Below are 140,048 nucleotides of genomic sequence, written 5' to 3'. Positions count from 1 at the left end.
GAAAGAGAGAAAGAGAGAGAGAGAGAGGATGTGTAAGCCGGGGTGGGGGGGAGGGAGGGACATGGGGAAAAGAAGACAGGAGCCCTACTGGGAGAGGGGCTTCATCTCACAACCCTGAGATCATGACCTGAGCCAAAACCAAGAGTTGGATGCTTAACGAACTGAGCCAGCCAGGCGCCCCCAAAATTATTTAGCTTATTCTAAGGAATAAAAGAGCAGGCCCTCCGGTGCCATCTTTTCCTCTTCCCTTCTTTTCTTCCATTCTTTCCCTTCTACTTTCTCTCCTTCCCCTTACGTTCCCATTTTCAAACATTTACTGAGATCCTACTGCATTAATGCACTATGAGGACTTCAAAGAGTTTACTTTCAAAGAGTTTACTCTCTAGTCAATAGGGGAAAAAAGTTCACAGATACCAATATCTATAACCATAGTGATAACATCTGACTTTGCACAATAATATCAAACCCACAATTTTCCCCAGAGCTGCCCTCTTGCCCCATGTGATCCCTGTCTTGGAAGATTTGCCTGATCTTATCTCCTGAGTACAGGAGCAAAGAAAATTATTTTCCTCGGTCTGTAAGTACCCATTGTATCTGGCTGAATTACAATAACAGCAAGGTTTTCCTCTGGGATTAAAAGCTAGGGAATGCCTCCGAATGATATCCAAAATGACTAAAGCTACTCAAAAGAAAGATTATAACAACTGGGAGGAGGCTTTATAGTTCTTCTGGTCCATCCCCCTCAAATTTCAGATCTGGCAGCCGGGGGTCCAGAGAGATGAAAGGATCTACCTGCAGTCACACCACAAATCAGTGGCAGTGCCAGGGCTCAAGACCAGGTTTACAGGCTCTCACTAAGTACACTTTCTACTTTCCACTGTTTCTTTCTTTCTTTATTTTTTTCTAGATTTATTTATTTATTTGAGAGAGAGTGTGTGTGTATGTAAGCTGGGAGAGGGGCAAAAGGAGAGGGAGAGAGAATCTCAAGCAGACTCCACACTGAGCAGAGAGCCTGACCCAGGGCTCGATCTCATCACCCTGAGATCATGACCTGAGCTGAAATCAAGAGTTGGACACTCCACCAATTGAGCCACCTGGGGGCCCTAATTTCCCACTATTTCTTGAAGTTCCCAAGGTTTATTCAGGGTGAATGTGTCCAACCACAGCTTTGAACAGCTCTGACATGACCATGAGGTAAATGGCACCCTCAGAGTTTTGCATGCTGCAGCCCTGATTTCACTGACATGCTCTCGAGATTATTTTAAATAGTTCAGAACAAATATTTACAGATGCTAGTAATTATACATTTATTTATTTTTAAAGATTGTATTCATTTTTTTTGACCGAGAGAGAGCATGCACGTGAGCAGAAGGAGCAGCAGGCAGAGGGAAAGGGAGAAGCAGGCTCTCCACCAAGCAGAGAGCCCAATATGGGGCTTGATCCCAGGACCCCGAGATCATGACCTGAGCCCAAGTCAGACACTTGACTGGTTGAGCCACCCAGGAGCCCCTTATGCATTTATTCTAATGTTTAGAAAACATAAAAAGCACATCAAATTTTGGTATTATGGATAGGGACATTATATAATGATTTAAAGTTTCCCTTAAAATTTAGGTTAAAAAAGTAAATGAATTGAAAGTAAAATATTTTTAAAGGTAGTATAACTAGTACAAGAATGTAATAAAAATAATGAAAGTGGTATACAGATTACCAAATTTTAGAAAACATTGTGTTTATTATATCATGCTGCATCTTCTAGGATAAGATAAAGGACTTTGACGAATTTACCTCCTCAGGACATTATGGGAAGACAACTGTTTGTTTTGTTTTGTTTTTTGAAAAGACAACTTTTTAATATGATAGCAATGATTGAATAGTTGGGTATATGTACATTAGCAGAAACAGGTTAAAAGCAATTAAGAGAGGATATTTTATATTTTATTCAAGAAGGATAGAGGGCAACAAGGTGGGAGAGTTATGCCTGGATTTTGGCATGTCATGGAATGATTATATTTGCACTCTTGCATTAGCAAAAAGTCAGATAGAAACCCTGTGACCTCTTTTCCTATAATTGAATGTGAATATTTACCAGACGAGCTAGGTTCAAATCCTGCTTCTGCTACTTCCCAGCTTGTGCCCTGTCATGTCCTTTAAACAGTCTGAGTTTACAAAGAAGGCTGTGTGGTGAGTATTAACTATGAGAATGTAAAAATGCCTTGAAAGGGAGAGTGAAAAATCCTGAAGGAGAGAGGAAGAAAAAGAGAAGAATGATGAAAGAGAGGAAGCTAGGTTGGAGAGACTATAAGAAGAATGGGAGCTGGTGAAATTATCTCAGACTTTATGTGCTGAAATAGTCATTCTTGTCGCAAGCTGCTAGATTCTCTTCTTATGAAAACATTTCTAAGGTGGCAGATGAATATATTTTTAAAAAATTTCCTGAAACATAACACTCCAACAGGATGTGTTAGAGAAATGCCAAGAAAAGAAGGCAGAAGGAGGTAAAGTCCTTGGATGATGAGGAAGATAAAGTGATTTATGTATGGACCTCCAGAGACAGAAGTCTCACCTCCTCCACAAATTCTTCCTAACCTATTGGGTAGATTTGACTGCCTCCTTCTTAGACCCTGACTACACTTACACATCTTCTACTAGGGTTGGTATAATGGTTTAGGGACTTCTTTGTCTATCATTCCCGTTAGCTGGTAAACCCCTTGAGTGCTGGGACTGTGTCTACTTCACCTTGTGTATTCCCAGTTTTCCCCATGGAAACTGTTACTTATATGCTTGGCAAATGTTTGTTGAATGAATGAGTCTGGGTCAAGGGACATGAAACCATGTCCTTTGAGGGATAAATGGTGGTCCAGGGGACATTTAGCCTGGGGAAGAGATAACTCTGGGGAGATACACTCACTGTTTTTCACTATCTGAAGGACTATCTTGGGGAAGTGCCTTTAATATGGGCTCTATGGTCCCCATAGCACAGTTAGGTCTCAGAAAGCAAGCCTTGACTCACTAGAAATTCTAACCATCAGAACTGGCCAGCAACGACACGGCCTATCTCAAGGGGGCAAGAGCTTATTGCAACAGATACTAGATACCATGTTTCAATGTTTCGGACACTAGATTAAATGATCTCCACAGTCTGTGTGTCTTCAACTCTTCATATGAGTGTCTTCTCTTTGCTTGTTAAGTTTTTGTCTGATTTTAAAACATTTCCCCACTGGGCATCTCTGTCTATTCTTGGAACCAGAGACCTCAGAGCTGGAAGGAGCCTCAGAATTCATTTGGTCAGACCCCACTTTGTACCACTTTATACACAAGAAAGCCAAGACCCAAGTCAAATAGCCAGATTATGGTGGAAGATAGCACCAGAACCCAGATCGCCAGGGTTCTCTTCATTGTTGACCTAGATATGGTGTCCTTGTGGGGGTGCCTGGGTGACTCTCGATTTTGGCTCAGGTCACGCAAGATGTCAGAGTCGTGAGATCCAGCACTGCATCAGCTCCATGCTGAGGCGCTGAGTGTGGAGCCTGCTTGGGATTCTCTCTCTCCTCCCTCTGCTCCTCCCCATCTCTAAAAAAAAGAAAAAAGAAAAGATATGGTGCTTTGTGTCTGGGCAGTATGACTGTCCTTCCTTTTCCCGTACTGCATTTTAGAGACTCTCAGCAGGTACTCTGCTCCCCATTATCTCACGTCAGAATAAAAATTCAGAGAATTTGCAGGATTAGTACAGAATTACCATAATGAAAATGTCGTGATTTTTTTGATAAACCATATTGCATAGTGGTTAAGGGCCTTAAGCTTGGAGCAGAACACACAGCTGATGCTCTGAAGAATGTACCTACCATACCCATGAGCTTTGACGCAAAGCTTCATGTGCCCAGAGGTAGAGGCACCTGTTTTTAATTTATACAGGTGACAAGTGGGATTGAAACTTGAGGGTTATAGAGACCCGGATTCTAGTTACTCCACTTTTCTAGCAGTGTGATTTGGGACAAGTTAATTAAGCCTCTGATCCTGAGTTTCCTCATTTCTAATATGAGAACAACTAACCCCCCTCCCAGGGGAGTGGTAAGGCTCAAGTAAAAAAAAAAAAAAAAACATACAAAACTCTGAGCGCAGTACCACAATAAGTACTCAACATATATATACATTAAAAAAAAAACCCACAAAAAACAGCCCTAGTCTTTTTATTTTTCTTCCAGTCTTTTCTCAGGTCTAAAAAGAGATAATTGACGACCTTCTCCTCAACATTCCAGCCTCTTCTCTTTCTATGGGAAACAATCCTGCTCAATCCCAATGTCTGGCTGCATGAAAACTTGCCCTGCACTCTAACTAGATGACATTGTATAGTCACTTCCCTCCATGAGCTTGTTTCTCCATCTGTAAATGAAGGCAGGAGAGTAAGGAGTGTCTGCTTTCTATTTATAGCAATCTGTTACCCCAAGCATATCTTAATTTTGTAATGTAAAGAAATAAAGGATTTATAAAATTTGGATTAGAATGCTATCTAAGGTCCCTCCCTGCTCTGACATTATTTGAGCCTGGGAACCTAAACATCCCTCTCTTGCCTTTCCTCCATTCCCCCCTCTCTTTGGCCTTAGAACACAGAACTCAGCAAGAGTATACTCGGCAGGTGGAAGGATTTTAAGAAATAGCTTTCTCTCCTGGACCCCCAATAGGAACCAGTCCCAGAAAGTGCTGTAGCTGGAAATGTAGGGAAGCCCAGAACAGCTCTGGTTGCCTCAGTCAGCTGGAACACAGCCTATCTTTTAAATCTGAACACTTTTCTTTATGATTTCACTGTGTCATCCCCAGCCGGTACCCAATTTCCTTTAGGGAAATCCAGCAGCTGAGTTAGAGAACCACAGACCTGAAAGGATATAAACTGGATAATAAAGAAACCAAGTTTCTACAAAAGCTTTGCAACAAACCCTGTCCTTGCTCTGGTTTCCTTTTTTTTTTTTTTCAAAAGCCAAGAAACTTAAGCTTTTCAGACCAAATGACATTAATTTTATCTTTTCTTCTTTGGCTCCTTTTAGTGGAGTGAGGCCACAAGATAGTTATCCTAAAGATTTATATTTAAAAATTTTCAGAGGGGCATCTGGGTGGCTCAGGTGGTTAAGCATCTACCTTTGTCTCAGGTCATGATCCCAGGGTCCTGGGATCAAGCCCCGCATCAGGCTCCCTGCTCAGTGGGGAGTCTGCTTCTCCCTCTCCCTCTGCTCTTCTCCCCCACCTCGTGTTCTCTCTCTTTCTCTGTCAAATAAATAGTCTTTTCTTAAAAAGTGCTTTTAGGGATGCCTGGGTGGCTCAGTCCGGTAGGCGTCTGCCTTCAGCTCAGGTCATGATCCCGACCGGGGTCCTGGGTTGGCATCCAGCATAGCGCTCCTTGCTCAGTAGGGAGCCTGCTTCTCCCTCTGTCTGCCACTGCCCGTGCTTGTGTGCTTTCTCTCTGACAAATAAATAAAATCTTTAAAAAAAGTGCTCTTATCAAAAATTTTTGGGGATCCTGGGTGGCTCAGTCGGTTAAGAGTCTGCCTTTGGGGGGTGCCTGGGTGGCTCAGTCGTTAAGCATCTGGCTTCAGCCCAGGGCATGATCCCAGGGTCCTGGGATTGAGCCCCACATCGGGCTGCCTGCTCTGCTGGGAGCCTGGTTCTTCCTCTCCCATTCCCCCTGCTTGTGTTCCCTCTCTTGCTGGCTGTCTCTCTCTCTCTGTCAAATAAATAAATAAAATCTTTAAAAAAAAATAGAGTCTGCCTTTGGCTCAGGTCATGATCTCAGGGTCCTGGGATCCAGGCCCACATCAGGCTCTCTGCTCAGTGGGGAGTCTTCTCTCAGTCTGCCTCTCCCCTGCTTGTGCTCTCTTTCTCTCTCTCTCTGCATCAAATAAATAAGATCTTTAAAAAAAGTAGCTGCTATTAGATAAAGAAGTCAAATTATTACTTAACTGAAATGTATCTTGCCACTTTGAGGCCAAAATTAGGTCAGTGGTGCATCCAGGAGAAACACAAAGGGGACTCTACAAAAGCAGTAGAAATCTTTACTGAATGCCCTTGAAAACAAGTTGGGAATTATATCACAAAACATACGATCATTTCATGAAAATTCACATTACAAAGCTCTGTTCTTACAGCTCCACTCTTCAGGGTTAGTTCATTTCATCTCCTCTATCTCTCCTCACCACCAACTTCTACCCATTTGCCTCCTCCCCTTTCCCTGCTCCCATTCTTTCTCCTGAAAAGCAGTCTGGCCTGCTCTCAGCTTCTGTTATGCTCCTGCTTCAAGGGTAAAGACAGTGGGCAGAGTATTTGTAAATACTTACATTTAGTGTTCCCTTCTTTTGTCCTTATCTCAATTATTAACATTTAAAGGGTAATTACTGAGAAATTGTAGAAATCCTCCATTCCTTGTCAAATACCCCAGAAAAGAGTTTATATAGTTAATTTTTAAAAAGATTTTATTTATTTATTTATTTGAGATAGAAATAGAGTGAGAGAGAGAGAGAGACAGAGAGAGCACGAGCAGGGGAGAGGGGTAAAGGGAGAGGGTAGGAACAGGCTCCCCACTGAGCAGGGAGCCCGATGTGGGTCTGGATCCCAGGATCCTGGGATCATGACCTGAGCCAAAGGCAGATGCATAACTAACTGAACCATCCAGGTGCCCGAGTTTATACAATTTAGACTGGAGTGGATTAGCCCTATGATAGAGGCCTATATAAAGTACATTAGGAGTATGGAGATGGAGGCATAAATGGATGTATATCAGTGAAATACCAGACAATGTCCCACTCTCTCCCACTGCTCTGCTCCCCCACGCATCATCCCCCAACACTCATAATGAGTTCAGAAAAAGGAGTGGGAGTTTCAGGCAAAGAAGGATCATCCCTAGCTGGCTTCTGAGAGGAGGAGGGGCCTCAGTGATGTTCAGCAGAATTCTGCAGTCCAGAAGCATCTTCTGTTCCCTTTCATAAATCCTGCTCAACCCCCTTCCCCACCCCGACACCACCAAACACGCAGTTTGTTGAGATCTCTTTGCAAAGAAACTGAAAGTGTTCTCAGCAGAAAAGCAACTACTCTTTTTACTTCCTTCTTCTGCCCAGGAATCTTTGGTGAGTGCAGGGTTGGGCCAAGAGGAATATAAGACAGTCTTTTGAGAAGTACATTACAGAGTCTTGGAACAACTTTCTGGTTTGAAATTCAAGCACTACTTCCTTCCTGTGTGACTTCAGTCTAGTCACTTCCCTTCTCTGATTCTCAATGTTCGCTTCAACAAAATGGAGCTATTATCTCACCTCCGATTGCTTCACAAGGCTGTTGGAAAACATGCTATAAAGCGAGGTACTCACAAGGGAGTTATCTCCTTGCTCTAATCCTGCTTTGCCCCCCTGGTCACCAAAGTGACATCTCTTCTTTCTGTGATACTTGAAGACTCCTTCCCCTGGCCCATTGTTTTGAGGGTTTGGCAGTCTTTCCTAGTCTATGTGAAAGTAGTCTCTCCCTTGCATGTTGCTGTTTTGAAACCTAGGTCTAGTTTTCTCAGAAAGACCTGTAGATGAAGTCTGTGCCTTTTGACTTAAAGGTCCCTGGGAATATCTCCCTCCCTTCATTCATTCATTTGATTACTAGGGCACCATTGTACATCCAACACACTTTCATTGAGCCTTTAGTCGGCCTGCTGTGATGGGGAAAGACTTAAATTAGCAAGTCCAAGGTTCAGGGTCTAGGAGCTCAGAATCCATCAGGGAGGCAGCTGAGTAAACAGACAGTTTGCAAAGCACGAGCTATTGGTGGCAAAGGTCTTTCATGAGCTTGCAGTTAAGATATTGGCCTTAGACTGGTGGACCCATTTCCAAAGTGGACTCACTCACATAGCTGCTCAGGAGGCTTTAATTTCTTGCCATGGGGATCTCTCCATAGTGCTGCTTGAGTGTCCTTACAGCATGGCTGCTGGCTTTCTCCAGAGCAAGCGATCTAAGAGGGAGCAAGGCAGACACCACACTGTCTTTTATGATCTCTCCTTGGAAGATCATTACCTACATCATTACCATAATATCCTATAGGTTACGCAGTTCACCCTATTCTTTGTGGGGAGGAGTGAATACCAGGAGAGGAGAATTATTGGGTGCCATGGGGAGTGGCAGGCAGAAGAGAGGGAGAAGCAGACTCCCCACTGAGCAAGGAGCCTGATGCAGACTCAGTCTCAGGACCCTGGGATCACGACCTGTGCCGAAGGCCGACACTTAACCGACTGAGCCACCCAGGTGCCCCTCTAACCTTGACTTTATTAATGATAAAAATGACTTTTTTTTTAAAGATTTTATTTATTTGACAGAGAGACAGCCAGGCAGATAGGGAACACAAGTAGAGGGAGTGGGAGAGGAAGAAGCAGGCTCCTAGCAGAGGAGCCTGATGTGGGGCTCGATCCCATAACGCCGGGATCACGCTCTGAGTGGAAGGCAAACGCTCAACAACTGCGCTACCCAGGCGCCCCTAAAGATGACTTTTTTATCTCAATCAACCAATTCCTCTGTCTACATATGAAATAGTTCTCAACTGAGCAGGGAAAAGGTGGGAGTCATTTATTGACCTCCTAATAGTGATGACATTTTGCTTGATTTTCGAAGACTGAATAGAAGGTCATCAAGTAAAGATGTGGAAGAGGGCATTACAGGCAGAAAGAGTAGCATAACAGAAGTCGTGCAAACATTAAGTAAAGAACCTGGTACACCAGAGAAATGCATAACTGTAGTATTTAAGGCGCTCGTTGGAAAGTGGCAGGAAAAGAGACTGTCAGGCCATAGCCCTGGGTCCAGATCCACATTAGATATACATGTCTTGAAAGCAGGGGTCATGTCCATTATGTTCTCCACTGACTTCCTGGTGCTTAGAACAGTGTTTAGCTTAGGAGAAAAAAAAATAAACTACATTTCTACTATGTTTAATGAATTTGAACGTTTCCCTGTGGGTGATGAGGGGTTTGGTTCTTCAGCCTTTCCTTTTCTTCTGTGAACTAACCCATATATATATTTTTTAAGTTAGTCAGAGCTGGTTTCTGTTGCTTGTAACCAGAGAAGCCTGTCTGATTCAGTCTCCTCAATATCTCTGCCATGAAGTATATCAAGGGCATCCAAAGTACTTTCAGTAGTGGGCCACAAGTTCAGAAATCTCTGGGTGTGCAGCCATGGCATTTAAACAATAAATGTGGAGAATCAAAAGGGTCCATGTGTGTACTAGATGGAAGTCAAGAGTGTGTATTTAAGTCAAGCATGTGCAACATATGAATGAGCAGAAACATTAAACACAACCTTTAGGAAAAGACAACAGGGAAGTGCAAACAAAAAGAAAGCAGAATATGCATTATTCATATTACAAAATAAACTCAAGGAAAGCAAACTCTATTTAGGTATTTACCAAAGGGAGAACACTACATAACAAAGTTCATAGGAATACGCCAAATCTACTTACAAGAAGATTAACAACCTTAAATTTCCTTATTATAGAAATAAGAATGAAAATACCTGAACTGAGCAGTCAAATTAAGAAACATGACAAAGAGAAGGGAGCCGACAGAATAAGAAAAGTGTTTGGCTACAGGCGGGTCCAATGGGTGTGGAATATGGGGAGGCAGAAGGGCCTCTTGAATGCACAGATCATATGGTCAGAGAGGTTCAAGGACAGCCCAAAGAGGTCAGTGTCATAGAAGCAAAGGAAACAGGTTTCTTTTTAAAAATATTTTATTTATTTATTTGTCAGAGAGAGAGCGCGCACAAGCAGGGGGAGAGGAAGACTCCCCACTGAGCAAGGAGCCAGATGCAGGACTCGATCCTAGAACTCTGAGATCATGACCTCAGCCAAAGGCAGATCCTTAACCAACTGATCCACCCAGCTGTCCTGCAAGGGAAACAATTTTAATGAAGAAGTAATGAGTTGCAGATAAAAGGAAGGAGCAACAGTATCCAACGCAAAAGAGAGAGGCAATAAGAAGATTACTTAAAACTACAGAATTTGCCAATTACTCGTAAGAGGTCACTAGGGTTTCTTCTGTACTTCCCACAGAAAGAAAAGACTGCAGAATTCAAAGACAGGACCTTGAGGTCATATCTTACGTTTGCCATTCAGCAACTCATTAGCTTTCTTATGATAGGTGCACTCCACATTTTCTATGAAGGAGACATCCCTTCTTACTTCAGCCATGTGGTTTGGGTGAAGTGGCCGCATCTCCATATCCAGGGGTTGACCTGGGTGACAATGGGCTGGATAGCTTAACACCATAACCAGCCCTTCTCTCCCTTGCTTGCCTCACTTGCCCTCACTTTCCCAACTGCCTGACAGCAAGCATTGGCAATGTGATATATGGCACAAAAGAGACATGATATCTAGACAGACATGATAACTAGAACTGGGCATCCCTCTTTTGAAAACAGTGGGAAGATCAAGAGAATCACAGCTCTAACCAGCCCTGAATCACTGAAGCATGGGACAGATACCAGTAGTTATATGATTCCAGACATGTTGTGATGTGAGAAATATAGATCCCTGATGTAAATTCTGCCCTTACAGCTGAAACAGTCTCTGTTGCAGAAAACCTGTGACTTCTGGTCATACTGACCTTGCCTGTGGTTCCAGAGGTGGCTGTGTGACTCAAGCCTAGTCGGGCAGTTCGTACAGTACATTTCCTTAATGTCGGCAAACTGCTCAGGGATGGGCACAAGTGCAAAGTCAGGACAATTAGAGCCAAAGAAACTCGATTTCTAGGATGTTTGTGTGAACTGTCAGAGAAGCAGACTTCTCTTTTCCTGCAGTAATTGAGCAAGACATGATGTGTAGGTGGAGCTGTGGCAGCATCTTGCCACCACGAAGGGAGAATCTGTCCGAGACTCTAGCGAGCATGGAAGAGGCTGAGCCCAGAGCTGAAGAAAAGAGAAACCGGGTTCTGCTGACATAGCCTGAGATTTATTCCAGCCTTATTTGGAGTCACCCCTACTCCCGGAGTTTTCACATGCATGAGCCAATAAATTTCCTCTTAGTTTAAGCCAGTTAGTCTTCGGTTTTCTGTAACATGAAACCAACAAGAGTGTGTAGTGTAGTATTTTCCAGAAATGGCTGCATCAATATATTTATCCCACCACACATGCTCTTCTTGCAATGTCATTGATACCCTTCCCACTGAGGTGGGGTCTGTGCTCCCATCCCTTGAGTCTGGCTAGGGCTTGTGACTGCCCTGACCAGTGGAGGATGGCACGGTGATGTTATGTGACTTCTGAAGCTAAGGCATAAAAAGGTACAGATTCCATCTCACTCCTTCTCTCTCTCAACACTTGCCTTTGTAACCCACCCACTGCCTTGTGAGGAAACCTAACCCATTTAGAGATGCCACATGTAGCTGTAACCCACAATCCCAGCTAAGATGCCAGCCGAGAGCCAGAATCTATCACTAGATGTGAATGACTGAGCCTTCAGATGATTCCAGCCTCCAGGCTTCAGATCGTCCATCTAAGATCTGAGACACTGCAGAATAGAGACCTTGCAGAGCCCTTCCGGTGGTGCCCTGTCTGAGGTCCTGACCCACAAAGAACGTGGAGGTTAATACATGAGTATCATTGTTTTCATGCAAACTACGTTTTAGGATAGTTTGCTCCACAGCAAGAGAGAAACGAATACAAAGTTCTAACTAATAGAATTGATGTTCTATGTAAGAGTGGTTTAAGAAGAATAGTGGAATGAGAAATAAAATTGCAGGGTGTCAGGAGTGAACTGAAGATGAAGAATGGGAGCTAGAAAGTAAGCTATTCTGGAAAATGTCCATGAAATCATGTCCCTGGAATTAGGAAAGGACAAAACAAGTCTGAGTCCAAAGCAAACAGCTGCCTTCATGCGTCTGCTCATCATCAGAGGACTAAGATGATGAGTTTGATAGACTCCAGGAGGAGGAACTTTTGCTAATAGGTTTTGTGCATCCCTCTGGATTCCACAAGGCATTAAGAAAGATCACAGATTTGGGGGGCTTGGTGACTCACTCAAGTAAGTGTCTGACACTTGATTTCAGCTCAGGTCATGATCTCAGGGTCATGAGATTGAGCCCCACATCGCAGAGCCCATTTGATTAAAAAAAAGAGAAAGAATCACAGGTGAATCAATGATACCCTCAAAAAGAAGGCATTTATTTGAGGAGCATTCCCTATTCAAAACCTCCAGCAGACTCCCTTGCCTACAATAAAGATCAAGCTCTTCCACCTGGCATTCAAGGGTTTCCTTGACATTTCTGTTTCCCAAACTCTCCTTCACATACTGCACCCTCCCCACCCCCCAGCAGAACCACAGTGCTACCAAACAGGACTACTCGATGTTCTCCAAAGTCTCCTTCACTTTGCCACCTCTGAGCCTTTACCCTAAAGGGGAGGAAGCGCTGGGGCACTAACTGTGGTCAGAATGCTCTTCAGAGCCTGTGTTCATTCTCACCTCAGCCAAAGTCAAGAAGCCTCCTGGAGAGAGGGCTCAATCATGTGTGGTCATGGGTCCTCCATCCTTCTTCTCATATGAGTTTTAAATATCTTATTTATGGGAGTATGATTTATATAGAATAAAAGGCATAGATCCTAAGTGTATTAGCACTATTCACCTGATTCACCTAATTACCAATCCAATGAAGTTTTAAAATATTTCTACCACTCCAAAAAGTTCCCTCATTCCCCTGCCCTTTTCCAGTCAGTCCTTGTGTTATCACCCCTCTCCATCCCCAGAAAACTACTCTGATTTCTATTACCATAGATTAGTTTTGCCTCACTTTGTTTTTTTTTTTTTTTAAGATTATTTATTTATTTATTTAAGACTTATTATTTTAGGTAGAACACAAGCACACAAGTGGGGGGAGGGGCCAAGAGAAAGCATCCTCAAGCAGGCTCCCAGTTGAGTGTGGAGCCAGACTGGGGGGGGGGGTGTTCATCCCGCAACTCATGATATCATGACCTGAGTCAAAACTAAGAGACAGGGGCACCTGGGTGGCTCAGTCAGTTAAGTGTCTGCCTTCAGCTCAGGTCATGATCCGGAGTCCCAGAATCGAGCCCCACGTGGGGCTCCCTGCTTGGCGGGGAGTCTGCTTCTCCCTCCACCGCTCCCCCTGCTTGTGCTCTCTCTCTCCCTGTCAAATAAATACATAAAATCTTAAAAACAACAACAACTAACAGTCAGATGCTCAACCAACTGAGCCACCCAGGCACCCCAAGATTTTTTATTTTTAAGTAATCTCTACACCCACGTGGGGCTCAAACTCACAACCCTGAGATGAAGAGTTACACGCTCTACCAAACTGAGCCAGCCAGGCGCCCCCAGTTTTGCCTCTCTTTGAGACTCATATAAATGGAATCACACCATATGCATCCTGTGTCATACTTCTTTCACTCAAAATAATGATTCTGAGATTCATCTGTGTTCTTGTGTGCATGAATCATTCGTTCCTTTTTCTTGCTGAGTAGCATTCCATTGTATGAATGTAGCACAATTCGTTTATTCATTTCCCTGTTGATGGACATTGGAGTTATTTGCAGTTTTTAACTACGATGAATAAAGCTACTATGAGCATTCTTAAACATTTCTAGTGGACTTTTGTTTTTATTTCCTAGGGGTGGAACTGCTGGGTGATTGGACAAGTGAATATTTAACTTTATAAATAATTGCTAAACAGTTTATCTAAGAAGTTGTGCCATTTCATGCTCCCACCAGCAGTGTATGAGAGTTCCAGTTGCTGTAGCTTTGCCAATATTTGGTATTGTTAGTCTTTTGGAGTTGTCAGTGGGTGTGAAATTGTATCTCATTATGGTTTTAGTATGCATTTCCCTGATGACTAAAGATGCTGAGAACCTTTCATGTGCTTATTCATATATTTTCTTTTGTAAAGTGTCTGTTAAGCCTTTTGCTATTTTTAAAAATTGATTTGTACCTGTATCATTCTTGGTTGCCAAGATTATAGACACGGAATCCAGAAGCCCACCTGGAATTCACCTGGCCCTGGCACACAGGTTCAAGGCCAGGTGTCTATAATCAAAGCATCTGAATCACTTAGGAGTTAAGCTACACAGGATTATGCAAGTGTTGCAAATTGTCATTTGGCATTGGATATGACACGGTGCACCTGGACAAAGAGCAGAAATTCTGAATATTATACTACAGTGGTGGTTCTCAATCATAGATACAAATTATAATTACCTAGGGAGTTCTCATTCCCCAGAGATTCATTTAACTGGTAGAGATGCAGTCTGCGCATTTGGAGTTTTAAAAGCTTTCCAGATGATTCTAATATGCAGCTACAGTTGAGAATCACTTGTCTAAAAGGAAAGACATTCATTCATTACTGGCCATCTACTATGCTATTTTTGCGAAACCATCAAGCTGATTTACACGACATTTTAAGTCTCTTCTTCACATAGCTAAATTGTTTGGAGAAGCGAGACATTTAATTTAGTTATTATTATCAAGTATCAAACCAGAATACAGACCATGATCAATTACTTTTCTTTCTTTTTTTTTAAAGATTTTATTTATTTATTTGACAGAGATAGAGACAGCCAGCGAGAGAGGGAACACAAGCAGGGGGAGTGGGAGAGGAAGAAGCAGGCTCATAGCGGAGGAGCCTGACGTGGGGCTCGATCCCATAACGCCAGGATCACGCCCTGAGCCGAAGGCAGATGCTTAACCGCTGTGCCACCCAGGCGCCCCGATCAATTGCTTTTCTTTATTGGCTTTGTGATTTTCTCAAGGCCTCATCTCAACTATAATAATCATGTTTGAAATAAATGAGGATTTCACCTTCACAGTTCGAGACACATTCACCCAGCAGTTAAGATCAGATGTAAGAATCATCTTCATTTCTTGTCTGAAGTTGATGTGGAGGCATCCCATGTATTTATAACTAATTACCAAGTTTCATTCCCCAAAAAGCCAGATTTCAAATTTGGAAAAGGTTACGCAGAAGTGATTAATCTAGGGTTAGGGTCAGCAAACTCTGGCCAGTAGGCCAAATCCTTCCCATGGGCTAATTCTAGCTTTCTGATTGTTTTGTAAACCATGTGAAACTGTGAACATTTTTCAATGACTGAAAAACTCAGAATGAGAATAAAAATTATGTGAAAATCCAATTTCGGGTTCCATAAAGTTTTATTGGAACAATCATTTGTTCATTTACATATTCATTTAGATATCATTCCATTTGTTTACATACTTTTTTTTTTTAAGATTTTTATTTATTTATTTGACAGAGAGAGAGACAACCAGCGAGAGAGGGAAGACAAGCAGGGGAAGTGGGAGAGGAAGAAGCAGGCTCCCAGCAGAGCAGGGAGAGCAGGGAGCCCGATGCAGAGCTCAATCCCAGAATCCTGGGATCACGCCCTGAGCCAAAGGCAGACGCTTAACGACTGAGCCACCCAGGCGCCCTTGTTTACATACTGTTTTTAGCTGCTTTTGTACTCCAGCATCAGAACTGAGTAGTTGCAACAGAAACTGTAAGACCCCCAAAGCCTAAAACATCTACTATCTGGACTTTCACAGAAAAGATTAGCTGACCCCAGGGCTAGAATAGTAGTACATAATAGAATTTATGATTTGTTTGGGCAATCTGAACGTAGAGGGTTGACCTTCCTGGTTAGAGCCCCAGAGAGGGGCTGCATGGTAAGTCTATGTGCCAGGTTCTCAGAGCCTGGTCCTCAAACCTATAGCGTCAGCATCACCTGGGAGCTTGTTTGAAATGTACATTCTCCCAACCTTACCCCAGACCCCCTGAATCAGAAGCTTTGGGAGTGGGGCCCAGCACTTGTTTTTTTAGCAATTCCTTCAGGTGGTGCTAAGGCATAGAGGGGGTTGAGAAGCCAGGCAGGCAGGGCTTCAGACCACAGCTTGAAGTCCCTGTGACTCTTCCTGGCATTGCCAAATGATCCCCATGCACCTAACTGGGGCGCAGAAGTAGCTGGAAGAGAGCTGAGCTCAAAGTCACATGATTGGGATCAAAGGAAGATGCGATAGCAAAGCTTGGAACGGGGCCTGAAGACCATCTGGGGAGAAGCACGTTTCAGTGATGTTAACACTTAGAAGCCACACGAATGAAAGAGGCAGGATCCCCAAGCAAGTGAGATTGGTTTTTGCCATACTACAGAAATAACAGAAGTGAAGGTACAGGAAAAAAATAAAGCTTAACTTTTTTCCCTCAAGCTTTATTGAGGCATAATTGACAAATAAAAATTGTATATATTTAAGGTGTATAATGGGATGATCTGATACATGTATACATTGTGAAATGATTACTTCAATAATCTAATGACTATATCTATCACCTCACATAGGTTCCTTATTATTATTATTTTTATTTTTGGTGAGAATAGTTAAGATTTACTCTCAGAAAATTTCAAGTATACACTATAATATTATTAACCGTAGTCACTATGCTGTACAGTAGATGCCCAGAATTTATTCATCTTACAGTCTAGGTCTGTACCCTTTGGCCAACATCTCCTCATTTCCCCTTCCCTGTAACTCCTGGCAACCACCAAAACACTCTCTGCTCCTGTTAATTGCACTTTTTAGATTCGCATGGGAATGAGGTCATATAGTACTTGTCTTTCTGCGTCTGGCTTATTTCACTTAGCATAAAGTGTGCCAGGTTTATCCATGTTGTTGCAAATGGAAGTATTTCCTTTTTTATGGCTGAATAATATTCCATTATATATATATATATATATATATCTCACATTTTATCTATGCATCTGTTGATATACTCTTAGGTCGTTGCTGTATCTTGCTTATTGTGAATAATGCTGCAATGAACCTGGGAGTTCAGATACTTCTTGAAGATCCTGATTTCAATTATTTGGATATATACCTAGAAGTGGGATTATTGGATCATATGGTAGTTCCATTTTTAATTTTTAAAGGAATTTTCATACTTTTCTATAATGGCTGTACCAATTTACATTCCCACTACACTTCATTATACTATTCTGTCCACTTTTGTATGTTTCAATTTTTCCAATATAAAAAGTGTTGTTTTTTTAAAAGTCTTTTTGAAAGAGTAACATTTATTTGAAAGAAGTCATGATTATTTGTCCAATAAAATACTTAGAATCTTTATAAAAGCATTTCAGTATTTTGTAGGTGAGTAAAACATTAAAGATATTTTTGATAACTGAGATTTTGCTTGCCTGGTATTTTGTAGTGTTTTATTATGGAGGCGCTGCTTTCTTCATTGTATTCTTCCTTCTTAGTATAGGCAGATCCACAGATTCATATCTTTGCATTCATTGGGCCACGAAAATGCCTTTCTAGGGATTCTAGCTGTTCATCATCACTGTATGATGGAGAAGCGGTGTGGGGGGGAAGGAAGACCTTCCTGGTAGGCACCAGCAAACCACCACTGCAAGCAAAGTAAAGACTATAAGGAATCCTATAAGCAGGATTCACTCTGTGGTTTCCTAGTTCAGACAGTTAGTCCTGGCATTATCTATCCTACATATCCACACAGTTCTCCAAGAATACTTCACTGTGGGCATCTCCTGGTTAGTTATGGATGTCATTTCTCTTTCCAGGCTAAAGCCACCGTGGAGCAGTGAAAACTTAGGGGTTCCCCTTCAGACTATCATGGTCCTAAATGGTACCTGTGATTTGCAGGGGACTCAGGAGTATATTTAGCTTTTAGTGCTCTTGATGTGGTGTGGCTTGTTTCCAGTCTCCAGGCAGGCTTGCAATGAGATGTATTATGAACATGGGTGGTCTGGTATAAAGGACAGCCACGGGAGGGGTCAAAAGAATTTCATAAGCTGAGTAAATGGGCTTGGCAGGTCTTTCTCCAAAATTCCTTTTGTAGATCCAGTTTCTCCAGCTGCAGTGGATGTGTTAATATGGAGTCTAATCTTGGCCTGGAGGCCTGCTGAGGCCCGGGGTCTTTTAAATTGCAGTTTGCATGTATATCATGATCATTGGAAATGGCTCAGCTACTTAAGGCTGTCCTATTGCAAAGTTTACTCAGTCCTTGCTTTGCAGTCTACTTGCCAGAGTTTTGGGGGCGATGCAGAATACGTGGTTGAAATTTGATGTTTAAGTTTTATATATACCTTGGAAAGTTAGTCCTGTAAAATAAGAATCTTGCTCTGAATCGCTAGGTCATGGGTTCTCAAACTAGACTACATATTGAGATTGCCTAGGGAACCCCCATCCCTCAGAGATTCTAGTTTAATTGGTCTGGGATGTGATCTGGCCATCAGGAATTTTAAAAGTTCCCCAAGTGATTTCAATGTACAAACAAATTCATGAATCACTGATACCACTCTTATGACTCAGTCATTTTAGTACGAAAGTTTCAAGATCCTGTGAATGGGATTCAAGGGTTCAAGGGCTGAGGTAATTTTTTTCTGGATAAAGTCAGATTTAAAAGCCAGAGCTGCATTGTTTTCCCAGAAGAAGGTCAGGAGAGCTCAGAGCGGGAAGTAAGAGTAAGCTTGGCCTAACAAGCTCTGTTATAAGAAGAAACTTTTTAAAATAGACATATAAAAGACTAAAACCCAAACCGAATTATATATAAAAATAAACCACAAATGCCTCAACTCCATTTTAATCCCCAGAATTACGTTGTACTGGTGGAGAGAGGATGGGTTTTGGAGTCAGAGGTCCAGGTTTAGAGTCTGGTTTCTCCACTTCAGAGCTCTGGGATCTTAGATGAGTCATTTGGCCTCTTTGAATTTTGATTTACTCATCTGAAAACAGTAACAATGGTTACTCTGGTGGCTTTTTTTGCAAAGATTAAACATGTTGCTATGTGTTATGCTTTTAATTACAATACACAGCAATTATGATATAATTACGATTGATAAAAAAATCAAATATTTGCCATCTGGGCAGCATCCAACTCACCCCAACCGATATTTAATGAGCATCTTTGATATAATATTCCTACACAAATCTATTTTATGTTCACAATTTCTTTGTTTTTATAGCAGACATTGTAAACATACACAAAAACAGAAAGAATCCTGTAATTCTGTGCTTGTCAAGCTTTAGTGTTTCTATGATTCACCTGGGGAGCTTGTTAAACTGCAGATTCTCAGTAGATCTGCAGTGGGGCCCGAGACTCTGCATTTCTAGGAAAAAGATTCCCTGTGACACTCAGGGGTGACCACAAATACCATACACGTGTGTTGCTATCACAAAAGACAGACTGGGTGGCTTAAACAACAGAGACTGATTTCTCACAGTTCTGCAGGCTGAGAAGTCTTGAGATCAGGGTGCCAGAATGGTCAAGTCCTGGTGAGAACCCTCTTACTAGCTTCCGGACTCCTCTTTTTTGCTCCTCGCATAGCAGAGAGACGATGCTCTAATGCCTCTTCTTGTGCTTCTAAGGGCACAAATCCCAACGTGCGGGCTCTGGCCTCATGATTTCCTCTAAACCTAATTCCCTCCCAAAGATCCTGTCTCCTAATACTATGGCCTTAGGAGTTAGGGTTTCAGTATAAGAATTTTGGGGAGGCACAAACATACAGTCCATAACACAAGGGTATAAGGTACTTCTAAGCACTATTATTCAACGTCAACAGCAACTGATTCATGGCCAATTTTGCTTCTGCCTTCTCTTCATCTAGCCGTACCCCAGTTATTTTGAAGTAAATCTCAGGTTCCTATCACTCACTACACCTACATTTTAGTATGTATCTCTTTAAGACGAGATACAGTCGTATCTCAGAGATGTTGAGATTGGGTTCCACGTCACTGCGATCAAGTGAATCTCGCAATAAAGTGAGTCAAATGAACTTTTTGGTTTCCAGTGCATAGAGAAGTCATTTTTACATTATACTGTAGTCTATTAAGTGTGCAATAACATTATGACTAAAAACAATGTACGTACCTTAATTAGAAAATATAGCTAAAGGGGCGCCTGGGTAGCGCAGTCGTTAAAGCGTCTGCCTTCCGCTCAGGGCGTGATCCCGGCGTTCCGGGATCGAGTCCCACATCGGGCTCCTCTTCTGGGAGCCTGCTTCTTCCTCTCTCACTTGCCTGCTGTGTTCCCTCTCTCGCTGGCTGTCTCTCTGTCACATAAATAAATAAAATCTTTAAAAAAAAAAAAAAAAAAGAAAATATAGCTAAAAATTACTAACCATCATCTGAGCACAGCGAGACAAATACAATACTGACGAAAAAGATCGAAATAGTGTGAGAATTAGTAAAATGTGACCCCGAGACACAAAGTGAGCAAATGCTGTTGGAAAAATGATGCCAACAGACTTGCTTGGCCCAGAGTTGCTACAAATGTCCAATCTGTAAAAAAACAAACAAACAAACAAACAAAAAAAACCCAGTATCTGCAAACTGCAATAAAGCCAAGCACATTAAGACAAGGTATGCCTGTATCGTTGAAAAATATAACCACAGGGGCGCCTGGGTGGCGCAGTCGTTAAGCGTCTGCCTTCGGCTCAGGGCGTGATCCCGGCGTTCAGGAATCGAGTCCCACATCGGGCTCCTCTGCTGGGAGCCTGCTTCTTCCTCTCCCACTCCCCCTGCTGTGTTCCCTCTCTCGCTGGCTGTCTATCTCTGTCAAATAAATAAATAAAATCTTTAAAAAAAAAAAAAAAGAAAAGAAAAATATAACCACAATATTAACATCACTTCCCTAAAAAATTTGGCAGTGATTTTTAATTTTATTTATTTATTTATTTATTGGTGCAAAAAGGTGGTTTTATTAAAGCACAGGGACAGGGCCTGTGGGCAGAAAGAGCTGCCTGGGGTCACAAGAAGTGGCCTATGATATACTTTCTTTTATTATTATTATTATTATTATTATTATTATTATTATTAACATATAATGTATTATTTGTTTCAGGGGTCCAGGTCTGTGATTCATCAGTCTTAACAAAATACACAGTGCTCAACACAACACATACCCTCCCCAGTGTCCATCACCCAGCCACCCCAGCCCTCCTACCCCCCTCCATTCCAGCAACCCTCAGTTTGTTTCCTGAGATTCAGAGACTCTTATGGTTTGTCTCCCTCTCTGGTTTTGTCTTGTTTTATTTTTTCCTCTCTTCCCCTGCCTTGTTTCTCAAATTCCACGAGTGATATTATCTGATAATTGTCTTTCTCTGACTGACTGATTTTGCTTAGTATAATACCCTCTAGTTCCTAGTTCCATCCATGTCATTGCAAATGGCAAGATTTCATTTTTGATGGCTGCATAATATTCCATCCCATATATACATACACCACTTCTTTATCCTTTCATCTGTCAATGGACATCTGGGCTCTTTCCATAGTTTGGCTACTGTGGACATTGCTGCTATAAACATTGGGGTGCAGGTGCCCCTTTGAATCACTACATTTGTATCTTTGGGGTAAATATCTAGTAGTGCCATTGCTGGATCATGGGTAGCTCTATTTTCAACTTTTTGAGGAACCTCCATACTGTTTTCCAGAGTGGCTGCACCAGCTTGCACTCCCACCAACAGTGTAGAAAGCTTCCCCTTTCTCCTCATCCTCACCAACATCTGTTGTTTCCCAACTTGTTAATTTTAGCCATTCTGACTGGTGTGAGGTGGTATCTCATTGTGGTTTTGATTTGTATTTCCCTGATGCTGAGTGATATGGAGCACTTTTTCATATGTCTGTCGGCCATTTGGATGTCTTCTTTACAGAAATGTCTGTTCATGTCTTCTGCCCATTTCTTGACTGGATTATTTGTTCCTTAGGTGTTGAGTTTGATGAGTTCTTTAGAGATTTTGGATACTAGCCCTTTATCCGATATGTCATTTGCAAATATCTTCTCCCATTGTCAGTTGTCAAAGTTTTGTCAAATGTTTGACAGTTTCCGTTGCTGTGCAAAAGTTTTCTATCGTGATGAAGTCCCAATAGTTCATTTTCTCTTTTGTTTCCCTTACCTTTGGAAACATGTCTAGCAAGAATTTGCTATGGCTGAGGTCACAGAGTTTGCTGCCTGTATTCTCCTCAAGGATTTGATGGATTCCTGTCTCACATTTAGGTCTTTCATCCATTTGAGTCTATTTTTGTGTGTGGTGTAAGGAAATGGTCCAGTTTCATTCTTCAGCATGTGGCTGTCCAATTTTCCTAACGCCATTTGTTGAAGAGACTGTCTTTTTTCCACTGGCTATTCTTTCCTGCTTTGTCGAAGATGAGTTGATCATAGAGTTGAGGGTCCATTTCTGAGTTCTCTATTCTGTTCCATTGATCTACGTGTCTGTTTTTGTGCCAGTACTATACTGTCTTGATGATTACAGCTTTGTAACAGAGCTTGAAGTCCAGAATTGTGATGCCACCAGCGGTGGTTTTGTTTTTCAACATTCCTCTAGCTATTCGGGGTCTTTTCTCGTTCCATACAAATTTTAGGATTATTTGTTCCATTTCTGTGAAAAAAGTTGATGGTATTTTGATAGGGATTGCACTCAATGTATAGATTGCTCTAGGTAGCATAGACATTTTAACAATATTTGTTCTTCCAATCCATGAGCATGCAACGTTTTTCCATTTCTTTTTGTCTTCCTCAATTTCTTTCATTAGTGTTCTATAGTTTTCTGAGTAGAGATTCTTTCCCTCTTTGGTTAGGCTTATTCCTAGGTATCTTATGGTTTTTGGTGCAGTTGTAAATGGGACTGGCTCCTTAACTTCTCTTTCTTCTGTTTTGTTGTTGGTGTATAGAAATGCAACTGATTTCTGCACATTGATTTTATATCCTGCCACTTTGATGAATTCCTGTATGAGTTCTAGCAGTTTTGGTTTTTCAAAAAGGGTTTTCCACATAAAGTATCATATCATCCGCAAAGAGTGAGAGTTTGACTTCTTCTTTGCCAATTCAGATGCCTTTTCTTTCTTTTTGTTGTCTGATTGCTGAGGGTAGGATGTCTAGTACAATGCTGAACACCAGTGGTGATAGTGGACATCCCTGCCGTCTTCCTGACCTTAGAGGAAAAGCTCTCAGTTTTTCCCCATTGAGAATGATATTCGCTGTGGGTTTTTCATAGATGGCTTTTATGATATTGAGGTATGCACCCTCTATCCCAACACTGTGAAGACTTTTAATCAAGAAAGGATGCTGTACTTTGTCAAATGCTTTTTCTGCATCAATTGAGAGTATTGTATGGTTCCTGTTCTTTCTTTTATTAATGTAGTGTATCACATTGATTGATTTGCAGATGTTGAACCAACCTTGCAGCCCAGAAATAAATCCCACTTGGTAGTGGTGAATAGCCTTTTAATGTACTGTTGGATCCTATTGGCTAGTATTTTGGTGAGGATTTTTGCATCCATGTTCATTAGGGATATTAATTGGTAATTCTCCTTTTTGGTGGGGTCTTTTTCTGGTTTTGGGATCAAGGTAATGCTGGCCTCATAGAATAAGTTTGGAAGTTTTCCTTCCATTTCTATTTTTTTGGAACAGTTTCAGAACAGGTATTAATTTTCTTTAAGTGTTTGGTAGAATTCCCCTGGGAAGCCATCTGGCCCTGGGCTCTTTGTTGGGAGATTTTTGATTAGTGATTCAATTTCCTTGCTGGTTATGAGTCTGTTCAGGTTTTCTGTTTCTTCCTGGTTCGGTTTTGGTAGTTTATATGTCTCTAGAAATGCATCCACTTCTACTAGGTTGTCTAATTTGTTGGCATATAGTTGCTCATAATATGTTCTTATAATTGTTTGTATTTCTTCGGTGTTGGTTGTGATCGCTCCTCTTTCATTCATGATTTTATTTATTTGGGTCCTTTCTCTTTTCTTTCTGATAAGTCTGGCCTCTGGTTTATCAATCTTATTAATTCTTTCAAAGAATTAATAAGCTCCTAGTTTTGTTGATCTGTTCTACTGTTCTTTTGGTTTCTAGTTCATTGATTTCTGCTCTGATCTTTATTATTTCTCTTCTCCTGCTGGGTTTAGGCTTTATTTGCTCTTCTTTCTCCAACTCCTTTAGGTGTAGCGTTAGGTTGTGTATTTGAGACCTTTCTTGTTTCTTGAGAAAGAAAGGCTTGTATTGCTATATACTTCCCCTTTAAGACTGTGTTTGCTGCATCCCAAAGGTTTCAAACAGTTGTGTTTTCATTTTCATTTGTTTCCATGAATTTTTTTAGTTCTTCTTTAATTTCCTGGTTGACCCATTCATTCTTTAGTAGGATGCTCTTTAGCCTCCATGTATTTGAGTTCTTTTGAAATTTCCTCTTGTGATTGAGTTCAAGTTTCAAAGCATTGTGGCCTGAAAATATGCAGGGAATGATCCCAATCTTCTGGTACTGGTTGAGACCCGATTTGTGACCCAGGATGTGATCTGTTCTGGAGAATGTTCCATGTGCACTAGAGAAGAATGTGTATTCTGTTTCTTTGGGATGGAATGTTCTGAATATATCTGTGAAGTCCATCTGGTCCAGTGTGTGTTATTCAAAGCCCTTATTTCCTTGTTGATCTTTTGCTTAGATGAGTGAGGGGGGTGTTAAAGTCCCCTATTATTGTATTATTGTCGATGTGTTTCTTTGATTTTGTTATTAATTGGCTTATGTAATTGGCTGCTCCCATGCTAGGGGCACAGATATTTACAACTGTTAGATTTTCTTGTTGGATAGACCCTTTAAGTATGATATAGTGTCTTTTCTCATTCCTTATTACAGTCTCTGGTTTAAATTCTAATTTGCCTGATATAAGGATTGCCACCCCAGCTTTCTTTTGATGTCCATTAGCACAGTAAATGGTTTTTCACACCCTCACTTTAAATGTGAAGGTGTCTTTGGGTCTAAAGTAAGTCTCTTGCAGACAGTATATCGATGGGTCTTGCTTTTTTATCCAGTCTAATACCCTGTGTCTTTTGATTTGGGCATTTAGCCCATTTACATTCAGGGTAACTATTGAAAGATATGAATTTAGTGCCATTTATTACCTGTAAAGTCACCGTTTCTGTATATTGTCTCTGTTCCTTTCTGGTCTGTGTTACATTTGGGCTCTCTCTTTGCTTAGAAGACCCCTTTCAATATTTCTTGTAGGGCTGGTTTGGTGATTGCAAATTCTTTTAGTTTCTATTTGTCCTGGAAGCTTTTTATCTCTCCTCCTATTTTGGATGACATCCTTGCTGGATAAAGTATTTTTGGCTGCATATTTTTCTCGTTTAGCACCCTGAATGTATCATGCCAGTCCTTTCTGGCCTGCCAGGTCTCCGTGGATAGGTCTCCTGCCAATCTAATGTTTCTACCATTGTAGGTTACAGACCTCTCGTCCTGAGCTGCTTTCAGGATTTTCTCTTTGTCTCTGAGATTTGTAAGTTTTATTATTAGATGTCAGGGTGTTGATCTACTTTTATTGACTTTGAGGATGGTTTTCTGTGCCTCCTGGATTTGATGCCTGTTTCCCTCACCAAATTAGGGAAGTTCTGGAGCTATAATTTGCTCCAATATACCTTCTCCCCCGCTCTCTTCTTCTTCTGGGATCCCAATTATTCTAATATTGTTTTGCTTTATTTTATCACTTATCTCTCAAATTCTCCCCTCGTGATCTCCCCGTCGAGTAGCTGTTTGCCTCTCTTTTCTCAGCTTCTTTATTCTCCGTCCTTTGGTCTTCTATATCACTAATTCTCTCTTCTGCCTCATTTATCCTAGTAGTTAGAGCCTCCATTTTTGATTGTACCTCATTAATAGCCTTTTTTATTTCAACTTGTTTAGATTATATTTCTCCAGAAAGGGATTCTCTAGTGTCTTCTCTGCTTTTTTCAAGCCCAGCTAGTATCTTTATAATCATTATTCTGAACTCTAGTTCCAACATCTTACTACTGTCCATATTGATTAGGTTCCTGGCAGTCGGTATTGCCTCTTGTTCTTTTTTTTGAAGTGAGTTTTTCCATTTTGACATTTTGTCCAGAGAAGAATAGATGAACGAGAGAACAAAATGCTAAAAGGGTAACAACAACCCCAGAGAAATATACTCTAAACAAATCAGAAGAGACCCAAAACCAGGGAGAAGATTTTGGGTGTATTTTGGTCTGTTAGAAGAAATTGCCTCCCAAAATTTTAAAGAAAGAAAAACTTATACATATATAAAATAAGGCTAAATACAATGAAGGGATGGAATATGACTGTAAAAGTGAAAATTAAAAAAGATTTTAAAAATGAATTAATACGATAAAAAGTTGGTTGAAAAAGGAAAGAAAAATTCAAAAAAAAAAAAAGAAAAAGAAAAAAGAAAGAAAGAAAATTTAAAAAATAAAAGTTGAAAGACTAAAGAATCATAGGGGAAAAAAGCCATGAATTCTATGCACTGTATTCCCCTGGTGCTGGCGTTTTTGCAGTTCTCATTGATCGGTAAACTTGGTCTTGGTTGGATGTTCCTGCCGATCTTCTAGAGGAAGGGCTTGTTGCATGGATTCTCAAATGCATTTGCTCCGGGTAGAATTGCACCGCCCTTGCCAGAGGCCAGGCTAAGTACTGTGCTCACATTTGGTCTCAGTAGCTTTTGTTCCCTGAAGGCTTTCCGTACAGCTTTCAAGGATGAGACTGAAAATGGCGGCTTCCCAATCCCTGGCCCCAGATGAGGCAAGAGCTCGAGGCCCCACTCCTCAGGGAACCCTCAGAGAAAAGCAGTCAATCACTTCAGTCTCCCTGGTCTCTGGCCGCACCCCATGCTCACCCGGCCTGTGACCGAGCATTTCTATCTCAGGCACAGGGCCCTAAAGTCTCTAAACCCCGAGGATTCCTGCCGCACGCTCCCGCACTGCTCCTCCTGGGGGAGGAAGGGAGGTCGCCCCAGTTCTGCCGCTTTTTGGGCCCCAGCTCGGAGAGCAGTGGCCCGACTGTGCCGCAGATCACGGTTTATGGCAACCCCCAGCTGAGAGCCCACCCCTCAGCTCACTCTTTGCGACCACCTTCCCTACTTTGATACCTAGGAGCTCTGCTGCACTCAGGCATCCCCAGTCTTTCTTTGACCCTGAGGGTCCTGAGACCACACCGTCCCAGCGAGGGTTCCACCTCCCCGCTTAGCCACCAGAGCTCCGTTGCTCACCAGAGCCGACTTTGAAAAGCTCTGATTTCGCGCTCCTCTGCTCTATCACTTGTGGGTAAGTACTAACGGAGGCTCCCTCCCCCTGCGGTCTATTTGCCCATATATTGCCTCAGATTCACTTCTCTGCACGTCCTACCTTGCAGAAAGTGGTCACCTTTCTGTTCATAGAGTTGCTGCTGTTCTTTTCTTCGATCTCCTTTTGAATTCGTAGGTGTTCACAGTGGTCTGATAGCTACCCAGCTGAATTCCTGGGACCAGACGAAATCTAGGTCTCCAGACTCCTCCGCCATCTTGGACCCACCCTCTGACAGTGAGTTTTAAATACCATCCATATCCAGATAGCATTCACATTTACCCCATTGTCCCATCAGTGCTTTTTTATCGTGATATGTCATTTGTCTCTTCAGTCTCGTTTAGTCTGAAGATTCCTCTTCCAGCTTTTTTTTTTTTAAGAAGCTAACGTGTTAGTCTGGTAGAGATTTACATATTCTCACTTCCTGCACACAACCTCATGAAGTTGTTTAATGTCTCTTCCTGTATTTTCTGTAAATTGGTGGTTGGATCCAGAACCTTAATCAGATTCAGGTTTGATTTTTTGGCGTGTCTACTTCATGGATGGTGCTGTGCATTTCCTCAGGAGGTACCGAATGTCTGCGCCTTTCTATCCGTAGTCTTTTAAAGGAAGTTGTCCCTCCAAACAATGGAATCCACAATTGGGGTATGCTGCCACCGGGTGGTAACAGCACGCATAGCCACAGGTTCAAGCAGTAAAATAAGGGAAACACTTTTCTTGTAAGGTGATGGAAGGCTGGACTTGTTCTCCTCATTGAAACTTTATTAAATTACCACAGTTCTTAAACATGATACTTAAAAGCTACTTTTAAAATAAACTAATGCTGTGTCTTTATAGTGCTTTTATAGCAACTAATAATAGCTACAAATTTATTGAGTCCAGGAACCTTACATCCATGATCTCATTTAATTCTCACAATACCCGATGATATTAAATCATTGTGTCCATGGTAAAACAGTGGTGAGGCTGAGATTTGAGGTCTACCTTTGTTCTCCTAACCATTTCTGTGCCTTGCTGCCTTCCCTTTTGGTCTATTTTGGAGTTGCCTGTACTTGCTGACCCCCTCCTCGCCCCCAGCTTACAGCTGTGCTGACTTTTGTTTGTTTGTCCTGCTTCTTCCCACCCCCCAAACCATTCTCCATCCATCTCTGTTCTGGGAAACTGGGTCCTGTGGCTGTCTGACCCAGTGCCTTCCAACGGCTTCCAACTGAGTTCAGCCCAATTTATTCTTTGTGTTTTCACACTATTTTGCAGTGTTTCTGAATGGCTACTTCCTTCAACAGCTACAACTTTGGCTCCAGGTGGCCCTCTTCAAAAGCTTCTCGCCTACCAACAGCTAATACAATTTTCTCCTCTCACCCCTCAGGCCTCAGGGTGTTAACAACTTCCCCGCTATTCTGTCGCCTGGGAGTCTCAGCTTCCCCATTAGTACACCTCCTCCAGCTACCCCCATCATTAAGACATCTCAAGAAAAAACCCTAGCTGAGGGAGCGCCTCTTATTCACAGCTCAGGTCTTGATCTCAGGGTCATGAGTTCAAGCGCTGCATCGGGCTCCACACTGGGCATGGAGCCTACTTAAAACAACAAAACCCAAAGAAATAGCAACAAGAAAGCCCACCTGGGCTGGGTTGCAGGTGTGCCGGCTGTTTCCCATGAGGATTCTCTCATGCTTTTCATTCACTTCCTTGCGTCTCACTTTGTCCTCAGTCCACTTCAGTGAGGCAAGCACCCCAGCATTTCACTGAAAAGTTACCAGTTTCCACTTTTCCTAGCCAGTGGTTAACTCTCAGTTCTCACCTTTTTTTTTTTTTTTAAGACTTTATTTATTTGACAGAGAGAGCACAAGTAGGCAGAGCAGCAGGCAGAGGGAGAGGGAAAAGCAGGCTCCCTACTGAGGAGAAAGTCCGATGTGGGGCTCTATCTCAGGACTCTGAGATCATAACCTGAGCCAAAGGCAGACGCTCAACTGACTGAGCCACCCAGGCGCCCCTCAGTTCTTATCTTAATCTACTAGCAGCTTTGAAGAAAAATATTTTTTTATTTGAATATGGTTGACACACACTGTTACATTAGTTTTGGGTGTACAACATACAGAATAGTGATTGGACAAGCTTATACGTGATGTTGTGCTCCCCACAGGTGTAACTACCATCTCTTGCCATACGAGGCTATTACAACATCATTGGCTATAGTCCCTACCCAGTGCCTTTTATCCTGTGACTTCCTCATTCCATAAATGGCAGCCCTTACCTCCCACTCCCCTTCCCCCTTCCTGCTCTTCCCCCACCCCCCTCCTGTCTGGCAACCATTAAGTTGTTCTCTGTAGTTATAAGTCTGATTGTGCAAGAGCTGCTTCTGACACTCTCCTTGAAGCGCTTCTTCCCAGGCTTTCCTTCAGACACGGTTGACCTCTGTACCTTCTCAGCCACTCCTTCTTTTCCTGACCACATTTTGGTGGCATGTTCCAGCATTTGATTCACAAACCTCTCCTCTGTCTCTACTCTCTTCCTATTCATCTCATCTAGTCGTGGAGCTTAAATGCCACCTCTGCACAGATGACTCCCCAGTCTGTCTCTAGTCCCAACCTACCCCAGAGCTCCAGAATCACGTCGAATTGCCTACCTGCTATGGCAAAATTAATTCCTGATTCTAGACCTCCTCCCACCCCACCCCGCTATACTACCTACCACTTAGTTGATGGCATCACCATTCACCCACGTGCCCAGCTTGAAACCTTAGAGTCATTCTTGACTCCTCTCCTCACTCCCCAAGATCCACTCCATCAGCAAGTCCTGTGGGGTCTGCCTTCAGAATATATCCAGGATATCGACAGCTTCCCGCCATTCATCACTGCCACCCACACCCGAGCCACTGTCACCTACCAGGACAGCAATAGCTTTCTTGACAGGTCTTACTACTTAAATTCTTCTCCTCACACCTGGAATGAAATCTGAAGTGCTTCCATGGGCTGCAGGACGCTGTGCCATCTGGTGGCTTCTGCCTCTCCACCTTAACCACCCACCTTCCTGCTCTTGCTCTCTCTGCACCCGCCATGTAGACTTTTCCTGAACATGCCAAGCTCAGTCCAGCTCAGAATCTCTCTCTGCTGCTCCCTCTGTGTGGATTTTTTTTTTCTACCTTCACATGGCTATTTTTCATCCTGCAGACCTCTGCTCTCCTGTCATCTCCTCAGAGGGGCCTTCTCAGACCAACTTATCTACAATAGCGACTCTCTCTCCGTGTCACTTGTCATCCCCTGTGCCTGCTTAGTTTTCTTAGCCAGCAAGTGTCACGTTCTGAAATGAAATCACTTATATGTTTACATGTTTGTTCTCTGTCTCTCTTCCTGGAAGGTGAGCTTTGTGAGAGTAGGGAATTGTGGGAGCCCGTTAAATATTTGTTGGGCGGCATCACTTTTATCGTTGTCTCCACACACAGCAAGTGTTTGGTAGATGTTGGCTCCGTGCAGAGTCTTGGAATCCTGTCCCTGATTCTGAAGGCTCCAGGGCTGTTGCAGGCCCCTCCCAGCCTTGGAGGCTGAGGCTATGTGATCTCACTGCGATCCCCTGAGCGCACGCTACAATGCCCTTCTCAAGGACATGGTGATATCTTGGCCATGGAGTTAGGGGTTTTAGAGAACTGCCAGTGAGCCTTCTTTTTTTTTAGGATTTTATTTATTTATTTGACAGAGAGAGACAGCCAGCGAGAGAGGGAACACAAGCAGGGGGAGTGGGAGAGGAAGAAGCAGGCTCCCAGCAGAGGAGCCTGATGTGGAGCTCGATCCCAAAACGCTGGGATCATGCCCTGAGCCGAAGGCAGACGCTTAACGACTGAGCCACCCAGGCACCCCTGCCAGTGAGCCTTCTTATGGTGGACATGGCCATTTCTTAGCTTAAGCCGTCCAGTTTGTCCTTCAGTTCAGTTCTACACAGAGTCCTCTGCTGGCCCCGCTATGGGGAGGCAGAGCCAAGGAAGCTTTGGTGTGAGGAACTCATGGCAAGGAGGGGTCTCCAGCAGCTGTCACAGGAGGCAAGGGGACTGAGTGCACAACAGAGGCGGGGCAGCCAGGCCCAAAGGTGCCTGATTGGCAGTCCATCTGTTCCCAGTAAAATGTTCTGATCTCAGACCTGCTGCCTCGCCTTAACTTGGAAACGCCCCTCAGAGTGAACAGGTTGGGTTTTCCCAGCTATTTCTCCCAACCCAGCTTCAGGGATTCTGGGAATCCTGGCCAGCATGCAGAGCTTCTGAACTGGGAGTGAAAGCTGTTTCAAGATTTATTGGTACGCAAGGAGGGTGATCTGTGGGCTCGGTTACTGTAGATGACCCTCCAGATGACATCTTCTGGTTGTCGTGGCTCTCAGGCACACACAGTATGGCAGCTGCGTTGAAGCTGGGACACAATGCAAGATAACTTCATTTCTTGGCAGGTGTGAATGTTCATCCACTCACATGTCATAAAAAATGTAGCGAGCTGTTGTTTGTCCTGAAATACAATTTTTTGAGATGTTTAATGATATTCCTTTCACCATGTGCTTTATCACCCTCCTCTCAGCTTATTCCCCTACCCCCCCTCCATTTAAGGGGCTGCCTTTTTGGTTGTCTATGTCCCTAGGAAAGGGATGTGATAGAGATGAAAGAAAAATCAAAGGAGTCTTCTTGCTTTGGTGTCCAAAAATATATGCCCTTCCATAAATAGAGACGACTCCAAGAATAGACAAAATCTCTGCGAGAGAGCAGGGCTTCCCAAACCCCATGCTCAAACAAAGAAGAGGTTTCCCTGCAGCTGGGAGAAAGAAAAGACAATGGGGAAGAAATGGAGATAGAGACGGTGGTGGTGTATGGAGGGACAAGCCCTGCCTTCTGGACAAAGTTGAAGGTTGGGGATCCTTTTACTCCAGAGAAGGAGGAGCCTGATTCCCACACTCTCAGATGGCAGAGAAGGGAAGACAGCTTCCAGGACAGAAGGGTCTTGGCTGTCAGGAAGGAGAGAAATGGTAATGGTCACTGGCATGGGCTGATGACCAAGGTCAGGTGCTCACCTCTATCATCTTAATGTGGTGGAAGAGAAATTGTGGGGTGGACTTCAAAAACCTGACATTAAGTTTCTGCTCTTTTGGCAGAATGTGAATTCAAACTCAAAATTAAGCCAAGCTTTCACACACAGACACACAGACACACACAGACACACACACATACACACACACAGATATGCAGACACACAAGAATGTTACATCTCAAAAGAAAGCTTATTGAGTTCCTACTGTGTGCCAGGCTGGGAGCAGGCTCCCAGACATGGTCTCTGGCCTCCAGTATTCAGAGGCTCCCAGCAACATTTGAGTGGCTGGCCATGAGCCTTGGTGTTTGGTGGACTACTGGAAGTGTGTGTCTAAGGCTGCATGATCATAGGGGTAAAGTGTGCATTCTCCTGGGAACTACAGCTCAGGCTTCACACACTCAGAAGACCCCACTTTCAGGGTGCTCACTGCAGTCACTAAACTCCCAGAAGACTACTAGGGAAAGCCAGAGCTTGTGGAGTCTTTCACATGAGGACCACAAACCTTTGGGAACTGGCCACTCTCTGCTCCCAGAAGGCTGCTTAGAGGATGCAAGCTTCCAGGGAGGCAAGGTGCCTGGACGCTACTGTCCTGGATGCTACTGTGGCACAGTCCCCTCCTGCTAGCTCTGAAAGGGCTCAGACTTGGAGAATTCTCCCCGCTGACCTGCTCAGTTTCTCCCCTGGTGACAAATCCTCCACCTATAGGGACTGAATACAGTGGCCATTTCTCTCTCTTTTTTTAAAGTAATCTCTGTACCCAACATGGAGCTCGAACCCATGACCCTATGATCTCAAGTTGCATGCTCCATGGACTGAGCCAGCCAGGCTCTCCTACAGTGTCTAGTTCTTAAAAGGTGACCCTTTTTTCTCTTTGCTCCACGTAGGTCCCTTTCCTTCCCCTCTTCCGTCACCTATGTTTAGTTTCCTGGATTACCGTTTCTGCCCTCCCAGTAAACACTTGCGGAAAACATCTTTATTTCCACAGCAACAAGCACATTAGCTCGTTTGGTGGGCAAGATTCCTACATTTTTGTGCATTCTCACTAATTTCATCAGGAAAACACCTCCCCCCATGTCTCCAGGCCTTTGGGAGAGGATTATATAGTTCTGAAATCACAGCATAGACCTTATTTGTTTCATCCAGAAAATCATTTTGGAATTTTTTTTTGAAGTAATTATGTCTGTTGCCAAAGATTTTAAAAATGCATGTATTACTTTAAAAAGCAATTCAGCTTTGAAAAGGTAATAGACAAATTTGTTATAAAATTCAAAAGGTACTGTCAAATGACAAAACTAAGACAATTTAGTAACAAACTTGCTGTTCTTTGTGCAAAGGAAAACAATCCATGGACTGGGGAAGTATGGTGCCTCACCAGCGGCAAAGCGCTCTTCCCGTGGGATTTGGGGCAAGAGCGAGTTTTATAGAGCATTACAAGCAGCAATACGGAAACAGGGCATGATCGGCTAGGAGGCTGGGGGTTTTCTCATAGAGCTAACAGGACCCGTCTTCTTGGGTAAGGTCAGCTAGCTAACACTGAGGTGGAGGACTGGGGTCGGTGTATGTTAGGTTTCCATGACCGGTGTTTCCTGTAAGTGCAGGCCGATTTAGGCTTAGATTTGTGTCGTGGGCCTCACCATGCTGTGGGTCCTGATGCACCAATGAAGTTTATCAGTACAAAGCCAAAGTGGTGAAAAAGCAGTCCTCTTTCTGCTCCTTTCCTCCAGGCACTCAGTTCTCCCCAGAGGTAATCACAGCTACCAGTTTATTTTGTCTATAAATAAGTTGTAAATATTTCCCAGTTTGTGGCTTGCTTTTCAATTTATTTGTGGGTTTTTTTGGTCATGTTGATGTTTTAACATTTTTACGTAGTCTATTATCTTTAGCTCTAAAAATTAGTTTAAAAATGCAATTGCAGTAACCCTCACACAAATGTTCATAACAGCTTTATTTGTAATAGCTCCAAACCAGAATCATCCCAGATGTCTTTCAACATGTGAACATATATATACACACACGCACACACACACACACATATACACATACATACACAAACACACACCATGGAATGCTACTCAGCAATGAAAAGGAATACATTATTGATACATGCAACACCTTGAATGAATTTGTTTTACAAAATGTTACCATTGGGGATATGGCATAAGAAGAAATATATATTTGCTGTCTGCCTTCCCTCCTCCCCCTTTCCTGGCACACAGCTCCTAAAACCCTTGGAATCTGAAGCAGTAAGTGTATTTCTGTATGTTAATGAGGTGACTACTGGCTGCAGTCTCTTGGAAAGCCCCAAAGGTTGGAGGGGTTGGTTTTTGCCAGAGGAACCAACACTGTGACTGGAGAATTGGAACTTTTAGCCCCATCCCCCAACCCCCAGGGAGGGCAGAGAGGCTGGAGGTTGAGTTAATGATCAGTGGCTGGTGATTTAATCAATCATACCCACATAGTGAAGCCCCCGTAGAAAACCCTAAGCCAAGCATTCAGAGAGCTTCCAGGTCACTGAACACATCAAAGTGCTGGGAGGGTGACTCGCCTGGAAGCTCTGAGCCCCTTCCCACATACCTTGCCCTACGCATCTCTTCCGTTGGGCTGTTCATGAGTTGTATCCGTTTAGAATAAACCAGCAATGTGGTAAGTAAACTCTTTTCCTGAGTTCTGTGAGCTGCTGTAGCAAATTATCAAACCCGAGGAGGGGGTCACGGGAACTCCTGATTTATAGCTGGTTGGTCTGAAGTGCAGGAGGCCCAGACTCCAGATGGGTATGTGAAGTGGGTGCGGCTTCGTGGGACCAAACCCTTAACCTGTGTTGTCTAATGCTAACTCCAGGTAGATCGTGTCAGAATTGAATTGTCAACATTAAACTGGTGTCAGAGTGTTTAGTGTGAGTAGTAACACAGAAAAAAAAGAGAAAGAAAAAGAAAAGAGGAAAAAAAACCCTCTTTTTTTCCTTAGAGGAAAACTGAGCAAAGCATATAAGGGATCTCTCTGCATTATCTCTTATTACTATTGCCTGTGAATCTATAATTATCTCAATAAAGATTTCAATTAAAAATACATGCAATGTAGTACCATGGAAAGTAAAAACGAAGTCTCCCCTCTATACCCTAATTCCATTTTCTAGAGGGAATTTTAACACTACAACATATATCCTTCCAGACATTTTCCTATACTTACACATTTTTCTAAACAAAAATGGGGCTGCATTATTTATCTATATAATTAGCTTATTTTTTCACTGAAAAAGCAGACATCCTTTCATGGCATTTAAGGTTGCCAGATATAGCAACTAAAAATATAAAATCCCCAGTGAAATTTAAATTTTGGATAAATACTGGATAATTTTTTAGTATAAACATGTCCCTATATGTTGCTTTTTTACCTAGAAAACCTAATGGCAGTGTATTTATGTACTTCTTCTGAAAAGTTGGTTGCATAGTAGCCTTTGCCTATTGATGAGGGTGCTCTTTTTTGATCAGACTGTTCATTATCATTCTTATTAATTCACAAAGTCTCTTAAATTTGTATGTACCTTACACTTTAATGTTAAAACTTCTCTCATGTTCAATACAGCAAACATTAACAGAACTACAGAAGAAAAAGCCTGGGCTTTGGATCCCTGGCTCTGCTTCTTACCGGGTAACTAAACTTCTTGAGCTTCAGTTTCCTCATCTGTAAAATGGGAATATGAATATCTACTCTGCAGGATTGGACATAATGTATCTATAGTCCCTAGTACAGTGTCTAGCAGAGAATGGAAACTTAAGATAAACCATTGTTTATTTATAGTGATGTTAAGATCCTGTGGTAGGTGCAAAGGGTAAACAGAATTAAGAAACGTATTCTTGGGGCACCTGGGAGGCACACTCATTTAAGTGTCTGACTCTTGGTTTCAACTTGGGCCCTGATCTCAGGGTCATGAGATTGAGACCCATGATGGGCACTTAGTGCAAGTCTGCTTGAGGTTCTCTCTCCCTCTGTCCCTACCCCCCCCCCCAAATAAATAATTCTTTAAAAAAGAGAAATGTATTCCTGACATTTTTTGTTTACTTTTTATTTTGATACAATTTCCAAGTTATTGGAAAGTTGCAAGAATAGAACAGAACAAGGAACTCTCACATACCTTTTACCCAAATTCACTAATTGTACATATTGCCCTAACATCATTGTCACTGTCATAATCCTCATCATCGTCATCATTCTCTCTCTCTCACTCTCTCTGTTTTCCCCAGAACAAGGACATTCTCTTACCTAACTACAAGTTCAATGGTCAAAATTAGGAAATTTAACAAATTCCCAAAGTAGTTATCTAATTCAAATTTCTGTTGTATTTTTTTTTTTAAGATTTTATGTATTCCTTTGAGAGAGCGAGAGCCAGAGAGCACAAGAGGGGGGTGAGAGAGCATGAGCAGGGTGAAAGGCAGAGGGAGACACAGATTCCCCACCAAGCAGGAAGCCTGTCATGGAGCTCCATCCCAGGACTCCAGGATCATGACCTGAGTAGAAGGCAGACGCTCAACTGACTGAGCCACCCAGGAGCCCCTGAAGTATTTAAGATTTATTTATTTATTTTGAGAGGGGGAGAGAGAGAGAAGAGGGGCAGAGAGTGAGGGAGAGAGAGAGACCCCCAAGCAGACTCTACACTGGGTGGGGAGTCCAACATGGGGCTTGCTCTCATGACCCATGAGATCATGACCTGAGCTGAAACCAAGAGTTGGATGCTTAACCGACTGAGCCACCCAGGCGTCCCTGAAGTTAGGCTTTTTAAAAAAATTTTTGTAGAGCTATCCCCTTTTTTAGCAAGACTATGGCCAAAAACTTAATTTTATGTGGCTTCCCAATTTCTCTTGGATTGCGTATAGGAATTGAGATGTGGTTTATAGCCTGAGGTTGTCTAACCTGGGTTTAGTAAGGGAAGCAGCATTGCTATGAATGGACTGAAGCCTTTGCTTCCTTTCCCCACTGATGACTTAGCCACATGTATCGCTGACATCTGGGTATCCATTCTGCCACCAGAGAAGCACAGTTCTTACCCTTCCTTGCCAAGCCCAGGTACTCCTATGCTGGCAGGGTGGCTGCTTGGTCTTTCTCTGAAAGGTACATCTGCTCATCCCCATCTCCCAGTCAGCACCCCACCCAACTCTAGCCTGGCACACAAGGCCCAGTGAGGTGGGTCTCCACTTCCCGGCTCTTCCTTTCTTGCCACACCCCGTCTCCTTGTGCTCTACCCAACATGCCTTGCTCTGAAGAGACTTGTATTTTCTTGCCTCTGGGCTTCTGCACACATACCTTGCTCTGTCTGCGGTATGCTCTTTTCTTGTCAAATTCTTCTTTTTTCCCAAGGCCTAACTCCAGTACAAAATACATTAATCCCTTGGTCAGAAATGATTGCCCTCCTCTCTGAGCTCTAATCAGCATGACTGTGTGCACTTGTATTTAGTACTTTTGTTTGGCCTTTTATTAGAATTGGTTGTCTGTGAATCTGAATCTGGCTCTTCTGTCTGTGAGCTTGCTTGGGCAGAAGCAACATCTCTTGTTTTCCTTTCTCTGGCATTGCCCTGAATAGGGTCTGGCATAGGGTAGGCACTGGTGACTGGTGGAAGAATGAATAGCACACATTACACTGTGAGAGAGGGGCTGGCATTTGGTTATAGAGATGATGCATGTGAGTGCACATAATTGCTCACAAAGTCATAGTGGATCTTATTGCTGGTAATGGTGTAATTATTGGTAGACACGTTATATCCCAAATGGCCAGACCCACCCAGTTAGTGACTCATGAAACAAGAACAGCACAAACGTAATCCAACCTCCTTATTATCCATATGAGGAAACAGGCCGACAGAGGATCAGGCACTTCTTCTTCTTCTTTTTTTTTTTTAGGTAACTGAGAGGTTTTTATTTTTATTATTATTATTATTATTATTTGGTTTGGATTAGGTGCTTCTTTCTGGCCTCACAACTCAGAGACTTGCCTCCTTGCACTGGACTATTTTGCCTTGTGGCATAATTACTCTCCTCAATTCAGTAATATCCAAACTCTTTTAAATATGTATACTCAAAATAATTTTGAAAAAGTAGACATCTACATTTTCTCATAATCCTGAATGGTCTAAGAATATAATTTTGGGATTATTGTAAATATATCTTTAAAAAGCTGGATTGTTGTACACATCTTAGAATAAAGCTGTAACATCACTCCTTTAAAGTTATCCAATGGACTGGAAATACTGAATGATTTGATATCCACCATCACCCATTAAGAAAAAATACAGAAACAGGGCCGCCTGGGTGGCTCAGTCAGTTCAGCATCTGCCTTGGGCTCTGTCGTGATCTTGGGGTCCTGGGATCAAGTCTGGCTCGGGCTCTCTGCTCGGTGGGGGCCCTGCTTCTCCCTCTCTCTGCCTCTCCCCCTGCTTGTGCTCTCTCTCTTACTCTCTCTCTCTCTGACAAATAAATAAATAAAATCTTTAAAAAAATACACAAAAATACACAGCTTCTTTTTTTTTTTTTTAGTTTCTTATCTTTATTTATTTATTTATTTATTTAATAATGATTTTTTATTATATTATGTTAGTCACCATACAGTACATCCCCGGTTTTCGATGTAAGGCTCGATGATTCATTAGTTGTGTATAACACCCAGTGCACCATGCAATATGTGCCCTCCTTACTACCCATCACCGGTCTATCCCATTCCCCCACCCCCCTCCCCTCTGTAGCCCTCAGTTTGTTTCTCATAGTCCATAGTCTCTCATGTTTCATTCCCCCTTCTGATTACCCCCCCTTTCTTTATCCCTTTCTTCCCCTACTGATCATTCTAGTTCTTATGTTCCATAGATGAGAGAAATCATATGATAGTTGTCTTTCTCTGCTTGACTTATTTCACTAAGCATTATCTCCTCCAGTGCCGTCCATGTTGTAGCAAATGTTGAGAACTCGTTCTTTCTGATAGCTGAGTAATATTCCATTGTATATATGGACCACAACTTCTTAATCCAGTCATCTGTTGCAGGGCATCTCGGCTCCTTCCACGATTTAGCTATTGTGGACATTGCTGCTATGAACATTGGGGTGCATATGGCCCTTCTCTTCACTACGTCTGTATCTTTGGGGTAAACACCCAGTAGTGCAATGGCTGGATCATAGGGTAGCTCAATTTTTAACTTTTTAAGGGACCTCCACACGGTTTTCCAGAGTGGCTGCACCAACTTGCATTCCCACCAACAATGTAGGAGGGATCCCCTTTCTCCACATCCTCTCCAACAATTGTTGTTTCTTGCCTTGTCTATTTTTGCCATTCTAACTGGCGTGAGGTGGTATCTCAGTGTGGTTTTGATTTGAATTTCCTTGATGGCTAATGATTTTGAACATTTTTTCATGTGTCTGTTAGCCATTTGTATGTCTTCATTGGAAAAGTGTCTGTTCATATCTTCTGCCCATTTTTTGATTTGTTTATTTGTTTCTCGTGTATTGAGTTTGAGAAGTTCTTTGTAGATCTTGGATACCAGTCCTTTATCTGTAGTGTCATTTGCAAATATATTCTCCCATTCCGTGGGCTGCCTCTTAGTTTTTCTGACTGTTTCCTTGGATGTGCAGAAACTTTTAATCTTGATGAAGTCCCATAAATTCATTTTATCTTTCGTTTCTCTTGCCTTTGGGGATACACAGCTTCTTTTTAACACTTGCTCGTTTCTCCTCTTTTTTTCTCTTGATTCATATTTCCAGTCCACAGAATGTTATCTTAATGCAATTTTTTCTGCTTGAAAATCTTTTTTTTTTTAAGATTTTATTTATTTATTTGACAGAGAGAGACAGCCAGCGAGAGAGGGAACACAAGCAGGGGGAGTGGGAGAGGGGAGAGGAAGAAGCAGGCTCCCAGCAGAATAGCCTGACATGGGGCTCGATCCCAGAACTCCGAGATCACGCCCTGAGCCGAAGGCAGACGCTTAACGACTGAGCCACCCAGGCACCCCTCTGCTTGAAAATCTTTTATCCAGAACCCTATTGTACTTCATTGCAGTAAAATAATAATCATACACACACACACAGATATTGCTTCATGGGCAGGTAGAGCAGAGCAGAGAATTTTTAGGGCTGTAAAACTACTCTGTATGAACTATAGTAGTGGATACATGTCATTATCTAAACCCATAAAATGTACACACCAAGAGGGAACTCTGATGTGAACTACGGTCTTTGAGTGATAATATGTCAATGTAGGTTCATCAGTGTAACGCATGTACTACTTTGGTGATTGGGTGAGGGATAGTGATAATGGGGGTGGCTATGCATGTGTGGGGGCACAGTTTTTAGGGTCTGTACCTTACCCTTAAGTTTGCTATGAACCTAAAACTGCTCTAAAAAAGAAATGTCTCTTTTATTTTTTGAGGGGGAGAGAGAAACAGAGAGCGTGGGTGTGAGCTGGTGGGGGAGGGGCAGAGGGAGAGAGAGAAGCCCAACGTGGAGCCCGACTGGGGGCTCCATCTCATAAGCCTGAGATCATTTGAGCAGAAATCAAGAGTCTGCTGCTTAACTGACTGAGACACCCAGGTGCCCCCAAAAGTAATGTTTATTTTAAAAATACATATGCAAATTTATACTTAATGTTTTCTTTCCTGTAGCTGTAATTTTTTTTTCTTCCAGATAGAGTTACCATTACAATTGTAATTCATACAGACATGAAAATCACATAATGATCGGACAGTGAACTGTGTTAGAAAGAATTCCATTGTGTGGCCGGGTTGGTGTTTACGGTACATTCAGTTACCTAATGGACAGTTAATTTGACCCCCGGGCGGGGGGGTGGCGGTGTATTTCTGGTGGCCGCACATTTTAGTAAGATTTGGCGAGAGGAGAGATATACTTGTATTTGATTGATGGGAGAAGGGCCACTGGGCAAGGAGAGGACGAAATGAGAACCGTGAAGACTAACAACTTCTCTGCAGATCAATTTTAGGAAGCAGGGCGTAAGAAGGCTGAATTCTATGGAAACTTTGTACGTCCACGCCCCCTGGAGAACCTTCACCTGCCCTCCGGTGAAGGCGCACCCAGACAGAAGACCAAGGTCTTAGGTCAAGTTAACGCCCCGTGGTAACCTTCACTTGTCCTCCGGCGAAGGCGTACCCAGACAAAAGACCGAGGCCTTACGTCACCGGGCCTCGGCAGGCCCAGAACCACTCTGCCGTCCCATTCCCAGTCCAGCCCTCACGGCTGCCGGTCCGACCGCGACCGCGCGCCCACGCCCTCGCCTCATCCGGACCCGGCGCCGCGCGCGCCCCCGCCGCGCCCCGCCCCTTCCGGCCCGGGAGTTTTGATTTCCTTGGCGGGCGGAAGCGGCTGGATCCCATAGCTTCTTAGAGGTTTTGGGCTCTCGCTGCGTCGCTCGGGACGGCTGGCCGGCTCCAGTGTGCTTCTACCCGGCCCCGCCCCGCCCGGCCCTCAGTCCCTCAGGTCAGTGTCTCCCCACGTAGGGCCGGGGTCCGGGCTCTGTGCGGCGCGGGGGAGCGGCGGCGCGAGCCCAGCTTGCTCCTGGCTCACAGGAGACTGGAGAATTTCCTCGGAACCCCACCTTACGAGCCCACTTCCCGGATGATATAGTCAGGCTTTCCGACCCCCGGTTTTCTCCTCTGTAAGTGGGGATAATGATCGTACCTACCTCAGGGTTATTGGTGAGGGGCAGGCAAAACGTTTGCCACGAAGGAGGCTGCGAGAGGCGTGAGTTCCCATTGCACGTTATGTGTTACCACTCCCTTTTCAGAGTCCAAATCCTTCCTCTTCTTCACCTTCCTAAAGTAGTGGCTTAAGAGGCTCACACTAAAAGGTATATACCCTGACTGCCAAAGCAGTAAAAGGAGCAGCACCACCAAGAAACCGGTGGGAAAAAGGGAAACTCCAAGGGAGAGCATCCCAAGAAAGCGAACAGACCTGTAGCAGCTAGCATGAATAATTGTTCTTGAGCTTCACCTTTGTTATTTCTCTTTGGTAGTGGAATGGGGGAAAGTGGCGGCGGGTTTCAGAGGTACCTGGAGTCTTGCTTACTTGCTTAGAAGCCAGCGTTCCCTAACTTTTTCGTTCAAAATATGGTTTCTGTTTACTATGTTGTGTGGGAGAAATCGGAAACTCCCTTACTGCACCATCATGGGCTTCTTTCACCAGTGGATCTGACTTTCTTGTTTATTTACTGTGGACCAGCCAGATGGGCAGATGGGTCCCTTAACGCTTTTAGGAATGAATGCCTCTTCGTTGGTGCTCCCAGAATCCTCTGCAAAGGAGCAGGACAGGATGTTGATTAAATGTATCAATTACAAGGCCACCTTATACGCCATTCGGTATTCTGCTTCTTATTTGAAATATCCTCAGCATCAGTATCTTACCAAGCTCATAGATGAGATAAATGTATACCCGGTAGGTAATAGCATAGCTCAGATAATACCGTTAGTAAGAAATTGCTCCCATTTTGTTGCTCTCTATACAATTTAATGATAAATCTATTACCTAAGCAGATCCTTGTTGCCTCACAGAAGTTCAAGATCCCAAATATACATGCCGGCTATTCTTACTCCGAGAAGGACATCAGGTATCTGATTGGGGTCTGGTTTTCTTCATTATCCACAATTGAGAGGCTGCCTTTCACATGGATCGTATATTTCCTTTAGGTAGCTACAAAGTTGGGTTCCTCCAGTCCCATCCTTCCTATGTTCTATATTTCCAAACTCTAGAGGGTAAACAGGGCACTTAAGAATATTTAGAGCCAGCTCCACAAAATTTAAAAACCAAGTGAACTCTGCTGTCATTATAGCAGTTCGAAGTGCAAACACCAGTTTTCTTTTACAGTAGCAAAAATGATATTCCCTGGATTCAGTAGATATAATTGAGGCCCACATTTGTATTACTCATCCAAAAACATGGTATAATTTGGGGAGGGGTAGATAAAGAAGAGAAGGTGTTTGGTTCTGTCTTACATTGGCACAAGTTGATTTCTGCTAGTTGACTCAAAGCCATGACCTGGAAGTTCAAAACTCATTTGGGAGAAACCCATCAAGTTAATTGTGAATTCTTTTATCTCTCATCTGGGGAAATGAATTCCAGTGTCATGCAAATGGTTGTCTCCTTTTGAGTGTGGCAACAAAGCCCAGTCCTTTGTATGGAATTTAGACATGTGCAGTTGGCAATTAGAATTCTTATATTTTGTGAGGCCTTTGTCCATTTCCATCTCATGGTTTTTAAACTTTGAAATGTCTTTTGGTGTTTCCTCTTCAGCCCCTGTGTTCTGAATACCCTAATACTGCCTTGGTTGGGGCTTTGTTCTCTAATGAACCTGATAACCTACTTTTATAGCAGGCAACTTTCTAAACAGATTTATAGCCCGATGTTCCCCCATTTCTAATCTTCTGCTCTTTCTCTTCTACCTCATCAGGATCCCAAAGATTTCTTTCTCTCTTTCCTTTTTTTTTTTTTTTTTTTTTTGAGGGAGAGAGTGTGTGAGCGGTGGAGAGGGGCAGAGGAGGAGAGAGAATCCTAAGCAGGCTCCAGGCCCAGTGCAGAGCCTGATGTGGGGCTCGATCCCATGACCCTGAGATCATGACCTGATCTGAAATCAAGAGTCAGACGCTTAACTGAGCCACCCAGGCCCCCCGTTTTCTTTCTTTCTTTCCCTCTTTCTTTCTTTCTTTCTTTCTTTCTTTCTTTCTTTCTCTCTCTTTCTTTCTTTCTAGTTTTTTTTTTTTTTTTTAAGATTTTATTTATTTATTTGACAAAGAGAGACAGCCAGCGGGAGTGGGAGAGGACGGAGCAGGCTCCCAGCCGAGGAGCCTGATGTGGGGCTGGATCCCAGAACGCCGGGATCACGCCCTGAGCTAAAGGCAGACAACGACTGAGCCACCCAGGTGCCCCTCTTTCTAGATTTTATTTATTTTGAGAGAGAGAAGGAGAAAGATCACGAACAGGAGGAGGAGCAAAGGGAGAGGGAGAAGCGGACTGCCCGCTGAGCAGGGAACCAGACTCGGGGCTCAATCCCAGGACCCTGGGATCATGACCCAAGCTGAAGGCAGATACTTAACTGACTGAGCCACCCAGGTGCCCCTCTTTTTTTTTTTTTTTTTTTTAAGAGATTTTACTTTTAAGTAGTCTGTACACCCAGTGTGGGACTCAGACTCACAACCATGAGATCAAGAGTTGCACGTTCCACTGACTGAGCCAGCCAGGTGCCCCAGGATCTCAAAGAGTTGTGTTGACTATACTTTTACTGCTGTTGTTGCTTGTTTTGAAATTTCTTAGTCCTATGAACCCTGACTTTTGGGTGTGGTTCCAGTTTATTCCCACCTTGCCCCACTGACAAATACTCTTTAAAAGAGTTCTGAATTAGTAGTGCTGTTAAGGATCTTTTTAATCCTGTGCCTCAGGTGCCAGTGAGAATAAATATGACCTCTGTGATGTCTCCTTACCTGAAGTAACTTTTGCCACTCCAGCGGAAGCAGAATATTTTATTTCCCCAACTTTCTGTGATCTGACTTTGCTTCTTCCATTGCGCTACCCCATTCAGGCAGGTTCAGCTAGATTACAAGTTCATCCTGCTGATTAAGTTGGTCCAATGCCATCTCTTCCTAGGAAATGGCTATTTATTGGATCAGAACGTCTTTTGCCCATGATCTTTATCTTTCTTGCTGTAATAGCTTTGACATTGAGATTAAAACTGGTTTTTTTTTTAGGCTGATGTTTTCCTTGAGTTTTAATCTTCCTTCCAAAGCTCCTGCTCTAGTGTTCTATTCACTGACCAAATTTTTGAAGGCTTTTTACTTGCTGACAGTAATTTATCTTTTATCTCTAAGTAAAATGATTCATGGAATCAGAGTGCTTTAGGCATTTTAAAAGGAGACTTAAAAGGATATTTGAAAAAATACTCTTTGCAGCTCTTGGGCTTTTCATTCAGTTTTTTCTCTACCTCAATTTAAGAAGATGTCCCATCCTCATTGTAGTAAGGATCTCCCTTTTTACTTTTTTTTTTTTTTTTAATAAATTCACCACACTCCTGAGGTAGAACTCTCATTCTAGATCTTCCAAAGTCATGAGCATTTAAAAAAAAAAAAACTTTATTTATTTATTTGTCAGAGAGAGAGTGTGAGTGAGAGCAGCAGGCAGAGGGAGAAGTAGCTCTCTGCTGAGCAAGGAGCCTGATATGGGACTTGATCCCAAGACCTTAGGATCATGACCTGAGCTGAAGGCAGATGCTTAACTCACTGAGCCACCCAGGCGTCCCAGTTATGACCATTTTTAAGGCTTATTAACGTGCCGGCCACTCAGCTCTGGATGAGACGGGATAAGGAACAGAGAACAGGAAGGTAGTGAACACGGTGCTGGCCACTCATCAATCCCAAGCCTTTGGCAGGCTTGCTAGAGCTCTGCCTATTGGTGAAGGGAGACTATCTGGCTCTAGAAATGAGCACTAACAGCAGGTTTCCACTACAAGAGGCAGTTATCAAGGTGGATGAGCCTTGCCCTTTCCAGTTGGAACTTCATTTCCCAAGTCCCAGTTGGATATGCATGTACTCACTTAATTTTTTGAGGTGTTAGAGAGAATGGGATCTGAGGATCCTGAACCCTGTTCTGCCATAGCTAGTCTACTGCTAGGTCCCCAAGGGAGATTTGTGCACAGGGGTCAGGCCAGGCAAAGGAGAATTTCCTTACTAGCTGGGTATGGGCTCAAACCCCTTTGTGAACTCTAGAGTCCTGGTGTGCTGTGCTGGGTTATATGAGAGATTCTTTGTGCCTGGCTCAGTGACCTCCACTTCCCTGGGCTTCCTGATTCTTGCTTGGCTTTCTATGGGGTATTGGGGTATCTCTTCCCAAGGTTGAAATCCCCAGCTCTGTCCTTCCGTACCAGCCTTTAAGAAGGGAGCCCTTTAGAGAAGCCATTTCTATATAGGTTCAGAGATCTTTCACCCCATGTCTACCCATAAAGAAAGCTCCACTTTGCAGTACTGAGACTTAAGTCTTAGGACTTTACCTATGTATATGTGAACTTTTAGAAAATTTTAGAAATCTACTTCCTAGAAACTTTTACTTGTTTTACTTTTTTCTTCTTTCTTGGCTTTCATGAAGCTATATTCTTCTAATTCTTTTCTTTTTCCTTTCTGCCTTTTCCCACTCCTAACTATAGGCCTGGTATGGGGAAGACCTTAGCTGTCTACATTTTAAAGATTTGTCTTTCGCTTTTAAGTCTTTACACTAACTGTAATTGATTTTGTGTGTGGTATGAGAGATACAGTATTCTTTTTTTCCATGTGGCTAACCAGTTGTCCCAGCTCCAAATCTGCATTTCCATTTGCTGGTACCCCTAAAAGCAGTTTCAGTTCAGTACATGTAGGCCTTTTTTTTCCCCCCGGGATCTTTGCACCTAAATTCCCTCTTTTTGGAATACTTTCTTCCTGTCCTTCTTTTTGGGCTCACAACTCCTGTTGAGGCCTACTGACCAAAGACCACTAAACACATCTGTAGTAAAAAAACATTAGGAAGCTTACCTGAGTTTTGAAAACAAAACAACCCCCCCCCCAAAAAAATTAGGTGATTCTTAGCTTTGTGCAGCAAGAGAAACCATACTCCCTAGGAACCGAAAAGGGGCTTGAGGGTTTGAGCTGTGCTGGTGATTTTCAGAAGGATTAGGGAAGCAAGGACCAGTTTTAGAAAGGATACTGTCAAAGAGCTGTGGCATTTCAGTGGGTGGGTCTCTTAAGGAAGCAGGTGGTGGGAGGAAATCATTGGTGAGAAAACAGCAGTCAGTCAAAGAAAGGATCATGATCATTTCAACAGCACCTCCGATTTGATTACCGGAGGGCTGATTTTCTTTTTCTCACTTTTCATCCTTTGGATTGGATCTTGGCTTAAATATTACCTTCTCAGCAACCCATTCTGACCATTATTGCCTATTTCTTTCCCAGTGTGTATGACAACTTTTAATTATTTATTCTCTACTTATTTGCTTTTTGTCTTCTCTGCTGGAATGCAAGATTCATGAGGGCAGGGACCACATTTCTTTTCTTCTCCATTATAGAGTTAGTGTAAAATGCAGGTCTGACACATCGTAGGTGCTCAGTGATTTCATCTGCATGATAAATGAAAAAAAAATTCAGGGTTGACAGTCTTGACTACACTAGCACTTCTGCCTGATATACTGCTAATCTCTAGTTAAAGTCAACTAACAGCATATCCTCCACAAATGAGACAAAGCTGACATGATTGTGACCTTAGGTATTCATGTACACAACAGGGCTCTACTCATCCCCATGATTTTTTTTGTAATTCTACTTAATTTTATTTATTTATTTATTTTTTAAAGATTTTATTTATTTATTCGACAGAGATAGAGACAGCCAGCGAGCGAGGGAACACAGGCAGGGGGAGTGGGAGAGGAAGAAGCAGGCTCATAGCGGAAGAGCCTGATGTGGGGCTCGATCCCATGACACCGGGATCATGCCCTGAGCTGAAGGCAGACGCTTTAACCGCTGTGCCACCCAGGCGCCCCTGTAATTCTACTTAATTTTAAAACTCAAAAAGATAAAATCAAGTAAGATCTACCTAAGACTTTTACAGCTAATTTTTATATATATTTTTTGATACATACTTAAGAGTGTAGTTGACCCTTGAACAACACAGTTTTGAAATGTGTGGGTCTACTTATACATGGATTTTTTTTTTTTAAGATTTTATTTCTTTATTCGTCAGAGAGCAAGAGAGAGAGCACAAGCAGGGAGAATGGGAGGCAGAGGGAGAAGCAGGCTCCCTGCTGTGCAAGGAGCCCAATGCTGGACTCCATCCCAGGACCCTGAGATCATGACCTGAACCAAAACCAAGAATCAGATGCTTAACCCACTGAGCCACCCAGGCATCCCTCTTCCTTATGATTTTCTTACTAACGTTTTCTTTTCTCTAATTTACCTTATTGTAAGAATTTAGTATATAATACATATGAAACACAAAATATGTGTTAATTGACTGTTGATGCTATTGATAAGGCTTCCTGTCAACAGTAGGCTGTTAGTAGTTAAGTTTTGGGGGAGTCAAAAGTTAAATGTGGATTTTTGACCATGCAAGGGAGTCCTTGCCCTTAACCCCTGTATTGTGTGAGGATCAACTGTATGTGTACACATGTAAATTGTGGAGCATAGTAATAAAATATGTATCTCATTATATGTTTCTTAAAATTGTATATTATTGGAATCTTAATTTGCATTTCCCTGATGACTAATAAAACTGAACATTTTTTCATGTTTTTACTGGTCATTTGTGTTTTTTTATGAAATGCCTTTTTATTTCATTTGCTTTTTTCTTTTGGGTTGTCTTTTTCTATATTGTATATAATATATTCTGGATAAAAATCTATTGTTATAAGTGTTACAAATATTTTCTCACATTTATAGTTTTCTTTTTTTAAGACATGCAAAAGTTCTGAATTTTAATGTTTAATGTATGATTTTTTTATGATTAGTACTTTCTGTATCTATTTAAAAGATTTTCTTCTGTCCTAAAATCACACAATATTCTTTAAAAATTTTTAAAGGTTTATCTTTCGTATATGCCTTTCCTTGATCTACAGTTGATTTTTATATATGGTATGAGATAGGAATCCTGTTTGTTTTACCATATAGCTGATCAGTTTTTCTGGTATCATTTATATGCCTATGACATATTTATATATGCGCTTACAAGAGTGGAGGAGATAATCTCATAGTAGTTCCTTTTTTGATCATGTACTATTTCTGTCTTACAGGTTCTTTGTGTAATATTGTATAAACCTCCAGGAGGACTATGAAAGATTATGATGAACTTCTCAAATACTATGAATTATATGAAACTATTGGGACAGGTAATTGTTTTTTTCCGCAGAGGCAGAGGACAGATCAACTATTTGAGAATATAGTGCATTTGGGCAGTCATGAGCTTTTCAGTATAATTTTAAAATTCTTCAACCTACTTTAGAAAGAAAAAGTGGAGCAAGAGAGAGGAGAGTAGTAGGAGAGGCCTAGTAGATCCTTTTATTTAGAATAAACGTCACCGGAGAGTTTTGAGCCAAGGAGTGATCTATCTGACCTTTGTTTTAAAGGGTCACTCTGGCTGCTTGGTTGTGAAAAGCTTGGGCTGGGAAAGGCGGGGGCAGAAGCAGGGAGATGTTAGGAGTTTACTGCAGTAATTCAGGTGAGTGATGCTAGAAATGATGGTGACTTGTATGAGGGTGATAGCAGTGAAGGTAGTGAAAGGTTGGGATTATGGTGGCTAGTGAAAGGGTGTGTGTGTGTATTTTAATTTATTGAGGTACAGCACAATAAAATATGCAAAGTACACTCATCTTGATGGAGTTTTATGTATACATCCACCTACGTGTTCCCTGTTCAGATCAAGACAGAAAGTTTCCAGTCAGTACCTGCCTCTTTTCCCCCAAGTAACACTGATTGATGTGTTTTGAAGACAGAGCCAATGGGGTTTGTTGATGGGTTGGATATGGAGTGTGCTACAAAAGAGAAGGGCTAAGGATGGCTCCTGGGTTTTTGGAAAATGTTGAGTTGCCATTTACCGAGATGGGGAAGACCATAGGAGGGACTACCAGAAGCTTCTTTTTAGAAATGTTATGTTGGCAATTTCTTTTCTTTTCTTTTCTTTTCTTTTCTTTTCTTTTCTTTTCTTTTCTTTTCCCTTTCCTTTCCTTTCCTTTTTTTTTTCTTTAAAGATTTTATTTATTCATTTGAGACAGAGAGATAGAGAGAGCATGAGCAGGGGAGAGGCAGAGGGAGAAGGAGAAACAGACTCTCTGCTGAGCCAGGAGCCCAATGTGGGGCTCGATCCCAGGACCCAGAGATCATGACCTGAGCTGAAGGCAGATGCTTAACCATCTGAGCCACCCAGGCACCCCTCTTTTCTTTTTCTTTCTTTCTTTCTTTTTTTTTTTTTAAAGATTTTATTTATTTGAGAGAGCGAGCACGCACAAGCAGAGGGGGAGGGGTTCCGGGAGAGGGAGAAGCAGGCTCCCCGCTGAGCAGGACCCTGGGATCATGACCTGAGCTGAAGGCAGAGGCTTAATTGACTAAGCCACCCAGGTTCCCCAAGTTGGCAATTTCTTTTAGATACTGATGTGTAGACATTTATCCAGCTTTTGATCCAGTTTTTAAACTGAGTGGATGTTTCCTGTTGTCTTTTTGTCTCAGCAACTTTATATTGTGTTCTAGTAGTGTTAATTATAAAGCAAATTTAATTGCAATGTCAATTGTAAAGCAAATTTCTAAACAGCAAATTCTGTTTTCCTATTTCTTCAACCCAAAGTTAAAGATACTATCATGGTAAAAAAAAAATCTTCAGCTAGGCAGTGGATGAGGAGAGGTTAGAGACATGGCTAGCAGTTTGGAAGCAACAGGAAGAAAGAGCCACAAACTTCCAGGAAAATATGGATTGATAGAGCTTTTTAAAAGCAAATGGAGGGGCACCTGGCTGGCTTAGCTGGAGTGTGCAACTTCTGATCTCAGGGTTGTGAGTTTGAGCCCCTCATTGGATATTGCGATTACTAAAAAATAAAATCTTAAAAAAAAAAAAAAAGAAAATAAAAGCATGTGGAAAGGTTTTGTGCCTGCGTCCTCAGGTTGCTCTGATGATGATTTTAGGTTACTCTTGCTTATCTCTTCATAATATGTTTTCCTATACTTAGGTGGCTTTGCAAAGGTCAAACTTGCCTGCCATATCCTCACCGGAGAAATGGTAGCTATAAAAATCATGGATAAAAATGCACTAGGGGTAAGTTTAAAATTATTTTAAAAATATGTATAGATCAGTTTTGTAAATTAAAACCTGAATTTGCTTGAATGTTCTGGTTACTACTTTTATTAGAATCATCTTTCTATAGCTTTTCTTTTTTTGGCTTGTTTTTTAAATCGCCAGTTATGTATAAATCTCTGGTTTTATTTTTTTATTTATTTATTTTTTTTAAAGATTTTTTTTTTTATTTATTCATTCGACAGAGATAGAGACAGCCAGCGAGAGAGGGAACACAAGCAGGGGGAGTGGGAGAGGAAGAAGCAGGCTCACAGCAGAAGAGCCTGATGTGGGGCTCGATCCCATAACGCCGGGATCACGCCCTGAGCCGAAGGCAGACGCTTAACCGCTGTGCCACCCAGGCGCCCCAAATCTCTGGTTTTAAAACCAGGGAAGGGCAATTTAATTTTAATGCTGGGCAGTGGTACACATCTGGAGTTGGTAGGATCCATTCTCTTACAGTTGTTTCATAGTCTTGCATGTGTTTCTGGGTATTAATATCTCCCCATGACACTGTTACTAAATGTTGATCTCTTTTTACTATCGGTAGATCTTAGTCCTAGAGTTTTATTCAAAGTGACCTGAGAAGTTATCTCATGAAATCCTTTTTGTAATCAGCCTCTTTCTCTTCTACATGGATGCTTCCAGGATTGAGCTGCTCATTACCTCTTAAAGCAGCCCATTCAACCAATATGTGGTCTTGGTTTTAATGTACCTAAAGTTTTTTGTTTTTATATTAAGGGAAGATAAGTCTCTTTTGATGGTCTTTTTGGGCCTGTTTTACCCCTTTCCAGTGTTTGAAGTCACCCTGAGTGGTCTTTTGTTTTTAATTCTTTTACCTTCCTTCATACAGTTTCTTTGTTTTTCTTTGTTCTCGTCTCCTTCTGTTGGGAATTCACTAGTCTCATAGTATGGATCTGTGGCCCTTTCTTTTTTTTGAAGATGAGTTAGAAAACACTAAAAAAATCATTTTTTTCTCTAACTAAAAATCTCTGAGTGTTAAAAACGTTTTTTCTTGTGGATTAAGTTAGCATTATAATTAGTAGTAGTGTAAAACAGCACATTTTATAAATGTTGATAATTATCAAACATAAAAAATAACAATTTACTGAAAATACATTTTAAAATTAGACACATTGGACTTCTTTTGGTCTTCCTTATTGAATTGAGACAGAATTCAACATCAATTGTTACCTTATTTATTTTTATTTATTTTTCTTATTTTTTATTTTTAAGGAAAGAAGTGCTGGTCAACATACTTAGATAAGTCAGAGGGAATGTGAGGAGTTTTATTATTGCAGTATCACTCAATTCTTTGATGATTAGTGACCTAATCAGAACCTATTTTTAATAATCTATCAACCGACAATTCAGGTTCTCCTTCAGTGTTTTTGTTTTTTATTGTTCAGTATTGTATTTATTAAACTAATAAAAAAGCATTAAAAACCATTTTTCTTGAGCATTTAAAGCATTGATTACAAATCTGATTAATTTAATCCCCTTAAGCAATTTAAACTTCAGTTATAACTTCAGTATGCCTTATTCATGTGAATGCTATAAATGCTTTAATAACAAACTATGAAATGTTTTTCCAAAATGTATTACTACACTGATACTCAAAACTTATTCTAAAGCATCAATATAATGATGTTAAGTCATTATTTCTAAACTTGTTTTTTTATTTTTTGTTGTTCTTTTGCTTATTTTACTTTCTAGGACTTTAATTATATTTTTTTTCTTCCGGGGTTTTAGTTATCAGATTCCCATTCCTCCCAAAAGAGAAGAAAAAAAGATTGTCATTTTGAAATAGTTAAAGTTACAGTTGATCCTGGTCAAGACCTGACATCTATATGGTCCTACATAATTGGATGTTAAGCCACTGATCATTAGATTGAGCCTCTTTTTACAATAAAGTTTTACTTGTTATTTCATGGATATCTAGATTTCTGTCTTTAATATGGACTTGGAAATTTTTTCAGCTTGGCTCTTCCCCCTTTCCAACTAACTTTGTGTTTTGAAAAATTTTAAGCCCATAGAAAAGGTAGAAGATTGAGACAGTGAAGACCTGCGTATCTTTCACCTACATCACCAGTTTTTAGCTCAGCATGCTTCTTGAAGGGACACTGCTAAGACTGAAAATGGTAGTGCAGGCATGTCTCTGTTATTTTCCTTGTTTGGAATGCTAACCTTCTAAGGGAGTCTGAGATTGTTTTGATTTTTCTGGATTTTGTACTATTGACCCACATCAAACTTGTCTTTCATAAAATCCTCAAGGCTTTTTTTTTTTTTTATGTACATACAAATAATTTTTGGTATATTTTTCTGTGCTTTTGAACAATTTGTTTTGAGGCTGTTGGTTGCTTTTGCTACTCAGTATTAAAGCTGTTGACATTAATGCTTGGTGTACTTCCCAAATAGGTTTATTGCTCATGTAATGTGTTTTGTCACAGAGTGATCTGCCCCGGGTCAAAACGGAGATTGAGGCCTTGAAGAACCTGAGACATCAGCATATATGTCAACTCTACCATGTGCTAGAGACAGCCAACAAAATATTCATTGTTCTTGAGGTTAGTAGTGTGGTCTAGAGACTTAAAGGTATTTGGTCACCGTCTTAGTCCGTTTGGGCTACTATAACAGATGTCACGGACTGGGTAGTTTATTTCTCACAATTCCAAGGTCAAGGCACTGGCATGGTCAGGTGAGGGCCCTCTTCTGATTCATAGCTGGTGCCTTCTTGCTGTGTCCTTAATGGTAGAGGGGCCAAGGGATCTCTCTGGAATCTCATTTATAAGAACATTAATTCCATTCATGAGGGCTCCACCCTCATGTCCTAATCACTTCCCAAAGGCTCCACCTCCTAGTACCATCAGCTTTTGGGGGTTAGGATTTCGACATACCAATTTTGGGGGGAAATCAAATATTCAGACCATTTCTATTCACTTTATCAATAGTTAAGGGAAAAGTATGTTTCACCTGAAAGATTAAAAGAAATGTTAAGCGGCTTGCCTGTTTGAGTTCTAAAACAATTTAGATTAAGTAGACGTATAAAATAAGTTGGAGATTCATTGTAAATGCATGCTTTCCAATATACTCCTAATGGGGTTAGGATTAATGAACAGAATATTTTAGAATTTGTTCCTAGAGGGCAGGATCCATTTCCGTTTTACATGGCATATTAGTCTAGGGCTGCCATAGCAAACTACCACAAAGTTGGTGATTTAAAACAACAGAAACTTATTGTCTCACTGTTCTGGAAGCTAGAAGTCTGACATCAAGGTGTGGGCAAGGTTGGTTTCTTCTGGAGAATCTGTTCTGTGCTTTTTACCTAGTTTCTGATGGTTACTGACAACCTCTGGCATTCCTTAGCTTGTACCACTCCAATCTCTGCCTGTCTCTAAATGGCATTTTCTTCTCTGTGTGTGTCTTTGTCCAGATTTCCCTTTTCATGTAATAACACAGTCATTGGATTAGGGTTCACCCTGGTCCAGTATGACTTCATTTGGACTTGATCGTATCTACAAAGACCTAAATAATGTCATGTATATTGGTACCTGATGTTAGGACTTGCACATATCTTTTTGGGAGACATAGTTCAACTCACAGCCTATAGGTAACTTTCAATACACGAGTTATATGAATCAGACTCTTTCAAGTTTTAACTGCCCTTTTGGGTCTGAAACATAAAGTCTTTAGAACTTCCATCATTCATCTCTTGTTTCATTTTCTTTAGTCTCAGCCAAATAATTTGTAACTGCATATCATTTTCATAGATTAGCTCTATTTCAAGAGCATATTTTAAAATTCATAATGTTGGGGCGCCTGGGTGGCTCAGTCAGTGAAACAGCCAGCTCTTGATTTCAGCTCAGGTCATGATCTCGGGGTCCTGGGAAGAGCCCTGCATCAGGCTCTGCATTTATTTTTTGTATTTTTTATTTTTTTTTAGATTTTATTTATTTATTTGACAGAGATAGACAGCCAGCGAGAGAGGGAACACAAGCAGGGGGAGTGGGAGAGGAAGAAGCAGGCTTCCAGTGGAGGAGCCTGATGTGGGGTTCAATCCCAGAACGCCGGGATCACGCCCTGAGCCGAAGGCAGACGCTTAACGACTGAGCCACCCAGGCGCCCCCAGGCTCTGCATTTAGCAGGGAGTCTGTTTGAGGATTCTCTCTCTCTCTCTCTCTCTCTCTGCCCCTCCCTCTGCTTGTGCTCTCTCTCTCTCAAAAAATAAAATAAATAAAAAAGATGAGAATGGGTTTTAGTACTTTGCTACAGAAATATAAAACCCTGAATGGACTTAAAAATCATAGTGTTAGGGTGCCTGGGTGGCTTGGTCAGTTGAGCGTCTGATTCTTGGTTTTGGCTCAGGTCATGATCCCAGGGTCTCTGGATGGAGCCCTGCATTGGGCTCTGCATTTAGCGGGGGAATTTGCTGGAGATTCTCTCTCTCCCTCTCCCTCTGACACTCCACCCCCTACTCTTGCATTCTCACTTACTCTTTTTCGAATAAATAAATAAATCTTAAAAAGAAAAACCACACACAGTGTTTTTTGGTTTTCCTTCTACTTACTAGTCATAAAGCTGCTTGAGACCATAAAACTGCTATTGATCTCTTTTCTGGGGTAATTGTTGACTTGTTTGATCCTGAGAGGATATTTTTGAATATGCCTCACTTGTTTTCCTTGCCTTGAAGTTGAATTAATAGTATCTCTGAGTTAAGTATAATTTTTTGTTTTAATTCCCCTGGAGTGATTTTTCTGGATAATAACAACATTTCTGTGTCTCTGTTGTTACTGAAGTATTGCCCCGGAGGAGAGCTGTTTGACTACATAATTTCCCAAGATCGCCTGTCCGAGGAGGAGACCCGAGTTGTCTTCCGGCAGATAGTTTCTGCGGTTGCTTATGTGCACAGCCAGGGCTATGCTCACAGGGACCTCAAACCAGTAAGTGGCTGTCACACATGCTCTCCTGAGAGTTCAACACCATTTACCAGTAATTACTAGTTTTCCAAATGTTCTTCTGTTTGTAGTCTATCTTGGCTTCTTTTTTTCTTCCACTCATAATGGATCACTTTTTTTTTTCCTTTTTTCCTTTTGACTGCCGGTAGGCTTTTTGAACATACTTGATTATTGGCATTCTATATATTTGTTAGTTGTGGGCAACACTACGAATGTCTTTGTAATCAGCTGGGGAATATAAACCTCAGGATTTTATCTCTCGCAAAGAAGAGTTTTGAGTATTTTCGAGAATATTGTCATTGAATATTTTCCTCTCAATACTCTTTTCCTAACCTCATCTTCCTTTAATTTTAATTCCCTTATGCCTCAGAAGGGAACAGTTCAATGGAATGAACAGTCTCTAATTTTCAGGAACAGAATAAAAATGTGAATACTCTTAAGTCTGCAGGCTCTAATATGGATAATGGTGAACGTAGATTTTATGTTATTTGATATTAGGGTCAGGGACCTAGGGGTGCCTGGGTAGCGCAATCGTTAAGCGTCTGCCTTCGGCTCAGGGCGTGATCCCGGCGTTCTGGGATCCAGCCCCACATCAGGCTCCTCCGCTGGGAGCCTGCTTCTTCCTCTCCCACTCCCCCTGCTTGTGTTCCCTCTCTCGCTGGCTGTCTCTCTGTCACATAAATAAATAAATCTTAAAAAAAAAAAAAAGGAACCTAGAATTGGTTGGCAAAATATGTCAATGTTGCTATCCTTCTCCCTCTGTTTATACCCAGCCCTTTGCTTTGAGTTCATTCTTTTAGTTTGGCACATATTGTGTTTGCTTGTAGTTGAACCTCAGAGCACCAAGGAGAAGAAAATGGTTTATGCTGAAGTGTCTTGAGGGGAAGCAGGGTATTTATCAACATTCTTCCTCTTCCCCTTCTGTACTTCTTGTCATTTCATTCTTTTTTAATGATTTTCATTCTGTTGTTCCCAGGCTGTTTAATATAAACAATCTTAAATCTTATTTATTGGTTTTGCTGCTGCCTGGACTACATCACGCAGAGCCTCCAGTGGCAGGGACTGCAGGCAGAAATGTAACTGGACAAAGGGTTTTAGAAGAGCGGAAAATGCTTATCATATGGAAGCAGAGGCCTGCATTACATTTACTGAATTTGGAAAAATACAAAATATTGTAACTTTCTTGTTGAACAGCTAGGTAGCTCTGCTGTCATCAGCCAGCTCCAGTTCTGTTATACTCCAGGTTCTGTTGAGAATCTCAGATGGCGGGCCTGTCTTGTTGTGAACGTGTGGTGCAAAGGTCAAGAAGTCTGTAACTTGTTGGCCAAACTCTAGGAAAACCTTTATTCATCAAAGAAGAAAGAAAAGAATGGGAAGGCTAAATAGATGACCCCAGTCGTGCAGACTTTCAGGTTCCTTAACCGCACAATAAAAAACCACAAGTGCAAAATATATGCTGCTTCAAAAGTATTTGTAACTCTTGAAGTAAAGGGGAAAGAGAAGAAAAAAAATCTCTTGAAATTCCAGCCAAAATATATTGTGTTTGCATCTTTTTGTTTATTTTTATACTTTTTAAAATGTTTGCTTTTATCCCAAATATATATACTGTATAGTATATAAAGTGTTTCTCCCTTAAAAACCTGTCAATCCTTGAATACCTAAATTTCCTTTCTATTTTTAAAAGCTTATGATGGGAAATACTGTGGAAATAAATGTCTTATATGTGAAAAAAAATCTTATTTATTTAGAAATCGTTTTTAGAAATGGCTAGAGGTAGGATGTGATATAAGGAAGTCAATACACAGTTAATGAAAAAAATATCTTTGTTTTCCCAGGAAAATTTGTTGTTTGATGAATATCATAAGGTAAAGCTGATTGACTTTGGTCTCTGTGCGAAACCCAAGGTAAGTACAGAAATCAAAATGCATTTATTTCCTTTGTAAATACACTTCTTAGTATGTTATCTTGCAATGACTTCCCCTTAGCCTTTATTGAGCCTCGTTGCATCCATTAAGAATGTTAAATTTCATCCCTTTTAGAAGTTCTCTAGATGATTCTAATACACCAAGATTGAGAATCACTGCTCTAGGTGTAGGGTTGGTCCTGCTGAAGATCCCATGGGTATACTGTGAGAGAATTTGCAGTGCCAAGGTGACGTGAGGTCATCACAACATGAATTCTGAATTGATCATGTGTTTGCAGTTTGAGTATATTGCCACTAGATGATGCTTTTGTTCATTTAAATAGGAGTTTTGGGAATTTAGTGCAAATCTTTCTTTGTTATCCAAATGGTTATATAATTAACAGTTACATTTTGAGAGACAATCCCCTTTCTTTATAAAAGAAGAAGGAAGAAGTCCATTTGCACTTTTGAATTTACACTGTTCTCTATTTCTTTAATTTGCACTTCACAGTTAAGTACGGGTGTTCTCTAGTGTACCTTCTCTTTGAGGTGACTTTGAACTTCCCAGCTGTGCTGTCTGCAGAGCTCCTGTGTGGCTGCCTGTTGGAGGCTTCCTCCTGAGTTCTCTAATGATGGCACTCACAGTCTCTAAAATGAGCTGTCTACACTCATTAAGAACGTGGAAATTGCAGACCTGTCTCAGCCCTTGTAGTCCCATGATTATTTCCTGCCCCAATCAGAATTAGCGAGATGCAAAGGGAAGCAGATTTTGCCACTTCAGCTCAATGTTTGATTCTTTCTGATTTTCCTCTCCTTCCCTTGGCTCTTCAGAGATTGTCAGTGGAGCCTTGGGTCTGGGAGCCAAATGCTAGAAGGCATTTTTTTGATCGGCAGCCATGTAAAGAAACATACTTTAAGCAGATAAACTGGGCTAAGTCATGTTCTCCACAGGAGGCGGCGGCGAAGGTTTGTGGCAGACTCCATTAGCTTTTACTTATGGCTGCCACAGATTCGACCCACACAGACACCATCTAAAAAAAGCAGGGCTGTCTGGGAGAGGATTGCCTCCGCTTTCTGCTGCGGAGCTCACTTCTGGGCATGTTGTTGCAGTTGTAAATGAAATTTCGCGATTTCCCAAGTCGTTTACAAGTCGTAAGACTACAAGCGTTGAGTAGTCATATCATTTGCGTTGTGTCTTGAGGTGTCTGTGGGAGAGCAGAGGGTGTTGAGCACATTCCTCATCTTCACGGGTCTGGGAGCTCAGGCTGTGATCTGCATTATAACTGGTTCTAGAAAACAGACTCCTAAGGCACTGTTCGTTGCAGCAGATTCCTTTTTCCCTTCTCAGGGAAGAGAAGCTTCTGTATTTGTAAAGACTTGGTATTTGAGATAGGGTCCAGGAAAAAAATAGTCCCTTTTCTTTGAATACTTGGGGGGTGGGAAGACATGGGTTCTTGGATGTCTGCTAAGCTGGTGAGTATTTGAATGGACAGCTAGGAAAGTATGAACCTGACTTGACTGAGCTAAGGGGAAAAGGATTTTGTTCATGCCAGGTTTTAGTGGTGTTGGAAATTCAGAGAAGAGGGAAGCACGTGTGTGCATGCATATAGGCAGAGTATTGGGTTGGCTTCAGAGTCTCTTATTCTTTGGGGTAATTCTTCGTCTAGCTTCTCCTTGCTTGAGCTGAAAGAATGTTTATCAAGGTTTTAATTTCTTAAGGGCTGTAACTAATGAGTCTTTCATTTTTTCTTATTGGCAGGGTAACAAGGATTACCATCTGCAGACATGCTGTGGGAGTCTTGCTTATGCAGCACCTGAATTAATACAAGGCAAATCCTATCTGGGGTCAGAGGTAATCATTCATTGATTAATTCAGTATATAATCAGTAATCATTTATTGGTGACCGATAGTGAGTCAGGCATTGTGCATTGGGGGTATTACAGTAAGGTAGGAAATGATCTTGTTCATCGAAGAGTTTAGTTTATTCAGAGAGTCAGATATAAAGTAACACATGAAATGAATAACTTGCAATAAATATAATAATACATAGTATACTTGTGAAGCAAGGATGCATTTCTGGTGTCCTTGTTGTGGATGCTTTTGTGTTAAACAGTACCATAGTTTAGACTGCTTAGTCCTGCAGGTAGAGCACAAGGCCAGGGTTATAGGCTCAGTTTTCAGAGATGCTGGCTAGCTCTGAGAAAACTTGTACTTTGTTCATAGCCAACTATTTGAGGCCAGCAGTCCTGTGTAGGAGGCCCAGGCTCAAAAGGCCTGGGAATTGCCTGTTTTACTTACCATTTGCTACTACAAGCTAGTCAGTTCTTTCCAGTCTCTGGATTACTAATTTGCTGATGTTAATATCATAAGGAAAACAAGGTTTAGTTATTAAAAGCTCAGGATATGCTGGATTGAACAGTTTTTTTCAGTTCAGGACATCTCCAAATCTTTTTTTTTTGTTTTTGTTTTTTTTAAAGCTTTTATTTGTTTATTTGAGAGAGAGAGAGAGAGAGAGAGCAGAGAGCACAAGCGGGGGTGGGAGGGTGGATGGATGGAGAGGGAGAAGTGATGCGGGGCCCGATCCCAGGACCCTGAGATCACGATCTGAGCCGAAGGCAGACGCTTAACTGACTGAGCCACCCACGCACCCCTGGACATCACCCCTGGACATCTCCAAATCTTTAAAACGTTCTTGTACAATGTTGTCCGTTGGGGAGCATCACAGAGAGCAGCTGATCTTGACTTGCTTTGCCTACAGAGCCCCCTTTCTATGTGAAGCATCTTTTGGAGCTAGTGTTATGTCAGAGAAACTTTGACATGTTCATTTACTTAATTTATAAGAAGAGAAGGTGGGAACTGACTTGTTTTGGTGACTTTTTATTTGGATATAATCTCAAACTTACAGAATAGTTGCAAATATGGACTGAGGAACTTCTGTATATGTTTAGTCATATTCACACTTGTTTACATTTTTCCCTAGTTGCTTGATCATTCTCTGTGTTTGTATATATGCATATTCTTTTTTTGAACCAACTGGGAGTAAGTTTTAGACTTCATACCCTTTGAGATTAAGTACTATATATATATTTCCTAAAAGTGAGAACCTTCTCTTTTATACCCACACTTTAGTTTTCAAAATCAGGGAATTTAACATTGATACAACTTATTTAATTCATAATTCATATTCCCATGCTGCTAATGTCTTCAAGGCTTATCCATGTTGTAGCATGTGTCAGAATTTTTTTCCTTTTTAGGGGTGCCTCTGTGGCTCAGTTGGTTAAGCACCTGCCTTTATAAATAAATAAGTAAGTAAAATCTTTTAAGTCCACAAAAATCCTTTGGAATGAGTACTGTTGCTCATTTCATTAAGGTAAAGAAGTTGAGGAAATTGAGGCTCAGAAATTTAAGTGCCTTCTCAGGGTCACACAGCTGGTAACTATAGGTCAAGATTCGAACTGAGTGAGGCTTTACTGCATACCTCTACTCTTTCTCTCTCCTCTCTCTCTCTTTTTTAGTGTATAATAATTTTTTTTAAAGATTTTATTTATTTATTTGAGAGAGAGAGAGTGAGCACGAGACAGGGGCAGAGGCAGAGGCAGAGGGAGAGGGAGAAGCAGACTCCCTGCTGAGCAGGAAGCCCGATGGAGGGCTCAATCCCAGGACCCCTGGGATCATGACCTGAGCATAAAGCAGATGCTTAACCGACTGAGCCACCCAGGCCCCCCATAATAATTTTTTTAGTAGAGTCTTTTTTTTTTTTTTTTTTTACACTTTTAAAAAGTTTTAAATTCCAGTATAGTTAACATATGGTGTTACATTAATTTCAGGTGTACAGTATAGTGATTCAACAATTCTATACATTACTCAGTGCTCATCTTAAGTGTACTCTTTAACCCCCTTCACCTATTTCACCCATCCCTCCACACACCACATACCTGTATTTTTTCCATTGTTCCATCCAATCTCCCAGGAGCAGTGTGGTAATCGTACGCCTAATGCTCACAAGATTCCTAGGGGACTGATGATGAGGCCCTGCTGGTTTGAATGCATATGAGATTTTCCTATAGGATCTTCAGGAGTTTTCTTGTCTACTTTATTTTATTTTACTTTATTTTATTTTATTTTGGAGAGAGAGAGAGAGAGAGAGAGAGAGATTGAAAATGGAGTGGGGGATGAGAAACAAACTGAGGACTACAGAGGGGAGGGGGGTGGGGGAATGGGATAGACTGGTGATGGGTAGTAAGGAGGGCACGTATTGCATGGTGCACTGGGTGTTATACACAACTAATGAATCATCGAGCCTTACATCGGAAACCAGGGATGTACTGTATGGTGACTAACATAATATAATAAAAAATCATTAAAAAAAAAAAATGAAAATGGAGTGGGGGGAGGAGCAGAGGAAGAAGGAAAGAGAAAATCTCAAGTAGGCTCCACGCCCAGCACAGAGACCAAAGCAGGGCTCATTCTCTCAACCCTGAGATCATGACCTGAGACGAAATCGAGAGTCAGACGATTAACCAACTGAGCCACCCCGGCGCCCCTCTTGTCCCTTTTAATATGACTTTCCATCCTTCTAGAACAGTGTCCCAAGGAATTGTCTAAGGCACTTGTTAAAAGAGGTAGAGCTTAGTCCTGTATGCTTAATAGATTTTGGTTCTGTTTTCTAAGGTGGGGCTTAAAAAAAAAAAAAGAAAAAGATTCTTCATTCTAAAATAAGTACTTTAGGTAATTCTGTTTTTCATCGGTCCAGATCATGCTTTAAGGAATGTCCCATGGTAAATATCTCTAATTCCTTCAGTGATTTCTCACAGGAAATGGTTTCAAACCCCTACTCCCTCTGATTTTTTTTTTCTTATTTGGCAATTGGTAGCTTATGGATTTACTTGCATTTGCTTTGGTTTATGATTTTAGCTGATTAATTTAATTCTCATAGCCAATTCAAAACAGTGAGAGGAAGGTGTTTGGATGAGTTAACTGAGGAGTATTTTTTCTGCTTTTTTCTCTCAAGTAGACTTTGGTAGACTTTTTTCTCTCTAGTAGACTTATGGGGATGTTACTTTTTATTTTCCTTATCTTTTTATTTAACCTCAGACATAATCTCTGTTGACCTCTTCTTTTTTTTTAATAATTTTTTATTATGTTAGTCACCATACAGTATATCTTTAGTTTTTGATGTAGTGTTCCATGATTCATTATTTGCGTATAACACCCAGTGCACCATGCAATATGTGCCCTCCTTAATATCCATCACCGGACTATCCCAGTCCCCCATGCCCCTCCCCTCTGAAGCCCTCAGTTTGTTTCCCAGAGTCCATAGTCTCTCATGATTCATTCCCCCTTCTGTTTACCCCCCCCCACCTTGTTGACCTCTTCTTATGGCATTTGATGAAGCCATGCTAGCCCACTCCTTCCTGTGCAGCCTCTTTGCTTTGAATTTAACACCCTGGTCAGGAGTGCTATGCTCTCAAGGCTTAATTTATAGATTAATTATTTGACATCTCTGAGGCATAAATGGTTAATTTCTGACCTCCTGCAACTTGGAAGAAAAAATTAGGTGTTTGCCTAAAAGATTATTTACTTGGGACATCTGAATAATTTGATGTGATTTGGTAGACAAGACTGAATTAGATTTGGATTACTTAGTACAGAGGCACTACCTAGATGTGATGCTGCTTGAGTTATTTTAACTCTGTTTCTCTCCTCTACCCAACCCCTCCTGCCTTTAAAAAAAATGCTGCCCTTTTTACCTCTTGAAATTTTCCTAAGGCTCAAGCAAGGGTGGGAGCTGTGACTTGTCCTCAGCCAACAGTGGCGTCATTATTGACTAAGGCCAAATACTGCTTGAATAAGTAGTTAGCGCTTAGGACTCATGGGACACATGGATATCTTATATAAAGGTTAAGCTCCTTTCTGGGATTTTGAGATTTGTAGGGGTGTTTGTGCTGGCAGGCTAATTTCTAACCTCTATATTTGAGAAGTCAATCTTTGAACTTTATTAAGGTTTCTTTGCATAGAGAGGACTTTACAGTGCAGTTTAGTCACATTTGCAGATTATCAGGAGTAACTTTTAAGACTTGTTTTGACATCTTCATGCATGTTTATATAATCCTCACATGTAGTAAACCCTCAATAGCACTACAGAATTGTCTTTCAGAATCAGAGACCTGGCTTTATCTCCTTCCTTATCATGTCCAATCTAGCCTAGCCAACTGTGAATTATTTTCTCTTAAGTGTTAAAATCCAACAGAAGAGAATGCATTGAACTGCAAGTCAGGAGACCCAGCCGGGTGGCCTGCCATTGACTAGGTGACTTTGAACAAGCCTTCCTTTCTGGGCTTTAGGTTCCCTGTCTGTGGAATGAGCAGACTGAATTGGATGGTCTCTGCGCTCTTTTTCAGCTCCGTGAAGATTCTGTGATTCTGTTAAGTGTACTACCATTCTGTAATATGTTCTAAAAATTTTTTTAAATTATTTTTTTCCTCCCTCTCAGGCAGATGTTTGGAGTATGGGCATACTCCTATATGTACTTATGTGTGGCTTTCTACCATTCGATGATGATAATGTCATGGCTTTGTACAAGAAGATTATGGTGAGTATTATAAGGCATAGAATTTCAGTGTAAAAGTTCTATACTGCATACTATTTGTTTCTATCCATAAAAGTACAAAAACTGGCAAAAGTAATGTGTGCTGTTAGAAGTCAAGATAATGGTTATGCTCTGGAGGAGGAATGAATGGAAGAGGAGTGTGGGGGGGTTCTGTTCTGTTTCTTGATCTGGATGCTGGTTATACTATACTTGTGTATTCAGGTTTTGAAATCTTGTCCAGATGTGTATGCGCTCATAATATGTATACTGCTCTGTGTGTATATTATACTGCTTCAGTAAATAGCTTAACGAGACAAAAACAAATGGGGAACTAAACACGTAAGATGATTCTTCTGAAATGATACCTTAGTAATTTACTTGGTTAAATCACATTCTCCTATTGAATTCTGGTAAAATAAGAGAAACTGTTTCTTTTTGACGGTAACATTTGGCTTTAAGGTATAATAAAACTACAGTTAAGAGTACTGTTAGTTTTGTTAAAATCCTATCTATCAGAGACAGGAAGTAGATTTGTGGTTGTGGGGGTTGGGGATGGAGTGGCAGTGGGGGTGTGACTGCTAATGGATATAGTTTATTTTTGGGGTCCTGAGAGCATTCTGGAATTATATAGTGGTAATGAGTGCACAACTTTATGAGTATACGAAAAACTACTGAACCATACACTTTAAAAGGGTGAATTTTAGGTTATGTGAATTATATTCACAGATCCTCAGAATCCCATATAACAAGGAAAACAGTGAAATTCTTTTTAAAGATTTCGTATTCAAAGCAAGTTAACGCAGGAAGATATGTAAAGAGGGAGAAAGAGCATCACTTTGTGTCCATAACAAACCAGGGTCAGACCAGCAGGGCAGCTTCTCTCCATGTAGTTTGAATTCAGTTCTGTCGAACAAATATTTCTGAAGGTCATCTTTGTATGAGATACTGGAAGGCATGAACAAGGATCTGTGAAACTTGATCATTGTCCACCAGGACCTGATTTCTTGTTGGAGACAGATACAAGGCTATCTAAAAAGGGTGAAGGGCCAGGGATTCCATAGTATAACAGAGGTATAAATGAAGTTAATGTAGGAATGGGTGAGGGGTTTGGGAGAACATATTACAGGAAGTGAGGTTTGAGGAGGGCTTTCAAAAAAGGGTAGAAGTGCTTCAGAAAGGGATGTGGGAGAGAGCATGCTGATAGACAGTATGAGCAAAGAGAAGATGGGAGAAGCGTGGGGGAAAATGGTCTGACGTTTTCTGTGGCTGGACCACTGGGTCTCTAGCACCCTTTAGGTAGGGAGACTACCTAAATCAACTCTCATTCTTGGGACGTGGTATACCAAGTTGAAAGTGGTAATCCCAGTTGGCTCATTTCTTGCCCTATAGAACACGTTTAAGGGCACTGAGTTCAATCTTCAATTTTTAAATTTATTTGATTTAATACTTATTTCCTATGTCCCACCCTGGAAAAACCTTTAAAATCCCTGCCCAAATGACAAAGAGTGGGTTTGGGAAGAGATGGAATGGTAGTAGTTCCAACTCTTTAAAGGCTAAGGAGCTCTGATTCTACAGTCAAATGGAAGTCAGTTTGCTGTAGCTGTTAGTGCTGCTTTGGGGGAACTGTGCGTGCATGTGCTTCTCCTTGGGAAAGGGGAGCTAGATGGGGCAGGAGGCTGGCGGCCATCTTCCTGGGGCTGGCTGCTGAGGGAGCCAACAGCCTGTATCTCCTCCTTTCCCGTCTCTAGAGGCTTTCCCTAAGCTCTGCAGGCTAGCACGTGTTGCTTTGGCTCTGCTCCCTCACTCACTGTGGCCGCAGTTCCTGACCACACAGAGCCGCACTCTGCTCGGTCATACAGCAGAGTAGTGTTGGGATCTCAGTATAGCTTCAGCTTTGCTTGAAACAGAAGTGGTGTGGGATGGAGGCTGGTCTTTGGGCAGCTCAGCAACAGTTTTCCAGCTATGCTTTTTTAAAAAAGAATTCGGCCGGGCTCTTCAGTACTTCACTCTTTTGGCTACTCTTTTCTGTAAAGTAGTAGAGCTATGTTTCTTGTTCTAAAAATAATTTTAGTACTGTAAGCCACTAGTATATTTTACCCCACTCTTTTTTTTTGGAATTCCGTGCCAGGGAAATAAACTGACAGACAAATTTCTCCCAAGATGAACTAGAATTGGATCTGTTAGGTGGTATAGCATGAAATTTTATACCATTTAGAATTCTAGAAAGACAATGTGGGGACACATAATCCTAGAAATTCACTGTTGGAAAGGATCTTACAAATCATGTTTTCTCACCTCTGCTTCTTGTTTCATAATTAAATCTTGCCTAAAACATCTCCTGCCTTGGCTACGTCCATGTAATTTCTCTGCATAGTAGCATCATTTGGGGTGCTTTAAAATGTATTGATTGGGTCCAGCCCCCAGAGCAATTAAATCAGAATCTCATTGGTATTTTTAAAATCCAGGATCTCTGCTTTCTGTCCGTAGACAGAATATGGCAAATTAGTTTCTTCCTCTGTAAAATGGATGGAATGGTAGTTTTTGCAGTATAGGGTTGTTAGGATTAAACGAGTTAAGCCATGCACAGCATTTAGAGTAGTGCTCAATAAATGTTCACTATTATTATTCACACACATGTCTAAATTTGGTTTGCCAGTATTTTGTCCAGGACTTGAAATTTGTTCAGAGATTAATATGTACTTTCTTTTCTTAAACTGTTTTGTTTGTTTTTGGTTTCAAGATTTTACTAGCCACATAAATTTAATTGAGGGGTATTCTTCCTTTTACTTTTTCGTTAAACAGAACTCCTGATCATCCCAAATGAGTTTTGGGAGTTCAGTTTTGGACACAAAGAATATGCCCATTTTGTCTGATTTCTCAAAGTTATTGGTATAAGAGTATTTACTAGAGACAAACTATATATCAGATTTTTCTGTATGTTTTTCAGATTTTACATATATAAGGAATTTTATATTGTATTTCTTTATGCTATTCCCTTTCCAGTTTTTTCACACACACATGAATGGAAATTTCCTGAGGTTTTTGGCTATGCTAGGGGCAAAATGACTGTCAGTATAACTGGAGCTAGGATTGGCATTCTTTTGTGAACATGGAGACTTCTGAGGATACTTGACTTCTTGATGATGAGTATGTGGGAATCTTAGTAAGACATTATGTCATAAAAGATCATATAATTTTATCCATGTAAAGTTTTGAATATTCACCTTGGCCATGCAAAGGCTCAGTAAAGATGTCTGACTTTGAACAGGCTAACTTCCATATACCCCATGGATATCCACCTAGTAAAACAAAATGAGGTACTGTATGCATTTACCAACTATAAACTTTGATTTTAGAATAATTATATCTCTTTTTTATAGTGATGATTAAACAGGTTGTAATCTTTGATTTGCAATGTTAAAATGTTGTAATCCACATATAAGAAGACTACTTGGCAGGAGGACGTGCATTCAGCTCTTCCAAGTGATATCGAGGCAGTAGGGACAGGTTGAACAGAAGGGGTGGGTAGACCAGGGTTGAGGGCGGGATATATTGCTGTCTTATCCTATTGGAAAGTAGTAGCTGATCTGTCAGGAAATTGTTCCTACCAACTCTGACTCTTGAGTTAGTAGCATGATGCATACATTCTTCTAGATGTGTGGATAGCTAGGAATCTGTGCTGCAGCTTAACTTACTTCTTTATAGGGTGTTAAAGGCGAAGAAAGATTGGTTAAAACTTCTGTCAGCCTTCTTGGCCAGGCGATGTAGAGGTTGGCTGTGGTCTACCAGCCAAATCTGGCCTACCACCTGTTTGTTTAAATAAAATTTTATTGGAACATAGCCATACCTATTTGTTCATGTATCATCTGTGGCTGTGGAGTTGAGTAGATGTGACTGGGATTGTATGGCCCACAAAACCAAAATATTTACTATCTGTTCCTTTTCAGAAAAAGTTTGCTAACTCCGGGCTTAGTGTCCGTGATCTGTAGTAGAAGGGCCCTCTCCAGAGCCTGCTTGCTCCTTTTCTAGAATATTGGTCTAAAATGCCCAGGCTTGTAGTTTATCAAGAAACTGACATTCAGTTAATTGTTTTTACAATGAAAAACAAAGAATGTATGGTAAAAAGCTAAAACATTACTAAGGAGTATATAATTAAAAAAAAAACAACAACTTCTCACCTAGCCCTCTATTTTCTTCCACAGAGACGACTATTTAGAAATTTCTCTTATACCTTTGTGGGAATTATCTGTACTTATACAAACCTTTATATATCTGTATATATCCTTTGGGATTATATAATCCACACAGTGAATGGCCCTCGCCCCCTTCTCCTTTCCTCCTTTTCATTTTATTTTATTTTATTTTTAAATATTTATTCATTTATTTTAGAGAGAGAGAGAGAGAGTGAGCAGGGGCGGGCAGAGGGAGAGGGAGACTCTCAAGCAAACTCCACACTAGGCACGGAGGTTGATGCAGGGCTCAATCTCACAATCCTGAGATCATGACCTAAGCTGAAACCGAGAGTCTGACGCCTAACCGACAGAGCCACCCAGGCGCACCCTGCCCTTTTTAAAAATTTTATTTTATTTTATTTTACTTTTTAAAGATTTTATTTATTTATCTGACAGAAAGAGAGACAGCCAGCGAGAGAGGGAACACAAGCAGGGGGAGTGGGAGAGGAAGAAGCAGGCTCCCAGCGGAGGAGCCTGATGTGGGTCTCGATCCCAGAATGCCGGGATCACGCCCTGAGCCGAAGGCAGACGCTTAACGACTGAGCCACCCAGGCGCCCTTATCATAACCTTTTTTAAAGATGAGGGAAGTGAAGCAGAGAGTGGTAAAATAATTTGCCTGAAGTTATTCAACTAATTATTGGCAGAATTGGGATGTGAACTCAGGTGGTCTGCTTCCAAAGTCTGTATTCCCAACTACCATGCTATAGAGCATCCGAAGGAAATTAACCATTTTGTTCTCTGTGTTAAAATATATATTTCAGGTTTTTTCTTCATGCTTTTTTTTTGTAGTATTTTTGCCTCTTTTAAGATTTTATTTTTAAGTAATCTATATCCAACATGGGGCTCGAACTCACAACCCTGAGATCAGGAGTTGCTCTCCACCGACTGAGCCAGCCAGACACCCCAGTACTTTAAAAATTTTTAATACTAATTTTTTGATCTACCAGAAATTAATATTGGTGTAAGAAGTAATCGAGACCCAGCTTTTTTCTAACAGTTTTTATTTTAAAATAGTTTTAGATTTACAGAAAAGTTGCAAAGATAATACAGCATTCCCGTATATCCCTCACCCAGTTTTTCCTATTATTATTTTTTAAATTTTTTAAAAAAGATTTTGTTTATTTGACAGAGATAGAGCCAGAGAGCACAAGTGCGGGGAATGGCAGAGGGAGAGGGAGAAGCAGGCTTCCCACTGAGCTGGGAGTCCAATGTGGGGCTTGATCCCAGGACCCTAGGAGCCCCTAGCTTTTCCTATTATTAACATCTCACATTACTGTGGTAGTTTGTTACAACTAAAGAACCAGCATTGGTACATTACTAATAACTAAATTCTGTACTTTATTCCTGTTTCACTAGTTTTTCTCTAATGTCCCTTTTCTATTCTAGGACTCTTTTGGGATACTATATTATATTTAGTTGTCATATCTTCTTTGCCCTCTCTGATCTGTGATAGTTTCTAGGGATATTTTGTTTTTAAATAAATAATTATTTATTTATTCTAAAATAAGTAATTGGTTGTCCCAGACCTGCTTATTCAATAATCCATCATTTTCCCATTGATTTGAAAGGATGGTTTTATTATATATTAAATTTCTACATTCACATATTTCTTTTTCTGGGCTTTTTATTTTGTACTTATCTTTTTGTCTATTCTTGTCTGATACATAATCGTTTTAGTTGCTGTATCTTTATAATGCCATTTATTTTATGTCTGGTAGAATTAACCTTTTCTTATTATTCTATTTTTCCTCTATAATTTTTCTGGCTGTTCTGCTATGGTTTTTTTCCCTGGTGTACTGTTTAAATGAAATGTTTGGAAAGCTAATGGGTCCATAATTTGATGGAATAAAGTCTATTCCATTTTAAAAAGGGATGATTTGGTAATGTATCTGTGGTATTAATAATGGAAAATGAATGAGTCAGGATTGGAAGACCTGGCCTTGGGTGTTCTTTCAGTTGTATGAAATTCCAGCCCTTTCAGAGGATCTGTATTTTCATAGCCTAGAAGCACACATTTGTTTATTGCTTGTCCACGTTTTTATTTCTTAATTCTTTGTGTGTTTGTGAGTGTTATTAGTGCTTTCTTTTTCTTTTGAAAAACATTGTTATTAAATTATAGTACATCTTTATAATAGACTATTCTATAGCCATACAAATAAATGAGGAAGCTCTTTAAATACTGATATGAATGATATCCAAGATAGATTGTTGGGGGGAAAAGCAAGGTTACAACAGTATGTATAGTGTACTGTCATTTTTGTAAAAATGAAGGAAAGGGAGGCATATTTGCATAGAAGGGGATACAAGAAGTTAGTCGTTGCTGTTCCTTTTGGGGAGAAAAACAAGAGGAATGGGAGACTTTTCATTCTATGCTCTTTTGGATTTTGAATCATGTTAAGTTTTTACTTCTTGCCTAATTGTTCTGGCTAGGACTTCCCGTACCATGTTGAATGGAAGTGGTGAGAATGGCCATCCTTGTCTTGTTCCTGATCTTGGAGGAAAAGATTTCAGTCTTTCCCCATTGAGTGTGGTGTTAGCTATGGATTTTTCATTTATGGGTTTTATTATATTGAGGTAGTTTCCTCTTATTTCCAGGTTATTGAGTGTTTTTATCATGAAAGGGTTTTGATTTCTGTCAAATGTCTTTCAGCTGACATATCATGTGTTTTTTCTCTTTCATTCTGTTAATGTGGTGTATCACATATATTCATTTGTGTATGTTGAACTTTCCTTGCATTCCAGGAATAAATCTGACTTGGTGATGGTGTATAATTCTTTTAGTAGGCTGCTGAATTTGGTTTGCTAGTAACAAGTTTTTAAAAAGTAGAATGATGATTGGGGCGCCTGGGTGGCACAGCGGTTAAGCGTCTGCCTTCGGCTCAGGGCGTGATCCCGGCGTTCTGGGATTGAGCCCCACATCAGGCTCCTCCGCTATGAGCCTGCTTCTTCCTCTCCCACTCCCCCTGCTTGTGTTCCTCTCTCGCTGGCTGTCTCTATCTCTGTCAAAAAAAAAAAAAAAAAAAAAATCTTAGAAAGTAGAATGATGAAGTTCCATGTGAGTTTTGAACTCCTTAAACTGATGTGGGAAGTGGAGGAGATGCCTTCTCCAGTAAAGTGTGAGTCTGTCTGTAGCAGTGGAGTTGTATGTTTACTTGAGTTGTGCTGAAGTCTCTTCTGTCTGAAGCATCTGCATCAGTCTTTTTGTTGTTGATTTTTTTTTTTAAAGATTTAGTTTTTTTAGGTAATCTTTATACCCAGTGTGGAGCTTGAGCTCATAACCCTGAGATTAAGAGTTGCATGCTTCACTGACTGAGCCAGCCAGGTGCCCCTTGTTGATTTTTTGTGCTTTTTTCCCCCTACTTCCTTTTTTTTTTTTTTTCCCCTTCTAAGGAGATAGAGCATTCTGAAATGTTTATGTTTTGTATTTTCATGACCCTTTCACGTGGATTCTCAGAAAAAATAAAATGTTTGCGGGCACGGATATTCTTATTCTTTTGTTACAAAAGTACTACCTAACATTCATGAACTTCTTTTGTCAGACTCTAAGTGGCATAGTTAACTATTACTGTACCCTTCTTATAGATGAGGACTCTAAGGGGCAGAGACCTTAAATAACTTACTAGTCTTTTGGCTAGTAAGTGGCAGAGAGATTTGAACTCAGCTTGTCAAGCTCAGAGCTAGTTCTCATCACCATCCTGAAATACTGTTTCTCAGCTTTGTAGTTACTAGTTTCAAGAGAATCATAGACTCCTAGTTGGGAAAGTGACCCCTATCCCAAACTTCTTCTTGTGTCCATTCACTTGGAAATATTACCAGACACCCCAACTTGTCAGATTTACGAAGACTACAAGTTAATTCTCCTAATTCATATTATCGAGCGTCAGCTTTTTTACTCGCTTTAGGTGTCACTCCTGGGGGAGCAGCTGAGGTGGGTCCTCGTTTTCTTCATCAGTAGCGTTAGAGCCTTGCAGTCATCAGTCATTTCCAGGTCCGGTCCAGCTCTGAGTAGCTGTAAGTTGTCTGACTTCTCTTTGTTCACATTTGGGTTCCCTTGTTTCAGCCTAGCATTTCTGTGGAAATGTTGAATCTTGATTCTGCTCTCTTGAAATACCAGCTGTCTCTCCCAGCATTGTGCCACTTTGCACGTTTCTTAAGTATCTCTAATCCAAGTTGTCAATTGAAAAACTGAGTAGAATAGGTGCTTTGAGAATTGGGTTTTGATCTCTATCAGGTACACTTAACCAAGGTTTTGTGGTCTTATCCATAAATATAAACTGAGTGACCGTTAATGCCTTACAGAAATTGAACTACATTAGATCCATGGTGTTCCTCATTTACTGACTTAATTCTAAGCTTTGCTTTCTCTCTCTCTCTCTCTCTGTTTTTTTTAACCTGTCTGGGCCTAAGTTTCCATACTGTCTATTTGCCTTCACTTGCTGCTCCTTCAAGTTCACATTCACATGGCAGCCGTGGAATCAATGCCCTTGATTATTAATATATTATTTCTCCAATACAAGGTAAATTTTGGTAAGTCAGATATTTATACAGTGGAGTGAATATGGTAGAAAATATCTAATTCTTGTTCAGTAGAGATTTAACCTTCCTAATTAATATTATTTACTAATACTGTATATTCTTTGTTTCTCCTACTCTGAATTTCATTTTTTAGTTTTTCATGTATTTGCAAGTTGGAAATTGATTCAAATTAGGACTTTTATGCATTATTGTGGAATTTAATTTCACACATTATAGATTTTGAAATTTATTGTAATCTTGGCTCAGAACTATTGTTCCGAGGCGCAGTGTAATACAGTCTGCTGGTTGAATCTAATTAAGGTGTCGTATCACTTGCATGCAGTATGTATCTTTGCCTAGAATGTTCTAAAATTCCTCACTTGGGAATAACACTTCCTTCAGTTCTTCTTGGTCTGATTGAAAAACCCAGCAATATTTCACTGTATGTAACTCTTGTTTAAGAGGCAGACTGTGTTTATCTTTTGCATTTGTTGACTATTTTAACCAAAATGCTCAACTGCAGTTTCTAGCATGATTGCCAACAGACTGGGTATTAATCTTATTAATGTCACCTATATTCGTTTACCATCACTGCATTCAAAGACAAGCATGACTGTACTCTAGTTCTGGGTACACAAATATTAAGAAAGTATAAATAATTTAGTAAATGAAAGTTGAATAGCTTGCAAGTAAAATTGCTTTCTAACAAGTATAATTTATAATTTTAAAGAAAATGGGCACATTATCTTTTTATGAGATTATATTTTACAATTATGGAGTTGACTATATACTGTAATTATGTGTTGGAGAGATCGCCTGCCTTTCTTAGAACCATGTGAAAAATGAACAATTTCAAGCTCTCTAGAATTCCCAGGATTATCTTGCTTAGCCCACAGGGTTTATTTCCCCCTCCTGCTTGGTTTCTCTCTCTATTACCCATTTCTTGCTCTCATTTGCAAGGTAATCGTCCCTTAAATAAACAAGAATTCTCTAAAGACTGAGCAGAAACCAGGGTTAAGTTGCACAGCCCTGGTTGACAGAGGGCCTTTTATGGAGATGCTCTTCCCCAACAGCATTGCTCGTCTCAAGGTCTTTTCCATTAGATCTTTGGGTATACTTCCAATGTTGAAATAAGGAGGCTTTCTCCCTTTTTACCTCTAGACTTTCTTAGATTTTCCAGCACAGTACAACAGAAAAAGTACCGTATGTCTCTTCTAGTGCTGTCTACTCCTTTTTTGCTCTGTAACAATGTTTTTCAATTTTGGCACTATTGACATTGTGGACTAGATAATTCTTTGTTGGGGGGGCTGTCCTACGCACTGTAGGATGTTTAGCAGCATGCCTGGCTTCTACCCACTAGATGCCGGGAGTAGCTCCCAAGTCATGACAGTAAAAAATGTCTCCAGTTGCTAAGAGAGTAGATCTTAAAAGTTTTCATCAAGGAAAGTACTAAGTGAAGAAAACTTGTAAATATGTGTGGTGATGGATATGAATCAAACTTATTGTGGTAATCATTTCATAATATATACATATATTAAATCCTTATGTTGCACACATAAAAAGGTCTCCAGACACTGCTAGATGTTTCCTGGGGAATAAAATCACCCCGTTGAGAACCAGTGCCTTATAATATTGAACAAGTGCTTCATTTCCCTGGCTGAGACTTAGTTTCCTTATCTGTGTAATGTAGTTAATAATCCTTGCTTACTGCACATGATAAAATATTTGTGCAAGTGTTTTGTGTATTTTAAAGTATTATGTACAAATAAGAGGTTGGGTTAAGGCTAGCGGTAGAACTCAGATCTGAATTCTATTTCTGTCAGTATCTCAGTGCAGAGAATGAAGCTGAGGATGTCGGGTCTTGGTGATGGGTCACAGGCCTCATGGCTTACTGTAGATGGTACTCTACAGAGCTATTCCGTCCAAACAGGGAAAGTGCATGGGTACACTTCAGGATGTAATGGCAGCAGGGCTTGACTAGATGATGTGTTCTTTACTAGGCAGTCCTGAGGCAGCCGCAATGGGGCATGGCTCCATTGGGAGGACATGTGGCACTCCTCAGAATGACTCTAGCCTTTCTTACAGTACTGAGTATTTAGCACTCTGGCATGCATGGTTTTGGCTAACATACCCATCTCTGGTCTGTTACTGTTTTGGGCATCCCTCCTCTCCCTCCTGTTTCTTTCAAATTCAACAAACATTTATTGTCTCTTACGTGCAAGGCATTGTGTTGAGTGCTTTCACATATTCCCTTTTATTCCTTTTAGAATCCTATAGGTGGAATTACTTGTTTTACAGATAGTAACAATAGTAGTAGTAATAGTAGCATTAGTCATAGAGGCAGCAGTAGTAGAAACTAACATATATGGAGTTCTGTGCCTGGCACTGTGTTCAGTGCTTTACATGTATTGAATCACTGAATCCTAGCAACATTTTTTGGAGCAGGCACTTTTATTTTGCTTCTTTGTACAGATGAGGAAACTGAGGCACGGTGTGATTCAGTAGCTCATCCACATGACTGGGAAAAGGTAGATTCTGGATTTGAACCTAGGAAATTTGTCTCCAGAGTCTACTCTCTTAGGAAACAGGTCCAGAGTGATTAAATAACTTGTACAAGTTCATGGAGCTACTAAGAAGCAGGCGTAATGTTGAGTCCAGTCCGTTCCTGTTTCCAGTGTGCTGAGCACCATGCTTCTCATTGACCTGTTCTTGCCTCTTTCTGGCGAGGATGGCTTCCGTGTGCTAACTTAGGGCACAGTAGGGGGATCTGTTAGAAGATATGTCATGAATTCAGGATGGGATGGTAAAAGAGGTGATAAAATGAGGCAAAGAGGAACTTGGAATCAGTCTGGTGGAGCTTTTCTTATTCAGTGCTTTGTTCTGAATATTTCTTTTTACCTCTGGTTTCTGTAGAATACTGCTTCTTTTAGTTAAGAGTACTTTTGTTTTGGGTGGTACTTTCTGAATTTAAAGGCATAACATTTCTTTTATTTTGATAGATCTGGTGATGGGCCTATTATCTGTGTTGGAGCAGACCAGAAAGGGCTAGAACCTAGAACCAGACCTATTCTTGGGGTGGGCAGGTGCTGGTGGGAGAGAGGTATGTGAGGAGTTAAACCCTTATAGATGGTGTATTAGTTTCCTAGGGTTGTTGTAACAAAGTACTACAAGGCAGGGCCTTAAAACAACAAAAATTCATTCTCTCACAGTTCCGGAGGCTAGAAGTCCAAGTCAGGTGTCAGTAGAGCCATGTTTCTCTGAAGGCTCTTGGGGAGAATTCTTCTTTGCCTCTTTCTAGCTTCTGGTGTTTGTTGGCAATCCTTGGAAAGCCTTGAATTGTGGTTGTATCACTCCAGTCTCTGCCTCTGTCTTCACATGGCCTGCTTCCCTGTGTTTATGTCCCTGTGTCCTAATTTCCCTCCTTTTATAAGGACATCAGTCATATTGAATTTAGGGCCCACTCCTACTCAGTATGACCTCATCTTAACTTGATTACATCTGCAAGAGACTCTATTTCCACATAAGAACGCATTCACACATTCCGGGTGGACGTGCATTTGGGACTGCATCCAGTGCAGATGGTGTCCAGAGAGTAAGCAGCAAGGCTCCACTACCAGCATGAGGGGAGACCCCTGGAGTTCATGGGGGTTCTGACCAGTGAATGAAACATGACAGAGGACACCGCAGGAACAGATTGTAATTGGAGATTCAGGTAGGTCATAACCATTTGATCGGTATAAACAGGTAGGGGAGTCCTTACCCCAGGCCGCTCTCTACCTTCTCTGGGGCTCTGGCAAGAACAAGCCAAACTGTTTGAGAAAGCAGGCAAATGGTCATGTTACTAAGAAAGAGAACAGGTTAAGGCACCCAGGATTTGAATCATGAGAGGCCTCAGTCTCAGTAGTAAGGAGAAGCTCAGATAGGAGGGTGGGGCCAACTAGGTCAGGACCAGTCAAACAGCAACTGTGACTCACTGCTCAGTCCCAGAGAGTTGGCTGAAGCATCTAAAAATGCCCCCTTCCTAGGGATAGACCTGCATGGAGTAAGGAAAAGAGAATTAAAGGCTTTATCACTGTGATTCAGTTTCCAACACTGGCTAGAGTTAAGGTGCCCTGGCAAGGTGTAAGAATAAGAAAAAGAGTGGGCTTTCTGGATGATATTGAGTGCCCTGGATAAAGGAGATTGAAAAATTTAATAACATTAAATCTCATTTGTGAATTAAAGAAAACTCTTGCCCATTCTGGGAAACACTTCGTAGGCTAGCCTCTCTGCTCTCATCAGAGAGGCTGAGTCAGAAATGGAGTTGTTTTGACATTGACACCTTTTCTTTTTAAATTTATTGCTTGATAATGCTTCTTTGGAACTTTGCTTATTTCTTTAACATAATCAAAATCCAACATGCCATGTAGTCCTAGGACTCTGAGTGACCCATACATGTCTGTTTCTCCCCTCGCCTTGGAGCTGGGCTGATTTCTGGAGGATGATGTTCTGGACAGTTTATAAGAGCAGAGAACCCCAATGCTTGGGCTAGTCGATGGCTTCTCCATCTACCTGCTCCACCCTTCTAGCCTGATTTAACTGCTGTAGGTTTTGTGCGTGTGTGCATGTGTCCATGTGTGCTTGCCCTTGTCTCCCTGGACCTATATTATATTTCTGACTCAGGAGCCTTATTCAGTGCCTTTTGTCTTCTGTCATTAGTTTTGGGGACCCTCTGGAATTTGCCAGCAGACTATGTTCCTTCGCTCCCAAAGTTATCACAAACAATTCTGTGATCAATGTTACTGTTCATATATTTTTGTATGCCAGATTATTTGCTTAGGATAAATTGGTGGAAGTGAAATTGCTGGATCAAGGATATGCAATTTTGAATGTTTTTTATACATATTTCTATATTATTCTCCAGGAAAGCTTATATTCTCTAGTTGTATATATAAGCACTCTTGTCCCTGAACTCTTAATAACACTGGATAATGTTTTTAAGTTTGTCAGTTTGATAGACAACAGATGGTATCATATTTTTGTTTAAATTAATTACTTTTTTATTACTAGATTAGTTGGACATATTTTCATGTTTATTGGCCATTTAAAAGTTCTTGTTTTGGGAATTATCCATGAATATTCTTTGTTCATTTTCTTTTGGAGTGTTTGCTTTTCATCCCATTCCTTTATTTATTAAACAAATATTAATTGAATACCTTTTATATGCTGGGGCCAGACACTATTCTTTGGGAACAGTACTGACAAAATCCCTGTGATTAAGGAGCTTAAGTTCTATTGTAGTGAGATAGAAAATAAGTAATATGATGAGTGGGGATAAGGACTGAACAAAAGGTAGGCATGAAAGGGAGGTAGAGAATGATTGTGGGGATGCTATGTTATAAAAGGGGTCGTGGGAAGCCTCACCAATACCACTAGTGTATAAGTGGAGACCTGAAGATTAAGACAAAAGCTCTGCTGATGTTTGGGGAGAGCATTATAAGGCAGAAGAAACAAACAGTGCAAAGGCCCTGAGGCTGGACTGTGTTTGACATGTGACTATAGTTTGGTGAATGAGGGGGAGAGTTAGGAGGTGAGTCTGAGAGGTAGCAAGGAGTGGGTGGGTGTGGGGATAGAGAGCATGCATTTAGGGCCTTGGAACCAGAATAAGGGATTTGGATTTTATTTTGAGTGATCTGGGGAAGCATTGGAGAGTTTTGATGGTGAAGTGGCATGACCTGAACTCATGTTTTAAAAGAACATGGGTGGTGGTGAGTGGAGACTAGACTGGGAGTGGTGGGAGGGGCAGTAGTGGAATCTGGAACATCAGTTAGGAGCTCTTGCAGTATGCCAGATGGGAGATGCTAGTGGCGTGGTGGAAGTAGTGACAAGTGGTTCTGGGTAGATTTTTAACATAGAACCAATAGACTTTGCTGATGGATCGGATGTGAGGTGTGAGAGAAAGAGGAATTAAAGATGACTCTGTTTTCTGGCCATTTCCAGAGATGGGGGAAAATGTGGGCAGAACAGGTTGCCTGGTGGTGAAATCTTAGTGATTTGTAAGAGCTTTTTATGTGATGAAGTTTATTAATATTTAGCCTTTAGGTGGAAAATTTTTCTTTCCTCAATTTGTTTTTAGTTAACTTAGTGCTGTTTTGCTATACAGAAATGTCAACTGTTAGTCTTTATAGTTTTTGGTTTTGCTGTCATGTTTAGAAAAATTCTAAAAATAATCACCTCTTCTTTACTTAAGTACTGTATGGTTTTGTATTTGCATTCCCTCTTTAATCTGGATGAAATTAATTTTGGCATAAACTGTGAATTAAAGTTCAATCTTAATTTTTTCATATAATTAACCTTTTATCCTAGCATCATTAAACAATTTGTTCTTTGCTAAGAGAAATAATTGTATCATTTCCTCTGAATTGGGAAAGAGGGGTGTGTGGTAGGTTGTGTAAAGAGATATTCTAGGACATATTAGTGTTTAGCAAGCCCCTGGTCTTGTCTTTGGTTGATGACTCGGTGACTGTAATTTCTGAGTATCCCAGATTGTAGACATTTGTCTCCTGAGCCTGTGCCATTCCCAAAACATGTACTTGACTTAGAAAATGGCTTACATCAGTTTCCCTCAATGATTGTGAATTCTGTCCTATGGATGATATGTGACCTGTTTTTAACCACAGCCTATGTCCTGCCACCAAATATGCTTTTCTGCTACTTGATATTGTCACCTGATAATTGTTTTGAGATTATAAACTAAAATTTGTTTTAGTAATATGAACATTGACTACAGTGTGTACTAGCTGTCCATTTAACCACATTACGGATTCCAAAAACTTCCACATTTATGTATTCCAGTTACATTCTCTGTGCTCTAGTCCTTCTCTGATAGGTGGATAATGTAGAAGTGATGATATTTAATTTATTGGATTTTCTTCTTTAGGGCAAGACATATGTCTCATGTTGTTAATAATGTTTGCCAAACTTATAGTTGGGTTAAGTCTTCAAGTTTGGAAGTAAACTTCTAGCATTTTGTCATCTTAGAGATTTATGTCAAGGCTGATTGAACCTAAATCTCTTAAATGTTTCTTTATTTTTTGTAGAGAGGGAAATACGAGGTACCTAAGTGGCTCTCTTCCAGTAGCATTCTGCTTCTTCAACAAATGCTACAGGTAAACTTTGTTATTTATTTTTTAAATAATAGAAGTGTACTGTGCTTGTTTGATCCAACTGTAAGATGTCTGTGGTGCTGCTACATTTGGAGGACAATGCTGTTTTTCTATTAGCTTAACAAAATTCCATTCATTGTATCTACTGCCCTCCACAAGATCCTTTCTTAATTGTGTTGCAAATGCATTTCCTTTCAGACCTCTACCATATGTCTTTGCTGAGTGGTTTTCCTTCCTTTTTCTTGAGCATTGTCTGTTTTCTCTGTCCGGCTCTTTCCCTTTTCTGGCTCCCACTCTTGCACATGAAGTGTATAGTAGACAGGGAGTACATGCTTGAATGAGCTGATGGCCAATCGAGTGGACCCCATGACCTCGTGCAATGGTTCTCAAACTTTACTGTGTATCAGGATTGCCAGATGGGCTTGTTAAAACACAGATTGCTGGGTGCCACCCCGAGAGTGTCCAGTTGAATGATCTAGGGCATGACTAGGGATGTGCCTTTCTGCCCAGCTTCCGGATGCTGCTGATGCTGCTGGTCTTGCTATACCACACTTTGAGAACCACTGATTTAGGGAAATGGACTCTGAGAGCTAAAGGTAGGAGTGCTAAAATCTAGGTATCTACCCTGCCAATCTGTAGGCATGCCACCTCACCTGGTTCTGATCTGTCAAATGGGGATTCTGAGCCTGGCCTCACTGCTATGTAGTTTTAGGAGGATAAAATGAGATAAATAGGAAACACTTTGAAAATATGAGTACCTTATTAGTGCACTATTTTTTTCATTTTTATTTATTCAGATTATCTTTCAGTTTTTCCATCTATTAAGGCATCTCCACTTTTTATTCAGAATTTACCTCAGGCTCACCCACCTTGATTAAGTAGGGCCAGACCACCAAATCTCCAAAATGAGATTGAAAACACCTCATCCTTTCTTCTAAACTCCAAAAACCTTAATCTTTGTTGATTAATTTTCCTCCCCTCACATTTGAAAATTACAAATGGAAAAGAAAGGTGTGCTTTTCAACTTGTTCTACGTGATTGTAAGCTCATCGGAGGTAGAGATTGCATATTCACTATGAATGCCCTGCATTGTGGCTGCTTGAATATTAAATTGGTGAATATTTCCTGTGAATAGGTTTTCCAGCAAAGACTATTACATCATACAATAGATTGACTGAACTTCATGAATAATGTCCATACCAATGAAGTTCATGTTTGTTAAACATTTATCTTCTAAGCGCATGTTGGTTACTATAGTTTTCTTGCCTCTATTGCCTTTTTTAAAGAATTTATTCCAAGGCCATTTTAAGGTCTTTGACAGCATTTTTGTGATGATAAAGTTTACATCTGTTCTGATGAATTTTGAGTTCTTGGAAGGAAAGGAGTTCTGTGTTCCCTATTTGAAATGTTAATCTCTAGCTTCTTCTCAATGGCCACTAGGTGGACCCAAAGAAACGGATTTCTGTGAAAAATCTATTGAGCCATCCCTGGATCATGCACGATTACAACTGTCCTGTTGAGTGGCAAAGCAAGAATTCTGTAAGTAAAATGAAGTCTGGTAGAATTTTTCAAAAAAAAAACTTTGTTTGGTCTTTGTGTGGATTCAGGACCTACAGTGATGTGGTTTAAATAAAAGGAAATGTATTTTGTAGACTTGTTTATCAGATTGGTGTTTGTGGAGGCTTGTAACCTAATTATATATTTGTCTGTTAATCTCTAGGACAGTGGCTGTTAATTCAGGCTGCACATGAGAATCATTGGGACCTTAAAAAAAAATGCCTGTGCCCATCCTAGAACAGTTAGTGGTTAATTTCAAAAGCTTCCGGGTATTTTTTTACGTGTAGTCAGGATGGCGAACAGTGCTCTGGAAATCATAGGCAAGTCACTTAACTTTGCCAGATCTATTTATTATTCATCTGTAAAAAGTAGATTAAATCAGTTCTGTCTACTTCCCAGAGTAGTTATGAGGTTATAGCGGATCTCAGACTTTTAAGTCTGAGGACTTCTTTACACTCTTAATATTTATTTATTGATTCATTTAAAAAGTAACAGTAGTAAACCTATTACATTTTATCTCAAGTTAATTTTTTCATGAAAAATAACTTTAAAAAATAAGTTTAATGAGAGGAGTAGCATCTTTGCAAATTTCCTTAAAGTCTAGCTTGATAGAAGACACTAGGATCTCATCTGCTTCTGTGTTCTGTCTCTTTTGGTATGTTGTTTTGATTGAAGCAGATGAAGAAAAAGCAGCCTCACACAGATATGTACTAGGACGATGGATTAACACTTTAAAATTTTTTCAGATAATTAGGGATATTCTGTGATAGTCCATTAAAACTTAACAAATAGTGGTTTCTTACGGGTTAGTTGCTTGTGGAATCAATGAAGTTGTTGTACTCTATTACATTAAAATCAGTTGGTCTATCCATTGGATCTCTTCCCAGTGTAACATTACGCGTTGGTCATTTGGAAAATATTGGTTCACTGACTTATGTAGATATTCCAAATGTTAACACTTTTCATTATACAATAGAAAAAAACCCTCACATTCCTTTCCTTAAAGTTTCTATTGATCTCATCAGAAAAGCTTTAAGAAGTGGAAAGCTATTAAACTAATGGTGGCAGGTAACAAGTTTTTGAAAATCCTAATTTTATTTTTAAAGATTTGTTTCTTTTAGCGGGGGAGGGGCAGAGGGAGAGAGAGTCTTAAGCCGTCTTCACGCTGAGCACAGAGCCCAACGTGGGGCTCAATCTCACGACCCTGAGATCACAACCTGAGCTGAAACCAAGAGTTGGGCACTTTAACTGATTACGTCACCCAAGTGCCCCCCCAAAATCCTAATTATTGATTGAAAGCCCAAATTGTATCATTAGCAACAAATACTCTCAGTTGTTTGTTTCCCTTTAAATGACAAGTTCATTTTGTTCATTTTTGAGAAAAGGCCAAATACCCAAGTATAAATATAGTTTGTCTTTTAAGTGAAAATGGTGTTCATGAAGAAAACAGGTAATTCAACTCATAACTCAGTCACACAGATGCTTTTCCTCTAAACAGCCATCATATTTTGGTATGCAGAAGGGCTTTATGCATATTTCCCGTTTTGTCACATAGAATATCAAAAGCACATGTACTGAGTGGCCAAGATTTAATAAAATTAGTACTTTTTACTACTTCATCAATGATATTCTTAATTGAAACTGTCTTAAAAATTTTTTTTGAACTGTGAGTGCATGACAAAGAATACGATATCTTAATATAGTTTGGTGTCACTGCATTGATTCATACTAAGGCACCAACAGTGTTACTCATCTTTGCTTTTGCACCATCACTGCAAATATTAACATTGTGAAAAATGAAAAACAGTATTATTATAAAAATAGTTTTGACCTTGGAGATCCTCAGGGCTCTGTGGACTACACCCTGAGAACTGGCCTAATATATATGTATGAAAGAACTTTAAACAGAGTCCTATGCGAGTTTAAGCAGTTATTTAAATAATTATTCTTGCATTAACGTTTAAATCTTTTTTTAACAAATGGCAACTTGAACTTGGCAAAAATGGAAATATTACTAAAGGATAGGTATGCTTTGATATTAGTTAACTATTACGGTATAAAATGAAATCTCAAAATTTAGTGACTTAAAACAATAATAACTTATAATTCTATGGACCAGCAATTTGGGCTGGCTCTAATGGGCAGTTGTGCAGACCTTACCTGGAGTCCCTCATGTGTCTGCAGTCATCTGGTGCCTTGATTGCAGCGGAATGGTCTATGCCTCACTCACAAGACCAGCTGTTTGTGCTGGCTGTTTGTTGGGCCACATTGTGTGCGGCAGGCTAGTCTGGGCTTCTGGAAATGCTTCCTGGATTCCAAAAGAGGCAAGAAAGTGGGCAAACTCTAATCCTGAATTTTTCAAGCATTTTTCAAGCCTCTGCTTATATCATATTTGCTAGTATCCCATTCACCAAGGCAAACCACATGGCAAAGCCTGGAACCTCTGTGAAAAGTGTGTCCTTCTAAGTCAGTACAATTCATATCCCTAATATATAGATAAGGAAATCAAGAAATGAAAAATAACGATTTAAAAAATAAATTTTGAAGGTGGCATCACTTTACATCTTTGCAGATTACTTTTGAATCTGGCTTAATAGAAGACACTTGGATACTTACCTGCTTTTGCATTCAGTCTGTTTTGCTATGTTGTTTTGATTGAAGCATAAATAAAATGTAGCCTCACATAGATATGTGGTTAGAGAAGTAATCTAATACTTTAAAGGAGAAATATTTTAATGGCCTTTTCGGGTAATTGGACACATTCTCTGATAATCTACTAAAATTTCTGCAGTGGAGTGGGGTATGTGCATGGGTCAACAGAATAGCTTGGTGGTTTTTCAGACATGCCACAATGTGGACTTGGTAGAGCGGTGAGGTATTTGCTTTCTGGAATAATCACACTAATAAATATAAATAAATACTCTTCCCAGTAGCCAACTGGTCTTGGAAAAACAGAGTAAGCTTGTTTTTAGCTTCTTGTCACTAGTCTGCCCACTGTTATGAAATGCCTTCTGATTCTCCTATGACTGTCAGCTCCTAAAATTTTTTCTTATTCGGGGTGCCTGGGTGGCTCAGTCGTTAAGCATCTGCCTTCAGCTCAGGGCATGATCCCGGGGTCCTGGGATCGAGCCCCACATTGGGCTCCTCTGCTGGGAGCCTGCTTCTTCCTCTCCTACTCCCCCTGCTTGTGTTCCCTGTCTCACTGGCTGTCTCTCTCTCTGTCAAATAAATAAATAAAATCTTTAAAAATAAAATTTCTCTTCTTTATATTCCCCTTGGTCGTCCATGACATCTTTTTTTTTTTTAATTTTATTTATTTATTTGAAAGAGACAGCCAGCGAGAGAGGGAACACAGGCAGAGGGAGTGGGAGAGGGAGAAGCAGGCTCCCAGCGGAGGAGCCTGATGTGGGGCTCGATCCCAGAATGCCGGGATCACGCCCTGAGCTGAAGGCAGACGCTCAACAACTGAGCCACCCAGGCGCCCCCGTCCATGACATCTTTAATATCTATTGAGCAAATGCAGTTAGAGCAGCAACTTATTTCTTTTCTTTTTAAAGTTTTTATTTAAATTCCAGTAGTTTCAGGTATACAATATAGTGATTCAACACTGCTGTACGTCACCTGGTGCTCATCAAAACAACTGTCCTCCTTAATCCTCATCACCCATTTCACCCATCCCTCTGCCCACCTCCCTTCTGCGAGCCATCAGTTTGTTCTCATTAGTTCTGCTAACCATCAGTTTATTCTCTAAAAGTCTGTTTCTGGGTTTGCCCCTCTCTTTCTCTCTGTCTTTCCCCTTTGCTTGTTTGTTTTGTTTCTTAAATTCCACATGTGAGTGAGATCATGTGGTATTTGTTTTTCTCTGACTGACTTATTTCACTTAGCATAATACTCTCTAGCTCCATCCATGTCGTTCAAATGGCAGGATTTCATATATTTCATTGTATATATATGCACAGCACATCTTCTTTACCCATCTATTGATGGACACTTGGGCTGTTTCTATAATTTGGCTATTGTAGATAATGCTGCTATAAACATCGGGGTGTATGTATTCCCCCCCCCTTTTAAAAAATATTTTATTTTTAAGTAATCTCCACACACAACACAGGGCTTGAATTCACAACCCTGAGATCAAGAGTTGTATCCTCCACTGACCGAGCCAGCCAGGCACGCCTCTTTGAATTAGTATTTTTCTTTCTTTAGCTAAATACCTAGAAAGATTGTGCGATTGCTGGATCATAGGGTAGTTCTGGATCATAGGGTAGTTCTATTTTTACCTTTTTTTTTTTTTTAAGATTTATTTATCTATCTGGGAGAGAGAGAACATAAGCAGATAGAGAATCTCAAGCAGGCTCCCTGCTGAGCACGGAGCCCAGTGCAGGGCTCGATCTCGACCCTGAGATCATGATCTGAGCCAAAACCAAGAGTCAGATGCTTAACCGACTGAGCCACCCAGGTGCCCCTTATTTTTAACTTTTTGAGAAATCTCCATATTATTTTCCAGAGTGGCTGCACTAGTTTGCATTCCCACCAACAGTGCAAGAGCATTCATTCGCCTTTCTCTACATCCTCACCAACACCTGCTGTTCCTTATGTTCTTGATTTTAGCCATACTGAAGGGTGTGAGGTGATAGGTCGTTGTTGTAGTTTTGGTTTGCATTTCCTGATGATGAGTGATGTTGAGCAAAAATGTCTATTCATGTCTTCTGCCCATTTTTAATCAAATTATTCATCTTTTAGGTGTTGAGTAGGGTAAGTTCTTTATATATTTTGGATACTAACCCTTTATCAGATATATCATTTGCAAATATATTCTCCCATTCCATAGGTTGCCTTTAGTTTTGTTGATTGTTTCCTTCACTGTACGGAAGCTTTTTATTTTGATGTAGTTCCAATGGTTTATTTTTTATTTTATTTCCCTTGCCTCAGGAGACATATCTAGAAAGAAGTTGCTGTGTCAAAAAAGTTACTGCCTGTGTTCTCTTCTAGGATTTTTATGGTTTCAGGTCTCACATTTAGGTCTCTAATCCATTTTTTAATTTGTTTTTGTGTATCGTGTAAGAAAATGGGTCCAGTTTTATTCTTTTTCATGTTGCTGTCCAGATTTCTCAACATTTGTTGAAGAGACATTCTTTTTCCCATTGGATCTTCTTTTCTGCTTTGTTGAAGATTACTTGACTATATAATTGTGGATTAATTTCTGGGTTTTCTGTTCTGTTCTATTGATCTATGTGTCTATCTCTGTGCCAGTACAATACTGTTTTGATTACTACAACTTTGTAATATAACTTGAGATCCAGAATCATGATGCCTCCAGCTTTGTTTTTTCTTTTTCAAGGTTGCTTTGGCTACTTGGGGGTCTTTTGTGGTTCCATACAAGTTTTTGGGATTGTTTGTTCTAGCTCTGGGAAAAACGCTGTTGGTATTTTGTTAGGAATTACATTAAATGTGTAGATTGCTGTAGGTAGTGTAGACATTTTAACAGTATTTATTCTTCCAATCCATGAACATGGAATGTCTGTCCATTTCTTTGTGTCATCTTTGATTTCTTTCATCAGTTTTTTATAGTTTTCAGAGTACAAGTCTTTTACTTCTTTCATTAGGTTTATTCCTAGGTATCTCATTGTTTTTGGTACAATTGTAAATGGGATTGATTCCTTAATTTCTCTTTCTTCTGCTTCGTTATTGATGACTAGAAATGCAGCAGACTTCTGTACATTGAATTTATATCCCGTGACTTTACTGAATTTGTGTTTCAGTTCTAGCAGTTTTTTGGTGGAGTCTTTTGGGTTTTCTACATAGAGTATCATGTTATTTGCAAATAGTGAAAGTTTTACTTCTTTCTTGACAATTTAGATGCCTTTTATTTCTTTTTGTTGTCTGATTGCTGTGGCTAAGACTTCTAGTATTATGTTGAGTAAAAGTGATGAGTGTTGACATCCCTGTCTTGTTCCTGACCGTAGAGGAAAAGCTCTTAGTTTTTCCCCATTTAGGATGATATTAGCTGTGGGTTTTCATATATGGCCTTTATTATGTTGAGGTATGTTTCCTCAGAACTTACTTTGTCAAGGGTTTTTATCATGAATGGATGTTGTAGTTTGTCAGAAGCTTTTTCTTCATCTATTGAAATTAACATATGGTTCTTATCCTTTCTCTTAGTGATGTGATATAGCACGTTGATTGATTCGCGAATATTGAACCAGTCTTCCAACCCGGGAATAAATCCTACTTGATTGTGACGAATGATTTTTTTTTTTTAATGTATTGTTGGATTTGGTTTACTAGTATTTTTTTTTTTAATTTTCTAGTATTTTATTGAGAATTTTTGCATCTATGTTCATTGGGGGAATATTGGCCTGTAGTTCTCTTTTTTTAGTGGTGTCTTTATCTGGTTTTGGTATCAGGGTAATGCTGACCTCATAGAATGGATTTGGTAGTTTTCCTTCCTTCTCTTATTTTTTGGAGTAGTTTGAGAAGAACAGGTATTAACTCTTTTCTTTTCTCTCTCTCTTTTTTTTTAAGTATGCTCCACACCCAGCATGGAGCCTAACATGGGACTTGAACTCACAACCCTGAGATAAGACCCGAGCTGAGATTGAGTCGTATGTTTAACTGACTGAGCCACCCAGGCGCCCCTAACTCTTCTTTAAATGTTTGGTAGAATTTGCCTGTGAATCCGTCTGGTCCTGGACTTTTGTTTGTTGGAAGTTTTTTGATTACTGATTTAATTTCTTGGCTGGTTATTGGTCTGTTCAAGTTTTCTATTTCTTTCTGTTTCAGTTTAGGTAGTTTATATGTTTCTAGGAACTCATCCGTTTCTTTTAGGTTGTCCAATTTGTTGGCATATAGTTTTTCATAATAATCTTTTATAATTGTTTGTATTTCTGTGTTGTTGGTTATTTCCCCTTTCTCATTTGTGATTTTATTTATTTGGGTCCTTTCTCTTTTCTTTTTGATAAGTTTGACTAGAGTTTTATCAATTTTATTAATTGTTTTCAAAGAACCAGCTCCTGGTTTCATTGATCTGTTGTATTGGTTTTTTTTTTTTTTTTAAGTTTCTATATCATGTATTTCTTTTCTAATCTTTATTATTTCCTTCCCTCCGATGGCTTTAGGTTTCACTTGTTCTTCTTCTCGATGCTTTAGCTGTAAGGTTAGGCTGTTGAGCTGCAGTGTCATTCTAGCAACTAGCAATACTGATTCTAAGAACAGCAGACTGTGCAGGTGTGTGAACAGTGCAGTAGCAGGGCCGGGCAAGCTGGGATGTGTCCCTTGTGAGGAGGAGGGAGTGGGTGGTGCAAATGCCTGTGTTCAACCATTGGGGGTCATCATTTCTCCACGTGTGGGAGGGCTTTGCATGTCTTCTCAGCCATGATCCTAATAAGATAGGATACACTACTGCTTGCGGGAGAACAGAGGCCAACATGAAGAAAGTCTCTGATTTCACCAACAAAAAAAATTATTTTAAATTTGGGTGCAGTATAAAATAAATATATAGTTTTGAGTGTTCAAAAAAGTATCCAATTTTCCTTATATCTCAGTATAATGATTGCTAATATTTACTAAATACTTAACTATAATTGAATAGTGTGCTAGCATAGTAAGAACGCTCTATAGAGCCCTTAGGATTTTACCTTTAACAGTCAGGTGCTACCCTATGGGCTTTGAGTTTTTAAATCTTTTAGCTCATTTAATCTTCATACCAACCCTCTGAAGTAGATACTGTTATTGTCTCCATTTTGCAGATGAAGCAACTGAGACACAGAATCGTAAAGTGACTTCCCCAAGGTCAAACAACTAGTAAGTGTAGAACCAGGATTTGAACCTAGACATAAGGGCTCCAGAATGTGATGGAGCTGACAGGTCAAGTAGTTCAAATGTAGGGCGTGCAGCCTGTGTAGCTGTGGCCTTTCTGACGAGGATTGCTTGTCTGGTCTGTTACAACAGCTAATGGAGCAGGGTTGTGGAGAGGTGGCGTTGTGGTTTGGTAGAACAAACTCTGGGCTGGGAACGAAAAATGCCAGTCTTGGGCACATTGCAGGAACTTTTCCGAGTCTTCGTTTTCTCACTTCCAATGTGGGTATTCTGATGTCAACCTCTTTTACGTATGTTTGGGTTATGTTTTGCCATTTATAGAATGCCTTTACATGTTATGTCATTCATCTGTCTTGCCTGCCTTACAGTACTGCTTTGGGGATCAAATGAGTAATATACAGGAATATAAGCAGTGATTGTTGCTTTTCAAAGTATTTGCTTTTCTCCCCTCAATTTTCTGTTTCTTCAAGAGTGAATTATAAGATAATTCAGATTTACTTGGATATTTAATGTATAGGTGCTATTCTATAACTCTATGCATGATCTCCTTCTATCATTTTCACACATAGCTCTAGTACCCGAGTATTGTATCAAATAGAAGTTATATTCATTTCTATTTTCTGCCCTACTGAACAGGAAATGTCGTAGGCACGGATAATCCAAAGTAATTGGCTAGCTTTTGGTATTCATTTTTGTACTTATTTAACTTGAGTAGGTGTGGCTGAGAATTCAGAATATAGATCTTCTTTGACTTAAGGGGTTACATCCCGATAAACCCATCGTAAGTTGAAAATATTGTTAAGTAAAAAATGCATTTAATACATCTTACCTGCTGAACGGCATAGCTTAGCCTGGCCTCCCTTAAGCATGCTCAGAACACTTACATGAGCCTACAGTTGGGCAAAATCATCTCACACAAAGCCTATTTTATAATAAAGTATTGAATATCTCATGTAACTTCTTGATTATTGTCCTGAAAGTGAAAAACAGAATGATCGTATGGGTACAGAATGATTTTAAGTGTATTGGCTCTTTATTCTCATGATCACGTGACTGACTGGGAGCTGCAGCTTGTTGCCCTGCCCAGCATCACAGGAGAGTATTATACTTTATATCGTTAGCCTGGGAAAAGATCAAAATTCAAGATTTGTAGTATGATTTTTACTGAATGTGTATCACTTTTGCACCGTGGTAAAGTTGAAATATTGTAAGTTGAACCGTTGTAAGTCTGGGACCTCTGTACTTGAAGTATTGAGTCTATTTGGAAAACTCAGCTTAAGATAAGCCATACATTTCAGACTTTGGTGTCTTGTCCACCCCACTCTTTATCGTCTCTAGTTCAGGAGTCTAGCAAAGAAGCCAGCATCGTTTTCCTACCCTTCCCTCCTTTCCCACACACACCTTGTGGTAAAGGTACAAAGCAGAAGGCTAGGGAGAGAGAGAAAGGGCTTTTTTTGGTTTGTTTTTAGGAGAGTTACTTTTTTTGTGTGAAAGAGAGCAAGAGAGAGCAGGTCAGGGGAAAGGGCAGCGGGAGAGGGAGAGTGAGAATCTTAAGCAGGCTCTACAAGTGCGGAGCCTGATGCGGGGTTCAATCTCGTGACCCTGAGATCATGACCTGAACCTAAATCAAGAGTTGGACACTTAACCGACTGAGCCACCCAAGTGCCCCTGTTTTTAGGAGAGTAACATTAAGATTATAGAGGGAACCCCAGAAATCTTCTCACTTGAGCAGTGGTTATCAACTGGTGTCAAAGAAGATGCCCAACTGGTGGTAAAGTGTCTGAGCTTCTGGGGTTGGGACCTTCCTAAAGAGGGAATCTACAGTAGGGGGAACTGCTAAGGTCAAAGCAACACAGTGAAAACTTATCTTAGCATTTTGGACTTTTATACAGTACCATTAGTATAAGCCTCTGTGGTCTCCACATTCTCCGTAACCCTTGAGGTTGTGCTCATACCAGCCAGTGATGCAGGTTGTTGTTTCTAGTGTTCCTCTATTTTCATGATGGCAGCATGACTTTCTCTTCAATCTATTATTACAAATATGGTGTCCAGAACAAGGAGAGATTCATGATATTGCTCTGTTTTGTGGGGCAGACCTCTCCTGGCATATTATGTTTGGTTCTGAACACTTCACACTGAGGACCAGTGACAACCTAGAGTGTGTGATCTAAAGAAAAGGCCAGAATGGTAAGGGGCAGTAGTCATTGAAATGGTGGTTAAAGGAACTGGAAAAGAGAAAACTTGGAGAGGACAGGTTGTCTATAATAGGAATATTCAAATTCCTGAAAAACTCTTACACCCAGGAAGAAGTAAAATTATGACTGTTAATAAAAAGAGTTAACCATTTTTTGAGGGACTACTCTGTTTAGATGTTGTACTAGGCTCTCCACATATGTTACATGTATTGCAAGGCAGGTTCTATTTCTGTTTTACTGATGATGGAACTGAGGCTCCGAGACGTATAATAACCTACTCAAGGTCATACAGTTATTCAGTGATTTCACAATTCAAACCAAGGTCTTCCTAATTCCAAAGCCTGTTAGCTGTCAGATTGTACTGACCCTGAATGGAGATTGTAGGCAGACAGACCTTAAGGGGACAGGTGGGAGAACTAGCCATCCCAGCTGTTGTGGGACTTAGGGCAGACATGAAAGATCACTTATTGGGGTTGTTGTGAAGAGAATTCATCATGGCAAAGATGACTTTATTTATTTTTTAATTATTTTTTAAATTTTTTTAAAGATTTTATTTATTTATTTGACAGAGAGAGACAGCCAGCGAGCAAGGGAACAGAAGCAGGGGAAGTGGGAAAGGAAGAAGCAGGCTCCCAGCGGAGCAGTGAGCCCAATGCGGGGGGCTCGATCCCAGGACCCTGGGATTATGCCCTGAGCCGAGGGCAGACGCTTAACGACTGAGCCACCCAGGCGCCCCGGCAAAGACGACTTTAAAATTACATTCCTTATGAGTCTCTTCCACTGTCATCTTCTGAACTCCTGTTCCAGGTCCAGGCTAGGCCCCTTCCGCCTTTTGGTTCTCAATGATTCGTATTTGGTTCTCAGAACCTATTTCTGGCCCCTCATGCATGGATCTGAATACTTGAATAATTACTCTCCTTAAGCAAAATAAAACTTGTATAGAAGCTATCTCACTTTTTAAAATTGTACTTTGCTAGTACCCTCAGCATCATGAGGGCTCCTCGGATTGGTGCTAAACCCAAATGTAGCTTGAGGTGCACTGTGCTACAAGTCTGAGCCACTCTTTACCAGCCTGCTGTACAGCTACTGATGCTAGTGCCTAGATAACTGTTCCTTGATGAAAATGCCATGCAGGTCTTACAGTGGGGAAGGAGGACAGAGTGTCTTGGCTACATAACATAATTTTAACAATTAATCAGATGATGATGGGGTGTGAAGGGCTAGGCAAGAGCTCCTCTTCTTGAACTGCTTATTGTCACCTGGTGATAGCTTCAAAAATTATGGAGAATGTTTTTTCCTACTTAAGAATTTGACGAACTCATGTTTTTACAGGCTGGTATTGATTTTACAAAGTAATTATGCTAACTTTAAGATTTGAAAACAATATATTTGTAATTTTTTGTTAATGAAGTTTATAATATTTTTTTGTAGCTTATTCACCTTGATGAAGATTGTGTAACAGAACTTTCTGTACATCACAGAAATAATCGGCAAACAATGGAGGATTTAATTTCATTGGTAAGAAATACAACATGAATTTGAGAATAATATTTTGTTTTATTGTTCTTTATTGATATAATAAATGTACTGATAAAATACATTAAAATAGTATAGCATTTTTCAGACCTATGATTTTATCATCAGCGTACATATTATATTTATGTATGATATTCACTCAATTCTTTTCTCATATCTGCTGGATATCCTCTTAAAAATGACATTGATTAAAGAAATTATAGTGGGGGAAAAAATGAAGAAACAGAAGAAACTAGTCCACAGAGAATTGACAGAGTTCTGATTTTACTCCTTGAAATTCTCTAACATGGACTGTGATTCTGCTATAGGAATAAGTAAATACAAAGCACTTTTCTTCTTACCTAAAAGCAACCCTGTAGCATCACATCATCCCTAAACTTATGAACCAAATACCAGGAAATCATTATCATGATTTCTGTGTTGGATTCTTTTAGCTTTTTCAGATACTTAATCTCTAGATTTTTTCCTAGAGATGGAGGCACTCACAGCTGACTCTGAGTATAATCTAACCTTCTAGACAGGGATTGTGTCTAACTTTGCTCCTGGTTCAGTACTGTGTCTTTGATCATCTTCGATTTGTGTTTTTTCTCTTTTCTATTTTGCAGGGTAATGGCTGTAAGCAAATTTTTTTTAACTAACAAAGCTTTGCTAAGCCACAGTTCTTTTCAGTGAGGAGATATAAAGGATTTCTTTGAATGACATAATAAGCAAAGGTTCTGGAATGTATCTGGAAAACAGAATGATAATTTAGTTTTTCATGAATAATGCTTTTATTTTATTTTATTTTTTAAAAAAGATTTATTTGTGAGAGAGAGAGAGAGTATGAATGGGGGCGGGGAGAGACAGAGGGAGGGAGAAGCAGACTCCCCACTGAGCAGGGAGCTCAACACAGGGCTAGATCCCAGGACCCCAAGATCATGACCCGAGCTGAAGGCAGATGCTTAACCAACTGAACCACCCAGACACCCCAGATAATGTCTTTAAAGGAATGGCAAGAATTGGGAATCGTTGTAAGGTCTTTTATAATGAAAATTTGAAGTTTCCATTGAAGTAACTTTAGAAAAAAAAATACAACTTTTTCTTTAGGACAATCTTTAATAGAAGACCATATTTCAGATGCATAAGATTTCTTTTAAAATTTTTATTTTACAAGTTTTTAAACCCTTACAAAAGTAGAATGGTTTAACAGTGATCTTCATGTACTCATCATCCAGTTTCAGCAGTTAATGACACTTTGCCAGTTTTATCTGTATCCCAGCACCCTCTCCCATCTGCCCTTTCTAAGTAGGATATTTCAAAGCTAGTCCCAGACATCCTGTCCTTTTATTGAGAAAAAGTTTGGTGTGAGATCCACAGACTTAAAATCTGAATCTTTAAGGTAGTATACTTAGTGGGGCACCTGGATGGCTTGGTTGGGCATCCGGCTCTTGTTCTCAGCTCAGGTCTTTTTTTTTTTTTAAGATTTTATTTATTTATTCGACAGAGATAGAGACAGCCAGCGAGAGAGGGAACACAAGCAGGGGGAGTGGGAGAGGAAGAAGCAGGCTCCCAGCAGCGGAGCCTGATGTGGGACTCGATCCCAGAACTCCGGGATCACGCCCCGAGCCGAAGGCAGACGCTTAACGACTGCGCCACCCAGGTGCCCCTCAGCTCAGGTCTTGATCTTGAGGTCATGAGTTTGAGCCCCACATTGGAGTTTCAAGAATTATTGAAAAAAATTTAGAATTTCAAGAACTATTGAAAAAAATTTCTTTAAATAGTATCTTTTATGTGATCTTTACATACAGTTTTCAAACAAAGTGAAATGGAAGTAGGAATTGTTTACTTCTGATACAGAAAAAGTAAATAATGAAGCATGATAGAAATTGTTTTCTGGTGTTAATCTCTCTAAAGATCTCAGTGATTCTAAAAGCTAGACATGAGCGACATCAAGAATGTTGTGGAGAAAGTAATAGTTTTTCTTCTTTTGTACTCTTCCCTCATTCTTAAATGCCTGTTTATACTTATTTTGCAGTCCTAGGGATGAGTAGGATACAGAGATTGTCAACCTTATCTGAACACTAGAGTCCCATGGGTACTTGAAACTAATCCCAATGCCTAGGTCCCACCTCCAGAGATTATGATCTAATTGGTTTGTTGTGTGGCCTAAACATCAGAATTTTTAAAAGCTTCCCAAATGGTTGTAGTATGCAGCCAGGAGTTGAGAAGTACTCCTCTAAATCAGGAGTTGAGAAGTACTCCTCTAAATCGTTGCTATTCAGAGTATGTTCTGACCAGCAGCATTAGTATCACTTGGTGCTTGTCAGAAATGCAGACTCTTAGGCCCCACTTCAGACCTACTGAATTGAAATCTGCATCTTAGTAAAATCCCTAAGTGATTCATATGTACATTAAAGCTTGAGAAGCATTGGTCTAAGTCCGTGGTTTTCAGCTGGGAGTGGCTTTGCCTCTCAGGACATTTTTGGTTGTCACAACTGGGATGTGTATATGTGCTGATGGAATCTAGTGGTTAGAGGCCAGGATTCTGCTAAATATCCCAGAATGCACAGAACAGCCTTTCACAAGAAAGAATTATCTAGGCCAAAGGTGAGTAGTGTTGAGGTTGAGAAATCTTGGTTTAGGAGTTCTCAGAGAATTCACATTGGTCCTAAGTACTTTCCAGTTTAAATAGCCTCAGGGGACCCAGATTTGAGGTCATCTGTGGTCTGCTACACTTTTTCTGGCACTTTGGGAGCTTTGCCTTTATTTTGGGGGCTAGTTAGACAGGACAGGGAGAGATCAGTTTAGTGAGATCTATGCTGGTACGATGCTGCTGATCTTTGTGCAGAGAGAGAAACAACATTATTCTCAAATATTTAACTCCTAGAATTCCCATTTATATATTATACATGAGCACTTTAAAAAAAAAAATTATTTATTTGAGAGAAAGAGCACGAGTGGGGGTAGGGGCAGAGGGACAGGGAGAAGCAGACTCCTGCTGAGTGCGGAGCCTGACGCGGGGCCAGATGCAGGGCTGGATCCCAGGACGCTGAGATCATGACCTGGGCCAAAGTCAGACACTTAACTGACTGAGCCACCCAGGTGCCCCTATATGTGAGCACTCTACACTTTTTTATATGCAGAAGTTACAGTTTCATATGTGTTATGATTTCAAGCTATCTCATCGTAGCCCTCTTGAGACTCCCAGTAGTGGTGCTAGAGCTTCCTTCCGCCTGATTGCTTTCCTTACTTTCCCCCTGTTCTTCCGGCTGTGAGTGGCTGTGAATTGTGGGAGCAGCCAGTCATCTGGTAGGGGGACTTCACTGAGGGTTACGCATGCATATGAGAACCTATTCAGACCAATCCCTTCCCCCACCCCTGCAGTGCAAATCCCCCTGTATTCTGGTGGCAGAAGTTTAAAGATTGAGGGCCTTATGACCAAGGTCAGGGGAAGGATAGTGAGCCATTCCTCAATATCTCAAATACTCTGTACTGGTAACTGCCTGCCCTCAGCCCAGGTGCCCAGGCAGTTCTTTAACATGTAGCCTGTGTGAACAATAACTGGGGATTTAAAAAAAAAAAATTTTTTTTTTTTTTAAGAAATGGAACCTTCTTTATGATAGGTAAACCTATTGCTTTACTTTCAGATATTTGACTTTCAAAATAGGGAGCTGCTTAAAAGATAAGGGAGACATGGGTTGTGTTAGACTTGTGGACTAACGTCACCTGGAAGCGTAACTAATGTGCCGATTCATCCGTTATTGAACACACATCTCCCCCGTGTATCTAATTGTAATGAGTAATGTGCAATGGCTATGGCAAAAAAAGTTATTAAAAGGATCCTTTTTGCTTAGAGATAAAGAGGGCTTAGGGTTGTAAAACTCCTAGGCAGGTTTAGGAGACTCCATCTAAAACTGTCCAGGTATTGTTTACAATGCCTGGATTGTGCGATACTGTTGTTGATAAGCAAGTGGCAACTTGTTTCTAAGCCATTGTCTCTAATCAATTTATGGCATCTCTTTCAAAAAAGTAGGACTGTCATACTGGAGAGTGATTGTGACTGCATAGTTTTTACCCAGTTCCCATAGTACCTTCTCTATGAAACTTTTTCTGTCCTTCCTTCCAACCCATCCTGTCTGGATTAAAAGCAACATTCTGTGATAGTTTATCACAGTGTTTTACACTTTTTCCACTGGATTGATAGGTCTATTATATAGATTTCAAAGCGTACATGATGATAGTGGTCAACTAAAATATTAACTGATAAAATTTATTAATAAAAACAGTTTTTATTTATACTTTTTTGGTAGTAGGCCTCTTTGGATCATGTGCCTTGTGGGGAGATACATGCATTAAATATTATTCAGTATTATTAAAATTTAACACTCTTGTAGGGTAGAGAGTCACCCAGTCTTATGAGTCCATTACTTAGAAACTTTCAGTTATACACAGTGGATTGAACAGATATGTTTACATCCAACACTTCCCTAAAACCTCACTAAAATGATAATAAAGCGATAAAAATAAAAAATTCACAAGGATGTTGAGAATAAAAGAGGAAACAAAAAGTAATGTCAATAAAATTTGGGGAGTTATAAAATACATAAGTGGCATCTGACATAGCATTTTAAGCTGAAAGCTAAGTGCCTGCAGTGGGAAAAGAAAATAAGCAAACTGATTAGAGCCCTGGGCTCTGGAAAGGCTTAGGAATCAGAGGTACTAGGAACCTCTGAAGTTAGGGAAGTAAGTAGGGTGGAAAACAGGAAGATTGGTTGAAAGTCTGTACTAGAAGCAGTTGGACCCCAGGTCCTTTCTCTACCTTGTGCTGCATGATAGCCACCTCTCCCTTACCCCAGCAGGAGATGGGAGACATTGAACAAGAGGCACTCGTGTACCATACGCAGCTTGGGTAGGGGTGATGAGCCATTCTGAATGGACGCATGGACACATGCAGTCTTCATATTCATAGTGAACCACTATCCCTAACCACCTTCCCTATTCAACTGTGAGAATGCTGGAACTGGGACTTTATCCTGTTTGCAGTGGGGGTGGGGAAAATGTTGGAAGATTCGATTCTAGGGAAAAGCCAAGAGAGAAGACCTACTATACCAATGATTGGGGGTTCAGATTCTTGTCTGTTTACCATAGAGAGAAGCTCCCAAGGCGATGAGCAGCCTCGAACTACATGGTCTTGAATTAGCTGTGCTAGATAATTCTTTTTTAAATAGAGACAGGCAGCCAAAGATTACCAGACATTTGAGGAAAGCCTCTAACGTGAAAATTAGAGATGAAAACAAATGGTGGGGGTTGTGATGGGGCGGGGGAGAGAAGAAAGAAAAGTAAAGATACTGAGAAATAAAAGATAATGCAGGAGTGGAAGAAAATGGCTAGAAATGGTAATTAATATTCTCAGAGTTAAGAGAAGCTGTTTCTTTTTTTGCAATAGGAATAAGATAGCTAAAAAGGAATATTTCAAGAGATAGCTCTTGAAAATTTAAGATATGACCACAGAAATGAAAAGCTTAGTAGAAATGATTGAAAGTAAAATTAAAGGAAAATCTCTCAAAAGTAGAATCTAAGGACAAAGAGATGCACAGATAGAAGAGAATGGGTAAGGAAGGTCCAACATACAAATAATAGAAGTTGCAGGCAGATAAAACAGAAGAAAAAAGGGAAGAAAGCATCAAAGAAATAATACAAGAAGAAATATTCCGGAACTGATGGTTTCTAAGTTAGTAGAACTGAGTTTTTAAGAATGGAGGGACTTAGCCAGGGTTTGGAAATATGGATGAAAATAGATCTACACAAAGTGAAATTTCAGAAAACTGGGGGAAAGAGAATACCCAAAAAGTTTCTGGAGAAAAAAAAGCCCCTAAAAGATCATAAAGAAGAGCTTGGAGTCAGAAAGACTTTGAATTTTTCAGTAGCTGTACTAGAAGTGAGAAGACCATGAAACAATGTTTTTGAAACTATGGAAAGTATTGTCATCCTAGAATTCTGTACTCAGCCCACCCAGAATCAAGTGTGAGAATGGAATGCAGTCATTTATCAGACATGCAGGATCTCACAAAATTTACCTCCCATTCATCCACCCTCAGGAAGTTGCTGGAGGATATATTCCACCAAAACAAGAAAGTAACCAAGAAAGAGGAATATTTAAGATCTGGGAAACTGAGGATACATTGTAGAATAGAGGTGAAGGGGGGTGCCTGGGTGGTTCAGTCGGTTAAGTGTCTACCTTCAGCTCAGGTCATGATCCCAGGGTCCTGGGATCAAGCCCCACATTGGGCTCCCTGCTTGGCAGAGACCCTGCTTCTCTTTTTTCCCTCTGCCCCTCCCCCTGCTCATGTGCACGCTCTCTCTCTCCCTGTGTCAAATAAATAAATAAAATCTTTAAAAAATTAAAAAAAAATAATAGAGGTGAAGGGAATCCCTAGACTGACAGTTGAGTTGCAGGTTGAGAAAGAAGCTAGTCCAGAGTGGAGCATGGAATGCAGACATCAGGTGGCATGTCTCCAAAAAGGGCCATGGAGGAGGGAACAGATTAGCCTGTGTATGTGGACGTGCTGAGGGGAGGTGTAGAGTGCTGGGGAGTGTGGAACTGGATTAGTAAGACAAGTAACTGCCTCTTTTTAATTTTTAACTTCAGGAAAAACCAAGATACAAAAGAAGGAAATGCAAGGGTAGTACCCCACGTGGTTTAGGTGCAATCCCATTCTGGTTGTTAAGATATTAGAATATTTATCTACTCACTGAAGAATTCCTACTCTGAGTGCCCTCCCCATTGTCTGTTACCTCCCTTAGGTCCCCTGGGCACCTCCCTCCAGTCTTCCTTGAGACTCAGTGATTATAAGGTTAATAATTGTCATGGCAGGGGTGCCCCAGGACCCTACTCACCTCTCAGCCTCTGTTCTAATTGCATAAAGTCAGGGTACCAATGAAATATTTTGAACATTATCCCTACTCAGTTGTAAATACTAATTTACATAATCATGATAGTGTAAATATCGATTTAACTAAAAATTGTGATAAAATTATAATAGGGGAATGCAAGGAGGAAGAATGTATGGGGCAGGAAGGAGTTGTAGTAGAGCTAAATCCTTATTTTCCACACTAGGAAATTCGTAGATAATATCTGAAGCTGAAAAAAAATTTAAAGCTGTATAAGCAACATAGAAACATAGAAGAAATAGCTAAAAGTATTTAGAAGTGGTTCCCTCTGAGGAGTCGAAACTATGTGTGAGAGAAAGAGAGAGAGTTGGTACAGGGGATTGCTTTTTTTCTGAATGGAAAAAAAATAATGTAAAATAAAACATTATTTCTAAAAACAACTTCAGTCTTCTAAACAACTTGATTTTCTTTTTTCCAGTGGCAGTATGATCACCTCACCGCTACCTATCTTCTGCTTCTAGCCAAGAAGGCTCGGGGGAAACCAGTTCGTTTAAGGCTTCCTTCTTTTTCCTGTGGACTAGCCAATACCCCAGTCACAAACATTAAGGTAAATGTTAGAACCTTTTTTTTTTTTAAAGATTTTATTTATTTATTTGACAGAGAGAGAGCCCAAGCAGGGGTAGTGGCAGGTGGAGGGAGAGAAATGTTAGAACTTTTTGTATGAACACCTGTTGCTCTTTTTTTTTAAAGGGGGGGCAGAGGGGAGAGAGAATCTTTTTTTAAATTAATTTATTATATTTAGAGAGAGAGAGCACGTGCGTGTGGGGGGAGGGGCAGAGGGAGAGAATCTTCAAGCAGACTCCCCACTGAGCATGGAGCCCAACTCAGGGCTCAGTCTCATGACTCTTGAGATGATTACCTGAGCTGAAACCAAGTGTCATACGCTTAACGGACTGAGCCACCCATGCGCTCCTAAACACCTACTGCTCTTGCATTGTGCCTGCTCCATTCATGAGTGGATACACCACTGGTGTCAAGGAAGCAGAGGCAAGACATTTTATGATTTAAATATTTTTGGTGAGAGGGGCGCCTGGGTGGCACAGCGGTTGGGCATCTGCCTTCGGCTCAGGGCGTGGTCCCGGCGTTGTGGGATCGAGCCCCGCATCAGGCTCCTCCGCTATGAGCCTGCTTCTTCCTCTCCCACTCCCCCTGCTTGTGTTCCCTCTCTCGCTGGCTGTCTCTATCTCTGTCGAATAAATAAATAAAATCTTAAAAAAAAAAATAAATAAATAAATATTTTTGGTGAGGGGGGGAAGAATAAAATAAAAATAAATAGTTAAATAAATATTTTTGGAAAATGGGAATTCTGAACTTGAACTCAAAATTTAAATGTTGGGGCGCCTGGGTGGCACAGCGGTTGAGTGTCTGCCTTCGGCTCAGGGTGTGATCCCGGCGTTAGGGGATCGAGCCCCACATTGGGCTCCTCCGCTATGAGCCTGCTTCTTCCTCTTCCACTCCCCCTGCTTGTGTTCCCTCTCTCGCTGGCTGTCTCTAACTCTGTCGAATAAATAAAATCTTTAAAAAAAAAAAATTTAAATGTTAACATGGCATTGAAATAATCCTCTCCTCCCCTCTATTTTTCATAAAAGTAATTTCTAATTGTTGCAGGAAAATTTTCAGCCACAGATAAGCCAAGGAAAATAGAATTTATCTATGAACCTACCACGTATAGGTTTTATTTGTGTCTTTCCAGTCTTTTTTAGAATGCTTAATTTATATAATTCGTGTATAGGCAAGTGCTTTTAAGAGATAACCATATTATTGGGTTGTGGATAAAAATTTTAACCATTGTTGGGACTAAGATTTCTGAAAGAGGATATACTTTATATGACGAGATATTTTAATGAATATTTTGATATTTATGTTGATGGTTTAGGTTTGTTTTGAGCAGTAGTTATAGCTCATGTAACTCAAATTCCTTGTATGAGTTTGTTGTAACCATATAATTTTCTTCTATTTTTTCCTTCTTTGTCTCCTTTTCTTTGTCATGAGCATTTAGAATGGCGGAGAAGCTTTACATTTTTGGAAGCACCGTGTCATTCCTAAGAGTTCGCATTAGTCTCTATCTTCTGTCTGATTCTTTGTTATCTAAAATTCTGCCTTCCAGATCCTTTGCTGGCTGGGTGTGGAACTTTGTAATATAATAAGTCTTCCCTTCAATTAATTTAGGTTGCAATTTAAGTTATTCTTGCAGTAGGAAATTGTACTTCTGTTACTCTCAGAGAGAGGTAGTTCGTTCTCTTTACAGAATCCAGTATAGCCCAAATGACTGTGTAGGTGAGGTGATTTTATTTCTTTAGGTCTCAGAACTCTGTTGGGGAAAAAAAAAAAAAAGCCACCTTTTCTGATCTTGTGTTGAATCTCCCTCTGACCCCCCTGAATTCCTTTACTGCTTCATGTAGATCTCTCTTTTTGGCACTTGTCAGTCATGTGCTGCAGGTATAGGGGAGCTTGTGTTCTTCCCAGACCCTGCCAGTCCCTTCTTCCCTCCCTAGTTGATGTTTTGACCTAACTAAGCACTAAAAGTGGCTGTTATGTAAAGGAATCTCTGAAGTGAGATAATGTCATTCCTGGGTTGGTTTTCTAGTCTGTTCTTGGAGAGTTTTATTGCATTGGTGAATACCCCATATCCAGACAGATCTTTTACCTTTGGACTTTATGAGTCGTCCTGTCACTCATCCTGCCCACATTACCAGCCCCTTTAAACTCTCAGATTGAAGTGAATACCTTTAGGTCCAGGAGGACACAAAACCATGAACTCTGTTTCTGATCAAGGTAGTTTCAGAAAGGAATTAGTTTAGTCTGTACTATAAGTGGATTATATATAAATTATGTATATTAAATTACAATAAACTTTTAAAATAAGCTTCGGCTAAATTTTTATATTTATGACACCTTAGTTAACAGACCTGAGACATTTTCCTAAGCCATTGAATTTTCTTACATCTGGATTGGCCCAATCTCAATTCCTCTGCTTATAACAATTATGAAGTATTCAAATGGAAAAGATCTGGGAAGATACTTACTCTTCTCTTTCAACTAATGAGCATTGACCCTGGTCATGTAATTATTTAGGCATTTATGTTATTTAATCAATTTTTATGATAGGTAGACATTTTAGTGACAAAAAAATGGAGCAGAAATCAAATTTTGGGTTGTTCTCTGATTTTATGTAAATCATTGAAACTTGAAACAAGGTTCCTTTGTACTATTCTCCCCCTTAAGAGAATCCCCCTTTTTCTCTGGGGTGTTATAAGCAAGTAGGTAATCCTGAACTATTAATCAATGGATGGCATTTTCAGAGGAAACAATAATATAGTCTGATCCAAGAATCACAAAAGGCTATATCATCAACATATCATTAGCATTTTCAGGCCTATGCTTGGTCTATAACAGTTAAGTTGAGGCAAGACATAAAGATAACACTACACTGGAGTAATCGATGATGGATGCCAATAGGGGGCTAGAGGTGTGCTCTAGTGGCTTTAGGAAGGGAGTGATCACCGTAGGTGACCCAAACTGGATATACAGTCAAGTCTAGAAAAAATGGAAAAGAAGGAACACAGTATTCAGGGAAGGATAAATAAATTAGCAAAATCTCAGGCACCTAAATGTGCTTTTGGGTCATCAGACTTTGGTTAAGGTGGAGAGGTCAAGTAGGGGAAAAGTGAGAGGAAGAGAAGGAGGAAGTGAGGTAGAAGGGTAGGCGAGATCTAGATTGTAGAGAACCTTGAAATGCCATGTCAGAAGGGTTAGACTTTATGCTATAGGTAATGGGAGCCATTGATTTTTGAACAAGATAGGATAAGTCACTGACATGACTATAATTTAGAAAAATGTATCCAGACTTGTTCAGTTAGGGATGTATGTGCTGTTACTCCCTTCTGCAGTGCCCATGACAGCCATTATTCACACAACACTGTTCTTTTCCCCACTGAAGCTAGATTTAGCTTTAGTATTTTTCTCCACCTAGCACTCCATGTAGCTAGTTCTAGTTCATGATAATTGGAGAACGCTGTCATTTCTGGCTGAGAGGGTGGAAACATTGGTGGCACAGACCATAGCATCTGTTTGAATAGTTCAGGTCTGAGAAGATGTGTCCATGAATTAGAGCGATAGCAGTGGGACTGGAAAGTAAATGATGAGGTAAGAGGAATTCAGGCAAAACTGGACAGCTTAACTCGATGTTGAGGGAAAGGAAAGGAGGGAGAAATAAAAAATCCGATTATACTCCATAGTCTTAGGATTTAGGGTGTGTCTAGTGTGCCCTTAGTTTGTAGAGGGGGAAGAATGAGGGAAGATAAATGACTGGTGGTATTGTTAGCACAGGACCCCAAATATCCTGTTCCTAGGAGATCTTTCATGAAGTTAGTTTGTTCCTTGGAGAAATTGCTACATATTCTGCATGTACTTACAATGAAGATACCTATATTTCTTTTTTTTTTAAAGATTGTATTTATTCATTTGAGAGAGAAAGAGAAAGGCAGAGAGAACACAAGCGGGGGTAGAGGCAGAGGGAGAGGGAGAAGCAGACTCCCCGCCGAGCAGGGAGCCCAATAAGGGGCTTGATCCCAGGACCCCAAGATCATGACCTGAGCGGAAGGCAGACACTTAACCATCTGAGCCACCGAGGCGCCCCAAAGAAACCTGTATTTCAAAGTCATTTCCCTTCTGTTTTCTACTTTGTCAGAGCCTTTTTTTTTTTTAAAGGATTTATTTATTTATCTGGGGGGTGGGCAGGGGCAGAGGAAAGGGGAGAGAGAGAATCATGAAGCAGACTCCCGCTTAGCACAGAGCCCAACTCAGGTCTTGATCCCAGGATCCTGAGATCAGGACCTGAGCCGAAATCAAGAGTCGGATCTTAACCGACAGAGCTACCCAGGGGCCCTGTCAGAGCTTTTTATTTGTTATTTGTCTGGTGTTATAGTGATTATCTGATAGTAATCTAAATAGTGTGGCATATAATGTAAAAATATTCTAAGACACATTGTTTGAGAGTCAGAGATTCTCCTATGTAATAATTTGTATTAGTATTTTTTGGCTTATTTTCTGTCCTGGATGGTGAGTTCCCTCAATATACGATCTCTGCTTTGTTTCTGCTTCCAGGGCCTCGCCCTGTGCCTCAAGCATACGCTTTTAAAAATTGAATCATGATGGTGTTGTCTCTAAGTTCTTCTGTTTTTCAATAGTCAAAGAATCTGAGTCTAGAAGATATGACAACAAGTGATGAAAACTATGTGGCTGGATTGATAGACCATGACTGGTGTGGAGACAGTTCATCAGCAGGTGTGGCCACTCCTCAGACACCACAGGTTAGTTATTTGTATTACTGTTTAAAGCAGTGTATGTTGTCTCAGTGATAAAAACATCTAGACTTTAATGTGAGTGTGTGTAGTAGCTGCATGTTACATGTAATATTGTGTGTGTGCTTTCAAATTTAATGAATTCCTAAGCCATTGAAAGCATTTAATGAGAGATTGTTGGACTATGAATGAAAGGGAAGCCAGTTATTTCCAGGTTGAAGAAAGCCAAGATTCCATTTTGGAGCACTTTACTGCTCCTCTTTTCGCTTTTCTTGTCTTTTTTATCTCCTTCCCTCCCTTCCCCTCCTTCCCCTCCTTTTCCTTCCCCTCCCCTCTCCCATTCCGAAAACGAGGTATAGCTTACATGTAGTTAATTATTCACCATTTTAGTGTACAATTCTGTGTGTTTTGACAAATGCATACAGCCATGTAACCACCATCAAAATCAAGAACAGTTCCGTTGCCCCCCCAAATTCTCATGCTTCTCTGCAGTCAACTCCATAGTACCCCTGACTCAGAGAAGCACTGAATTGTTTTCTTTTCCTTTTGATAATCTTTTTTTTTTTTTAATCTTACTTGGTATTTGTTAAACTTATTGGATATACAGTGAATGTTATTCCTCCGCTCTCTGTGAGGGGCCACTCCTTCCTATAGCAGTGAAATACAGGAGTAGGTGTGCGTGGTTCTGCTCAGGGAATCACACTAGAGCCTTAAATCCAGAGTTTTTACTGGGGGCTGGTTACACAGGCTCTCTTTGTCGGTTTAATCAGCCACAATCACAGAAACTCTAGACTGCTAGAGGGAAAGCTGGTGTTCATCATAAATCACACTGCTTGTAGTCTGTACAACCTGGTACAGCAGGGATCAGTGCCCCAGCTGTACAAACAGACTTATCCCAACAGTGTTGGGAACTTCCTAAAAAGCCGAGTTCCCAGCTTCCAGCCGGGACCTGCTATGCCAACTCTTGTATGCAGCAAGGCCCGTTACATACGTGCAAGAGTCCTACCATGTATATACTTAGGAGAGGAATGAGTATCTTCAACCTTAACAGCCAATTTTCCCCCCAAAGTGGTTGTATTAATTATACTTCAACCAGCAGACATGTATTCCCATTGCTCCACATATTTATTAATACCTGATATTTTTAGCTATTTAATATTTAATATTTAAATATTTTCTAATCTGGTGAGTGCAAAGCTATGTCTCCACTGTTGAAAAGTCCATTCTTTCACCGCCAGATCTACAGTGGTACTTCGATCATATATCAAGTCGTTATAGGAGTGTGTCTGTTTATGGGCTATGTTTTGTTTTATTGGTTTATTTTCACCAATACTACACTTCTTAATTAATTTTATAATTGTTCTTCTATCTGGTTGGCCAATTTCCTCCCATCTTATTCTTCTTTAGGCAGTCTTGGCTATTCTTGTCCCTTTGCATTTCCATATACATTTTAGAATTATTTTGACAAATTTCACATACACTCAAAAATTGAAATTACATTGAGTTTAAGATTCAGCTTGGGAAAAACTGAAATCTGGACCCTCAAATCCCCCTATCCATAAACACAGTACATCTCTTCATTTATTAGGCTTTAGATAATGACTTTCAATGAATTTTTATAAATTTCCCCAGGAAGATCTATATTTTTTATTAGGTTTATTCCTAAGTACTCTTATTTTTTTATTGCTATTGGGAATGGTAGGTTTTTAAAAATCACATTTTCTGTTACTGGAATAGAGATATGAAATTGATTTTTGTGTATTGATCTTATATTCAACAACTTTCCTAAACTCTTAAATTCTTTTGATGTTTGTTTGTTTGTTTGTGTTTTTGAGAGAGAGTGTGTGAGCTGGGGGTGGAGGTTGGAAGAGGGGCAGAGGAAGAGAATCTTAAGCAGACTTGTGCTGAGTGGGGAGCCCAGTGCAGGGCTTGATCTCACAACCCTGAGATCACAACCTGACCCTAAACCAGGAGTCAGAGGCTTAACCAACTGAACCACCCAGGGTCCCCTGTCTGTATATTTTTTGAGTGTTCTGTGTAGAAAAGTGTATCATCTATGGATGGCAGTTTTGTTTTTTCCTTTCTAATTCTTATGCCTTTAATATCCTCTCTTTTATTACTACACTTAGTAGGCCTAACAATATAGCAGCCACTCTGTGTTCCTCCCAATTATAAAAAAAAATGCTGCTTTTATCATTAAATATGATGCTTGTTCTGTCTCTCTTTCCCTCTTACAACCTTCCCCTTCCCCCTCTCCTCAACTTTTTCTCCTTCTCCCCTCCTTGTCATTCTTCCTCTCTCTTCACTGCACCTCCCGCCTCTTATTTTTCATGTTCAGACATGTTTTTCATTTAGACCTGTTTGCTAAAATTTGTTTAAAAACCATGAATCTCTGTTATAGAAAACAAATTAGATAAAATTAACCTACTGAGATAATCATCTGTTTTTGTTCCTTTCATTAGTTAATGTGGTCGTTTTATGTTATATCAATACTTTTAATGTTAAAACAGTCTTTACGTATTCTTTACATAAGTCCAGTTTACTATTTTTTAATACATTGCTGAGTTTAGTTTACAAAAATTTGTTTAGAATTTTTGCTTCTATGTTCTTAAATGAAATTGGCCTGTAACTTTTTTCTTCTGAAAATTTTAATTTTATTATTACAGAAGTAATACATGGATACGTTCATCCTGCAAAACATTCAAACAATATAGAACAATGTTGAAGAATGAGTGAAAGGCTTTCTTCTCCTTTTCTTGCATTCCATCCCATTTTGTATTAGTCTTATCTGATTTTGGTATTGTGATTATATTAGTCTTCCAAAATGAATTAGGATGTGTTCCTTTTTTATTCTCTGGAATAGTTTTTTAAGAGCTAGGGATTATATTTTCCTTGAATGCAAGTAAGACCATGCAGGTAGTATGAATTTGGTCCCCAAACCTTTGTGAAATTACAGATTATTAAAGGAGACGCTTGCTTTTCTAGAGCCAAGGCCAGGACAGACACATTTTTGCACCAAACTCCTTTCCAGGGTAGATTTGTATTTAACTCACCCTTTCATTTGAGTTATAGCCCCTTCTGGCTTTTCTTGAGAGCTTCGGTTCTAGTTCTAACGCTTCCTTGGCTGTTAAAACCCACGCTGTCAGTTATCCGAGACAGTAGGTAGACGCCCTTAGATCAGCGGACAGTTTCAGCCTTCATTACATCTCTGGATTCACGTGCCTCTTTTTAGTTTGGACTCTGAGGATTTTCCTTACTTTTGTGGCAAGCTCAACCATAAATTCAAAAGCATTAAAAAATATTTTGTGTCCAACATTTCTGTTAGAGTATTTTAACACAGTTTTTCTGCTCTAATCATTGACTAATTACCTATTAGAGACAAACCGTGGCAATCTAGGCATGGGAAACAATTCTTAGGTATTTATTTGTGGCCATTCTCAGTATTGCCTGAGATCTGGGTATGTTTGATTTAACATTTAACCTGAAACATGTTGAAATGATATGTTAGTAGAACAGACTAAAATGATCTACATGTACTAAAGAGAACTGAAGGGCACTTGGGTGGCTCAGTCGGTTAAGCATCTGCCTTTGGCTCAAGTCATGATCCCAGAGTCCCGGGTTGGAGTCCCACATCAGGCTCCCTGCTCAGTGGGGAGTCTGCTTCTCCCTCTGCCCTTCACCCTGCTCCTGCTCTCTCTCTCTCGCTCTCCCTTTCAAATAAATAAATAAAATCTTTAAAAAAATAAGAGAACTAAATATTACATTTTCAAATTTCCTGATGTTGCCAATAATATCCTTTCGGGAGTATTTCATTTTAATAAAAATGGTGCAAGGTAATTTGCAAATGATTAAGGCATGTTGTAGAGAAATTGACTTTTCTTCGTCAGTGTGCTTTATCCAGGAACTTTTTTTTTCCAGTTTGCCAAGCATTGGACAGAATCAAATGGTCTGGAATCTAAATCATTAACTCCAGTGTTATGCAGAGCATCTGCCAATAAATTAAAGAACAAAGAGAATGTATATACGCCTAAATCTGCTGTAAAGGATGACGACTGCTTTGTATTTCCTGAGCCAAAGACTCCAGTTAATAAGAACCAGTATAAGAGAGAAATCCTCTCTACACCAAATCATTACACTACACCCTCAAAAGGTATTTGCTATGGGGACTAATCAATGGTAAAATACTTTAAATTCCATTTTTCTTACCATCTAAATAAACGTATAACAGGTCAGACATGACTAGCATTGCTCTCAGGAAGTTCTGTTTTTTTATCATATGTTATTTGCATTGGTTGAAATGAAAGCATTTTAGTCAACTTCTAATTTTTCTTAAATGATATTTTTTCTTTTTTTTTACATATATAGAGTTGAATTATAGCATCATAGAATGTCAAAGCCAAAAGGCAAGTTAGAGCTCATTTCTTCCACCTGCCTTTTTCACAGCTGAAGAACCTGAGACTCAGAGGAGTGATTTGCCCAAGGTCATAGGTCCAGGTTTAGACTTTGCCTTCTCCTTTGCCCCCACTTACCATCGCTAAAGCTAAAGTCTCTTCTGAGCTCTTCTTACTCATGTGGATCTCCAGTTCTGGTATCTGATTCTGCTCTTGCCCATATCCCAGCAGACAGGAGAGACCTGTGATGTCCTTCTAGATATCTAGATCTATATCCGGTTATTACAACTTTCTCATTGCCCTTGGTTTCCTCGTCAGCTCAGTCATCACCAATTATGTAAGCTGTTTCCTTTATGACACCTCAGTGTTTTCTTGCTGGCCTCATTTGAGCACATTCTATTTTGTCAATGTGTCTCTTAAGAGTCACTGAGCCCAGTGTTCGTACTGGGTCTCCTCAGGATTGGACTGTAAGTGTCGTGAGAGTAGAGATTCTGTCTGCCAAGTTCATTGCAGCATGATAGAGTATGTAGTAGGGGCCATGTTTATTGTCTGGTACATAGTAGGTGCCCAATGCCTGGTGTATGGTAGGGCCATATTTGTTGAATGAAGGGGTGAATAAATTAGAGCCTGAGGGGTTTTATTTACCATGATATAGTCTATGTCACTTTTAAAAATGACCCCTAAACATTTTTGGCCTTTTTTCCAGCAGTCGTGACCTACTGTTTTGCTTTGTTTTGTTTTTTGAGAGAGATGGTGTGCATGTGTGAGTGGGGAGAGGCAGAGGGAGAAGGAGAGAGAGAATCTCAAGCAGGCTCCACCCTCAGCACAGAGCCCAATGTGGGGTTCAATCTCACGGCCCTGAGATCATGACCTGGGCCAAAATCAAGAATCAGAGGCTTAATTTACTGAGCTACCTAGGAGCCCCTGACCTACTCTTGTTTTATGTTAAGAGCCTCATGAACCCAAATTCTGAAACATTGCCATGTGAACTGCTGCTAAATCATGTCCTGCCATTGTGCTTCCAGTTTACTAGTGGGGCTGATAGCCAGTTCCAGGGCTGTATTTCTTATAAAGATAGTATGAAAAACTTTGTCAGAATATTTCCTACAAGTTCTATTATTATGTTAATGGTATTCTCTCCTTCATCAACTCAAACAATACTTTCCCCAGAATTGTGAGGCTAGTTTGGTGTGATAAGCATTTGTGGCTGCCTGGGATTGTTATGAGGGTTCAGTGAGATAACATCTGGATATAGTGGGACCTTAGTAGAGGCTGCTATTGCATTTTTTCCTTATGGGGGTTGTTTCTTTTCTGTTATTTGTTGATATAGCTACAACATCCTTTGTGAGTCAGGGAGTTGGGTAGGGAGATAAGATGGACTTTAGCTCATTGAGGGCTTTTTTTTTTTTTTTTTTAAGACTGATGCTTATAATCCCTTCTGTTACTGTGTGTGTGTGGGGGGGTGTGTTTTAACTTTAAATTTTTTTAAAGATTGATTTTTTAGAGAGTGAGTGCATGTGTGCACGTGTGTGTGTGTGTGCGCGCATGCGTTGGGGGAAGGGGCAGAGGGAGAGAGATAATCCTCAGTAGACCCTGCTGAGCACTGAACCCGACATGGGGCTCAATCCCAGTACTCCGAGATCATGACCTGAGCCGAAATCAAGTCGGCTGCCCAACCAACTGGGCAGTTGGTTTTAACTTACTATGTAATTCTGAAGGTTTTGACATATGGATAATTTGGAATTTATAGTGTTAAAATGTCATCAGTTTGCTTATCTTGTCCCTGTGAGGAGGGAGACAAGATTGTGTCAGTCAAAAAGAATTATTGGCTGTTTTTATTTTATTTTTAAAGATTTTATTTATTTATTTGAGGGGCGCCTGGGTGGCTCAGTCGTTAAGCATCTGCCTTTGGCTCAGGGCATGATCCCGGTGTTCTGGGATCGAGCCCCGCATCAGGCTCCTCCACTGGGAGCCTGCTTCTTCCTCTCCCACTCCCCCTGCTTGTGTTCCCTCTCTCGCTGTCTGTCTCTCTCTGTCAAATAAATAAATAAGATCTTTAAAAAATTTTTATTTATTTATTTGAGACAGAGAGTGAGAGCACGAGCAGGGGGAGGGACAGAGGGAGAAGCAGACTCCCCGCTGAGCAGGGAGCTGGGTGTGGGGCTTCATCCCAGGACCCTGGTATCATGACCCGCGCCCAAGGTAGACACTTAACCGATGGAGCCACCCAGGCGCCCCTGGTTATTTTTCTTTAAACGTAAGAGCCACCTACGGAAGCTAGTGGCTGAAGCTCCAATTGATAGCTTCCATTAGTGCTTTACATTTGACTTTGACTCTGAGTCATTATTGATATTAGCAGTAATCACTTTTCTGAATCTTGTACAATCCAGTTAGTGACAATTTGTCAAAGAGTAACTTTGGATAGTAGTAGATAATCTTTGTGTACAAAGATGAAAACTATTTTCAGAGATGCCCGTGAGTGATCTTATTTTCTTATTCTTGTGGAACCAGTCAAAATAGTGCTGAATAGTCATAAACAAAACAAAACTTCTAATGTCTTTTTAAAAAACTTGTTATCATATACTTATTATAAAGTGTTATTACTTCTAAAGCGTATGTAATTTTTCAATCATGAACAAAAAGTTAACTAATCAGTGGTAACCAGATTTGTTATTGTGAATTTGTCGCAAACTGGATACAAATACCCTAGTGGAATCAAACACAAAATTCTAGAATAGGGAATATAAAAATAACCAAAGCTCACAGCTGTTTAATAACTTTTGTCAAGATTTCACAGGGACTGTTCTCTTTGCCTAACAGGAATTGAGTAGGACTAGGAATTGAATTAACACCTCTCAATACTGTTTCACTTAAAAGCATAAATTGGATCCTTGTATAAATACAGATCAACTTATTTATAGAAAGGAAAATCAGTAGTCATAAAATCTGTATTTATATGATCTATTTAAATTTGTCATATATTTATAATATAATTTTAAGCATGGCCTCAGTTTTGCAGTGAAGGAAAAGAGGAGCCACACATGCAAAAGCAAAATGATTTTGTTTTTATTATAAATCACACGGAAACATTTCTTTAAGTAATGAGAGCCTAAACAGCACTGGCCAAGTGATTACAGTATTTCTGAGTCAATGAATAAGTGATGTATGCGTTATTGATAGAAGTTTTGAAACCATAATATGTCACCTGCATACGGCTTGTGTTTCTTGTTTCTCTAATAGCCAGAAACCAGTGCCTGAAAGAAACCCCAGTTAAAATGCCAGTAAATTCAGCAGGAACAGAGAAGTTAATGACAGGTGTCATTAGCCCTGAGAGGCGGTAAGTGTTCTGTTTTTTAGATTCTTTGATCTTCAGTATATGTAACCAGATTTCCTTTTTTCACATATGATAAGCCTGATTAAGGTAACAAACCATTGTTACCTCCAATTATGTTGGAGACTGTAGGAATGTCTAGCTGAATGACGGTGGTCTGTGGCCATCCCTGGAGCTGTTGCTGCTGGCTTCCTCTTGGGGTAGAATTCTGAAACTCTTCAGGAGTAGGACTGGCACCTTAACATGTGGCAGGCTGGGAAGACAGTGGCTCTGGCCCCAGCCACCTAGTACCCATTCTTTTTTTTTTTTTAAGCTTTTATTTATTTATTTGACAGAGAGAGACAGCCAGTGAGAGGGGGAACACAAGCAGGGGGAGTGGGAGAAGAAGAAGCAGGCTCCCAGCGGAGGAGCCTGATGCGGGGCTCGATCCCAGAACGCTGGGATCACGCCCTCAGCCAAAGGCAGACACTTAACAACTGCGCCACCCAGGCACCCCCCCTAGTACCCATTCTGAGGCCCATCTCTTCCTATGCTTCTGCCAGTAGAATATAGACATCCACTAACAGATAGCAGTTGCTCCAATAGTAAAGATACTAACGGGTGTTTCAAAGAAAACTCATTCTCTTGTATGGACAGTTCTGCAGTATTGGTGACCCTTCCTTGTCTTTTATAGCTATTTTTTTAAGCAGGATCCATTTTGAGGACAATTGGGAAAATTAGACTGTGAACTAAATATTAGACAATACTATGGCATTATTATTAATTTTCTTGATGTCGGTATTTTGGTAATGTAGAAAAGGTCCTTATTCATTGGCTATTTGTGCTGAAGTGTTTCAGAGTGAAGTCTCATGATCTCTTCAGGCAGGTTACTTTCAGATGGTTCAGCAAAGATGCACATGTACTTAATGTATTTACTTACCTATATACATAGAGAAAGCAAATATGGCAAAATATTAACAACTGTTGAATCTAAGATGATATATGGGTATTTGCTGTACTATTCATTCAACTTTTCTCTATATTGACTTTTTTAAAAAAAACTAAGGGAAAAATAGTTTTGCCAAGTGGCATTTGGCCGAGGGAGAAGTGATGACTACGTTCCAGTGGGAGATGGCTTTTGTGCTCCCTGGGCAGTGAGGTGGTCCGGCTTTGGCATGCTCAAGTGGCCTGTGAGGGCCCCAACTGGCAGGATGGCCAGCTTTACTCATGGGGTTTTGGGTTTTTTTTAAGATGTCGCTCAGTGGAACTGGATCTCAACCAAGCACATGTAGAGGATACTCCAAAGAGAAAAGGAACCAAAGTGTTTGGGAGCCTTGAAAGGGGATTGGATAAGGTTATCACTGTGCTTACTAGGAGCAAGAGGAAGGGCTCTGCCAAAGATGGCCCAAGAAAACTAAAGGTAAGTGGACTGGAATTCTTTAACATGGATTTCTGAAGCTGACTGCTAAGTGGACTTCCCCCTCCCCCAAGAGAAGTACTGAATGAATTAATTGATTATTTATTTTATTCATTTTGATGCAATGGGCTTTGAGAATGCAGAGTAAATTATATATACTTTCTCCTTTCAACTAGCAAATAACTATAATTAAAATACTCAGAGTGATTAATCACAGAGGCAACATGGAGGTGGGAAAACATGGAGCATATATGAGGAACTGAGAGCTGCCTCAAGGATGGGGACTTGAGCTTAATTATTGTATCTCTGGCATGTAGGAGAGCCCCTGACACATGGATACCTTTGTAGGCCCTCACAAAATATTTGAATGCATGGGAAGTGAATTTGAACTTTGAATGTGGTGTATGTGAAGAAAATAGTGAGCAGCAGACTGGGAAGGTAGACCAAGAGGTCCTCACAGGCCTAAGAGATTTGGACCTTATTCGATAGTCCTATTATGCTTTAAAAGGCTTAATGTGTTAGTGGTGTGGACAATATGTTCAATTTGTAAAGGAAAGGAAAAAAGTTATTAGTGGGTATAAAATACTTTTTACTGTCTCAGATTCTCTCAGCATTCCCTCAGACATCTAATGAATGACATGTTTGTTTGGGGAAGTAAGAGGTAAAGGTATGAATAAGACACAGCGCATATCATTGAGGATCTCGTAGAGTGGCAGTGAAGATAGGCAAGGATGTTGCTCTGGGCTGTGATAAAAACATCTTCCAAGAGGTGTGGGGCTCAGATGAGGCCAGAGAAGATGGCAGTGTTCCTATGGTTTGGAGAGTGGGTCTGTGTTTAGTTTTTGTACTGAGACTCTCATTGGGAGCAAATCTGGACAGGTTTGGGGAAGGAAAATGTTGAACTGTTGGGCAGAAGTGTGTTTCAGGGGAGAAAGTTCGTTTATGTCCTGTTTTAAAGTGGAAGAAGATAGGAGTTCTCCATTAATATTTGTTGACTTGTTGAACTTGTATAATGCACTGAGAAGTTTTGCACATGACTGTGTAGTAGGTATATTTTGTCCTTTTGTTCTAAGATTTCTCTAGATGGAGATAGTTATGAAATATTTCAAACCCTGATATTGGGATTAAGAAAACCATACTGTCATTTCTCTGAAAAACATTAGATAAAGAAAATTAAGGAAACATGTCTAATCATATACATTACTGAGAAGCTAAGCAGTTATCGAATACTGATGGATAATATCCTACAAGTGTTCACCTGTGTAAATTGCTTGGAGCCTGAATGCATTTTCCAATGGGAACTGCTGTATTCATTGGCTTCCCAGGATATTCCCTAATACTTCCAAGACATAGGTTGTGAATGAGAAGACCAAGGTTCTAGCCTCAGCTTTGTACTGTGTAGCTTGGATAAAAGTCATTTTATCCTTGACTGCCTCAATTTCATTAACTGTAAAAACTGGAGGTAATTTCTACCCCAGCAGCTTCTCAGAGCTGGGATGTATGGGGGAAAAAAAAAAGCCGTCTCTGTGAGGTGCGCAGGAAATGCTCTATTACATAAGGTGTTCCAGTGTTGAGTAGCATTGTTTCTATCCATATTGAGCATTTTAACCCCAATGGAGCAGAACCACAGTCCTAATTAGCACACACCTAACATTGGAAACTTGACCTAACTTTGGATCTTTAACCGTTTATAATGCTTTAAGTTTTTGCAGAACTTCAGAGCTTGCTTTAGGAAATTAGTTTCATTTTTTCCTCCCTATCTCTTATATTAAAAAATTATAAACTTACAGAAAATTTAAAAGGATGGTACAAAGAACACCTTAGGTTGTTAATATAGCAAATCATATGTAGTTAAGCCCTCTTGTAGGAAGCAATATGTAAAAAACTGAAATTTTAATAGATAAATTAGGATTAATTCTTTATTTTACAAAAGGAATCACTAAAATTGTGATTTGGAAGTGTTCTACTTATTATCGTGACAAAAGCAATTTAGTTTGGTGAAACAGCCCTGGATGGGGACCCAGCAGACAGAGGATCCTGTCATTAGCTTTTATAACTTGAAGCTAGGTCCCTAAACTCCAGTCATTTAACTCACCTTCATAACGGCGTATCATCTGCACTGTTATTTATCTGGCATTTTCTTTATATTGACTCTTTAAAAAAAAACAGTTTATAGAGGTATAATTGACATAAGTAAACTGTACATATTGAAAATGCATGATTAGTATACTTTGGCATTATATAAACACCTGTGAAACTATCAGCACAATCCAGATGGCTAACTTTTTTTTTTTTTTTAAGATTTTATTTATTTATTTGACAGAGAGAGAGGCAGCGGAGAAAGGGAACACAAGCAGGGGGAGTGGAAGAGGGAGAAGCAGGCTTCCCGCTGAGCAGGGAGCCTGATGCGGGGCTCGATCCCAAAACGCTGGGATCATGACCTGAGCCAAAGGCAGACACTTAATGACTGAGCCACCCAGGCGCTCTAGATGGCTAACTTTTTAAAACTTGCATTTATTTTTATTTTTTTATTGTTTTTTTAAAGACTTATTTATTGTAGAGAGAGAACATGTGTGTGTGAGTGGGGGGAAGGGCACAGGGAGAGAGAAAGGAGAGAGAGAGAATTTTCAATCAGACTCCCCACTGAGCCTGGAGCCTGGCCTTGGGCTCGATCTCACAACCTTGAGATTGTGACCTGAGCCAAAATCAAGAGTCTGATGCTCAACCGAGTCACCCAGGCACCCCTTAAATTTATTTTTAAAGAAACTATATATTATTAGTTTTGCTAATTATGTTTTTCTAAATCCCAGATTGGAACAAATATATAAATACTAAAATAAAAATACAGTTGACCCATTGAACAACATGGGTTTGAACAGTGTGGGTCACTTATATGTATATTTTTTTCAACAAATACTTTAGGAAAATTTGGGGGGGGTTATGACAGTTTGGAAACACCAAAAAACCACATAGCCTAGAAATATCAAAAAAATTAAGAAAAAGATGTCATGAATGCATAAGATATATGTAGATATTAGTCTATTTGATCATTTACTACCATAAGATATAAACAAATATATTATAAAAAATTAAATTTTATCAAAACTTATGCACACAAATATACTGTACATAGCACCATTCACAGTTGAAGGGTGAACAAACTTAAAGATGCAGTATTATAACAGCCTAAAATTGACTGTAATACATGCCGTACCACTGTAATAATTTTGTAGCTACCTTCTGCTGCTCTTGCGGTGAGCTTGTGTTGCGAGTATCTGCTTAAAAACACTGTGTGATGTGGGGTGCCTGGGTGACTCAGTGGATTAAGTGTCCGTCTCTTGATTTTGGCTCAGGTCGTGATCTTGGGGTCCTGGGATTGAGTGCTGCTTCGGGCTCTGCTCAGTGAGTCTGCTTGTCCCTCTCCCTTGGCCCCTCCCCCTGCTCGTGCTCTCTCTCTTTCTCAGATAAATAAATAAAATCTAAAAATAAAGTTAAATAAAATCCCATGAAAAACACCATGTGATGCTGATCATCTCCATGTGAGCCATTCGTCTTTTCAGCAAGTTGCATATCACAGTAAAAAATGATCTCTCATGGTTCTTGAGTATTTTTCATCATGTTTCGTGCAATGCCATAAATCTTGAATAACACTAGGGGACCCTATGAAGTGCCACTAGAGATGCTGGAAGTGCCCCCAAGAAGCACAGAAAAGTCATGACATTACAAGAAAAAGTTGAATTGCTTGATATATACCATAGATTGAGGTCTGCAGCTACGGTCGCCCACCATTTCAAGATAAATAAATGCAGTAAAAGGACCATTGTTTGTTTGTTTGTTTGTTTTTTGAAAAAAAGAAATTCGTGAAGTCCTTGCTGCAGCTATGCCAACAGGCACAAAAACCTTGCACTTTTTGCAAAATGCTTTCCTTTTTAAATCTCATATTGAAAATGCAACTTTTATGTAGGTGCAGGATTGAAAGGCATAGAAAGGCATACCTATAAACTTTCATATGATTTGAAAAAAGATGAAGTCATATTATGACAACTTAAAGCAAAAGGTGAAGTATCTAAAGTTGGAGAATTTAATGCCAGCAAAGGATGGTTTGATAATTTTAGAAAGAGGTTTGGTTTAAAAAAGGTCAAGATCACAGGAGAAGCAACTTCTGCGGACCAAGAGGCAGTAGATACTGGTTCCCAGATGTCATTAAGAAAATCATTGAGGAAAAACGGTATCTTCCTGAACTGGTTTTTAATGCAGACAAGAATACCCTATTCTGGGGGGGAAATGCCACAAAAGACATCTATTAGTAAGGAAGAAACACAAGCACCAGCATTTAAGGCAGGGAGGGATAGGCTAGCTGTATTGTTTCATGTAATGCAGTTGGGGTTATGATCAGCGCTGCCCTTGTTTATGTAGCTGCTAACTCCTGAGTCTTGAAGGGAAAAGATGACCATCAGCTGCCAGTCTTTTGGTTGTACAAGAAGGTCTGGACAACGAGAATCCTTTTTCTGGATTGATTCCATCAGTGCTTTGTCCCTGAAGTCAAGAAGTACCTTGCCAGTAAAAGACTGCCTTTTAAAGTTCTTTTAATATTGGACAGTGCTGCTGGGTCACCCAGAACCCCAAGAGTTCAACAATGAAGGTGTCAAAGTGGTCCGCTTGTCCCCAAACACAATGTCTCTAATTCAGCCTCAAGAAAAGGGGGTCATAAGGACCTTTAAGGCTCATTACCCCCAGTACTCTCTGGAAAGGATTGTCAGTGTTGTGGAAGAGAACGTCATGAAAGTCTAGAAGGATTACATCATTGAAGATGCCATTGTTGTAACAGAAAAAGTCGTGAAAGCCCTCAAGACTGAAATAATAAATTTCTGCTGGAGAAAACTGTCCACATGTTGTGCATGACTTCACAGGATTTACGACAAAGCCGAGCAAGGAAATCATGAAAGAGTTTATGGATATGCCAAAAAAAAAAAATAAATAAGGTGTGTGTGGGGAGGGTTTCAAGATATGGGTCTTGGAGGAATTCAGGAGCTGATAGACACCACACCAGAAGAATGAACGGAAGATAAGCTGGTGGAGATAAGTGCTTCTGAACCAGTGCTAGATAATGAGGAGGAAGATGTAGAAGAAGCAGTGCCAGAAAACAAATTGACATTGTGCAGTCTGGCAGAAGGGTTTCCATTATTCAGGACTACTTTTGATTCTTTTATGACGTGGACCCTTTTATGAAATGAGCACTGAAACTAAAGCAAACAGTAGAAGGAGGATTGGTACCATATAGAAACATTTTTAGCAAAATGAAAAGCGTCAAGTCAGGCAGAAATTAGGATGTATTTCCATAAAGTTCCACCAAGAGTGCTTACCCCTCCTGCCTCCCCTTCTACCTCTTCCACCTCTGCCACCCCTGAGACAGCAAGACCAACCCTTCCTCTTCCTCCTCCTCCTCCGTCTCAGCCTACTCAACATGAAGATGAGGATGAAGACCTTTATGATGATCCATTTTCACTTAATGAACAGTGAACAATCATCATGTCGTACAGTTAATAAACTCCCCTATTGTGTATGTGTGTGTCTTCACGTGAACATCTAATAGCTGTACAGGAATCCTGAGACATTTTTGTGTCATCATCATTACCTAAGTATTCATCGTGTAGAGCATTGTGTTCAAGACTCACAGAAGTGGATTGTCTATCTTTACTTAGACATAAGGTGAGTGATATTTAATATAAAATTAATAATGTGTTAGTTTTCTTAGTGTTAGTTTTCTTACTGTTGTATAACTTTGCTTTCAAAGAATTATGTTACTGTATGGTATGCTTCTCTTGTGATTGGAGAAACTGCTTATCAGCCTATCATCACCAGCAGGTGTTTAAAAAAATACATAACAATGTTTCTAATACTGTATTATGATTATGACTGTATTACTGTATCCCATAAAAATTTTACAACCATTCATTAGTGTATAGGCTAAGCTACTGTGAAGCAATCATATTGATTACACTAAGCTACCATGCAGCTCTCCTATTGCTGCTGCTTTTTATCAATGCGTGAATCACTATACCTGTAAATAAATATAACTTTCTTTTTCACATTATCTTTTCCTTTTGGTATCTAGTGTTAGTAATACATATAATATCTATAGTGTTTTGTGTCATGTAAGACTATTGGTGCAGGTAGTAACAGACAGGTGATAAATGATTCATCTTATAAACTGTAAACTTACAGTATTGATAAATATAGTACAGTACTATAAATGTATTTTCTCTTCCTTATTATTTTCTTTATAACATTTTCTTTTCTTTTTTTTTTTTTAAGATTTTATTTATTTATTTTGACAGAGAGAGAGACAGCCAGCGAGAGAGGGAACACAAGCAGGGGGAGTGGGAGAGGAAGAAGCAGGCTCCCAGTGGAGCAGGAAGACCGATGCGGGGCTCGATCCCATGACCCTGGGATCACGCCTTGGCCAAAGGCAGACGCTTAACAACTGAGCCACCCAGGCACCCCTTAATAACATTTTCTTTTCTCTAGCTTACTTTATTGCCTGGGTGACTCAGTCGGTTAAGTGTCCAACTCTTTATTTCAGCTCAGGTCATGATTTCAGGGGTTGTGAGATTGAGCCCTATGTCAGGCTGAGCATGGAGCCAGCCTGGGATTCTCTCCGTCCCTCTCCCTCTACCCCTTCTCCCCCCAGACCTCTGCTCACACGCCCTATCTCTTTCTAAAAAACAAAAACAAAACAAAATAACAAAAAAAAAAACACATATACAGAACACGTGTTAATTGACTTATGATATCTGTAAGGCTTTCGGTCAGCAGTAGACTATTAAGTTTTGGGGGAGTCCAAAGTTATATGTGGATTTTTTACTTCGTAGAGGGTCAGTGCCCCTAACCCCTGCATTGTTCAAGGGTCAGCTTATATATACCAACCACATTTCCTAGGGCATTTGTTTCATTTCCCACAGTTTACATTTTAGGACTATTAATATCTCCAGCATAGCATGGGAAGGGAGAAACAAGTAAAGCTCAAACAGACATGTTAATTAATATTTATGTATTTCTTTAAAAAGATTGGTAGGAGAGGAGGACGAAAGGTTAAAAAGGATGATATGGATGTAGTTACTAGTGAACATGATTTCTCCAAGCTCTTCAATGCCATCTTACTTCAGCTTACCCAGAGTTGGTTGTAAATTGTTTCCGTATTTTTCTGGAAATGTTTCCCTTTGAACTGGTACTGTAATGAGTTTGGGATCTCTCAATTAGGTAGGATGGTCTTTGTGTTGACGTAAAGATTTACTTCTTACCTCTTCTTTTTCTTTTTTAAGCTTCACTATAATGTGACTACAACCAGATTAGTGAATCCAGATCAACTCTTGAATGAAATAATGTCTATTCTTCCAAAGAAGCACGTTGACTTTATACAAAAGGGGTAAGAAGCATACTTAGGGGCTTTTGCATTTATTGCTTGATGTCTTTTGAACTTTGAGAAGACATGTGTTGATTCTTCTCTTCTCTTTTAAAAAAATATTTCTCCCACCTCATTTTCATCAAAAAAGCTTTTATGCTAGTGTAATTGTTCATAATTTAGTCTCGTTGGTATTATGTGAGCTAGCACCTTATTGTCACCACTTTCAAAGTTAGACTTTTCAAAATAGGAAAAATCTGAACTTCTTCCAGCTTTCTTTTCAGTCCTCTATTTTCCTCGGATGTTCTGCTTTTCAATAATATTTATAAACTGTAATCTAAATTTATGAGATACCTCAAACCAATTAAGGATTTATGTAGAACCCTTTCCTTTATGACTTGCTGTTGGGCAGGACTGGGTTTTCAGCACTTTATTAAATTATTTCACCTGAACTGTTCCCGACTGTTGAGTGAGATGCCAGCAAAGCCTCCGTGGCTGTGATCTCATGGTCTGAATAGCCACACCTCTTCTCATCACCTAAGATGTTCGTATTTCTAAGCATTTTCACTATGTCTCTTTAAAATTTCATCATTGAGGCAGATAAAAAGAGCCACTAATAGATATAACAAAATATTTAACTAGGATATTCAATGTAGAGTAAGATTTTAAGAAACAATCTTTTGCAAAAATAATTTTATTTTTCATTATCTCTGAATGTTGGCAAACATTCCGTACTTGAACCCCGGCTTTCCTCTTTAGGCGTCATCGGCACGCATATAACTCAGCTCTGGCCTGTTCTTCACGCTTGGGCTTTGGTGATGGTTCCAGAACCTCTAGCCAAATCTATATCAGAAAGCTTTCAATCATCTTTCCTTCAGCATATGATCTCTCTTTCTGATCACCAACTAGCTGTTAACCAATAATTTATTCTTCTAACTTCCTGATCAACTGCAAAGTTTCTGCCTTGATCCTTTTTTTTCCTTTTTAACTTTTCTGTTTGTTTTTAAGTACTTTGTGAAAAAGCAGAGCAATAAAATTTAAGTTTTTTAGTGGTGTGATGTTACTAATCTCGGGTATATTCCATTATGATCTTTTCCAAGCCAGAAGAACTGGTTTTTCTCTTCCATAGACTGAATTGCTCTATACTTCATCTTCCCATCAGGCACCTTAACTATAGGGTACTCCTCTTGGCATTTCTGATAATGACTGCTCAGTTTTAAGAGATCAGGACCCCAAACACAGATCTAAATTAGTAAGAAAAAGGATGGTATTTTGTGAAACCTTGTAACAGATTCAAGTATTTTCTCTACACTTCCGTGGAACACTGCCTAATCCTCTGCCCCTAAATATTTAGGGAAATGAAATTTAAAATCGATTCTATTGTTTATTATTTATTGGAGATTAGTAAGACATCTAAAATATCATGCAAACTAATTAAAAAATTGATTTACATGAATCAATTTATCTAACTTTGCAGGAACATACCTATTTCTTAAGATGTGTTTAAGGCTTCATTTGGCTTGGGCCCTTCCATCATCAGAGTTGTTATATTGCAGTTATAGTTACATTCACCACGTGTTTCAGCCATGGGAATATACCATCTCCATGGGCTTTCTGTTACAACTCTGCCGTAAAGTGTAACCATCATAACCTCTTATCACTATTAGAAAAACCACAAAAACATACGCCCTTCTGACAGATTGGTAGCTTCAGCTTTATTTATATGAAAGACAGAATTTTCTGATGAGGTACACACAAAAAATATTCTTAATCTTCCCTGCAATTTTCTTTGTTGTGAACATTGTGGAAATGACCTAATGTTCACAGATTACACTGTTGAAGGAGATGCATAACGAAGGCCAGAAGATTTCTTGAGCATGAATGGCATGAGTAGCTATAAAAGAAGGCCTTTTCTTTGGACAAGGGACAATTCTGATAAAACCTTTCATCTTTATTCTTTCTTAAGATCCTCGTTCAGCTTCTGGAAAAACACCAGTCATGCTCCATGACTAAGGTATAGCTAAGTCATTTGGAAACTATAAGCAGTAATAGATTGCTTAATGTGAAATAATGGTTCATTTTCTCCACTGGCCTCCTAGAGGCTTAGAAATCTCTTATATTATACAGAATATTCATGGTGCTCCTACTAACTGGTTTCTTATCTTGTTTTTCATAGCTATACACTGAAGTGTCAAACACAGTCAGATTTTGGTAAAGTGACAATGCAGTTTGAACTAGAAGTGTGCCAGCTTCAAAAACCCGATGTGGTGGGTATCAGGAGGCAGCGGCTTAAGGGTGATGCCTGGGTTTACAAGAGATTAGTGGAAGACATCCTGTCTAGCTGCAAGGTATAATTGTTGGGTGGGTCACCCTCCGCCCGCCCCCGCCCTCTGCATGAATATGGGTGTGAGACAGCCTATGTGGACACCCGTGTGATTGGTTTGATTTTTAAAGTTCTTTGGAACTACAGACCTCTTTCTAAAGAGCTGTCTTAAGGACCAATATCTTATTGTTTTTAAACAAAAGATATTTTGCTGATGAATCTAAGGCGTGCCCATCTGTCATTATCTAATACTGTCTTTTTTAATCATGTGGTTTGGTATATTAATAACTGTTGACTTTCCTAGATTCACTTCCATATGTGAAAGTAAGCTCTTAACTATGTCTCCTTTTAAATGTGTAATTTCTTTCTGAAATAAAACCATTTGTGAATATTAGCAGGCTTCTCCTCTTCTTTGTATTTGATTTTGATCCAAATAAAACCTCAAATGGCTTCCTGACTATTAAGTAGAGACTATTTGGAGATGTTTTATCTGTTATCAAATATGCCTTGGGCAGAAAAACAGATAAGAATTCATTTGCATAATTTTTTCCTGTCTCTGATTTAAGTAGGATTTATTGAGATCGTTAACTAAGTCACAGCTGTGGTTACCAGAGTTAAACAACACATTTAATATGTTGAATAAAAGACTATTGACTTCAGTAAGTGTGTTCGGTCAACAATGATAAGTATCTGAACTATGAACCCCCATGAAATGTTACTTTATGGTAATTTTCCTTAAGTCTCAGTGTTGGCCCCAAATTTGTATTTTTATTTCATTTTATTGGTCTCTAAAGGCTAGCACTCAAGTTTTATTTGTATGGATTTTACCAATTAAACTAGTTGGAGAAAAATAGCACTACTTCTAGTCAGAAGTGGGAGTATTTTGTCACTCATTTATTCGTAAACATTTACTAAGTGCTTACAAACATTAGGTTCAGGGCCTGAAGATGATACTGTCTAATAAACTCAGGGAGCTCAGACTCGATTAGGGGCAGATGCACGAAGTAGTATTTATAGTATAGAAGGGATCACCAACTTTGTCTGGAGGAGTAAGGGATGATTTCTTGGAGGAAACAGTATTTGTTCTTAAAGGATATATAGGTGTTCATCAGAAAGAGAAGAGGGAATATGACATTCTTGGCAGAAGAAGAGTATGTGCAAAGGCGTGGAATTATGAAATAGCATGCCTTGTTTAGGGTGGAGGCAGAAGATGGTGCAAGGGGGAAATAGCCGGAGATGAGGGCTAAACATTTAGCTGGAAATAAGTGACGGAAGAACTGGAAGGGACTCGAATGGTCCACTAAACTGTTTTGGCAAAGGGAAGCTGTCAAGGGGTTTTAAATTTTTTAGAAGAGCTTACTGAACTATAATTCACATACCATAAAATTCACCTCTTTAAAGTGTATAATTCAGTAGGCTTTATTATATTCACATTTGTGCAACTCTCACCACAATCTAATTTTAGAACATTTTCATCACCTCAGAGAGAAACTGCATCCAACAGTGGTCACTCCCCATTCCCCCACCTCACAGCCTCCAGCTCCCACTAATCTACTTTCTGTGTCTGGATCTGAGTGTTCTGGACATTTCATGTGCATGGTCTCATATAATATGTGGCCTGTTGGGTCCGGTTTCTTTCACTTAACATAATGTTTTCGAGATTCATTATGTTATAGCATGTGTCGGCACTTCATTCCATGTTCTAGCTGAATAATATTCCATTGTATGTATGTATCACATTTTATTTATCCATTTATCAGATGATAGATATTTGGGTTGTTTACACTTCTTGGTTATTATGAATAACATTGCTATGAACATTTGTGTACAGATCTTTGTGTGGACATGTTTTCAGTTCTCTTATGTTTGTATATACCTTGGAGTGGAATTGCTGAGTCATTTAACATTTTGAGGAACTGACAAACTGCTTACTGATTTTACGATCCCACCAGTGATTTATGAGGGTTCTAATATTTCTACATTTTCTATAACATTTGTTATTGTCTGTCTTTATTTTAGCTCTGTGAAGTGGTATCATGGTTTTGATTTGCTTTTCCCTAATGACTAATAATGTTGAGCATCTTTTCATGTGCTTATTGGTCATACATCTTTTTGGAGAAATATCTGTTCAGACCCTTTGCCCATATTGAGTTGGGTTTTTTGTCTTTTTATTGTTGAGTTGGCAGAATTCTATAGTTATAGCTAGAAGTCCCTTACCAAATATATGATGTCCAAATATTTTCTCGAATTCTCTGGGTCGTCTTTTTACTTTCTTGATGGTGTCTTTTGAAAGACTAAAGTTTTAAATTTTCTAAAGTCCAATCTGGCTATATTTATAAAACATAAGAGAAGAATCACTCTGGTATTCCTGTGGCAGATGGCATGGTCTGGAACAAAAACTGTTGACCGTGAACTACAGTAAGAAGTCCATTTTACTTTGGGATGCATCACACATAAATATAAAACACTGCTTAGCCTTACTATAAATATGATACTATTTTCTATTCTCTTTTCTTTTGTAAACATCTAGTCTGACAATTGCAGTCTTTACATTGGAGTTTTTAGTATATTTACTTTAAAAATTAAAAATTTTAAATATCTTTTTTTGGGATTAATTCGGCCTAGAAATGTTATTATTGGCTCTACTACCCATCAGTCTGGATCAAGTAAAAATAGATACCCTGACTGCTATTTAGGCTAAAACTTGCTTTTCTTTAAGGAAAATAAATGTTAATGGTTGCCATAGCATCTAAAATCTATCACTTAGCTCTAATTTTATGGAGCCATTTGGAAAATTAAAGAGGTATAGTTGTGAGTTGAGTGAATGAGGCTGGGTTACTTCCTAAGAGGCAAATATGGTTTGTTGACACTAAACTAAATCTGTATAGTTTTAAGTTGGCTTCCCTTTCCATTGTGCAGCCACCCCTGGACTTCTTGGGAGGGTGTGTGTGAATTTTATGTCCAGAGGAAGGCAGTGTGAAGAAGTGATGAAGGAACTTGGTGAAGAATGGTTGAAGGAATCAAGAGTTTGGAACCTGGAGATTACTTAGGGCGTTAACCCTCAAATACCTGAAGGTCTATCGTGAGGGGAAAATAGGAGATTTCTTTTATTGATAGTTGCAGGCAAAGAAAGTCCATGAGAAGTTGGAAGTAGAGGTCATATCTTATTCATCTTTGTGTTCCTAGCATTTAGTAATGCCTGGAATACAGCAGGGACTCAGTATATATTTATAAAGTTGAACTATATTGAAGTTAAGCTCACAATCAAGAGCTTTCAGAAAAACTCCAAGCTACCTGACAAGAGAGGGCGCCTAGGAATATAGTGGTTTCCCTGTCATTGGAGGTGTTCAGACATGTTGGACAGCCATTCATAGGAAAGGTCATAGAAGGGATTTAAGTACTGAACTGAAACCAATAGTCCTAAAGCTCCTATCTGCCATAATATCTATGGTCCAGTAACAGTGTGGAAAATAATGAATCAATTGTTTGGATCTTGGGAATAGAGTGACTGAAGAAGTTTTGGCAGCAGCATTTTAGATAATTTTGAATATTTTGCATATTGGGGATGATAGAATGGTGAGTGAGTTGCAGGAGCAATAAAAGATTGTGTTTGTTGGCTGTGATAGGGAGAAGGAAAGTAATGATCATAGTAACTACCTAGTATTGAACCCCCACTATGTGCCAGACACTACACTGGATGATTTATATCGGGCATCAGCAAACTGTGGCCTCTGGGCCACCCTAGAGCCTCTTTTGATAATTTTATTAGAACACAGCTGTGCTCATATTATCTAGGACTGTTTTTGTGTTAGAGTGGCAGAGTTGAGTAAATTTGACAGAGACTGTATGACCTGCAAAGCATAAAGTATTTATTATTATAAAGTATTTACTATCATAAAGTATTTATGGAAAAAGTTTGCTGACCCTGGATTTAAATAAATGTTTTCAAATCATATACATATTAGCTTATTTTGTCTATACAGTAACTCTGCAAGGTTGGTGGTATCCCTTTTTACAGAGGAGAAACCCGAGTATCAGAGAGGCAAAGTAATAACTCTCTCAAGGTCATAAAACTTGTAAGTGTATTGGATTTGAATCAGGCATGACAGGCTCCAAAGTGCATGTTCTTTCCTATACTAGAAATAGGTGTAATACCTCGCTCCTGAAATTGTTCCATATAGAAAAGCATGATTATATATTATACTTATCAAAACATTGCTTTTTTAAAAGCAGCAGTCTTACACAAACTGGTTAAGATGTAGGAAAACTTCACTAATTCAGACCTTATTACAGTGTAATTTACTTCAATTGAGTTTGTTGTGTGATTCTTAGTGAAAGTAAGAAATTCAAAGTGTCTTCCTCTTCATAAGAGAATATGGTCTACTAAGGAAATAAGAATTAAAGGACTTTCAGCTTCTTGGTTTCACAGTGATTTTGTACATTTTAAAGAACTTATTTTTATGACTATGATTATTATGTAATATAGGCCTATAGAATTATATATTTAAAAGCCTTTCTGTAGGCAGTGGGTTAGGATCCATTTCCTTGTTTTTCTAATTCCTGGAGGCTGCCTACATTTCTCAGCTCATGGCCCTCTTCCTCTCATCTTCACACAAATTTGAGTCCTTTTCACATAATATTACACTTTCCACAGTCATATTTCCCTCTGACTCTGAACTCTTCTCCCTACCTCTTCCACTTTTAAAGACTGTAATGATTACATTGGGCCCAGTCATGTCATGCAGGGGTATTTCCCTGTCTTATGGTTAGCTGTTTGGCAACTTTAATTCCGTTTGTAAGCTTAATTCTCCTTTGACATGTAACATATCATATTCATAGATTCCAGCAATTAGGATGTGATATCTGTGAGGTGGGGGCAATTCTTCTGCCCATCACAATGGTCAACTGATTTTTGACAAAGATACCAGAACATTTCATTGGGGGAAAGAATATAGTCTTTTCAACAAATGGTGTTGAGGGGTGCCTGGCTAGCTCAGTCGGTAAAACATACGACTCTTGATCTTAGAGTTGTGAGTTTGAGCCCCACATTGATTGTGGAGATTTCTTAAAATCTTAAAAAAACAAAAACAAATGGCATTCAGATAATTGGATGTCTACATTGCAAAAAATGAAGTTGGATCCTTTCCTCACACCATATAAAAAATTAACTTAAAATGGATCAGAACCATAGGGCACCTGGGTGGCTCAGTCAGTTAAGCATCTGCCTTTGGCTCAGGTCACGATCCCAGGGTCCTGGGATTGAGCCCCACATTGGGCCCCCTGCTCAGCAGAGTCTGCTTCTCCCTCTCCTCTGACTTCTCCCCCCTGCTCATGCTCTGTCTCTGCCTCTCACTCTCTCTGTAAAATAAATGAATAAAAAAAATAAAAAAATGGATCAGAACCTAAATATAAAAGCTAAAATGATAAAAATTCATTTAAAAAAAGTGTGGGTATAAATGCAATCTTGGATTAGATAATGGTTACTTAGACATGACATGAAAAGCACAAGCAACAAGTGGAAAAATAGATACATTGGACTTCACCAAAGTTAAACACTTTTGTGCTTCAGAGGACACCATCAAAAAAATGAAAAGACAACCTACAAAATGGAAGAAAATATTTGCTAAATACATCTGGTAAATGACTTGTATCCAAAATATAAAAGAATTGTTAAAACTCAACCAGAAGAAAACAACACAATTTAAAAAATTGGCAAAAGATCTAAATACATACTTCACTAATGACTTGTATCCAAAATATAAAAGAATTGTTAAAACTCAACCAGAAGAAAACAACACAATTTAAAAAATTGGCAAAAGATCTGAATACATACTTCACTAATGACTTGTATCCAAAATATAAAAGAATTCTTAAAACTCAACCAGAAGAAAACAACACAATTTAAAAAATTGGCAAAAGATCTGAATACATACTTCACTTCCAGATGGCAAATACATCTATGACAGGATGCTCAACATCATTTGTCATAAGAAGATTTCAAATTAAAACAAGATATCACTACACACCTATTAGAATGGCTAAAGTCCAAGAAACTGACAACGCCAAATGGTGACAAGGATGTGGAACAACAGGAACTCTTACTCATTGCTGGTAGAAATGCAAAATAGCACATCCACTTTGGATGACAGTTTCATAGTTTCTTACAAAGCCAAACATAATCTCACTATATAATTCAATAACTGTGTTCCTAGGTCTTTGCCCAATGGATTTGAAAACTTAGGTCCACACAGAAACTTACGTGTGCATGTTTATTCATAATTGCCAAAAATTGGAAGCAACAAAAATATTCTTCAATATGTGAAGGGATAAACAAACTGTGGTACATCCAAACAATTGAATATTTTTCAACAATAAAAAGAAATGAGCTAGCAAGCCATGAGAAGACCTGGAGGAACATTAACTGCATACTACTAAGTGAAAGAAGCCAGTCTGAAGAGACTATCCACTGTATGATCATAATTCTATGGCATTCTGGAAGGGGTAAAACTAAAGAGATGTTGAAAAAATCAGTGGTTGCCAGTGGGATGGGAAGGAGTGTTGAATAAGTGGAGCACGGGAATTTTTAGGATGGTAAAACTATTCTGTATGATACAGTAATGGTGGGTACATAATATTCTGCATTTGTGAAAGCCTATAGAACTTTACAGCACAAAGCGTAAACTCTAGTTGTCAATCCGTTCAGCCAGTGATAGCAAAGTACCACAGACTGGGTGGCTTAAATAGCACTTATTTCTCACAGTTCTGGAGGCTGAGAACTCCCCAGGATCAAGGTACTGGCAGATGCCTGCTTCCTGGTTCAGGCAGCTGTCTTCTCACCGTGACTTAACATGGTGGAAGAAGTGAGAGAGCTCTCGGGTCTCTTTTGTTAAGGGCATAAATCCCATTGATGAGGGCTCCATTCCTCCTCCTGATCACCCCACAAAGCCTCACCTCCTTTGGTGATTAGGTTTCACACAAGCCATCACATTGGAGATTAGGTTTCAACATATGAATTGGGGATGGGGGGGTAGACACAAACATTCAGTCTGCGGTATTATTGTACGTGAATTGAATCATTTAAGAGGTTGGGATATCTCAGGAAGGAATGAATACCGAGACAAGAGACACTAGCTATTTAAAAAATGGATGAAATAACCTCACTGAAGGGGGTGGGGGAAAAGTTGCTGACCTGAGAAACTTTGGAAATAAAGAGTGTGTAAGACTCAAGACTACAGGAACCACAGGTAAGCATTGTACTCCAGATAATAAAATTGTTTCCCACGAGAGGGCAAGTTAACAATTCTGGTACTTGTATACTGGAATTGAAGTAAATGGTAAATTGAAGTAAATGGATGGTAGATGGTGGAAGCTAGATTTCTAACTGTTGAAGTGGGAATTTGCAGATAAGGGAAGGAGGCTAGAATGATCCATGTCCATGTTGTGATGGACTAGGGAAGGAAACATCAGTAAGAACTCATTTACCTTTTTTTTTTTTTAAAGAGCGGGAGAGTGGAGGAGGGGCAGAGGGAGAAGGAGAGAGAGAGAATCTTAAGCAGAATACATGCTCAGCACAGAGCCCTGTGTGGGGCTCAATCTTACAGCCCTGAGATCATGACCTGAGCTGAAATCAAGAATTAGAACCTTTGAATGAGTTCCCAGAGCTCATTTACCTTAATATAGATACAGATGGTTACATACAGAAATGGTTATAGATATGTATATATACATATACAACTTAGTATCAGCACATGTGTTTCTTTGTTTTGTCAGCTGATAAGTTCTGAAAGACACCCTGGTAGCAACAAGTGACCTAGTGCCCAGATCTTATTTCTGATACCATTACCATTCTCCAATAAAAGGAGCCAGGACTTCTTGGAGAAACAGCTGATTCTATCTAGGACTGGGGCAGGAAATATTCAAGATGAGTCTGAAACATAATACTAGAGAGTAAGGAAGTGCTAACAACAGCAACACTCACATTGATGGGAATATGTCATCAAGTGGAGAGAACTTGGAGTTTTGGGCAGACTTTTAAATTTAAGATGTTTGAAATGGCAGTTATTGTAAAAGCTCTGTTATGTCTGAGCAGAGACACTGGGCACTTGCTTGGCTTTTGAAAGCTTCAGGTTCTCAGCTGTTAAACAAAAAACTGCCCTCTTCAGGGGCAGTTGTAAGAATTGTCAGAACATATGTGCACTCATGATCCAGGGTCTGTCCAAAGTCAGCCCAGAAGATGAGCTTCCCGGTATCCTTTTAACTGGACTCTATGTGGAGTGGTCTTGTCAAGACACAAATCTGATATGTATGCCCAGTCCTTCCACTACTAAACCTAATGCCCCCAAATGATTAGCCAGTTGATGCAAGGCCATTTGTTGAATATGTGTTCATTCTTAACTTTTAACTTCATTCAGTTACTCAGTCAACATTTGTTGAATTTGAACTTAATGTTGGTACTAGGCGAGATATGGGAAAGAATACATGTATTTTCCTGCTATCAGGGTGCTTAGGGTCTCAATGAGAAATCTGTTGGGCAGCAACAAGATACATTGAAGTTCACACATGGGGTTTGGGGGGTCACCTTTCCACATGATCCTCTAAGCCAACTTTCCAAGAGGCAATTGTTTCTCATAGCATTTGTGAAGAAGACTCTCGGGTATGACCTCTTATTCCTACTTTAAGGCATTGTGAAGACTTCTCTAAGACCAGCTATAGCTTTTTGTATCACTATCCTCAAGACTGAACTTGAGCAGAAAGAGTGCTGGATTCTGGGATTCAGGCCTTTGGACTCCTGAGCTGATTCTGTGTATGACCCTGGGGAAGTTACTGGCCACCTCTGGATTTGTTTCTGTAAACATGACACACACATGCAAACATATACAAACCTCTTTTAGGGTCTCTCCTAGATGATAGCACAAATGACATTGAGGTTTGATGTGTAATTAGGAGTGATGGTTTCAAGTTTTGGCTAAGATGAGTAGCTCCAACAGAGTAGCTACAAAGACCTCACCATGTGGTATAAGTATATACCCAAAATACAACACTCCTTACAAAGGACACTCTGGACTGGACAACACATTTCCTCTGTATTTAGGTGTTCATTCTGCTGATCTGCTGATCTGCTTGGTGTTCTGAATTCCCAGTCTGGTTTATACACTCTGAGAAGCCTCAGGCATTCACTTGTTGGAGAGAAATAACTTGCACAGAAAAATATTTAGAATTATCGAGCACAGAGTTATAGAGCAGAAAGATTTAATTCCAAGGGAGACTTTCAACGAAGTTCAGTGGTTAATGGAAATTTCTTGCATTTGTCCTAAAAGACCTAAACCACCTAGAAGGCCAGGGTGTACTCGGAGGTGAGAGTGATACACTGATATTTTAGTGTCAGAGGTGCAAAAAAAAAAAAAAAAAAAAGACCTTTGGGGAAGGGGATACCTCTCAGGATTTACTATTTTTATTTTTGTATTTTAATGTATTTTTAATGTTAAATTTGATTGTGTTTTGGGCTAGATATTAGAATGAGGAAATATTGATTTATACAATTTCAGAGCTGAAAAGGGCCCTTGAGATAAAAGACTACTGCCCTTCTCTCCACCCCACCCTGTCCCTGCCATGTCCTTAGCTGAGAGGAGGATCTTTTTTTAGAGAGAGAGATGGAAAGAAATCATAGGGGACAAGTCCAGGGTGACAAGATCCACCGTCCATCATGGCTCCTGACAACGAACAGTTGGAGCCTTTCTCTTTACTCTGTGTTTTTTTTTTTTTAATTAACCTTTTTTCATTTTTCCTACTTTAGAATTTCACATTATAGTCCTTTGTTCATTCTCCTCTTTTCTCTCGATAATGAAAATGGATATAATATGAACTTAAACTCACTTGCCCTGGGTCATTGCCAGTGCTTAATAAAAGTGTATTAGTATTTGTAGTAATGATAATAACCCACAGAAAATGATGTCGCTAAAGACCAAAGGGTCCCCTTGCATGGGAAGCCCCCCCCTTCCAGTCTCCTAGCTTTGCTGGATTTAACGGAGACCTTGACTGCTTCAGATAGTCATTGTCCCTTTTAAATTATCAAGGTTTCATGGAGACAAGCATTCTTCACTTAAGGGTTTTCCAGACTGTCTGATGTGCTGGGCTCTGGATAACCTTGTTCCTATGTCATCATATGTCATGCTGCCTCTCAGAAATTGTTCCCTGATGTTTGCAAAAATGAACTACTTAAAGGAAAACTAGAAGAAATTCCCTTTGTTCACTTACACACACACACACACACACACACACACACACACACACACACACTTACTTCACTATCAGAAATGGTTACACCTGGATAAGTGAGTCAGGGTCATGAGGAGATTTGAAGCTGTGTGATGTGAGGAATGGCAGGAGGAGATGAAACTTTACAGAGATGAGACTGAGGAGAATATGTGACAGGCATCTTCACAAATCTGAAGATATGTGGAAGAGGGATTTGATCTTTTCTGGGTGGACCTATCGGGTATAAGGAAGACCAAATACATGGGTATAATAAACTGGATTTGGTTTGATGCAAGGTAGGCCTATTTAGCTGTCTAAAAAGGAAACATGCTTGCTCAGGAAGTGGCCAATCCCCTATCCCTGGAGTGCTCCAGCAGCAGCAGGGGAGTCCCCCAACCGGGACTATTGAGGAGGGGTTGTAAAGATTAGTTGATGTCTGGCATGAATCACATGAGGCTCCTTTCTAACCTCAAGGGGCAATAATTCTATGAGGTTCTTGATATGAGAATCCTTGATCCCATTTCTACATTGTAGGATGGGAGTCCCAGGGGTTTCTTGATAGAAAGCTCAAGTCTAGGATCTGGCTTTAGGAAGGAGGAAATGGCCTTTTCCAATGGCCCCATGTCTCCCCTGGCCCCGGGGTTATATGAGTGGCTCTAAGCCCCAGGCAAACTGCAGCCATTGTCAACTACACATCTGAGGAATGGGTGAAGGAACTGGAGACAGGAGAGGAAACAATAAGTCATCAAAGTTAGGAGAGGAGGCCTTTGAAGGAGGCATAGACAGCAGTCCTGTAGGCTGCTGAGAGGACAAGGAGGCTTGGGAATGAGAGGGGGCATAGGATCTGTCAAGCAGGAATACAAAAGTGTGGGGGCAGAAGCTTGACCCCACGAACAAAGAGAATTGCTGAAAAGTAGAGGCAAAAAGTTCAGATCCCATGGTCATGGATTTGGCTGCAAGAGTGATGGGATAGAGGCTAGACAGGTAAGACCTATGAAGATGAAATTCGATGGCAGAGGGGGAGGGGAATGCAGATGAGGAGAAATAGCTGATGTTGGAGGAAGAAAGGATGTTGGGTGGGGGGAGGGAGAGAGAAAGAGAAGACATCTCAGTTTCAGATCCACAAATAGATTCCATGCAAATGGGAGTAGGTTTAAAGAGAAGATGAGAAATCCTCTGGTTTACAGGGGATATTGAAGTGTGGCTGTGGAGGGAACGACCCAGAGGTCAAGTCTTTGTCGAGGACACCATTGTCATGCTCATAGCTGAACTCAGTGACTGTGTAAGCTTTTCCTGACCCCTGACCCTGTTATCCATTTCCTCCATTTGGAACTCTCTCTGTTTTTGATTTTATTCCCTTCTGGTTTTCTAACCATGCTTCAGCTTCTTCCTCTGTCTGCCCCTTTGATGTTAAGTCCAGGCTTCTGACTCTAGCCTACTTCTCTTCCTGCTCCTCACATTTCTCTAGATGTTCTCATCTGTCCTGTGGCTCATGATGGCTCCCAGATCTGCATCTCTGGCCCAGACCTCTCTCTCCTCAGCTCTAAGTCCTTCTACTCAGTCCACCCTCACTGTACAGATCCATTTGGACATCCCATAGACACCTAAAAGGCAACATTTCTAGACTCAAACTTACACCCCCCAGACTGTTTTTTCCCCACTGTCTGCATCTTTAGGGGACTGTACATCCCTCGTTGCTGAAATAGTCTCAGTTTAAGCCTATTGTCCCAACATAATTATTAATAATCTCTCTTTTCCCCTCAGAAATGTTCTGGTTTGAATGATACATTATAAGGTCACTTTATCCATTTTGAACAATGGCATGACCAGTCACTTAAATGCCCATGCCAGAAACTTCATATTTATCCTCAACTTAGGATAAATTTGCTTAACTCCCACATTCTTTATTGTTTGTCTCATTCTGGTAGACTGAGCCCCGGGACAGCAGGGGCAGTGTCTTATCCACTGTGATATTCTAGTGCCGAGCACAGAACCTGGCCTATAGAAGATGCTCAATGAATGTCAAGTGTAGGATTTGAAGATGGAGTTAAGGAATGAAATTAGAAGCCATAGAATATTAGAGCTGGAAAGGGTGGGCCCTTAGGCCTATCTTCTCATTTTACAGATAAGGAAATTGAGGCCCAGTGTGGTGAATGGACTTGACCAAAGTCATATGACCAGTTATTGGCAGGGTCAGTACTGGACCCCAGATTTGCCAGAACCTATCAAAGGTCCTTTTCTAGGTGTTTTAAATCTTCTTCATTAAGTAGAGGGACAGCTCAGCAGTCTTCCTTCATTAGACCCTTCATGTGTGTGTGTGTGAGTGTATCTCCTGAGGGTTTGAGGATGTGGTATGGAGGGGAAGAATAGATATTCTTGCTTCCAATAGTCTTCAAAGCTGCTGAGGAGACCCGTCAAGGCTTATTTGAGAGGCATTATACCACTTTTCTCTTGGAGACATTTTCACCTTCTTAACATTGCCAGACCAGGTTAAAGTAAAATCTGATCTGACAGTAGCTCAGGTGGTGTCTTTTGTTACTGTTTTTAAGCTGAGAATCAGGTGCTGTGAAACACAGCCTCAGTAAGGCGGGTAATGGGAGGCTATCATATCATTTACTGCTCCATCTGACACTTTGTTGGTGGACATGGGGATTCTGAAAAAGAGGCTGCCTGCGTTCAGTGGAGTCTTTCCCCTTTCTTTTTGTTCACCTCCAAGTCTTCTCTTAGCCTGGTCTTGGTGAATAAATCATTTGATTTTGAAAAAATGATCCCCTTTTCTGAACTTGGTGTTCCTTTTTTTTTTTTTTTTAAGATTTTATTTATTTGACAGAGAGAGAGAGAGAGAGACAGCCAGCGAGAGAGGGAACACAAGCAGGGGGAGTGGGAGAGGAAGAAGCAGGCTCCCAGCGGAGCCTGATACGGGGCTTGATCCCGAAACGGAGGGATCACGCCCTAAGCCAAAGGCAGATGCTTAACAACTGAGCCACCCAGGCACCCCTGAACTTGGTGTTCCTTATTTGTAAAATGAGCAGGCTAGACTAGAAACTCTCATAGCTGTGTCTAGCCCTGAGTTCCATCATGTTAAGGCTCCCCTGACCATTGCTTGGAGCAGACTTGGACATTCATGTCTACCACAGGTATTTCTAATACACATATATTTAAACTATCAAAACCCAGGTCTCTGCTTTGTTCTTGGACAGACTGAATCTCTCTTATACATGATACTTAAATTCGTCATTCCTTCAATGTCCAGTCCTCTTTCTTTTTAAAACACTCTAATATGCTTATTATTTCAGCCATTTATATTTAACATTAAAGTTTAATCATGAAGTTGTTAACCATAGAAAATTATTAAATAAGTGAGTTTAGAATGAGCTTGGAACAGCTGAAAAAAATGAGTGAGTATTTCAGAATGAGCACTTTGGAAAAGAAATTTATGCATAGAAAACAATGGAGAATTACAATTAAGAGCTCTGGGGATCTCAAACTGATTTGTCCAGCTATTACATAGTCATTTCAATTTAAATTAAAATTGTAACTATTTTCTAGTCTACTAAAAATATGAGGTGTCACATTAAGAGTTTTAATGGTGCGTTCTCTGGGGAATGCAAAAATGCGAGATTGTAGCACATAAATAACTATATAGTGAAGAGTGAATAAATTCTCTGCCAAAAATGAATATGATAAAAACAGAAATGACAGTGGATTATTTTATTCCCTCTAGTGAAGCGCAGCTCACACATTAGAGAAAAGCAACAGTTCACAGGGTGTCTAATTCCGTATCACTTTGTCAGAGCTGATGAAAAGAACAACACAAAAAAATTTTAACTGGTTGATGAACTCAGGCATAAATGAGGCCATGTATTTTGTTCCCAAAGTAAAAAAAAAAAAAAATTTAGCCACAGAAAGTAGGTTGATATTAATATTTGATAGCCCTGATTCATAGAAAATTGGATTAGTCAAGGTTTTAACCACTGTAGAACATGTTTAAGGCAATCAAAAACTTCTGGAGGGGAAAAAAAGATTAAAGTCAAAAGCAGGAGACATAGCTTCCTGGAATAGGCTAAATCCTGGTGTGTGTGGGGTGTGTGTGCGCACGTGTGTGTGTGTATGTGTGTGTGTGGTCATGTATGCTAGAATGGTTGGTCAGAGTGGGTGGAAGAACACAGAAGATTTGGGATTTTACTGAACTACCAGTGACTTACAGATAGAAGAAGTAGTATCTGGACATCTGGATAATGGACAGAGTTAACTGAAGTGAGAACCAGGTGCAAGAGAGTTACTATAACTAAGTTTGGTTGAGCTTCCAGGTAGCCAGGATAAAAAGGAAATTGGTAGGTTTCATACGTCTTGTTGTCGTATCAATGTTTTCCTGTTCCTAAGTTCTTAGAGGAATTTGTTGTTTGGAGCAGTAGTTCTCAAACTTGAGTACCCTTAAGAATTATCCGGCCTCTAGAGATTCTGTTTAATTTGTCTAGGATGAGACATGTGCATCAATATATTTTTTTTAAAGCTCCTCAGGTGGGTCTGATGCACAGACGGGCTTGTGGGTTAGTGGTGTAGAACCTTACAGAGAACAAATGACTAATCGCTGTTCAGCAGAAGATACAGAAACTCTTTATACAACCAATTATCATATTGATTCTTAATACAAGAGGAGTATTGATTTGTAGTTCAGTGAAGGCATTTCTAAAACAATTCAAATCTAGTTTTCCTGCCACATAAAATTACAGGCATCTGTACTTTGAATAATCCATTCCTGAAAAATCAGACATTTTGCATACACATGTTAGCTGGGAGCCAATTTTTATTATTTTAAATAGGAAAAAAATTTAATTTGTTAAATGCAACCCAAATCCCTCAACTGAATGTTACTGAGACAGTCAAATTCCTTTATAAATTTAAGTTACAAATTACCACATTAGAATGTAAAAAAGGCTGACAACATTCCTTCCTGTCATTAAATGATACATAGGTTTTTAACGGTCGTTTGTGCGCGGTAACAAAGCGTCTTTTAGGACCGGCCCCATCTGAGACACACTTCCTTTTTATTGTTTCCTGATGTACAGTTCAAAATTTTGTGCAGTTTTGATGGTCTACCAATTATAGTTGGAAGGAATTTGAGGCTTTTCTCAAACACAATGTCACAGTTTTTGTGATAATTTTTTAATGAATGAACAATTTTTTCCTTTATGAATATTGACTTAAGTATTATATTGGAAGATATGTATATTCTATGATATTTGGTCATTCCTATTCTGAGGGGCATTCTACCAGGAAAATGCTAAACAGGGAGATATTCTATTTAAAAATGCATTTAGGGGCACCTGGATGGCTCAGTTG

The 140,048-nt window shown here is 40.1% G+C and overlaps 1 protein-coding gene and 1 pseudogene across 2 annotated transcripts; both read left to right on the top strand.

Moving 5' to 3' along the window:
* Positions 1 to 41,478: 41,478 nt before the first annotated feature.
* On the top strand, positions 41,479 to 124,835 carry MELK (maternal embryonic leucine zipper kinase). 2 transcript variants are annotated; one of them, XM_045780733.2, is made up of 18 exons: positions 41,479 to 41,589; positions 48,902 to 48,997; positions 50,825 to 50,910; positions 53,379 to 53,495; positions 55,725 to 55,868; positions 57,719 to 57,787; positions 59,546 to 59,638; positions 64,281 to 64,379; positions 80,204 to 80,272; positions 81,710 to 81,808; positions 93,271 to 93,357; positions 100,724 to 100,852; positions 105,495 to 105,617; positions 109,527 to 109,758; positions 113,240 to 113,336; positions 114,561 to 114,729; positions 122,049 to 122,152; positions 124,305 to 124,835. In XM_045780733.2, the coding sequence occupies exons 2-18, from the start codon at positions 48,940 to 48,942 to the stop codon at positions 124,480 to 124,482; spliced, it is 1,953 nt and encodes a 650-aa protein (XP_045636689.2). In that variant the 5' UTR covers positions 41,479 to 41,589; positions 48,902 to 48,939; the 3' UTR covers positions 124,483 to 124,835. The 2 variants fall into 2 exon arrangements, with proteins under 2 accessions (XP_045636689.2, XP_045636690.2); XM_045780734.2 differs by lacking the exon at positions 41,479 to 41,589 and adding an exon at positions 42,660 to 42,715.
* Positions 56,901 to 57,574, top strand: LOC123781010 (interleukin-1 receptor-associated kinase 1-binding protein 1 pseudogene; annotated as a pseudogene).
* Positions 124,836 to 140,048: the final 15,213 nt, after the last annotated feature.

Source organism: Ursus americanus, chromosome 18 (genome assembly GCF_024610735.1).
Source record: "Ursus americanus isolate L20-20 chromosome 18, mUrsAme1.1.p, whole genome shotgun sequence".
NCBI lineage: Eukaryota > Metazoa > Chordata > Mammalia > Carnivora > Ursidae > Ursus > Ursus americanus.
The sequence above is the reverse complement of the archived record's forward strand: the minus strand, read 5'-3'. Positions and strand labels throughout refer to the sequence as shown.

Coding starts and splice junctions, on each gene's coding strand:
- MELK (XM_045780733.2), top strand. CDS start 48,940: ATGAAAGATTATGATGAACTTCTCAAATACTATGAATTATATGAAACT. Junction 48,998..50,824: donor ATATGAAACTATTGGGACAG/GTAATTGTTTTT, acceptor TCCTATACTTAG/GTGGCTTTGCAAAGGTCAAA. Junction 55,869..57,718: donor CTCACAGGGACCTCAAACCA/GTAAGTGGCTGT, acceptor TTGTTTTCCCAG/GAAAATTTGTTGTTTGATGA.